This window comes from Halichoerus grypus, chromosome 8 (assembly GCF_964656455.1).
Source record: "Halichoerus grypus chromosome 8, mHalGry1.hap1.1, whole genome shotgun sequence".
Classification (NCBI taxonomy): domain Eukaryota; kingdom Metazoa; phylum Chordata; class Mammalia; order Carnivora; family Phocidae; genus Halichoerus; species Halichoerus grypus.
In genome coordinates, this window is record NC_135719.1 from 11,880,682 (window position 1) to 12,023,540 (window position 142,859).

Below are 142,859 nucleotides of genomic sequence, written 5' to 3' on the forward strand. Positions count from 1 at the left end.
CAAGAGGGCTCTCTCTAGGAGGAGATTAAACCCCTCTAGGAAGGCCCAGCAGGGAGCTCACAGTGCCGTGGGGACTAGACAGTCACGAGAGAGAAAGTTTTTCCCTTGACCAAGATCTTGAGCGCCTCCCATGGGCCAGGCCCTGTTCTGGAAGCTGGGGACGCACATTTGGCAAACCAGGACGAGGGCCCCACCCTCTGAGCTGAGGGTTGGCAAGGCACACCTAGACCCAACAACAGAAGGACAAAATGTCACTTAAGTGCCAAGAAGAGAGGAGACAGTCATAGGGACCGGGGGTCGGGGAAGGCATGGGTCTAGGAAGGGGACAGAGCTGGGTTTGAACCAGCTGGCCTTCTCGGGCTTACTGTCTCCCTCTGCGAGCCGCACCTACAGAAGTCGGATAAGCGGAGTTTGCCAGGCCCTGGTGGGGTGAGTGAGGTCACTGAGGGTGGGTGAGATGGGCTTGGCACCTGTCGTCCTTCTCAGAGGGCGGTGTTGAGACATCCCCAGGCCCAGCGGAGACCACTCCGGCCACCAGAGCTGGGGGCCTGCCCCTCGTGTTTGGAAGAGGGGCAGTTAGTTCCCATCCCTTCCCGGACTGAGGGTCCTGAGTGAATGTGGTTCTGGAATCTTCCTGCAGGGGGCAGCAGATTTCCACAAACAGCTTGCCTCGCGGCCAACACTTAAGTTTACACAACCCCCCGGCGAGGCTCCCCGTCACTTCTCTGGCCTGGCGGGCCGCCTCCCTTGGCCGCAGAGCGCACGCGGGAGCCAGGGGCGGGGAGCCACCTCACCCCTGCAGGAAGTGTGACAGGGGATGGGGGAGAGGAGAGGCGGCGGGACGAGGCCAGCCTCACCTGCTCCAGCCGCAGGAGGCCCGGGGGGCGGGGCTGACCGGCCGTGGCCCCGCCCTCTCCGGCCAGGCGGCCCCAGATTCACTGACACAATGGTTGGGGGACGCGCGGGTTCCTGCTCCTTCGGGGGTCCGGCCTCGCCCCCCTCTGCCCTCCGTGTGGCCGCCAGAGGGACGTCCTGAGCCACAAGGCCCAGGCACCACTGCAGCTCCCCCGACCCTCCGCTTAGCACTAAGCTCCCTGGCTTGGGGCCGAAGCCCTCTGTGCCCTGCCCTTGCTGGCCACTCTCCGGGAGCCCCCTAACTGCTCTTGCAGCCTCTTGCAGATACTCGAGGCAGAGCTTGGCCTCCAGGCTGCGGTCCCTCTAACCCCTCCATCACCTCCCCCGGCCTGACGAATCTCCTTCATCTCCAAGATGCAATTCAAGCGTGGTTTCCTCTGAGCAGCCTTCTCGGCCCCTGCTGTTCCCGTTTCCGTTCCTGTCTGTCCCTGCCCTGTGCCCACAGATGCCATCAGAGCCCCGGCCCACCCTGGTGCCTCCACTTTGTCATAGCTGTGGCCTCCGCGTGGGCCGTGTGGGGGCTGGGCTTGGAGCCCTGTCTTGTGAGATGCCCAGAGAAGGGGCCCTGGGGGGCTGAGCAGGCGGAGGCTCAGACCAGGGTTTCCATTTTGATGAACATTTTAAAGAAGTAATTTCAGCAAACCCTGGATCATTTGGAAGAGCGGGAAGGAGAAAAGAACCCAGGACTCTAGGGTTGTATTGGAGCCAAGGGGTCAGTGCTCCTTACCCAGGGGGACAGGGCGACGCACGGCGACAGGTTTCACAGGGTCCGAAGAGTGGAAAGTAGAGGGGACCCGAGTCACTCCCTGGCACCAGTGACAGGGACCTGGACAACCCCACCTTCGTCACAAGGTTTTGTAGTTTTGTTTGGGCTTGATTAGTAAATGTGTCTGGGTTTTATGGTTGAAAGGAGCTATAATTACAATTTATTACAATTAAGAATTTATATTTAGCCTCATGAATTATAAAAACTCCAGCCATGGAGGGAGGGCCTGGAGAAATATTGGCCCCTGGAAGGGGTCTGAACGTTCGCCAGGTATGTTTGGGAACCCTGAGCTGTTCGTGGCCTAGACTTGAGAGTAAATGAAGCCACCCGGGGGGATGCACCTGTGAGCAGAGACCACCATCTGCTGATGGCTACTGGGGGTCGAGCTCTGGGCCCGGCCCATTGCTTTCTTGTATTTTAATAATCTCGTCTTCATGAAATGCTGGGAGGCCCCAAGACTTCAGGTCACACATCCAGGCGAGTGTTAGAACTTGGACTCCACCCAAACTCCTCCCACCTCTCAGGGCCACCCTGTCACTGCCTCCTTCAATGGCTGCCTCCACCGTCACCCAAGCACCTTTGCACCCCTGTCATCATGTTCTGGCAGGCCCTGTGCCTCGGTCCTAATCCTTCCTGCAGGGGTGAGGTGGGGGGTGCTGCCGTTGTCCTGTAATGCCCAGGGGAGAGGGGCCCTGGCCCTTACCTTGGCATTTGGTTTCTGGTGGTCCAGGCCCCCAGCCCTAGACCTGAAGGCCACCCAGGAGCCCTGCGAACCAAGCCCCCTCTCTTGGATGGAGCCTGGGCTTCAAGCCACCTGCACTCCAGGAGGGAGGTGGCCAGAAGGGGGCTCCACCATGATAAATCAGCACTTGGATCAAATACCTGGCAGGGTGCCCGACACACGGCAGGGGGCCAAAAAATGTAGCTGTCATGCTGGGGTGACTCCAGTCTCCGTTAAAATGGGGGTGGGGTCTATAGCAGCAGCTGGGTCATGTCTGGGATTGCTGAGAAGCCTTGTTCCCCCACCTGGGGAAGCTGATGACCACCCCTGGACCATGCTGACCCACTCTGGTGCTGTCTCCTTCTGGAACCCTAAGCCTCTCAGACTTCAGATCCGAGGGATCCTCTCTCCCATCCTTCCTCTCTTCAGGGTCCAGGTTTGAAGTCCCTCTACCCACCCAGCCTCCCGGCGGGGGTCTGGCCTCACTCCCTGCTAACCCAGGACCAGAACCCTGGATTGACTCCACCGAGCCCCTTCTCCGCCCTCGAGGGAAGAGCAGGTAGGTGGCATGGGTGTGGGTGTTCATCTGGAAACTAGGCCATGGCATCTACCTTCGGGGGTGTCATGAAAATTGTCAAAGCAACTGCAAGACTCAAGGTCAGGGTCGTATGTAGGTGTTTGCTCTGCAGGAGGAGAGGGTGGGGGAGGTGCTGGGATTGTGCCCTCCTGGTGGAGGTGCTGACGCTGAGAATGAGGTTGCATCTCACCCCTGCCACACGGTCAGTAGGTTTGACCACCACTTTAGACAAAGCAAACGCATCAGGCCTTAAGCGGGCTCTGTCTGGTTCCTGCGGGAGGGAGGCATGAGGTGAGCAGGAATGGGTCGAATGTGGAAGAATCCATGAGCGGTCCCAGTGTTCCTCTGGACAAGGTGATGTGCCAGCCTTGGCCTTGGGGTCTAGGCTGCCTGGGATGGCGTCCCCTGATCCCAGAAACACCCCCACCACGCCACGCCTTGTATGCGCGCTCCATCTCTTAATTAAGTCCGTTCTGCTGGGGGCCTTCCTGAGAGTGTTCCTTTCTGTTCCTTTCCTTCAGGGCGTAGATTCAGGTCACAGGCAGGAAGTGATCAAACGGTCAAAAGTGCAGAAAGCCCGGAAGGATGGGGAAGGTAGCTGAGGGGAAGCTGTTTCAACAGGTAGCGGGGTTCTTGGCCCACAGATTCAGCGGGGTGGGGCCGATTCCCCAGAGACAATGGGGGCCTCCATGGAATTAGAGGTCCTTAGACTCCTGCTTAGGGCGTGCAGGGTTCCCACCGACCCCTGGCCAGAACACGGAGCTTCTCCAGCCGAGGTGGGAGCTGGACAAAGAACTCTTCAATTGTTTCAAGAGTTGGACAAGTAAGGCTAACCAGGCCAAAGAGACGTGATTTCTGGAGCATCCCTAAGAGATGAACCCATGGCACAAAGTAGGGTCCCTGCCCTTAGTGTCTGGTGGGAGACACCCGCGCGTGAGGCTAGAGGGTGGGACTGTCCCGATCTCAGTCAGCCTGGGAGCAGGCAGGGCCAGGGGTCTGCCTGGCGTGCTGGAGCTTTCCCCTGGACACCGGCTCAGGCAGTGAGCCCCCGACGGCGGTGTGACCCGGTGGGATGAGAAGGGGAGGGAGTGGATGCTTGTTGGGGTGTAAGGCTTGCTTGGGGCGTGCTCCCTATATTCTGTTATTTCTTGCACGAGTCTTCCCAAGCATCCCTGTGGGAGGGCCACCACCTTCCTTGTGCAGACAAGGATACTTAAGTCCCGGGTCACGCAGCCAGCAAGAGGCAAGTCCAGGAGTGGGACGAGCCTCCTTCTAGCCCATGGAGGCTCCCGCACACCAGCCAGTAGCTGTGGGGAGTCGATAACGCCCCTCCCAGGGGTTCCTTGCTATTCTTTGAATTTTCCGTTTTACAATTTTAATACCATTTTCCCCATCACGATCAGAACTTTGGTCCCTGCCTAATTTGGTATTTGGGGTAAGGCCCCATGTTGGGGAGCCCAGCTGTCCTTTTCCAAGCATATGGCCTGGGGTCCCCCTGAGGTGTGAGATTCTCTGCTGGAGCTTGGCCTTGGGACTAGCCACCAAGTGACATCTTCCAATCTTACCAACCACAGCACTGCAACCAGCTTGTTCAAGGACAGCACCTTCCCTTGGTTCTGGGAGTTCCTTTTATGAGCCCTGCGCTCTGTAAACATTTGCTCCTGGGAAGTGTACATCATTTAATTTGAATTTGAAAGACAATCCAGGGGCGCTTGGGTGGCTCAGTCTGTTGAGCATCTGACTCTTGGTTTAGGCTCAGGTCACGATCTCAGCCTCAGGGGATGGAGGCCCCCCACTGGCTCCAGGCTTAGCGGGGAGTCTGCCTGAGATTCGCTCTCTCCCTCTCCCTCTGCTCCTCCCTACGCTCAAAATAAAGAAATAAAATCGGTAATAATAATAATAATAATAATAATAATAATAATAATTAAAGACAACTCAGCTGCATGTGGTTTCCAATGTGTCCCAAAGTAAAATTTTGCTTTTTGTGTCCCAAACGCGCTCCCCCGTGGCTCAGTGAGTGGCGCCACAGTTTACCCAGGCGCTCAGCACCCACCCCCGGTTCTCCCACTCGCAAACCCCGCCCGCAGCTCCAGCGTGTTATGCCCCGAAGTGGGTCATTCGTGACGCCTCCGGCACCCCACGCCCCCATCCCACTTCTGACCACGTGCCGGAGCGCCCGGCTTCCTCTCTCTCCCTGGAAGGATTCCATTAAAACCCAAGCTGGACACCTCCCGCCCCTGCCCACAGCGGCAAAGGGCCTCCTCCGGCAGCTGGAACAAAACGTCACGTCCCCGTCCCTCGCTGGTGGGCCTGCGGTGCTCCCTCCGGCCGCTCGGCAGCCTCACCTGGACCCTGGTCCGTGCGCTCAGGCCGTCTAGCCCCAGTTTCCTGCTGCCCCTCGAACGCCGCCGCTGGCGGGCCAGGCCCTCTGCCCAGAAGGGTCTCTGCCGCTCTTTGCCTGGCTCGTCCCCCAAATGCACGCAGCTGATCTGCTCAGGGGTACCCCCCCCCCCCGCCCCGGACACCGCGGGATGAAAGCTCCTCCCCACCCTCCTCCAATCCGGGTGGGTCTCTCTCTCTCTCTGAGGAGCCCGCGTCCCTTTCCCCTGCGGTGCTTGTCCCCCGGGGACATCCGATCGTGTCACTGTGCGCTGACCGGTCTGTCCAGCGAGCACGCAGGGCACTCTGTCCGTGGGGACTCGGCCGGACGCCCCCAGCGCAGGCGGCCCGGAAGGAGTGCGCGCGCGAACGCAGAACATGCGCCGTTGCCAAGGGAGGCGAGCGCCACGTTGGGCGGCCTCGCGGGGCCGCTCGGGGGCCCACGTGCGCGGCGGTGTGTGAGCGTGAGCTCGCTGCAGTTCTGTAATGACCTCGGGAGGGAGGGACTCATAATTCCGTGTTACAAACAAGGACTCCAAGGCTCCAAAAATCCAAAGGAGACCACACAACTAGTGACGGGCAGAGCCAGTTTGGACGCCAAGCGGGCCTGCAGCCCGAGACCAAGTGCCGCGGCCCCCCCGCCCCGCTCCACGGGGCTCCCTGGCATCACTGATGAGCCCCAGTCACGCCGGGCTCGGATGCGTCTCTGCCCAGGGCTCCCGGTGAGGGTTTTCACCCCAGAATTTGCCCCCTTCATCATGAATGGCCCTCATGCATGTGTTGCTAGCAGCCCTTCCCTCCTGATGAATTCTGGTCGGCCACACAAAATCTCCAAGAGTCTCTGCCACACATCAGAGTGCTGGGGTGCAGCGAGGGGAGACGCACCTCCATCTGCTAATGCTTTTACCTCCAGGCCGGCTGGCCCGCACGCATCTCGCTGGCAGAGGAGGCTGCTCCAAACCCAGCCCGCAGTGCAAGCTGAAGCCACTTCTTGGGGATCATTTAGCTCAAGACTCCGTGTTCCATATTCATGATGAAATGCAAATTTCCATGTTCATGGGCGACTAGTAGCATGGTACTGGGAAAGAGTTCCAGCTGGTTAAGTTTAGGGTCCTGAACGAGTTCCAAACCAAGAATATTCTCTGGCAAGTGCCGTAGCATTTTCATCTGATGGTGAACGGGATTTTTTTTAGTTTCAATCCTGTGTGCCCTGGCTTCTCCATCATCGGTTCTTCCGCGCTGGTCAAGTGCCAGAGACTCTGCTGCCTCCGTGGCGCCTCCCCCGTGAGTTATTCCAACCCCGGCTACTACTGAGAGAGAGACACAGAGAGAGAGAGAGAGGGAGAGGCCTACCGGTCCTGACAGTTGGGGCAACAGGAGAAGATGTGTAGGTATGTTCGGACTCATTTTGTCCCTTCCAGTCTGGTTCTTCCTGCCAGTGCCTGGAATCTCACGCTCCCTCTGGGAACCTGGGTTCTAGAAGGTTCTCCCTTCCTGCCTTTGACCTTCTTCTTCGGTTTGGATGGGTTACACGCTCACTCTCTGGATTCCTGCCCTCACTAGCCTTTCAGCTTACCCCCCTCCCAAGCTCTCAGGGTCTGTGTGGCCCTCTCCCCTCTCCTCCCACCCACCGCCTCACTCAACCCCTCCTGCTCTGGGAAAACAGGGATACCAGCCCTGGCACACTCCCTGTGTGCCAGGCCCCGTCCTGAGTCCTTTACAGGAATTAACTCGCCGATTCTCCCAACAACCCTATGGGATAGGCACTCCCCACCTTACAGAGGAGGAATCAGAGGCTCAAGAGAGGTTAAGTGACTTGCTCAAGGTCACAGGGCTAGGAAAGGGGAGAACCCCGGGATGTGGCCTGGCTTAACGGTGCTGCTATTCCCCCTTATGACATTTGGTGTTAAGAGCAGTCCCAGACAGGACAAAAAGGACCTCTTGGGCCTGCCCTGCTAAGGACCCTAGGCAAATCAATTCATTTCTCTGAGCCTCTGTTTCTTTGTCTGTAAGATGGGCATGAATTTGTTCCTGACTCATTGCTTGGTTTTTAAAAGGTGAAATGTGATGACAGCTAGTAGGGAACCTGGCCCCAAGCAAGCCTTGATCCCCTCTGCAGAGCCATCACTCTGGCCCTGGGCTGTGTAAGCAGGGGACCTGCGGGAGGGCAGTAGCCACAGTCCCAGCTCTAGGGCTCCTAGATTGATGGGGGCAGCTGACCCGGCATCATCCTGAGTCTGAGGCCAGCCCACCCAACCTCGTGCCCCCCACCCCCTTCATGTCCCTCCGCCATGTGGCCATCATCTGTCCCCAAAACTGTTCCAGCCTCACTTGGAGCCCTCAAGCCCCATAGGAGAAAAAGTAATTTTAGAGAAGTAGGGAGCTTGTGTTAAATGGCTTCACGCTCCACAAGCGTCCGCAACTCCCCTTCACGTGTGCACACACGTGGGCTAGCTATGCCCGGACGCACATACCATAAGGGGCCCCCCCCATCGAAGCCAACCCTCCACCCCTCCAAAGGAGCCAGTCTATTCAGAAAGCAAATTCCAACACGCAGTCCAAAAGAAAATAACAAAACAAAAAAAACCCCAAACTTTACTTGCATTTAGCCGTTAATAAATAATTTACAATATGTACATGCGGTGACACTCTACACAGGTCGCAGACACAAGGACGCAGTGAGGGGTCCCCACTTCCAAGCAGAACGCAATCAAACACAACCAAAATAAAGTGCTTCACTTTTTACTTCCAACACAGGGACCATCTAAAAACCAGCAGGGCGGGCCGGGGCCGAGCCTCCTACCTGCCTGCCCTGGGGTCGGGCAGAGAAAGGGGACCTCTTGGAGGGGAGGCGGGGAGCCTCTTGCGCCAGTGTATGAGAGGTCCCTGGGGAACAGCAGAAGGGCTGCCCCGAGACCGAAGGGCCAGGACAGTGTGGGGGCTGTGGGAACCGCCCTCCTGCCCCTTTTGGGGGTGGAGCCTGGCCCGGTGTTGGTCCCTGGGTTCTCTGGGACAGCAGCAGAGGCGGGACTGGTTTGGGGCTCCTCGGATGGGCAGCCCGGGATGGCAGGAGGTGGGCGCCAGGGCTCTCGGCAGCAAGCCCCCCTCTCCTGGCTGTGTGGCCACGGGCTTAAGGGAGGGGACTCGAGGGATGAGACCAGCCAGGGATGCTCAGGGCTGAGAAGCTTGCAGACCCTGCTCCTCTCCTCAGCCTGCAGATGTGGGTGGACAGGTGGGGAGCGGGGCTCTGGGGGGCAGGTGAGGGGAACGAAGAGGATCAGGGCAGGCCAGCTGGCCCTGTCCACTGCGCCTCCTGCCCACGCCCTGCGGCCCAAGCTCCCCTGCCCGGGGGCTCTTGCCACCTGCCGGAAAGAAGGGGACAGAAAGCAAGGGGTACTTCTGTTTAGACATTTAGAAATGAGGACATGACCTCCTAAGCACAGGGGGGGACTGGGGGGCGGGGAGGGAAGGAGCCCGAGAAGAGCATCGGAGCCTGTGAGTGTCGTCGCTCAGACCTCCTGCTGACAGCCCCTGCTGGCCCAGCTGCAGGCTTGGAGGCAGGGACCCGCAGCAGGGACCCGGAGCAGGGACCCAGCAGCCAGGCTGCGCGCGGGAGTCTCTCCTCGGCTCACAAGCAGGCCACGGCAGGAAGGCACCAGGCGGGCACAACCTTTGGGTCAAAGGATGACAATTTGCTAAAGATGCCGAGCAGCCCCCCAGAGTCGTCCTAAGGCCCGAGGGGAAAGGAGGCCCCGCCTGGGGGGGGGTCCAGCCTCGCGGATGCCTCAGCCCCTCAGCTTAGTGTGTGCGAGTGTGCTCGTGTGAGTGTGTGTGCGTGTGGCGGGCACGGGCAGCGGTCGGCTGGGCCTGTTTCAGTGCATTGCAGGGGGGGGGGGAGGAGCTCGACTCTGATCAATCCCAGTGTCTCTGGCAGGGCAGGGGTGGGGGGCTTCGGCCTGAGGGGCTCTGTTTTGCACATTCACACTGCGGGGCGGGTGGAGGGGAGCGGCTCCCCCCCTCACACAACTCAACTGTCACAAACATCACAGCACCAGTCACCACGACCTCTCAAGGCCCCCTGACGGAGGGGGCGGGGTGGGGGGGGAGGGGCCACCCCCTGCCCCAGCCCTTGCCAGCACACAGCCCAGGGCAGCTCTGAGGTAACCGTCCACAGCCCGCCGGCCAGTGGCTGCCTCCTCTCCTGACCCCTGCAGACCCTGCAGGGTCGTCCCCTCCCCCCACCCCCCGTGCGCCCCGACGGCCCCAGCCCTCCTGCAGCCGCCCACCGGCTCAGGGACGGGCAGCCGCCCCTCTCTGCCCTACGCGGCCACAGCCTCCAGGAAGGCGGGGAGCAGGGCGAGGAGCATCAGGCTGCCCAGGAGGGGCCGGGGGGCGGGGGGCAGCGCTGCGGCGGCCGCCCGGCCCGGTGGCTCCCGAGTCCTCTCGTACAGGTGCAGCCTGTCTTTGTCGGAGTGCAGCATCTTGACGTCCTCCAGGGCGTAGTAGGCGGCCAGCGTGAAGTTCACGTCGCCCGTGGTGAGCAGGTCGAAGACGCAGGCCTGGTAGTAGAGGTCCTCCACGGGCAGCTTCTCCTTGCACTTGGCCACGGCCGTCTCGTACGGGAAGGTGTCCGGGGCCGCGGGCGCGGGGCTGGCGGCCTCTGGCCTGTGGGGGCCGGGGCCCTCGGCGTTGGCGCGGAAGGCCTGGAAGTCGATCTGCTGGTTGAGGGGGCAGCCCCGCAGGCAGAGGTAGAGGCCCTGGCTGTCCCGGTCCTCCACGGCGTTGACCACCTCCTCGGGCATGCGGACCGCGAACGTCAGGTAGCGTCCCACCTGGCGCACCACGATGGTGGTGCCGATGTACTTGGCCTGGATCTCCACGTGCTGGCCTGACACCTTCTCCGTGATCTTCAGGCTGTTGGCCCCGTGCTTGTCCCCGCCGTTCTTGGAGCCATCGGCGAAGGCGGCGGGGAGCTCGTCCATCTCCGCCTGGTACACCTTCTGGTCCACGCACTCCTGGAAGTTCTTGAAGATGATGGTGAGCTGGGGGGAGGAGGGGGAAGGGGATGGAGAGAGGGGGTTAGCGATGCCGAGATGGTGGTGCGGGGGAGGCCCAGCCCACGCTGGCGATGCTGGGGACAGGAGGAGCCCCCATGATGCCCCAAGCCGTCCCTCCCCATTTTGGTCACCTTTTGGTGCCACCTGCATTATTATGCACTTAATTTTTTTCTTTAAAACAACTTGTTTTACTCTAGGACAAAGGGGAAAAAAGGAGAGAGAGACAAACCAAGAGACAGACTCTTAACTATAGAGGACAAACTGATGGTTCCCAGAGGGGATGTGGGTGTGGGGGGGGTGGGGGAAACAGGTGATGGGGATGAAGAGCACGCTTATCCTGATGAGCACTGAGTAATGTATGGAATTGCTGAATCCCTATATTGTACGTCTGAAATTAATATTACACTGTATGTGAACTATACTGGAATTAAAAACTTAGTAAAAAAAAAAAACCCAACTTGTTTTATTGAAAACAAAAAACAAAAACAAAAACAAAAAAAAACGGACTTAGAATGGGAACTTTAAATCACTCCCCTAAATAGAAAACCAGCTCATTTACTATATATAGAGGTGGACCATAAAAAGAAAAGCACAGCTAATTAAAAATAAAACTTCATTATCTATTATAGGAGGCTGAGTAATGGCCCCCAAGATACCAGGCCCTAATTCCTGGAACCAGCGAATGTTACCTTCTATGCAAAAGAGACCTCGCAGAGGTGATTAGGTTAAGGACACTGAGACGGCCAAGTTATCCAGGATTAGCTGGATGGGCCCTAAATAGAATCACGCGTGTCCTCCCAAGATGGAGGCAGGGGGAGAGGGGACCATCGAAGAGGGGAAGGCTCTTTCCACAGAGGCAGAGACCGGAGTGGGGGGTGCCCATAGCCCAGGGATGCTGGCAACCACCAGAGCCTGGGAGAGGCACCGAACGGATTTCTCCCGGGAGCCTCCAGAAGGATGGACCCTCCTAACGCCTTCGTGTTAGCCCTGAAAGACTCATTTCAGATTTCTCACCTCCAGAGCTACAAGACCAGACATTTCTGCTTGTTGGAAACCCTGAATTTGTGGTGGTTGTTACAGCAGCGACAGGCAACTAAGCTGGTCCCCAACCATCTCACGTGATCTCTCAAGCCGCCCGTGGACCTGCTGCCAGATGCCTTCCAAAGGGCCATCAGCCACTGGCTGAGCGTAACGGCAGGTGGATGAGGACAGACTCAGGCTCACAGAGAGAACGGACAGGCCGAGGCCTGCAGAGGCCACTGTGGCAGGGCTGCCCTGAAGGGTCACCCAGCCAGGCCTCGGAGGTGAGCAGGGGGAAGAAGGAGAGGAGGGCACCAGTCAGAGAAAGGAAGACGGGGGGCGGGGAGGGGGGCTCCAGGGTGAGCACGCAGCCCCCACGAGGGCAGCAGGGAGGCCCATGTCTGCTGGTGCCTGCAGCGGGGGATGAGGGGCTGCGCCAAGCTGCTGGAGGAGAAGCAGATGGTGGGGGGCTCCACAAGTAACCGTCCTCCTGAGAATCACAGACGCAGGCGCGGTTGCTGCATCTTCTAGTCCTGTGGGGCGCTGCAGGGGAGGATGACATGACCTCCCATTCAGAGTGGAGGAAAGTCAGGCTCAGAGAGGTCAAGGGACTCGCCCAAGGTCACACAGCCAGCAAGAGGTAGAACGGCTTTAGTCTCTTGGTTTCCAGCCCCTGGGCTCTTTTTGGCCACAAGCCCCCAGGGTGGGAGGCCTGGGAGAAGGATGGAGACAAACAGCCTGGGGAGCGAGCATTTCCCCTTGTTATCCTGGCTGAAGGGCCAGGCTGCTCTTTCCCCCCATAATCCTAACTAGGAAGATTGCATGGGCTGGAGACAGGAGTCCAATCTGGGAGAGAAACCACCACCCCTCCTTCATTCCTATGCCCAGGTGCCAACTTTTTACCACCGGTGGCTTGAAGACCCCTGCCCCCTGAACCAAGGGTAGCTGGAACCTGAACTCCGGCCCAAGGCCAGGGAGGGAGGCCGGGTCATGGGACAAGAGGGCACCCAGGCCTTTTGGGGCCCCCTGCTAAGCCCCCACCCCTAACCTGCGCATTGCCCTCACCCCCCTGGGCCACCAGTCCTAGAACTTGTCCCCTGTCCCCAGGAGGGGAGAGGCCCAGCCAGCTGTGTAATGGGATCCCTGAGGGGTACCATACCTGCAGGCTGAGGGGGCCCCGGATGTCCTGGCCGTGGCTGAATTTTGTGCTCGGGCGCCCTGGGCGATGTGGCAGTGGGAGGGGCACAACGAAGGCCTAGCAAGCAGGTCCTACGGGCAGGGGGAGGCAGGAGAGCTGTGAAGGACCTCAGCTCAGGCCCAGGGTCCGGAGAGGCCGGGGCCCAGGGTACGGTCTGGGGCCGGGCCACAGGCCAGGCAGTGTGGCTACAGTTCGGGAGGTGGGGGGGGGGGCTGGCGGCGGCCAGGGGCACAGACAGGAGGCCGAGGGGGAAGCAGGCAGGGAGCGGCCTCAGCCTGGAGCCTCAGGAGCAGAGCTAAAGTTCTAGGCTGAGCCAAACCAACAGGGTATGGAGGGCCCGGCTGGAGGTGTCCAGGCTGTTTCATCACTGCTCACACTGGTGAAGCATACGGGTGACTGGGCCGGGAGTGCATGAGGGGCCTGGACCTTCAGAGAGAAACTCCTCCCCCCCAACCCCAGCCCGATACTCAGAAAGCTGAGGATGAGAGGCAGGCCGCGGTTGGGGATTTCGGGGACTCCAGACTCTTGGGCCTTTGTGGGCCCCCTCCTCCAACACAAATATTAAAATTACATTTTGTGAGCACCCTGGTGTCAAGACTAATACAGTCGAGGCGGGACGATGCTGACTTTCCCTTCTGACTTGAAAACGAATGAAAGCTTTTTCGTGGGTCCCTGGATGTCTTGGGGCCCCTGGCGCTGTGCCTGTTGGGGCCCGGCGAATGGTCAGGATGGACGGGGACATTCTGCTGTCCACACGGGACACGAGGAGGGGCTGGTGCTCCGAAGCTGGAGGCCGGGGGGGCCTGGCGGAGTCCAGGCCCGGGGTAGGCACGGCGTCTTGGGCACCGGCCTCGATGTCCCCATGCCTCCCTGGGAGGCCAGCGCCCGGTCCTGTGAAGCAGTGCACCCCAGGTTTGCTGTGGGATGTCACAGGTGGCCGCAGCCCCTCCATCCCGCTTGGAGCCCTACCCATCGGACCCCAGGAGCCTGCCGCTGCCCTGCCATCCCTGGCCGACAAAAATGCCCACTTCCTAGCTCCACCTCCTGCTGCTTCCTTCTCTCGATCCCACGGCGCCCGCCCCGATGTGGAGGCTGCCTGTGGGGGGCCGGGAGGTGCAGCCAGGGTGGTCTGGGCAGTGGGTGGTCCTGCCATTGGGGGGGCGAGCGACGGGGGGCTCCGGTGTCCCTGCCTGGTGTGCCGGGGAGCAGGGGGGTGGGGGTGGGGGGCTGCTGGTTTCCAAGTGCTATCCGTCTCCTGGAACAGGAAAAGCTGGTTTCCCTCTAACAGTCATCTCTCGCGGAGACAGGCTCCTGGAAGGCTGACAGCCTGCTAGACTCTTCTTGGCACCAGCGCCAGGGACTCCACCACAAGTCACAGCATGAAGGGGCCTGTCGAGAGCCGGGCGGCTCGCTGCTAGCTCGGCCACGGGTACGGCTGCCACTCCTGTCTTGGCCGCCCCCCTTCCCAGGGGGGCCCGAGGCCCCTCCACCGCGCCAGGCCCGGCGCTAGGGGCTGTACCTACACAAGGCGGGCAAAGAGTCCGAGAGCCTTGTCCTCAAGGAGCTCACCCTCCAGGGGGCGACAGACCAAGGAGACGAGTTAGGCGGTGGGACGGATGGTGAGTTCTAGGCAGAACCAGCACAAGGGAGGGGGGAGGAAGGCAGAGGCGCGAGCTCCTCCCCTTCCGGAGCCTCGGTTTTCTCATCTGTACAATGGGGGTGCTCCCAGCACAGCTGGAGGGAGGGTGGTGGAGCTGGGGGCTGAGCACAGAAGGAAGTCCCATGGTGGCAGGAGGCTGGCTAAAATGTCAGCTTGGGCTGGCAAACACGGCATCGTGGCCACCTTCGAGATCGGAGGGATGGGCCGGGCTGGATATTGCCGGGGTCCCAGGAAACGAGCCAAGGCCCCTCGGGGTGAGGGGAGGGCCGAGGGCAGTGGGCTCAGGTGGGCAGAAGAGCCTGGCAGAGGGCTCTTGGGGGGAGGCACAAAAACCCCCTCAGAGGTAACAGCCCCTTGGCTTCCCGTGCTTCCCCTGAGGCTCCAGGCTGCCCTCCCGTCCCCGTCCCTCCGCCAGTCTTCTGGCCCCGTCCTTCCGAGCCAAGCTCCGCAAAGGACTTGGGGGAGGCCCTCCCCAGTGCTCCGGGCAGAGCATCCTGCACCCACCCCAAGGCCCCCCTTGCCTGCTTTGGTCCTCCATGATCAGCCTGGGAGTGGCCACAAGGGAGGAAGCCCCCCGCACAGAGGCTGACACCAAAGCGGTGTTTCGTCAACGTCTGCGGAATCAACGAATGAACAAAACTGACGCACCTGCGCACCAGAGGCCCAAGAGAACAGGCGCGGGCAGGCCAAGGGCGCTGGAGAGCAGAGACCGGTGTCTCTCACCCGGGTAACCCGGTCTGCTCGGGGGCCTGGGACCGACTTGGCCACAGACACGGACCCTGTCACGGCTGGGTCTCCGGGGGCCCAGCCTCGTGCTGCCTCCTGGCTGGTGAGGAGGTAACAGAAGGCTGTGGGGCTCTCGGCCTGCTGGGGAGACTGAGGTGACCCTAGGTCACAGCAGAGAGGGGCTGGGTTGGTCAAGCTCTGCTGGGGAGCCCCCTACTCTCTGGAGCCTCCATGCTGGGATAGGAAGAGAGGTGCTCCCATCCCTGACTGGGCACTTCTGCCCAATGCCTGGGAGCCTGGAGCCGAGTGGGCCTTTGAAGAACACCGTCAAGTGCCTGGATCATTAATCCATGTGGTTTGGGGACAGCATCGCTGGGCTCAGGGTCCCAGGCTGTGCCTGGGAAGAGCTGAGTGTGGTATCCAGGGGTTCTAAGCCCGGGCATGTCACCCCAGCCTGCGGGACCTGATGGGACGTGGCCTAAAGGCTCCTGGCCCCCCCTCCCGCCTTGCCGGTCACAAACCACAATTCCTCCCAGGTCTATGCTTGGCTCTGTTATCACATCTGGTGCTCACACCAGCCTGGGTTAGGAGGGGCCGGGCTTCTGAGGTCCACGTCGCTCTCATATCCTCAGACTTCCCTGTGTGCCCCTGCCAGGGTGGGACAGGGAGGCGGGGTTCCCTCCCGCAGTCTGTTTGCTGCTGGATTTAGAAGCTGTAGCCTCAGGCTCCCGGCGTTCATTTATCTTGGCTCTAGGGAAGGAGGGAGGTGGGTAGGTGGAGGGGCCCCAGGGAAGGTGGCTGGGTCCTTGACGAGGGCCCCCCCTCATTCTGCGGAGGGCTGAGAGGGCGGCCAGGCTGGAGAGAGTGCTGGCCATAATTCTGCCGCCCACCAGGCTGCACGGCCTGGTGCCAAGGGCCTGCTAGGGAGTCCACAGGGCAAAGACCCACTTGTTTCTTATCCTGCAGCTGGGCCCAGAAAGAGACCCTCTGGAGGCATGCGGGGGCCACCAGGGCAGAGGGAGATGGCGGGAATCATCCTGACTGCCAGGTCACCTCGCCGTCCTCCTGTGGGACGTGGAGGGACAGGAAGGAACAGAAACGCCCTTTGTGGACCAGCCTGGCGCTGCCCAACGTGTCGCTTTGCAACGTGCTTTTCCTAGGAAAACAGACCCACCGCCAATCCGGAACCCCCCGGGGGCTCTGGTGGGCCAGGCCTTGAGGTGGTACATGGGTCCCCATCCCCTGCACTCTGAGAGCCCACCAGCCTCCTGGCCTTGAGGCTGCTCCTTCTGGCTGAGGTCTGAATAGGGGGTCACGGGAGACCCTCCTGGAAGCACGTAGGGGAGGGAGAAGATGGGGGTGTCCAAGTGCCTGGGCCACGGGCCACATCCGTGGCTGCCTCTGGCTGTGACCCTGTGAGCAGGACTTGAGTCCTGCCACCCAGAGAGTGAGGCCTTCTGGGGTCAGAAGATGACCGGCTCTCTGCGGCCTCTGGGGTGCCAGATGGGGACAGCCACTCACGGCCAATGAGAACATGCCCATCTACAGAGCCACCGGCCCAGGTCAAATGCTAGCTCAGTGTTCCCAGCCCACTGCACTTTGGGCAGAGAGGCACATCCCACTTTGGGGATGCGTCAAAGGGAGCTGCCCCAGCCAGGCAGCGCTGGCCTGAGGGAGGAGGGAAAGCTGCATGGGTGGCCCCTGGGATGCTCAGTAAGCTGCTTCTCTATCCTGGCTTGTTCCATCTCCCCGTGTTCCCACACACCACAGCCGCTCTGCCTTGGGGCTGCTACCTCTCCGTATAGGCATGGGGCAAAGAAAGGGCAGGACGGTAGCCTGCTGGCCCCATCAGCATCCTAGAGCCCTGGCCTCTAAGCCGGGGTCCCTAACCCCATCCATGCCAGAATCACTTGGGGCTTTAAAACACACACACACACACACACACGCGCGCCCACCCAGAGATCTGGTGTCATACCAGCCTGGAGGGGGGCCCGGAATCACTGTCTTCTAAAATCTGTTCAGTTTGTAAACGTGCGAACGTGAGCACCCCTGGGCAGGACCGCTGTCACCTCCAGGGGTGCTGGGTCCCCGTGTCCAGGACGGTCGGAGTTCTCCCTCCCTGCGGGCAATGATGGAGACACACCTGCACAGGGGCTTCTCTTTTATCAGGATTTAATACTGGAGTTCTACCAAAATGCAGTTGGAGGGCAAGAAATAGTCCAAAAGCCTGAAGCCTAGTGCTCTGGGCCGTGTTTCTCCCTTACACCTGCACCCGGCGTTTGCCCAGGTCCGCAAGCACACACACGCGCATGCGCACAACCGGAACTCCGCTTCCCGAAGTGTGTACCCTTCCCACGCACAACGCACTGGCAAGCTGCCTTTCCTATCGGTGTTTGGTTAGGCCAGCCTGTTCTACCCTGGCCAATTAAAAAAAAAAAAAAAAGTGACATGCTTTTGCTGGGTTCTGGCCTCAGAAAACTGATTTCACAAACCCCTAGCAGGCAGCATCCAGCATTGGAGAAACATCACACTCTCGGCAACGTGAAGAGGTGGTTCCCGGTCGCTTTAGCTCATGACAAAGACCCTCTAGAACATTCCTTTGTAAACAATCAGCCCATTTACTGGAAATAAGAACATGGTGGGGGGGGGGGTTGCACGCGGTGTCTGGGTCCGGGCCCCGGTGACAGCAGGGCCGCCCAAGCCTCACTGAGTCCGGGCCCCGGTGACAGCAGGGCCACCCGAGCCTCAGTCTCACCCTTACCTTGGTGGTGGCGGTGGCGGCCGAGCCGGGCAGCACAGGTGTGTTGGTGACCTGCACGTTCAGGTAATTATTGTCGATGAGCGGCCAGGCGCCCTGCACCTTGCAGGTCTGGAAGCGGTCTGTGAAAGTCCTGAGGTGCGGGTCCCCGAAGAGGCCGCAGTGCGTGTAGTTGGGGGCCGCCGAGTGCTTGTGGAAGCTCTTCTCGTAGTGGCAGATCTCGGGGCTGTCGGAGCGCTCCTGGCTGTCGCCCGGCGGCGGCAGGGTGCGCAGGCGCGGCTGCGACGTGGGGCCATCCTTGGAGCAGTTGTACTGGCTCATGAGGTCCTCGATGCCATGGACGGCCGAGTGGTAGGCCAGGTCGCCCCGGCAGGTGCGGGCCGTGCGCCGCGTGCACAGGGCGTAGGTGCGCAGCGCGGCGCAGAACTCGGGGGCGTCGTCCGAGGCCGGGGAGTGGCTGCCCGCCGTGGCGCTCCAGAACTCAGAGTTGCACTTGAGGATCTTGCACGGGGACACGGCTGGCGGGGGGTGGGGGGGGAAGGAAGGGACACGCTGTCAAGGCCAGCCGGCGGGCTCCCGCCTCCTCACCCCCGCGGGCCAGCGCCGCCGGCACACGCCCCAGGACCTCTCTTCCCAGACGCGCCCCGATGGCAAATAATCCCCGCAGGCGGGCGTGTGGGCGTGCGGTGCGGAACCTGCCCTTCCCAGCCTTCCTCCGGCCTGGGGGGACCCCAAGCGGCCGGGCGTGCAGAGCGGCCTGCCGCCAGGGCCCGTGGACGCCCCTCCCACAGTTCCCACCTGCGGCGTGGTCAGTGTTCCTGGGCAGCCGGACTCGGGGAGCTGACAAGCCACCCTTGGGCCTTTGACATCTGCTGACACCGTCACAGCTACCCCCAAGCATTGTGGCACGCTCAGCAGAAATGTGGCTGGGAATTAAGGCCCACTATGTGTGCTGGGCTCTGCTACTGTGTGACCTCGTACAAAGCCCTGGACGTCTCTGTGCCTCGTTAGATTTACCTAGAAAATGAGTCATAGTAGTATGTACCTTATGAGGCTGGTCAGAGTGGATAAGGACCAAGAATGGCACTGACGAGAGCAGAAGGTCAGTGAACGTTGGCTAGTATGATTACTCCATGAGCTTCGGTCCCAGAAGGCCTGGTTCCGGCCAGCTTGTCTGCAAGAGCAAGGGCAGCTTCCCTCTTGGTTACCATCGCTCCATCCCTCCCTCCTCTGTCCTGCTCAGGAGAGCATGCTGGGAAGCAACGGTGAGCGATAGCGTTGGATCTGGCCTTAATTCATGCTTTTTTTAAAAGTCACTCACAAGCTTTGAGACTTTAGTGCCAATTAGCTACGAGGGACCATGCCTGAAAACTGTGGCTTTAACACACCTGAATCTTGGAGGCTGCCCTTTCCTGGCCTCCCCGATTCTTTTGCACAGTCCCTAGTGACTTCAGTGGCCAGGCATGCAGACCGGCAGCAGGAAGGAAGGTTCTACACAGGCTCCAGGAGCACAGGGGCTGGCAGACCAGCTGGGAGGCCTGGCCTCGGCGCTTGCAGCCCAAAGCTGGAGTGATCAACAGGAGGATGGAACGACTGCTCCAGCCGCTCCTGACCGGGCCCCTAGCCAGGCTTGAGAACCCTTGGAAATGTCAGTTTGTTTCTCTGGTGCTGGCCTTTTACCTCCAAAATCAAGTTGCCAATAAAGCCAGGGACAGAAATACCTAAGGGCAGGCTACGGAACATCTGAGCATCGGCCCTGTGCCCGGACACCTGGATGGCCTATCTCTTAGAGATCTAGGCCTTGGCAGGCCCCTGCATGAGCTGAAGCTGACCTGCCCAGGTCACACACCTGGGCACGGGGGAGCCCGTGCTCGTCCTAACATTCGGGCTCCTCTCCTAACTTCCCCTGTATTTGTCACCACTGCTGACAAACGAGGCTGTTTCCGGTGAAGTCTGTGTGGACATTTTTTCTTTTGAGAGGTTACATATTTACTTAAATGTGTATTAGGAAAAATAAAGCAAATTTGATATAAGAACTACAGAGTTAAGCAGATTTGGTAAGTAAGGGGGGTAATTGCCATGAAGAGGCACCTGGGGTGAACAGGGGAAAGGCATTGTTGAGAACCGCCCCCCCCACGGTCTCCCTCCCACAGATGTGTGCTCTTGGGGGCAGGTGTCCCTTGAAAGGCAGCTAGAAGATTCTCTGGCCCTGCTGTCTTCATATTTCGCCAAACTATAGAAGACACGCAAGGCCCAACCGACCCTGCAAAAGGCTAATGTGGCCTGTGTGGGAGAAGGTGAAGGAGCCCCTCACAGTGGAGGTGAGGTGAGGAGAGGGGGTAGGTGTGAGTGGAGGGGGGCCGTGCAGAGGAACACGCTGGGGGGCCACCTACTCTCCGTCTCTGGTCGGCTGCCCCCACGCACGGCCCGCGCAGGCAGCCCCCCGGATTCCGGGCGCAGGGTGTGCTGACCCGCGATGCTCTCTCAGAATCATGGAGATCGGGACGTCTGAGAAAATGCTCTGAGTGGCGCACGGGCCTGTGCTGAGTGGCGGCCACCCGGGCTGCGCCCACACCGCCCACCAGCCCGCCAGCCTCGGGAGCCCTGCCTGCAGTCAGGCTCGGGTCCCCCTCGGGCGCTCGGCATGTCCGAAGGGGACAAAGGCCACCACCGGCCCCTTTACAACCAGACGGTGGCAACCCGAGCAGGAGCTGTGTGGGGCTCAGCTCTGCCAAAGCTGACCCGGGACAGCAGAGAGCCAAGTCACAGCTACTCTGTCTCCGGTTGGTGCCTGAGCTCAGCCAGCCCTCCCCGCGGCCCCAGGCCCCACGGCCCTGCCCGCCTCCCTGAGGGGCACAGCCAGGCTCAGCTGGCTGCCTTTCTGGCCCCAGGTCTCTGGGAAGAAGCTGAAGCAGGATTTTGCATCTGGCCTGTTGGGCCTAAGAGCCCACACCCAGGGCAGTTCCTTGACATTATACAATTAGCACATGCGATCGCCTCCGCCCGCCAGCCGCTGAGTGGTTCAAGGGCACGCTTCACCACCAGTGACCTTCAGCCTCTCCCTGCAAGAGGCCCCCACCAGCCGCGAGGCCCGTGGTCCCCAGGTGCTCTGTGGCCTTGCCCCGTGCAGACCAGTTCCCAGGGGCTGCTTTCCAGCGTGGGCAGCGGCTAGAAGGCAGGGGTCAGGAACGGGGCCTGGGGCAGGACCAGCCTGCACACAGACAGTGTGGGGTATGCAGAGTGTCTCACTCCTGACCCCCGTTGGTGGCTCTTTCCCCACAGGGGCGACTCCGCAAGTGGTGATAGGAGACTGATGTCTTCACAGCCTTGAAAATGGCTCAGAGCAGCTTCCCAGAGGCAGAGTTCTCCAGTAGGTCTGGGGTTCGTGACCGAAATCCTACAGAGGTGCCCCGAAAGGGGGTCATCAAGTGGGATCTGCCAGTACAGATGCGGCTGGCCCTTAATCCTCCTAGTCCCTAGTGACTTCAGTGGCCAGGCATGCAGACCGGCAGCAGGAAGGAAGGTTCTACACAGGCTTGTTGCGCTCTTCAAACCTCCCCATGCACACCACCGCCTGGGCTGAGTCAGCAGGCCTCAGTGGGCCCGAGGCTCTGCATTTCTGCCAGGCTCCCAAGGGGGGCCCATGCTGCTGGTCACACTTCTGGCCACACTTCTTTAGAGTTGGGCCATTTTCTTTTCAATGGTCACGAAAGGGCCAAGTTCGAACCTGCTGGAGCCCAGCCAGTCCGGAGTGTGTGATTGGGGCATTTCCTTTGGCGTGGGAGGGGGGTGCAGAGGGGGCAAAGGGAGGAGGCGGCTCTCCCAAGGTGCAAGCCCAGCAGGGACACAGCTGCCAACCCTGAGCAGTCCTGGGCACCCCCGCCCCCCTCCGCAGGCCTTGGGCCCTTGGAAACTAGGCCTTTCATCTCTCGGTTCAAACTCAGTGGGGCTCCCTCCCTTGCTCCCCTCCCCCTCTCAGAGCCTCCCGAGAGTGGTGATGGCAGCTCCGCCCACCACCCCCAGGGGGCGACCGCGGTCATTCTGCGGCTGCCCTTGCACCCAAGAGGTAGGCCTTCCGCCCTAGGCAGGGTCCACACAGGGGTGAACTCCTCCAGCCCCTCGCTCCCATGAAGTCCCACTGATCCCATTTCTCAGCAGTCTGGAGAATGTTCCCGATGTTATCACCCGGGACTAGGGACAGACCTGGAGAGGTGTGAAGGTGACGCTGGCCAGATGGGGTGGTGGGCAGTGGGCACCGGAGGGAGAGTGTCTGCCTCAAAGTCCCGCTCTGTCCCCTACCAGTAGTTGTGGGAACTTGGCTCTGCCTCACTTTCCTTATCTATGAACTGGAGGTAGCACCCACCTTAGAGAGTTGCCAAGGGATGAACGAGAAGATGCACTTGGTCAGCCTGGGACCCTGTGGGTGCTCAACAAACGGGGGCCCTGACAAAGGTCTCAGAGGGGGATAAACACCTCCACGCCCGTGAGGTAAGAGGTTAGAAATCACAGGCGGGGACAGGGAGGGGACAGGAAGGGCACTGGACCAGAGTGTCCCTTCCCCCACCTCGCCCTCGTCCTCACGTTAGGGCCCTGGCTGGGCTCTGCCCCCCATCTGGATTTGGACGGGCTGAGTGTGCATACAGCTGTTTCAGTGCACTGACCACCCACTCCTGCAGCCCACCCGGATCGGCCATGACTGGCTGGGCGCCACACTTCCCAAGGGCACCTGGGATGACTTCACCCACCACCACACTCACTGTCTTTCACCGGGGAGGATGCGATGGACTGAATGTGTCCCACCCAGATTCCTGTGTTGAAGCCCCCACCCCAATATGATGGTACTTGGAAAGGGGGGGCCTCTGGGGGATGATTAGGTTCAGATGAGGTCATGAGGTGGGTGCCCCATGATGGGATTAGTGTCCTCCTAGGAAAAGACACCAGAGGGGGGGCTCACCCTTGGCCACGTGAGGACACAGCAAGGAGGTGTGAGTTAGAGAGCTTAGTTAGAGAGCTGCCACCAGAACCCGACCATGCCTGGCACCCTGACTTTCAGCCTCGGGAACTACAAGCCTTGCCCTGTCTCTCCTCCCCTTCCTGGGCCCTCCTGACTCCCCCCCCTGCAGAAGCCAGATCATTGGAGACATTCACTTGGCCAGGGGCCAGAAGACCAGGTAGACTCGGCTTCCCCTATTCCATTGTCCCCGCTCCTTGAAAGGACCTGTGGTCACCGAGGGGTGACCTGGGCTGGGATGACTCTCCCAGCTCTTGAGGGGGACAGGGCATGGAGGAGGCGGTGAAGAGAGCTCTCATCTCTTGCTTGCCCTCCCCCCCACCAGCCCCTGGGACCCAGTCTCTTCCTCCTGCTGCGGGGCCCGGCCTTCTCTCCCGCAGCCATCCTTTCCTCTCTGGTGTCCGAGGCACCCCATGATGCCTCTTCCACCCAGACGTTTCCTGAGAGATGGTGGAATCAGAAACTTTGGGTCCTGTAGCACAATGTCAACAAGTTCGCTTTTGCTCTTGTTAACGAATAAAGGAACAGACCTTGGGTTCCGTGACACAAAGAAAACGAGAGCACTTGCAATTTCCCCACCCAGACAGAGCACCGGGGTGAATTCAGGGTCAACAAGGCGGTCGGTGACAGGTTTTGTGTCACTGGGCAATGCCACGCTGGAGATTCTCGGGAAGCGGGGGACCTCACTTTGGGAGGCGGTGCTGGTGGGGAGGGTTTAAACGTATGTGCTCTAGAGACAGATGCTCACGGTCCAATTCCAGCTCTGGTGCTCAGTGCTGTGTGGCCATGGGCAAATCCACTAACCTCTCTGAGCTCAGTGTTGCTCTCTGTGCCACGGAGATGCGTCAGGACTTTCATCAGTGGCTTCAGGGACCCGTGGAGTTGATGTAAGCAAACCCTGAGAACACTGGAAGGAAGCTCAGTGGAAGTCAGTTTTGTGTTAACTTGGCTCGCTTAAATAGTAATTTGTGGGGCAGACTCAGATCTACCTAACAGCTAATGTGTGCTGAGCACTTACTAGTTCCCGAGGCTGAGCAGCATATTGTACAGGTATTTCCATTAACCCTATGACGGCCCATTCAGCAGCCAGGCACACTGAGGCCTAGCGGCACGACATAGTCCCCTCCTCCTTCACCTCAGGTACCTCCACACACACCAGGCCGAGCCCATGGGCTCTGGGCCACAAAGACAACGAAGAAGGGGCTCTGCCCTTCAGGGGGCTGATGGGGCAGGGGCGGCGCGTGCAGTGGGGGCAGCAGGGGGTGTGACCCATAGGACACACAGGCTTCTCCAAAAAGGAAACAATGATGACAATAATGACGCCCCGATCTTCCCCGGCCCGTGTGGACTGCAAACCGCTCGAACGCCAGATCCTCACGGCTACTCTGAATTGGCGGGCAAGAATTTTTTTCTCCATTTGATATGTGCATGCATGCCTGGCTCACACAGCCAACAGGCTTTGGGGGGCTATTTTCTCTGCTTTTCAAAGTGCTTGTGCCCTACCTTTCTGGGGACACCAGCTGAGAAGGATTCAGGTCCTGAAATTCCCAACAGCGAGATGTGTTTTCTTTGACCGTGCCCAGGTCCTGACGTAGGGCCATCGCCACCCCTAGGTTCTCAGGTCAGTGACCACCCCCCAAATGGATGGTGAGCCCTCGTTTAAGGCTCCCGGCCAAGCACTCCCACTACAGACGGAGAAGCTAGAGCTCAGGGTGGGGGGATGGCTTGCAAGAGGCCAGGGACTGGCTGGGACCAGACTTGCAGGGCTCCCGTCCCCCCGACCCCTGCCTTCTCTCCAGCCCTCCTGGGCCTGTCTGCCTAAAGTGGTCATGCATGAGCTGTCATTTCCTGGGGGTCACACGGAAGGGACTGCCAGGGCTGGACAGTCCCCATGGGTGGAGAGCCGAGGGGCCCTCGACCCCCTGTTGGAGTCATCCTGCTGCCCCATGCCTACCCCACTAAATCACGGGCTGGAGGCCACTCCAGGTCAGGAACCTGAATGTAACCTGGCCCAGCATCAAAAGGAAAAGCTCTTGGCTGCAGTGTTACCTGCCAAAGAAACCACAGACGGGCTGATTTTTATGTCCCGTATCTTAAAAGAAAAAAGAAAAAGAAAAAGAAAAAGCACGAGACCTTAATTCCAGGCAGGGAGCCTTGGACTTTTTCTGATGTGAACATTGCAGGGAAGGACGCACGGAGAGGAAAGTGGGAGAGGCTGAAACAAATCTTACTGCAACTCATGCAGGCAGGAAGAGGAGACCAGGCTCTGCAGGGTGAGCCGCCCTTGGTGCTTTTGGGCTGACAGAAGGTCATGGCTGCCCCCTCCCTGCCTGGTTCCTGCAGACAGCAAAGTGGCCCCTTCTGGCCCTCTGGCCACCTCTGGATGGATCCAAGACCGCCAATAGGCACAGGGCCGGGGGATCAAGAACCTGACCGGAAGTCAGTTCTCCTGCGCTTCATTTCCATCTTAGCCACTGTGTCCTTGGGCTGGGCGGCTCCTGACTCGTGCAGTTGGGGTCAGAACTCCTTGTCTCTCTGTGCCATCGACTTAATCAAGATCACTTTATCTAATGATCACTTTGTGACCTACCTATCTTGGCTTCTCAAGATGCGCCATGGAGTTTTAGAACCCCGGGGGTCTGAGGGACATCCAGGGTCGCTGGTCACCGGTTTCCACCTCCAGCCAGCCTCCACTGCCACCCGAAGTCTGCGAGGACAGGACTGGCCCCTCCTGCTCTAGATAGCTCCAGCTGGGGACCTGCATCTGCCTCCAGGGATATCCTAGGGGCCTCGGCTCTTGTCTAGAGCCACACAGAAAAGGCTCACATGGGACCACCCTGCAAACACTGAAGATGACCCCTCGGCCCTTGCGTGTCACCTTCCTCAGCCTCTGGAGGCTCTGGGTCTCATTGAATGGTCTGCATCATCCATCGACGCCCCAGCTGAGGGGTCACCTCCCAAGAGCAGGGGCCCCTCATCTTCCCCCACCCCGCACTCAAACCATCTTAGCAGATCTGATGCCTTTTTTAAGCCCCCCCACCCAGGGCTCTGCTAGGTCTCCGGGGGGAGGCTGGGGGCTTGCACGTGCCGCGGCACTCCGCATATGTAACATTTCACTTTTGGGGGGAGGTGGGCTCCGGACTGCCTCCTTTGGGGGTTGAGACGTGCCCGCGAGAGGAATGAGAGCCTCACAGCCAGCCTGACTTAATTCCTTTCCTTTCAATAGCAACCCAGCGCCTCTTGGAAACAGCAAGCCGGGGGCAGGGAGCTCGGAGCATCAGCCGTACCCCCCCCCCCCCAGGCAGGAGGAAAATATTTATGCACCAGCGCGGCATTAGCTGCTTTCAGAGACCTCCTTTGAACTGTTAATCAAGCCCAATCTTTCGGAATAATAGCCTGATTATTACCGCCCTGTTTGCATAACAAAGAAGCCCAATAAAACTTATTTCACTGTGCACCGAGGGGGTGTGAAGGATCGCCCTGAGAAACGAGTCTCAGGAATGCAGCGAACCGCTCCACGGCCAGAACCCAGGAATAAAGACAATGCAATTTGCCACCAAGAAAAGCCCAATAGACCAATAAATTACCCGCGTGCAAAGGGGTTAGATCGGGTTTCAGTGGCTGTGTAGGAGGGGTGGGGTGAGCCAGCAGAGGGGAAGAACCTGCCTCCTCTTAAAGGGGTAAGGCTCGTTTGGAATACAAGCCCCGTGATCGAGTTGGTTTTGTCCAATGTCGTGGGGGGGGGGGGGTTCCTAGCACGACAACTGTCTGGATTCATTTACTCGCTGGAAGTTCTGGACCCTACCAGGTGCTTCATGCTGTTCTTGCAACAAGCCTCCGTGGGTTTCTCTGCTCCGGTGGAGGCAGCTACCAAACTTCTGTCAACCAGGTCTGGAAGGGCAAGTGGGATTTGGCAGGTGGCGTGGGACAGAGGTCTGGAAGCACAGCGGCCTCCAGAACAGCGGAGGTTGGCTGGAGCCGAAATACTGGTTGGTTGCTGGTAGCAAACGTCACCGAGCTCCAAAGTGCTTTCCTCTGCTGTGTGAGGGGGTGGCCAGGGGACTCCAAACCCCTTTCCTCTTGTCCCCCAGCTCCGTTAGATCCCACCACAAGTGGGCGCTGGCCTCGGGCTGTTTCCATCACCTTATCCTCCTCGGAGACCTGGCCCCCCTCCCAGTTCCTCTTCCCTGGGTCCCCCACGCCCCACGGGTGGAATAGGCTTCCTGCGGTGTGCGTGCCTCCGTGGTCCCAAGTGGCCTTTCCGAAGGTGCTCCCACAAGCGCCCAACAGTCCCCTATACTCAGGTCCCTCTGTGCAAATACCCCCGTGTGGTTCTGTTTTCCTGACTGGACCCTGCCGCGCCAGCCTAAGGATTTCAGACTCGATGTGGCTGATTGTGGGGAGCCCCCGGCCAATGTTCAGTAGGTGCACGGCATGATCAGAAGGTGGCTTTAGTCCACCGAAGCCCGAGACCTCCTGTTCCTGTCCCCCGCTCGCTCTGGGCCATGGAGGCACGGGGGCTCCCCTCTTATCATCAAGCTGTGATGGGGGGCCTGAAGGAGGTGGGGAGGGCCCCCAGCATGGGACTCTGGCTTTGGCAGGAGCAGTTGGAGCAGCGGGCCACTCCCCACCCTCTTCTGTCCCCTCAGCACGGAACCAAGGCCCGGGCAGCGAATGGAGCTGGTGCCAGTATGTGGCTCACTCTGGCCTGGGCAGTGTCCTGGCGTCTCCCTGAGTTCAGAAATGCACGGAACCCGCCCGTCTGTCTCTCCCACAGGAACTGCACCAGATCACCATGGCGTCAACATCGACGTGTTTGACAGCAGGTACTTCAAGGGACACACCCAGGTGACAGCCTGGGTATTCTGCCAGGTGCAGCTGACCCTACCTTACTTAACCTGCAGCAAGCCAGAAGTGGTCTTCTTTCCTAAAAAGCATTCCTCCCCGGTGCAGCCCAAGATTGTCCCAGGGAACCCACCTAGCCCGCCACTCCCTTGGAGGCACCAGGATCTTTTCTCGGAGCTTCCTCCAGGACAGGAGAAGGAGTCAGGCAAGAGGAAGTTTCACAGAGAATCTCAAATGACCGGAGGAAGGGGCGGTGGGTAGGCTGGGGCGCCGGGGGTTAACTCAGTGCCTCCCACCCTGCGGGGAGAGGGGCCCCACTGCCACCCACTGAGCCGAGGCAGGAAGCACTGCCCCTTCTCCCACCCAGCCAGGGCCGCTCCGCCCCAGCCACGCATGCCAAGTTGCTGCAAGAAAGCACGCCGAGTGCCAAGGAAAAGGGCACACCTCAGCTTGCCAAACTGGACACCCTGCCCCCGCTCCCACTGGGGCTGTGCGGAGCTAGATCAATGGCAAACAGGACATTCGAAAAAGCACCTGTGTTCGCCTCAGGCCTAAAGGCCACAGGCAGGCCTGGCCGTCAGGCGGCTGAGGGCTCCTCTGGATAAGAGGGACCCATGCCGGCCAAGGGCTGAGCGGGGAGCGAGATGCCATGCCCTGAGCATCCTGTCTGAGGGCACAGAGATGAGCTACCCCGGGTTCCACAAGGAGGGTGGTTATGGGCAGAGACACCACTTTTCGGATATAAATGAAGCTCTCAGGTGAGTAATTTGGTCTTGGTGCTTTGAGGCGTAACCCCTTTTCCTGAGTCTAGGGGCTGGCTCTCATAATGATAATCTTCCATCCTGGCTTTTCCTTCAGCAACCCTGGGCTCATCTGCTTGGCCGCTCCAGGTCCAAATTCATTTTTTTTAAAAGATTTTATTTATTCATTTGACAGAGACACAGTGAGAGAGGGAACACAAGCAGGGGGAGTAGGAGAGGGAGAAGCAGGCTTCCCGCAGAGCAGGGAGCCCGATGTGGGGCTCGATCCCAGGACCCTGGGATCACCACCTGAGCTGGAGGCAGACGCTTAATGACTGAGCCACCCAGGTGTCCCTCCAAATTCATTTGAAGTGGCTTTGTCACCCTCACCACCGTCCGCAGGCTGGCCTCACCCCCCCGCCCCATGCAGTGGGAGGGCAAAGGCATGCCAGCTGGGCACACGCCCGGCTGGCACACACATGTGTGAGCCTGTGTTCATGGGACATTCCTTAGCATGGGGAGCAATAATGGGCTCCTTTCTGCAGGGACCTGGGTGCAGACGGATCACTTTAATAGGCGTCTCGGTATTCCGACTGCTTGGGTGAAATGGTGCATGAAATGAATAAATAAGCAAAACCCAAAAGACATAAATTTGACTTGGGAAAATTTGCACAATGTCAGCCCTGCCAACTTGTTTTCTGACCTATGGCTGGGTGGCATCTTCTTCTTTGAAATACTAAGCCAGGGATGGATAGGGAGCAGAGAGGGCCCTTGGGAGGAGGCAAAAACGCTAGGTCCACAGAAAATGCGGTCACTCTTCATTCTGCTATCGAATCTCTCCCAATTTTGTTCCTTATTTTTCCTCACCTTAAAGCCTTACGTGCTACATAGCACAAACTCTCATATGCCACAAAACAAACTTAATGAGCGTGTTTATTCAAAACAGGGGATATGGGTAAGGGCAGGGGTCTGTGTTCTCCCCCTGGCTCTGTCACTAGCTAGCTGTGTAATGTCAGGCAACCTCTCTGACCCTCGGTCTCCTCTTCAGGACAGTGGGAGTGATGACGTCCATGAGGAAGGTGTGGTGATCTCATGAGGTGTTGTATTTAAAGCATTTGGCAGAGTGCCCGGTACACTATGGCCACTCAATAAGTGAAAAGAGCTTTAAAAATTATCGTTCTCCATTCAAATGATCATACTTTGGAGAGAACAATATAAGGTATTATGTCTCCAAGGATGTGCATCATCTTAAGTAGTGACAGAAGTCTGTGGGAGGTCGGAATTTGGGTTATTTTCATTTACTTACTTATCCTTTTTGGTTTTTAGATTTAAAAATGAGTATTGCTTTTATAACCAAAAAAAGTTATTTTAGAAAGAAGATTAGGGTATCTGGGGGGGGGAACCCCGTGGTCTCTGTCTCTTGAGAAAAAACAAAACAGAAATGCCAAAAACCCAAGGGCCCTATAATTCCCAGGATCTCGTGGGGCGTGTTCAGGATGTGCAGCAAGGAGAAGCATATGAAGAAACAGAAAATGGGGTTCTGCCCTTATTAAGAGAACTGGTGAGGGGCACCTGGGTGGCTCAGTTGTTAAGCGTCTGCCTTCGGCTCAGGTCATGATCCCAGGGTCCTGGGATCGAGCCCCATGTCGGGCTCTCTGCTCGGCGGGAAGCCTGCTTCTCCCTCTCCCACTCCCCCTGCTTGTGTTCTCTCTCTCGCTGTGTCTCTCTCTGTCAAATAAATAAAAATCTTTAAAAAAAAAAAGAAAGAGAACTGGTGATCTAGGAGAGGACAAAAACCCAAGACCCACGAAGCAATGAGGCTAAGAGGAAGCACAGGTGTCTGTAGCCAAGGGGACAGGTGTCTAGGTCATTGGAGGGATGGCACCAGACCCCAACAGACAGCACTGAACTTGGGCTTTGATCAAGGGGGCATTCCCATTCCAAAGTGGGCAAGCCTGGGGGTTGCCCACAGGGAAGGTGTGGTGGGATGGTGGCAGAGTGTGCATGTGTGGTGGTGGGGGGGTGCAGGCAGGAGTGACCTGGAGCCTGGGGATGTGCCAGAAGCCATGGGAATGAGGCCTGGGAAAAGCTTGGGGGCCCGGAAGACAGAGGGTCCTCCCTTTTGAATGCTCCAAAGAGGGCTAAGAGGAGGCACGAGTTCCTGAGCAGGACTTTCAGAACAATTCATTTGGGGGTGTGCACGGGGGGCCTGAGAGGCAGGTCCTAGGGCTGGCCAGCTCTTGTAGCAAGGAGACAATGGGAACAGGCAGGAAAGGGCGTAGGAAGGAGGCCCAGCCCCAAGCATGGATTGAACGGACAGGCCCACGTCCCACTCAGGGCTTTACGGTTCTGGGCTCTCGCTAACATACTCAAACCAGGCACTAGTCCCGGGGGGGTGGGGGGGGCGGATCTAAGGTGAGCCACCATCTTGGTGTGCCCAGGACTGAGAGGGTTTCTTTCTTTTTTATTTTTATTTTTTTAAAGATTTTATTTATTTATTTGACAGAGAGATAGCGAGAGCAGGAACACAAGCAGGGGGAATGGGAGAGGGAGAAGCGGGCTTCCTGCCGAGCAGGGAGCCCGATGTGGGACTCGATCCCAGGACCCCGGGATCATGACCTGAGCCGATGGCAGACGCTTAACGACTGAGCCACCCAGGCGCCCCTGAGAGGGTTTCTAAGGACACCAGACTTGCAGCTTTAAAACTAGAAAAGCCTGGGGTGTGCTAGGATGAGTTGGTCACTCTAGAAGAAACAGCGCCTTCAGTTTTCCGCAGGTTAAATTCAGCCAAGATGAGAACAGCATGGTAGCTAACCACTCAATCAAAACATAAAGTTGGGGTTCTCTGCCCAGTCTGTGCAGGGCCTTGCATATTTCACTGAAGAGAGGATTTTTCGCAGGAACCACGTGTCCCCCAGCCTATAAACAGGTCCCCACCCCGTCCTCTTACCTCCACAGGGTCCTGGGACCCCCTCTTCCCCATCGCATGGAGCGTCCTTATCTGAGCCCATAGATCACCTGTCCCCACTTCTCCTTTGAGCTCTGGGGTGATTGCTAGCAATTACCTGAACCTTGCAGACAGGTTTCCCTTCTTCAACCACAAGACCAGAAATCCTCTCCTTATGCCCAGTTCACCCTCAGGAGCTAAAGGGCAAACCATCCATAGGCTCTTACATCCCGCCCTCCTTGGGAACCAAGGCCCCGCTGTGTCACACGCCGACCTGCTAGCTGGCTCTGCTGTCCTCTGGCTCTTGCAACCAGACATCACTTCATTCTCTCCCTTTGGGACACCGAGTCCCACTGGGAGGACAAAAATGTGGTAAGCAAATTGACTTGCTTGCACATTTCTAAACACCAGCTCTGGGAGAACTTTTCTCATCTCCATAACGACACAGATGCACTTGAACACTGCAGAGAGCCTTGGTCTCCCCGAGCCTTAGCCTTAGTTTCCCTCCTGAGGACTAACATTTCTGTAGCAGGTGCAGTTTAAAAGTAAAGGGAAAGGAACGAGGGGAAACGACAGGCAATGATCCTTAGAAGAGCAGTCCTCAGACCGGAGCGTGCATCAGAACCCCCTAGAGGGCCTGGTGGAGTACAGACTGCGGGGTCTCACCCGGAGTATGGGCTTCGGTAGGTCTGGCGTGGTCCCAGAACTTGTATGTCTAACCAGCTCCCAGGGGAGGCTGAGGGACCAGACTTGAAGAAGCCCTGTGTTACAGTACATAGAGCATCCACAGGACGTGGACGGGAGGCATGCCAACGTATCTACAACCCTTTAACGGGCTTCTCTTAGAAATTTGTTTTATGAAGTCACAGAGGTTTCAAAGTTTAAGAAGCATCTATTTATCCCCTCTCCCACGCCCTGCAGCTAGACATGGCCACTGGTCCATCCACATCCACTGTGGGCACAACATCATCCAAGCACACAGCCCTGTAGCCCGAGGAACACCACGGAGCCCTTTCCCATTAGGAGGCTGGGGGTCTGCCGGCCGCGCTGGGAGAGGGCCCCGAGGGCTGTCACTGAGTCAGGAACACAGTAGGCCCACCAGGGTGCCGTAGGCACTGAGCGAGTACTTGGCAAACACTCTCCAAAGACACAAACACTCTCAGTCTACAGAGGTTAAGGCATCTTTCTCCACAGAACTATGTCCAATTTAATTTGCACTCCTATGGCTTTACTCCTGGCAGCCCATTCAAGTTAACTAGCGCCGAACAGACCTATTCTTTGAGGAGCCTGCTCCAGCCAGAGTCCACCTGTCTTCAGTGGGAGAGGCCCCAGCAGGCGGGGCCCCTGGGGGTCTCCACGCCTTGCACTTGCCTACGCTTTGTGCTTTCTCCAGCACCCAGCCGGCTCACCTCCCGGCTCTCCATCGGACCCGCAGCTTCTCCGACTTTAGCGCAGATCAGCCCCTCTGCCACTGGGTCAAAGAGGAGGACAGTCTGTCCATCTCTTCATGGCATAAATGACCCATTTCATCTCTTACTTAAGAAACTTGTCTTCTGACCCAGATTCCTTGAGCACGCAAGTTTTTGGAGCCCCCCGGTGTATTTGGTGTGGGGAGACTGGAAGCTCAGTTTTCAGTAAGGTGGGCAATTTTGACTTAAATGCAGCTGTCAAGGCCTCAAATTAGAAGAAACACGAGCCAGTTGGCATGACCGTGCGGCGGCTATCTGTTCTATCTGCCAGGTTTTAGTTACCAGCCTTGAAGCCAAAAATGAAATGGGCTTCTAGGAAACAAAAGTGATGGAATGCGCGTTGTGAATTATATAACCCACCAGCTTTCCTGGGACCGCGGAGCGGGGGAGGAATACTTTAAAATAAAGTTCTTCAGACGGAGACATGAAATGAGCAACATGGAAAACACCACCATCACCGTGGTGCTGGAGGCTGCCTCCTACCTCCGAGGCCCTCCAGCCGGCCCTCCCTTTCCTCTGTCCAGTTCCAGCAGTTAACAAGCGCTGCCCCTTTAAGAGCGGGAAGGTGTTGTTTTAAGGGCCTCTAAGCCCCCCTTCTCAATTTCAGCTCCGAGCTGAGATCACATCCCCCAAGGCAGCCGAGGGACAAAAGCTATTTATCAACCCATCTGATAAAACTTCCAATGGGCCGGATCTTTATCTAGACCAAACCGAGATGCACACACATGGCAAAGTCCTGCTTCTCCAAAAGGTGGATTTCTTTTTAAAGAAGACTGTCCTATTTATTTATTTAGTTAGTTTTGGGAAGAGAATCAAATCAGCCTTTCAGCCAGACCCTTCTGTAGAAGGGGGAACTGCCTTTTAAAAGGTGTGTGTGCGGGGAGGGAGTAGGCCACCCCGCTGCTGGGCTCAGTATAAGGGGTGTTAATATTCCGGGACGGGGACGCACGGGGGTCCAAGGGCTCTTTGGGTCACTGACACCCTTCCCTCTCATCTTGTCCTTGGCTGGGGCCTCCCCAGTGGAATCCAGAGCTGGGAGCAGGTTCCGGCTCTCCTGGACGCCCTTGGGCCGCGCAGCTGCGGAGTGAGCTGGGCGCGCGGGACTCCGCGGGCGCCGGAGGCCCGGGAGCGGGGCTGGGGCGAGAAGGTAAACTGATCCCTTGCCCCTTACCGCCGCCAGCATGGTCCGCCCGCCCGCAGCCCCAACTTGCAGCCAGGCCGAGCCCGGACTGCCCAGTTCTGCCAGTTCCTGAAACCCAGTTGGCTGGGAAGCAAAACAAAACAACCCAATCCAGGTCTAACTGAAATCCTTTCTTGCAAAGAGCTCGGTTGTGCGCGGGGGCTGCGGATTCGCGTCCGGCCCGCAGAGCGAAACAAGCTCGCACTTCTGCAGACAGACACCTCGGCACCCCGCAACACAATGGAGCCGGCCGGGAGATCCCGCCTTGCGACGGGGACCATTTGGCCCGTGACACTGCGTTTATTTGTATTTTTAGCAAGAGAAAAATGGGTATAAAGGATTTAACTGGCGTTTCCAGGCTGTGAGTAACATATGGCCAAAGTGAAATAAAGTTTTATGAAACATTATAAAGAAAACAGACCGGGGATTTAAGTTTCGTGCCTTCCCCCGCCCCCCGAAAGGAAAAAAAAAAAAAAAAAAGTAAAGAAACTGGAGCGTTTGGGAAGGAACAAATGCTTCTCTGTGGAGTTGGCCTCCCTTCCCCCAACAAAAACAAGAGGTCCGGGCTCGGAGGAATTTGAAAGCAGCGATCTGCCAAAAACATTGTGAAAAACTATGGGGGATTCATTGGAAACAGATGGCTTTTTCAGCTTTAATTCTGAAATTCTCTCCCTTTCTGACACAATAAAAACAAACAGGGGGCGACGCGGAATGTTATCAAACAGGAACCCGGGCTCGCGTGAGCCTAGTCCGTGGGCTTCCCCGCGTGGGCAGGCGCGTGGGGGCGGGACGGGACGGGGTCCCGGAGGAGGGGGCGGCCGGGGACCCGCCCGGGACCTCAGGGGCGGCCCCGGCTCCACCCCTGAGCACCCGACAGGTTCGCACACTGGTGGGCAAGCTGCAGGAGAAAGTGCCCCCCGCTGCGAGTCCGCGATCCCTCCCCCCTCCTTCGGGGCCCCTAAGGGGCGCGTCCCGGCACCCCCTTTCTCGGAGGGAGGGAGGCGCCCCCGGCCTCTGCGACCTCCCTGCTCCGGCTCCTTCTCGTGGCAGCCGGGCGGGGTCCTTCCACCAGCCCCCCACCCCCACCCCCCGGGTCCCCGCGGGCATCCATCGCGCCCTCGGCGGGGCGCGGGAGAAACAAAGACCGGTGGAAGTGGGAGGCGGGGGTCCCGGGGCTGCCGGCGAACTTCAGCTACGACTAGCTAGCAGACGTGTGGCCGAGGGGCTGCGGCGAGGCCCGGGAGCGGGCCCGGCCGTCCGTCCCCGCGCTGGGGGCAGTGCCTTACCTGCCGGGAAGCTGCAGAGAAGGAAGGCGAGGGTCGGCCAGAATCCCAGGGCTGAACGTCCTGCCCCTCTCCCCATACCCATCCATCCAGCTCGGCCTGTTACCACTAGCCTCTCCCTGGAAGAAGAGTTTAGAAGAAAAGAAGAGGAAAATAAATCACGCTGCGGAGAAAGGGCAGCCTCGCTCCGCCGGCGGGAGCAGCGAGCCGGGAGGCTCGGTACCCCTCGGCCGCGGGCGCCCGGCGCGCCCCCCCTCCCCGCGCGCCCCTCCCTCGCCCTCCCTCCCCCGGGTCCCCTCCAATGTCGGCGCGGCCCAGCCGCCCCAGCCGCCGCGCGGCCCGCCCCCTCGCGCTCGGGTTTCAGCGCGGCCCGCGGGGGGTGAGTGGCGGGGACCAGCTGGGCGGGGACCGAGGCGGTGGGGCTCCGACGCTGGCTGCGGGGAGCTCGGGAACCCGGGCCCGGGGGGTGCAGGGTGCGCCCCGGCTCCCCGACCCCCGCGGCAGCCCAGGCAGGGGAGGCCCAGCGCCCCCGGACGGCCTGCAGAGCACCCCCCCTCCCCCAATCCAACCTGTAAATATCCAACCCAAGTAGAAACTGCGCTGGGAGACAAACCCCAGGACCCCGTTCCAACCAGACTGCCGTCCCGAAGGCGCCACCCACACCCCCTGGTTCATTTCTCTCACTCAGATGTGTCCCCCAGGCAGGAGGCTGGAAAATCCGCTTCCGAGTTGTCCGAGGCTGTCCGGGATGGCCCGCTGGCTCTCAGCCGCCGACGCACCTCGAGGCTCCCTCCCGCCGAGACCCCGGGCCACCCACCCCACCTGGGCTCTGAGCCTCCGGCATCCCCTTCGAGCACCTCGCTGCTTCCCCGGTACTTGCCCTGGCTGCACTCCCGAGGTGGGGGCCTGCGAGCCTGACGGGGGCGGCAGGACGGCTGCCACCCCGGAGGAGGTGTGGATACAGCGGTCTCTGCGGTGCGCCGGGCCCGGACTCCTGGGGCTGCCAGGGCAAGGCCACCAAGGCCACTCTTGGGAGGGCATCAGGGTGGTGACTTCCCTTAATTCGGTCGCTTATTTTTCCAGGAGAAAAATGTCTCCTCCCCAAGGTTGCCTAGGACCTGCAGCTCTTCTGCCGCTGTTGGGATATTTAAGAGACTGGCAACTTGCCCTGAGAAACATCTTTTGGATGGAACGCAAATAGGCCAGAGCAAGTGTTTTGCGTCGAACCAATTCCTCCCTTGGCCCCCCTCACCTCTCCTCCAAGCCTACTCATCTGGTTCTTTGGAAAAAAATTCTGTATTTCTATCCAATTTTGATGTTTCTCTTAAGCACTATCGCAGTCCTCACTTGCTGAAGGCCACACAGGCTGTAAGCCTGCCCCTGCACTTAGGACTCCGTCCGCCAGGAGGGGAGTGTAGCCCTGGAGAAGCGAGCTTGGGGCGAGGGGAAGAAAGCCCAATGTCCTGTGAAGTCACAACCCAAGCAGTCATCCTTCTGAGTCTGGCTTTGCAAAACAGGTGAGAAAGGGGGCTAAGGTCTCAGCCAGCTGTGCCATGGGGCGACAGGAAGCTGTTGTTCCCTGGGGGCAAAAATACCGTGAAGGCAACTGGTCCCCTTTAAAGTTGCGCCACCGCATTTCCCCCAAATAGTCAGGCCTCAGTCCGACAGGCTCTGATTATCAATCCCCCAAACTGGGGTTCATTTTAAGCCCTGATTTGCAAAATGCTGCGGTTCTGTCTGGTGGAAAGCCCAGCACCTCACAATCCAGGGGTCTCGTGGCATTCTTCTCGGGCCGGACGTAACGGTTTATTCTATAGAATCCTAGGACAGCGCTGACCCACTGAGGCAGGTACAGAGCCAGCCTGCACAGAGGCACCTCTGAGGTCCATCCCTTAACACCATTTGCTGGATTGTGCCCTGCACAGTTCGTTCTAAAGCTTCTCGCTCATGAGAGAGAGGGGATCCATCAGCATTCCCGGCAGCCCCAACAGTGACTCAGCCACGAGCACTGCTGGGCATGTGCCCAGGGGGGGAGCTGTGCGGGCCTCGGAAGACCCGAAAGCCTTTCTGATGCGGTCCTTGCCTGAGGGTGGACCGTTGGAAGCAGGACTTGGAGCCTCAGTACCTCAGTTTCTTCTTCTGCAGGGGCAGGCTGATAATCTTGTCACCCTGAGATTGCAACCAAATACAGTCTGGGAGGGGCACCGGGCCGTGGGAATGCCCCAGAGTTCCTGCTACAAGATTGGCCGCCATTTTGTGAGGAGATCCAATTCTTAGGACGTAAGCACATGATTTAGGAAAGGGATGGATGCAGAGGGCTTCTCCCCCGCCCTTTTTTTTCCTCACAAGGAGAGATGTGTGAGACTGAATTTGGACATCACAAAAGTGGAGATTTGGCCTTTATGTAGTTTAGACTATCAAGAGAAAGCCAGTCCCCGAAAGAGGAGGCTGGGGTCATGTTGGTGTTGAGCAATCTGTCTATACTGGCCAAACCAACCAGCTTATTGACAACTCCACAGGTCTTTGCAATAAGAAATTCTTGGAACACTGGGGGTTATGGAACTCAGCACTCTATTCACCAAAGAAACTCACTTAACTCAAAGCATAGCTGACTGCATATAAACAGTTCCCATTATAGAGGGTGACCACTTACGGGTTCGCCCCTAGGTTGTACTCTGAGCCTCAGGTTAGCGATCTTCCCTTGCATGGCTTTTGCTCCTAATCACGCAACCCTGGCTGTGTTGGGTCCAGCACTGAACCCTTGCCCCCCACCCTTCACCTTTAGGCAGTGGGGCTGTGTGGTGGAGGGACAGGGGATTTCGGAAAAGCAAGGTTCTACATAAGGTGGAAGCCCTCCCAGGGCTGAGGGGTGTCAGGGACTCCAGCTTTCTCTGCCTCTGGGTACAAACAGGGTGTTCCCAAATCCAGGGCCTGAGTCATCAGTCAATAAATGTATATTCAGGACTACTGCATGCTAGTCCCTGGGGGATAAAGAAATAAATAAGACAGGCCCCTATCTTTGAACTGCTGGTAGAAACCAATATTAGAGGAAGGTGAGGGGCAAATAACTGCCTGGGGAAGGCTTTATCGAAAAGGTGGTGTGTCTTGTGGGGTGTTTTGAAGGATTCATTTTTAGTAAGAATGACAGTAATCATGGCTCACGTTTCGACACGCTCTCACGTTATGCCAAGTGCTGGCTAAGTACATTTCTAGACACTTTAAGCTAAGGTAGGTTCTACTATCATCCCCATTTTGCAGATGAGAAACTGAGGCTGAGTAAAGTCAAGTATTCACCCAATGACTGGCTAATAAACTGTAGAGCTGAGCACACCAAGCCCACGCCTGATGTGCTGTATGGGCCATCGATTCCAGTGATGCAAGTCCGCACTGGGCTTCAAGTCAAGGCTAGAGGACAGATCATTTAAGAATCACTTTCAATAAAGCAGAACACAGACTCTTGACAGCTGAGACACAGAACCTAGGCGCCAGGGGCCTTCAGCTCAGACTGGGGTGCAGGGTGGGGAGGGAAGTTTTCCCAGTGCGGAAGAGTGTGGTGTGTGTGTGGGGGGGTGGGGGTGGGGGGAGATGGTGGGCAAGGGAGGGGGAGCAGGGCAAGGATTCCAGGCAGAAGGAACAAGGTGCGGCTTGCCTGAGGAGCTGGAAAACCTTGAGGATGAGGCTGCAGGAAGACAGAGCAGGAGCCTGGGAAAGCACGTGAAAGGCCTGCATGTGCTCGGCTAGGGTGTCCATTTTTAGCACCTGGGAGCCCCACCCGAGGCCTCAAGAAGAGGAGAGATTTAGTCTTTTGGGGAGACCACTGTGGGGAGTTTAGCAGTAATACTGCCCAGGAACTATTCCAGAGCAGCTGAATCTGAATCCTTGGGTACAGCCTGGGCATCAGCACTTTTAACAAGCTCTCTCAGGTGACTAAAGTGTAGGGATTTGCTGGGTTGGTAAGTCGCATCACACGTCATCAACCCTGGGTGCCCATTAAGACTCGGGTTGACTCCATCAGTGTATCCTCTTAGACTTAAAGTCGAGGTGAGACAGATAACTTAATAATCACTTTCAATAAAGTAGTGACTGGCACGTGACCCAAGCTGACCAATCAGTGTCTGTCCTGAGACTGTTGCTATGGGGGAGCCCTGTCCTGGTCTCTGATTCCAACACAGGATGGGTCTGCAGGTAGCAACCTGATGGGGAGGCCAGTGTGTAGGAGGGTTGGCGGGTGGAAGCAGGGCTGGCAGAGTTGGCATACTGTTTTTACCAGCATTGCACTTTATCTGGTGAGCTTTTCTGGGACTGATGGAGATTTTCAGGGCTCCCCATGCCACTCCAGCAAGTGATTCTCTCTATACCCCCTCTGAGCTATACGAGTACCCGTTCCAGCTGTGGGAGCCAACAGAGTTCCTTATTTTGCTGAAACTGGTTTGATTGAGGATTCTCTCCCTTGTGCACACAGACTTCCAGCAAGGAGGGAGCTAATGGTCCAACACGGGTCCAAAGAAGTCCTTTCGCCAGCCTCCCGAGTGCAGAGATATGTTGTCAATGACGCCTAATCCATCATTCATTTACTGGTAAAATTATTTGAGCCTATTCTCATCCCCTCCACCCCCTACCTCTGAAAACATTTTGCCTGTGCCATGTCTTGAGAAACTCAGTTGCTTCAATTTACAACTGAGGGTGGGACCCAGTTCTCTTTAATTGAAATAAAACTTCAAGTTCCTCTTTCAAACTTCAAGGGCTCCTGTGGGGTCTGGTCATCTCAGATTTGATGAACCAGACCTTGTTCACTCTCTCCGTAACTGTGTTGAGAAGCCAGAGCTGGTGTATTGCATTAAGAATCTGCAGATTATGACCTGCTCAATGAGGGGGCACAAACCCCCCTCCCACATGGGGTCAGCAGGGGGTTCCCTCAGCATCCAATCTCCCACTTTGGGCAAGTGAAGCCCACAGGCCTGTTTCGATTGAAGGTGCAGTTTCAATAACCCACATCAAGGAATTAGAGTCACAAGATTTATTACTTACAGGTCCTGGAAAGAGCGGGATTGGTGGGGTGCACAGTGAGCCAGGCGAGGGGCAGCCCTCCATCCCAGGTTGAGAAAGAGCAGGAGACAGAGAGTAGGGTAGAAAGCACCTACTACTTACAGGACGGTGGGGGTGGAAGTCACTCACTTTTCTTGGGCTGAACCCTAAGGGTTAATTCAAAAGGTAAACCTGGGAAAAGTAAAGCAGGAGCTTTTGGCCGGAACCCTAAACTTGAGTTCTGATCTACATGTCCAGGGTGTGAGCAGGGTTCTCCTACTGTAAAATGCATGGGCTGCAACTTGGAAAAACTAAAGTTGTTTTTCTCATCATAGTAACTTTCTTTTTCTCTTTCTTTCTTTCTTTCTCTTCCTCTCTTTCTTTTCTTTCTTTCTTTCTTTCTTTCTTTCTTTTCTTTCTTTCTTTTTCTTTCTTTCTTTCTTTTCTTTCTTTCTTTCTTCTTTCTTTTTCTTTTCTTTCTTTCTCTTTCTTTCTTTCTTTCTTTTTCTTTCTTTCTTTCTTTTCTTTCTTTCCTTTCTTCCTTCCTTTTCTTTCTTTCAAAAGATTTTATTTATTTATTTGAGAGAGAGAGCATGGGGGGGGAGGGGCAGAGGGAGAGGGAGAAGCAGGCTTCCAGCTGAGCAGAAAGCCTGACGCAGGGCTCGATCCCAGGACCCTGGGATCATGACCTGAGCCGAAGGCAGACGCTGAACCACCCAGGCGCCCCTTCATCACAGTAACTTTCAAGGCTTTATAGACTTTGACCATATCATCTTTTTGGCTTCATCTTTTACACTGAAGAACAAAGCAGTCCAGCTCTCAGGCAAGTCCTTTACCTGGGTGCTGACTTTACTTACCTTTCTATATAGTACTGAGGTATTTTTCTCTGGGGGAATGTCATACAACTGCCAGGTTTGGGTATAGCCTGGGGAGAATCCTATTTCGGGCTTAGCTCCCAAAGCAGTTTCTGAAAGCATTTTGGAATTTTCTGAACACACGTGGTCCTGCACGGCCGTTAGCAAACAAACATTTTTGCAAAGACCCCCCAAGATCCCCTTTTGGGCTGTAAACAGGCTGGATGGAGTCCATTTTATTTTATCATTTGGATGCTGTGCTCCTAAATGCATTAACTGAGGCTTGCCCCTGTTACAGCTGCAATGTGCATTTTCTTGCTAACTCATAAGCGTGCCCTGCGGTCATCCACCATTTGTCTGCCCTCTGTCTCCAGACCCTTCATTTCATCTGCAGGCCTGGAAGCATCTGAGCATTTGCTCCTTCAGATGATCTATGGACATTGAAACTAAGCCTGGGAGCACCAGTGATCCTTGGGGATCCCCAGTGTTTATAATTCTTCATCCAGCAAAGTACCTGTTTATCCTATCTTTTGTTTCCTGTCTCTAAGGACAGTTCCAATCCGTGGCGATTTCTCTGCACATTCTGGAGCAACTTAAAATTGTGAGTGACCCTTGGGGTGGAACTTTCTCAGAAGGAATTTTGAAAGTCTAAACATAATTCATCCCTGGGTTTCTCCCTCGTCTCCAGGCCTGTTTCTACCTCCTCCAAGAATGCTAATAGATTCCTCCGGTCTCATGTTCTCTTTTCAGAAAGTGTGTTGTGCTCGGTCCAGTTAATTGGGACTTCCAAATGTGCTTGGTGATATTACTTCTTAGTATATAGTCCATAGAGTGGCTATTAAGAGTGACCCTTCCTAGATGGGGGGGCTCCCTTTGTGGGCAGGGGGTCCCAGAGTGTATGCCCTTGGGTGTAGGTCCAGTGCGGAAGATCAGTGCCCATTCTGCCCGCCAGGACATGGTCGCCATCTTTAATTACCCCTGCTCCCTTCCCTCTAGATGGAGGGGGGGCTAGGGGGCTATAGAATTTCCCTGACCTGTTTGTTTCCATGATGATTGAGGAGAGGGCCTCTCCCTTCTTCTCTTCTTCCAAAGCATTTGTGAGTCTTGTCCTTACTCTGGCACGAAGGACCCCTTCCTTGTAGACTTCAGAAAGCCTTTGGCCTATCTTGTTTTCTCAGCTCTTGCCGCGTAGGTTTCCTTTGTCCTGTGTATACACTGTTCCTTCCCTCACCATGAGGGATGCTTATTTTTAGTAATTAAAACGTGGAGATTTTATTCCAATATTTTAATGGTGTTTTGAAACACAGAGTCCCCTGGCATTCCAATAGGTCTCTTTAGAAACTGAAGATGTATCCCACTTTTTCTTTGAATTCTTTCATATGGATTTAAGACACATTAGCAGATTTTATTTGCTCTTGGGGATGGCTTTAAATGTATGTGATCAGACCAGTAACATTGTTTTGTCCTCACAGAAGACAGATTCTTCCTATTTATTTATTGTGTTTCTGTTTTACTCATTCAATGAGTGCTCACCGAGTACTAGGGTACTCACTCTGAGTGGGGGCTTTGGGGGTGCTCAGAAGGGCAGCAGTCAGTCCTGGCCCCCTCCTGGCAGCCCAGGGGAGCAGTCAGATGTGGAGACAAATGATTTCCACACCACGTGCTCAGTATTCTGAGATGCGTGTTCATGTGGAGTCTCGGGAGCCCCGCGTTTACTCCCCTTGGTCGTTACCGCAAATCAACTTGGGACTCTACAAAACTGGTTAGTCTGTCAGAGTTGGGGTGCGGTGGGGAGTCTCTGTCAGTAACTTCTTTAACAAACGGGACCATTGATGGTGAAGACTGGTGACATCTACATTCCATCAGCCTCATGGTCTGGAACACGTTCCATCAAATTTTCACCTGTTGGGACACTACATCAGACTGCCCCCTGGGTTAACATTCCTGCTCATGAGTCTGCTTTCAGGAGCAGAGGCTGGAGACTTTCAGAGCCTGGTGAACTGGCTGGGCTTGGTACATCAGTATGGAGTGGCCCCCCCCCCCCCCCCCCCGCAGAACCTCCCAGAAACATACCCCTGATGGTAGGCAGGGACATTTTCACTGTGCTGGGAAGATATAAAAGGGATTTTGTAAAAAAAAAAAAAAAAAAGAAAATCCTAGAAGGACAATTTTCTTTTTTGAAGTGTTCCATGATTCATTGCGTATAACACCCAGTGCTCCATGCAATACATGCCCTCCTTAATACCCATCACCGGGCTAACCCATCCACCCCCCAAAACCCTCAGTTTGTTTCCCAGAGTCCATATAGAAGGACAATTTTCTGGGCTTTCCATGTCCTTCAGTCCAGCATCAAATTTATCTTAAAAAATTGAAACAGTAATATATGCACATGTTAAAAAAATCACTTCCTGTCAAGTGAGATTAGGTGACTCTCCCTGGAGGCAATAACTATTAACAGTTTCATGTGTATCTTTCTAGATATTTCCATGGGCATATAAGCACATATAAAAAAGCAATCAATCTAGCTTGTTAGCTATCATTTCACCCAAAATGATTAGCAACCTTCTGACTGCTCCCTCCCAGTAGGTATTCCCCATTTTAGTTTTGCTCTCAGTTAAATATTCCCGTGAACTCTTCCATCATGGAAGGGGCTAAGCAGTCAGAGAAGAACTGAGCTCACCAGCGAAAGGGGATTTGCAGATGTATGGACAGACAGACTTCACCCTTTGCTCTAACTGGACTTCATTCCCGTTTAAAGATGCTGATTCTGTCCCCTCTCGTTCGGAAGCTAGACAGCTCACAGGTACCCCCACTAACACTGCAGAAGGTGGGTAACCTGCCCGAGGTCACCTGGCTGGCTTGGTGGCAGAGCGGGGCTTGGGTGACTCCCAGCTGTCACGCCACCTCTGATGAGCTCCCCAACTCCTTCTCAGGCACAGAGATGTCAGAGCTCCCCTCTGTCTCTACTAATCCTACTTCACCTTATGTGCTCATCCTCTTGCCCAGACTCCCTCTGTGTTCCCCCTGCCTACTCAGGCTGGGTTGGAGCCCTCCTGATCACCTGCTAACACTTTCTGGGGTCACATGTCCATGGTATTTGGAGCTGAGCACCTCCTCCCGCCTTTTCTCACCTCTCCTTCTTGACTTCTGAGTTTCACAGTAAACTCTTGGAGGCGCCAACACTTTTTCTTTTGATGCTTCTCGCCTCTCTCCCTCCGGGGATGGCAAACTAGTATATAATTGGAAGTTTCGTATATGAAAGTCTTCCCTCCCCTCACTTTCCTCTTGAGCCTCAGGACTGTGATGCTGGAGCAGACCTACCATCTGGTCTACAGCTTGCAAATTCTTCTGCCTACAAAGCCAGTATGAAAAGGATAGCATTTGTGCTGTGCTTAGCTGTCAGTGTGGAAACTGAGACTTTCTAGACATTGCAGTGCATCTGGGGGGAGAGAGAGAGAGACCTAGGATTTGGGGCGGCTCTGCCTCGAGCTGGGAGGCCCTTTGTGGTCTGTCCTGTCTCTGGATCCTCAGCTTTGCAATCTGCAGAATCATGGCCTGGCTGTCCCTGGAGGGGTCTGCCAGCTCCGTGCTCTAGTGTCTCTAGGGATCCTATAACTAACTGGCCTTGCCCGCACTTGACTCCAAGGAGCCATTCTGGGGCCTCATCTGTAATATGTCTGGGTTCCCCAAGTAAAAATGTGGCCGAGCAAGTAGGAAATGTTATTTGAAGAGTGACTTTTTTATGTTTGAGTGTCACCATGAAATTCTTCAGCAGTAATCCCCAGCAATACCCCTGTATGACTGAAACCATGCCTCAAAAACACTGAGTAACCTCTTGTTTTTTTTTTAAGATTTATTTCATTTGAGAGAGAGAGAGAGAGCAAATGGCGGGAGGGGCAGAGGGAGAGAATCTTAAGCAGACTCCCCACTGAGCACAGAGCCCCACATGGGGCTCAATCCCACAACGCTGAGATCATGACCTGAGCTGGAACCAAGAGTCGGATGCTTAACTGACTGAGCCACCCAGGCGCCCCAGTAACCTCTTGTTTTAAAGAAACTTTTGGGTACCCATACCAAGACACACCAGGTTCCTGTAATGGAGAACAGACCACCCAGTGTTTACTTCTCCCCATTCCAGTAAGTACTGGGGAGAAGAACCAGCTTGGAACCATTTATCCACCAAATGGCAACTGTTTGAACTGACAGTGAGCCTGTCTCTCTCTCTCAACCGGCAGAAGGCTGGAGGATTTGGATTAATGAACAATTTGGTGCCAAGCACAAATACCATAGACATTTAGCAATAGAAACAGATAACCAAGTTATTCATCAAATTCAAAACTGTTTAGAATGGCTAATGCAAAGCTGAAATAAAGAAGATCGCTGGCTGATGGGAGGTGGGGAAAAGAGCCAATGCAGAAACACGAACAAATGTGTCCCTTTACGTGACATCCTCCTCCTCCAGCACTGTTTTCTTTTACATTTGTTGGAGGCTTCACTTTGATATGAGAGAGTCAACACCGCTTGCCAGCTGAGGATGTGCGGTCTGAACACTGGCTCCTTAAATCTCAGTGATCTCATCTGTAAAGTGGGGATATACTCTAGCTCCCTCCAAGGGTTATTGCGGAGATTAGATGTGTTAACACAATATAGACCACTGAAAACAGATGCTTGGCATAGAGTGAGTGTTGGTAAGTAGCTGACGATATTAGTTTTATATCATGGACAAGAACCCTTGTTTGGCTTTGATCAGAGTGTCTATCGTGCACCCGATTCTGCTAGAGCCTTTGTCTGTGTGGGAACTCAGGGGAGATCTGCAGAATTCCCCAAGGATGCCAGGATATCCTTGACTCCTGGGTGGGTTCTAAGTGCATTACCAGTGACATTCAAGTTCTGTTGAGCAACCACAATACAGCAGAGTTTCCCACATAACTGTCGAGTTGTCTTGTCTGTATCATGGAACAACTGTCTTCATTTCATAAATGAGGACACTGAAACTCTGGAAGATTAAGTGACTTGTCCAAGGTCACTAAGAAGATCAGAGTAGGAAGAGCCTCAGACCCAGGCCTTGGGATGCCAAGTTCAGTGTTTTCCTCCCCAAACTTCAGCTGCTTCCCAGCTTTTTCACCTGGGGTTTACTTTTTTCTGTTAGTCCAGTAATACACTCCATTTGTATAATAGTGGGTTATGTGTTAGAAATGAGAATATGGGGGTGGGGCGCCTGGCCGGCTCAGCTGGCAGAGCATGTGACTCTTGATCTCAGGGTTGTGAGTTCAAGCCTCACGTTGGGACTGGAGCCTACCTTAAAAACCAAAAAAGAAGAAATGAGAATATGTTTAGCGATATGCTGCTTTTCAGAAATAAACACAAATTTAAACATGTTTTAAGAAAAGAACAACTTCCTTGAACAATCTCCCCCAGCCCCTTATAAACTTAGGAAGTCGAAGTAGTTATAGAATTCCTTTTCTTTCTTTAGGAGACTAAATGGTATTTTTAGGTCAAGTTTTCATAGAGTGTTTACTTGGATGTAGCCTCTGAATGACAAGGTAAATATTACACAACAAGATGTTTAGGTAAACCTATCTAGAGTATCAATTCATTGCAGTCCCTTCAGACCATAAGCCATCCAGACACTGTCTCAAATTCTAAGCCAGGTGGGCTTCTGCCCCTAGAGATTGGTCACTGACCTGGAAAGGGAAGGCTTGGGTGCCATCTTGGCTTGGGTTTCCTTTGTCCTCATTGACTCTTGGCCCAGGCTCAAGGGAAGCAATACATTTCTAACCAGGCCTGAGGTCTGGAGCTTCTGCCAGTAGCATCCATTTACTCATAAAGAAATCAGACACTTGGGAGTTTAGGCATCTCAACAGAGAGAGGAAAAAAAAAAAAAAGCAAGCTAAAACCCTCACAGCCAAGAAAATGGTGGCATCTGGCTTTTCCTTACCATATGCTCTTGAGATACTTAAAGATACAAAGCCCAGTGTGCTTCTGGATAGTAAGGTAAGCATTTTGAAATCAGTCTTCTGAAATGTGAATATCAGACTGTTTTAGCTTCACCGAAGGGTGTGAGACAACATAAATGAATGTCCCATGAATCCCTTGTTCTGGTGCAAAATGAGCTGCCAAACTTAGCAGGGAGGGGTTACTAGCAAGTCTAGACCTGTGAGGGGGTGCCGTTGTGAACCTCATAGCGTCTACAGGTAAGCCTGGTCTCTAAGCTCTACATTTCTCGTTGCTCTGCCTCTCTTGCATAAATGGAAGCCCATCTGAGAAAATGCGGTGGTGTTAAAAAATCTATTTATTATTTATACTCTACCTCTTTCCATGCTGGATATTAAATTAAATGTAAATGAAAGCGTATTATACACCCAAATTTCCAAACAAACATTAATTCTTATTGTTTCCAAAGTACCAGTTCTTTTGAGGAAACCCTACAGTGTTTACGATTCTGTGAACGAGATATGCATTTACACGTGTTCTTCTGTTAGGAATCTGTCAAATTAAGTGTAGCCCAGGGTGCCGGGTGGCGAGCCACAGTTCAACGGCGAACCAGGGGAAACTGAAATAGAGAAATTTATTATTCACAGATCCTAGAGGAAGAGCAGGGCATACCTCGAGGGGCCAGGTGGGGCGGGGTCGGTGGAGGGTGCAGAGAGAGGCAGGACCAGGACTTAAGCCTTTATTAGGGGGCATGGGTAGAGCGTTTGCAGGTTTCTGTGCTAAGTCCAGATTGGTCCATTCAAACCAAAAGAGTGGGCTTTTGGTGAGCCCCACGGGGGTCTTTTCTAAGGGGTGCATCAGGGCACAGCCCTGGGAGGTGGGGGAGACTTTATCACAGAGGCCGTTGGGGAAGTCATTAGGACTTACATCTGCTTGGGACTCTGTGGCTGCTGTCTAGGGCATGCACTTGCTCGGGGGAGGGGAGGTTATGATCAATCTAAGACCCCCCCACCCCAACAGGCTATGTGGCCAAACAAAATGGTTGCAGAGGCAGCAATGCCATAGAATAGCTTCAACTCTCAGCAGTCCAAGGGATATATTCTTATGAGAGCAGTCTGTTCTCCAGGATGCCAGGGTCAGAAGCTGAAAATGCACACTGGCAGCGAATTTCAAAGTCACTTTTGTCCAGCAGATGATTTCTGAGCAAGCCTCTTGGGGAGCCAAGTAATGCGGCATCCCAGCCGGCGGTAACCAGAAACATCTTATGATCACAAAAGAGGATCAGGCTTTGATAGAGGGGAGAAAACTTTGTGGAAGCACCTGGAACAACGGGGTATCCTGGTTTTTAAGTAGCTAACCAGCTGGGAAGAGACACACCGTGGCACAGATGAATGAAATATATACAAGACTAACAGGACGCTGAACTCTGAAGTTGAGTGTGTGCATTGTGGCCGCCAAGGCTTATAACATGAATGTTTAGGATGCCATAATGGTGAGTTTTGGTGTGTTCGTGTGTTTCCACCTAAGCTCGTTTCAAAAAGTCATCGATCAAGAGAAAAGTCCTCAGAGCTCCTAAAGAGGATGAAAAATGTTTGTGTCCATCTTCAGAAGAACAGTGTATGAAGAATAAAGGGATGATACTGAGGCTCTTATTGAGGACTGGGCCAGAATATCTCAGTTCACAAGGTCAGAAGAGCTAAGCATTATCAGGAAACAGGACAAACTGTTGCTATCAGCCAGGCAAGCTGCTGCAAAGACCTTGAGTAGGAGAGTCCCCAAAGATGGAAAAAGAAAACATAAGTAACAGCCATGAAGGATGGTAACCACTAAACAATGCCTCACAGATACAAATCAATAAGTTTTAGGGCATTTTTAGTCATCTGCTGATCTCTGCTCTGCCTTGTGGAGGCCGCAGAATCTATAGGAACTGGCCTTAATTTACTAGATAGCTGACAGAATATTTGTTTTCAAGTTTTTGCCAGATTTTTCAGACTCTGGCAAATCTAGTATCTTGATTCCAGAAAGTTCCTCATCTTGTAGTGTTGCTTTAAACAAACAACTGAAAAACCAGAAGTAAACTCAACCAGTCGCTTTGTTATTTTTTCCTGCATAAACAGTGTTTGCTACACTTTAATTCTTCACCGTAGGAATCTGGATACAATAATTTTATAAGTCAAGTAAGTACAGAGGGCATTTTTATATTCATCAAGTAGCAGTGACTTGAAATTTTTTAAGTGAGGCTATAAAAGATATTTGCATTTACTTTGTTACAAAATTTCTGCCCAAGTTTCAAAATGTCTTCTTACCGCCCTTAGAATTAGAAAAAGTTTCACCCATCAGCAGGCATTCTTGCCTCCTGACCCCTAGACTCTAATACGATGCTGCGTTTTCTATTCATAGGGTCACACCTGGTTAAGAAACTGGGCATCCTTTCAAAAGATGTTTATTTGTCGCCAAGGAAACTGACTTCTGCCTGACCTTGGATGCATGCACACTTGGGTAAGGCAGTCCTAGTTTTTCCACTGCCCTGTTCATTGCTCCTTCATAGCTCTGTTCTGTGAAAAGAAGGGAGGCTGACATTGAACTATCATTCGGTCAAAATAAGAAAAACAGGAGTCTGTCCTTTGAATGGGGCTGGATACCAGACAGGTGGGAGAGCCTGGAGCCTCCCTTCTTCAGGGTAAATTTATGTTAAGTCTGGACCTCAGTTTCTTTAGAGAAATGGAAATGCCAGCACCTTTTCTGGTGAGTATCAGGGAAGCGGTGGCTTGAAAGACTTCCTGTCCCAATGTCAGGGATGCTCAGTACCTATTCGTTTTATTTTGCATCTCCTCATCTAAGAATTCCTGTATTTGGCCCCACATGGGGAGGCTGAAGGGCCAAGTCAAGGGTCCTATAAAATAGGAGCTTCTCCCAGCTCTGTTCTGTGTTACTACGCACACTGGGGGACCAGTGGTCATGCCTTGTAAGGGGTTTCTTAGCAAAGGTCAGAGAAGCCCTCCTTGAATAAGAGGCCAGGTTACTGCAAGACCCTTTTGGTCACAAATCTGGTTATTAAATAAACACCTGCAAAGGAAGAGACAGCATGGGGGAGGCAGATACGCCCCTGCGCCCCCCATTCCACATGTCTATTTGGAATGTAAGTACCGGTCTGTCACCTGGGAGGGAAAAGGTAGGAGCAGAGCTATTGTGAAAAGGGATCTGGGACCTCCCTCCCCAGCACCACAGGAAAGAGGATTTCAAGGTGGCAAGGGTCTTCACCATTAAGGGCACCACCATGCTGCTCTCCAAGGAACCAAGGTATCCTTTAGAATAGGGAGAACTCAGCTCATTGCTAATATCATCCGGCCTGGAAGGTGGCAGCAAAAACCAGCCACAGAGAATGTGGAGCCTGCCTGGATGTGTGGGTGCCCCACCCAGAGCCTTTGTCCGCCGGGCTTGTCACCCAGCAAAGTCAGCCCCGTCGTTCACTGGAGATCATACCCCTTATAAAGGGGGCTTGCTTGTTACCTGCTGTGGTTGTGGAACATCAGGAAACTCTTTGTTGTGTTTAAAAAAATACCATTTTGGTATACTCTCCCGTCCCTGCGCAGATCGGCAGGAGGCCGTTTCCCACTTGTCCTTCAGCTCTCCTTCCCGGCCAATCTCTTTCCTAGGGGTCATGGCTCAAAATCTGCCTGAAAAATCCCCTCTCTATGATGCATTGGAGAAGACAGCAGTCTCTGTTTTTTTCCCCCCCTGCAATAGATGTTCGAATGACGGGCATCCACTTATTGGCAGGTAACATTGTATGTTTTTGCTGGTGGACCCTAAAGCCAGATGGGAGGTGACGGATCTCCTCGAGGTGACAGCCTGCCCTGCAGTACAACCTGTAATTCTGTCCCTTGAGCTTGGCGTGCTGAACTGGGGGTGTCGGGACGCTCCAGCTCAGCCCGACTATAGATACACGCATAACTACTCTTCCCAGGAGGGCTCATCCCGCCTCTCTCTACCTGGCGCTGGAGTCTCCTTCGAGAACACCCAACTTCGTTGCCTAAAAGGAACGCGCAGCTTGCCATCTCCGCTAGATGGCGCGATTTCCCCTGCTCCGTCCGCGAGACGCCCGATTTATAAAATAAATACAATCCAACGCCTTCCGAAACCACACCACATAATAGCAACTCGCAGCCTCCCATTAAAAATCGCAATCTGGGGGAATTGATTCTGCCTCCGAGCAAATCTAATGCAATTACATTAACAGGATGCAATCAAGAACTGCAACCGAGCGTCCCTTACCCCCCGTCGGCCCTCCCCCTAAATACACCTGTACCCCTGCTTCAGCTAGTTCCCTGGCATGAGCCACGGCTCCAGCCGGGCGCGGAATCGTCTCTGTGCCCCGCCCGCCGGGCCCACCCGTCCACTTAGGAACGCCGGGGCCACTCGGGAGTCCGGCCCCTTAGCAGTGAACCCAAGTCCCGCACCTTCCTGCGCGCTGGTGCTCCCAGTTCAAAGGACCGCTCGGACCCGAGCCCGCACGGGCAGCACCGACGCCCCCGGGGGCAGGCGCTTGTCCCGCGGCTCTGCAGCTGGCCTAGGCAGCCAGGCTTGGAGCGGAAGGAGGGGACCCGGGTGAGTCGCGCCAATGGGGGTTCACGGCGGGACAGCCCTCTTCCCGGCTCCGTCCCAGGCTGCGCGGGCTGCCCGGTGCGGCTGCCCGCGAGGGAGAAAGGGAGCTCCCAGCCCGCACACAGTGGAAGAGACGCTCGCCGGGTCTGTCCAAGCACGCGCGCTGCCGGCTGCCCGGGGAGAGCATTTTAGGAAAAAAAGAGCAAATACTAAACCACAAAAACTTTACTGCTGCCAAGAGCTAAAGCGATCGAGGCGCAGCAAAGCTCCAAATCTGGGCAAGACCGGAGCAAGATGAGACGCGGGGATGGGGAGGACCAGAGCAGTGCCGTGGCCCCCGCAAGTGCGGGTGGCGTCTCGGGGATGTCAGAGCCGGGTCCGCCCCGCTCCCGGCCCGCGCTTACCTTGGCGGCTGCATGAGCCCCTGCGGCCCGCGGGGGGTGGCGCTGGCGGGGCTGCGGGCGGAGAGGGGATGCCGGGGCTCCGCTCGTCGGCCCCGGGGCAAGGTGGGAGGGGCTCGGCAGGCGCTGGTCCCCGCCGCCCCGGCCGGCTCAGCAGCGGCCCGGGGCACGCCGCCTGCTCCCGGGCTGCATGCCCGCGAGCGCCTGGAGGAGCCGGCCCGGGAGCCCACGGCTAGTGCTTCCCCAGCCCAGCGGCTCGGGCGGCGCAGCCCGCGCTCGGGAGACAACTGCGAAGTCGGGCTGCTCGGGCCAGCCCCCTCCCTCGCCCGGCCCCCGCCCGCCGCCGCGGAGCGCGTCGCAAGGTTCGTTTGCGCGCTAGGGGAGGGGGCGGGCCAGGCGCCCCGGGCGCGGGCGGGGGGCGAGCGCGGGCGGGGCTGGCGGGGAGGGGACGCGAGAGGAGGTGGGGGAGCGGGCTCGGATGGCCCCGCCCCGCCGCGGCCGCACCCTCCGGCACCCGCACCGGTTGATTGGGGGGTTGGGGGGCGCTGGGTGCGCACGCGGTAAAGTCAGGACTTGCCGAAATGCACCCGTAAGGGGGGCGCGGGCCGCAAGTGCGGCGACCCTCGAGGCGCCTCCAACTTTCCAAATTTCCCGCTGGGATGCAGGGGAGGGCACGTTTTCCACCTTCAGTTCTGTGCTGGTCAACGGGGGAGTTACTCTGAGGTTTCTGGAATAGACAGTCAACATCCAGAAGGAACGCTTCTGCTCTCTGCGGAGACGCACCTTTGTTCTATTGAGATGTTAGTGTTGTTTAAGATTTTTCTTTAAAAAAATTGATACGCATGTATTAAATGCGTAATACACGAATACGTTCTTGTGTACAATTCTACACAACTCAGGCGTATCTAGAATAAAAAGAAGACCGTGTCACATCCCCTCCCCATTGCAGCAGCTCCCCAGAGGTAACCTCGGGTCAGAGTGTGATCCTCTGCGGTTCTTTCCAGTCCTTGCTTTTACATGCGAGCGCACAGACTGCAAGTGGATTCTCACGGGCTTTTCAAAAGAATGTTTGACCACGCAGCACAGGCATACACTGGCGAGGACAGCGGTAAATCCCCGGAGGCTTCCAGTGTCCAGGGAGAGACCCTTGCTGTGCAACAGCAAAGAGCCCCCCAATCGCCATGTGCAAATCTGAAACCCCAGCTGGGGCATGAAGTCAGCCTAAACACACAGCTCACGCCCAAATTAGCATTGCACGGTTAGAGAGATTTGCCAGTGCTCTTTAGACAGGGTTATGACCTTCCCGTTCTTACTGAAAACAAACTGTCTTGGATTTTGATATGATGAGAACTTGGCTTTGCAAAATGAAAAGGTATCATCCACATTAAAACACGATCGTTATTTATGCTTGTGGTCTTGAGGGATGTGGTTTTAACTCAATATTCTGCGTTTTATTGGCCAAATGTATTGAGATAATCTATGGTGGGGATGTAAATAAAATCCATGTGATTTAGCAAGAAGGGATTAGATATTGGAATGGCCGGTTTCTATAATCAGCTCTGACCTTGGGCAAGACATTTTGCTCTGCTGGGCCTCAGTTTCTTTAGGTATAAATAGAGGAGTTATACTGTGTGTGTGTGTGTGTGTGTGTGTGTGTGTGTGTGTCCAGACCTAATAGTCGGTGAATAACTAATCTCTCCCCACATTCATATTTCAGTTCAACTCCAATATCTCTTCTTTAGGGAATGGCTCTCCCAGCACCCCATGCTTTTCCTGACAAGCCCTGATCTCACTTCGCAGTTATGTATTCCTTGGGCTGACCTTTCCATAAGTGTAGGTCTCTCCCACCAGACTATAAGCACCATGAGGGCAGGTCCTCATTGGATCCCCAGTATCTGGCACATAATAGGCCTGCTACAAGGATCTCTGAATGACTATCACCCAGATGGTGGATCTCTTACTGCTCTTCCAAATCGCTTGGCGTTGGCAAAAGATCTGTTAAGTGGAAACATCTTGTTTGAAAATGAAGCCTTTGGAAAGCACCCAGCAGGGTTTTCCCATCTTGGGGGACCAACAGCTCACTGTCTCGAGAAAGGACAGACAATTCTTAGCTCAAGCACAGGCTGTGGAGACAGCCAACAGTTACTTGATGAGCATAGGCTCCCATGGAGAAGACAATGAATATTAATGCTGCTCATTAAGTACTTGATTAAGTTGGAACCATGCATAGGTAGTTGCAATACACACATGAGTGCTCAGAGTTAAATGAGGCCGTGGGGTATGTTTAGGGTGCAAATTAACAAACGTACATGCTTTCAACCAACAATCTAAAAACATTCCTAATAGAAAGCTCCAGGGAATGCTTGTCTTTCTTTACTGCAGAGGCCCTGAATTCCTTAAAAATAGGAACAGGAAATAGGCTAACCTGGGTTCAAGTGTTAAAAAAAAAAAAGTAAGGCCATGAAGAAACAAGGGGTGGGGGAAGTGAATGTCTAACGCAGTGCAAGAGTCATGTCTGTATTAGTTTCTCTCTTGTCTCACGTGCAGAGTTGCCAAGGGAGAGGTTAAAATCTGGTCTTGCATTTGTATAGGAAAATGGGGGAGCTGGGGCTCCCACCCTGTCTTGGCCACTGTTTCCTTCTCTCTCTCTCTCTCTGTTTTGGCTCAGGGATATGTGCAGTGGCTGGATCCCCCTCCATGCCCCTTCTGGAAGCCCTGACTTTATGGGGAGAGCTTTCGCCTGCAGAGAAGGGTGCAATGTCAGTGGGGCTGCTGGGCTCGAGCCGGGTGGAAGGAGGCCCTGCGCCCAGCGCAGGGAAAGCAGGTGCAACCAAGGTGTGGGGCAATTTGCTGTCTTGGCTGCTTCAAATGAGGGGTGGCGCCTGTGGGCCGAGCGGGCACCCTCAGAAGGTGGATTCCTGGTGAAACTGATGGAGGAAGTCTTCCCAGCTGGCAAAATAACGTGAAGCGAATTGACAGGACTCTTCACTCAGGGCTGGCATTGGGGGCTGTCCCTTTGGATGGGGGGGTCACCCCGTTATGGGTTCCTGAGTAAACACGGGTTCAAAAGTAAAAGGGCAGCTTAAAGGAGAAGCAGGTCAGAAGCTCTCATGGGGGAGGGACTGACTGTCCCACACTTGGCCTCGGTGAGATGCCAGGAGGGAATGGATGCCGGAGACTTGTTTGTTTTGTACAGACTGGAAGAAGCTGCGCAGGCTGGACGCCTCCCAGAGGCACTGTCTGCTCTTATAAATCCAGCGCGCTTGGTGTCAAGAAGCTCTCCACAGCTGGTGTTGTGCTCGACCCTGCGGCAGGAGTTTACTTAAGGAGCACAGCCTCTACCCTTCAGACACTTGCAGTCCAGTGGGAGAAAGACAAGAAGGGCAAGAAGGTCTCCATGGCTGCAGGGTGTGTGGCGGGGTTGTCTGCCTGAGCAGCTCCGTCTGATCTCCCTGCCCATCTCATTTTAGTAAAACCAGTGCTTCTGCAAGTGCGGCTTGAAGGCCCGTCTCCCCACCTTCCCTTCCAACCAGACCGTGCTCAGAAGCCCTCATGGACACTTAGGAGTTGACGCTGCAAGGTAGAGGGAAACAAGAGACGGAAGGAAAGTAAGTGCAAATGCAAGGTCCAGTGGGATTTAGAAGTTAGGTATATTGCTCATTGGAAGGATTGGGAAAGTCTTTATGGAAGAGGTCTCCCTTGAGATGGTCTCTGATAGATGGATTTGAGTTTAGTGTGTGGGTGAATGGGAAGGAGGGTGAGTATTCCAGGTGGAGGAATCACATGAAAAAGGCCATGGAGATGGCAAAAGGTGGGTAAGTTGAATAAGGAGTGATTAAATCTAGTTGGAATGTGGGTACTGGGGAGAGATGTGATAGAGAAGGGAGTTGAGGGTCATATCGTGGAGAACCTTGGTTGCAGAATGAGCAATAGGGAGCCATCGAAGGTTATTGAGCAGAGGAATGTTGCAGATAAAGCTGCACTTTTGGTAGGTCAATGGAAGATGGTCTGGAGAAATAGGAGGTGGGAGACCAGCAAAAGACCCTTATAATCTTGGTACGATGTTATCGAGAGCATGACTCAAGATGCTGAGTGTACAGGGAAGTAGGGGCTGATGGAAGACCCAGATGCTTCACTGGGAGATGGAGGGGTATCAAAGTATCAGAGGGAGTAAGTGCTCATTACAGAGACTGGGAAGTCATGAGGAGAAGCTTGGAAGGAGTAGGGGTGCATGGCCATCAGACCAACTGTCATGGTCTCAGCATGGGAGGGAGCCTCAAAACTATACTGAGAACATTACTTGATTTTCCGTATTTGATATTACGGATATGTGTTGAAGCTAAAAACCCAGGGCCTGTGCCCATCATAAAAAAAGAAGACCTAATGAATTCACTGTTGCTTTTTATAGCCTTCTTTCCTATAGGCCAGTCGTTTGCTTTCTAACGGTAAGGACCATAATCAAGGCAAATGAAGGGTTTTTTTTTGTTTCATTTTTGGTTTTGCCCTTTTTTTCTTTGCTAAAAAAGTGAATTATCAGCCTCAGAAATAGAAAGCCAATAAGGCAGTCCTTCACTGTTATTCATGAATTTGGACAACAGAAGAAGGCGACTGGGACACAGACTTTTCCATGAGGCCTTGACTGTGCTTTGCTGGCTGGTTTAGCCATGAGAACAGCTGGAAGGCTTGGGCAGCCACGGGTGCAGGAGAAGAGCGGGGATGTGGTCAGCGAGCATATCCACCCGCCCCACAACAGCACCCACAGAAGCCTGTCCTTGACAGTTTAGAAACCTTGAGGCCAGCGGGCATGCCGCATTCCTTCCTGGAGACTTGGCAAAGAGGACAGGCTTGCTGACTTCTTTATCTCGAGGCAGGATCGACTTGGGTTTTGTTTTGCAGTCACTGACTCAGTGCCAAGCCTGCCAGAACATTCTCTATGTGCTATAGATGCTTCCTCAGTCCTCATAACACTCTATGAGGTGGGTGCTTTTATAGGGAACTGAGGTTCAAAGAAGTTACTATGTGAGTTGAAGAGCCCATAGTAGAGCCAGGATTGGAATCCACATCCATCTGAATCCCAAACCAGTGCATTTCCCACTACTAAGCATGGCCCCCCCCCCTTTTCCTTACTGTCCTTTCCCCACCTTTCCTGATGGGCTTATGCCGGAAACACCTACACTTGCCACTCTGGGGAACAAACGTGTACCCCATGTTCTGCAGCCAAATTGTCACCTCCAGCCAAATGCATCCAGTGTCCACAGAGCAAGCTCTACCAGCAGATTGGTTTCGTAGTGGGCTCTGGAGGGCTTTGTCAGGCTTGTGAGCCACGGAGAAGTGCAGGGAGATACTGGGTTCATTTCAGTATTCAGTGGAACTTACTAGGAAGTAACTTAGTCACACCTATTTCTGTGGATCTTAACGTTGGTCTTTAAATTTGGACCCTCTGGGAAGAAGCTCACAGGCTGATAGAAATAAATTCTCATCATGATCAGCTAGGGTTTTTGGCTTGCTCCCTGACTAACCCACCACATTTTTGAAAAGTAAAATGATTTATTAACATACGGAAGCCAGATCCCATGTTCCCCAGAAGCTGGCCTCTCTGGAACAAACCCAATTCAATAATAATAATAATAATAATAATAATAATAATAATAAATTGATCTTTTCCCAGCAGATTTAACATTAGATTGCATGATTTTTATTTTTTTATATATTTTTTATTTTTTTAGATTGCATGATTTTTAAGTTTTGCTTTATCAATTGTTAAGCATTTATTAAGAAAGAATGTAATACTTCAAATATTTTTATAAATAATGGTATGTAAAAAAATTTCTCATGCATGGAGATGGAGGTCTTGCTGATTTTGGTTTCCAACTTAAACTGCATTCTATTTTTTATTTTTATTTTTATTTTTTAAAAGATTTATTTATTTTAGAGAGAGAAGAGAGTGTGCGCAAACAGGAGTGAGAGGAAGACAGAGGGAGAGAATCTCAAGCAGACTCCCCACTGAGCCTGGAGCCCAATGTGGGGCTTGATCTCACGACCCTGAGATCACGGCCTGAGCCAAAATCAAGAGTCAGACACCCAACCGACTGAGCTACGCAGGTGCCCCTAAACTGGGTTTTGAAGGTACTCCTAGGAGAGCATGAGGCATTGACTCTAGTCCACAGACTAGACAAGTTCAGCTATGGACAGGAGTGGGGAAACTCAAGGATCTACACATCGTCTGGAGGTACTGTTTGAGGGGCTCAATTAGTGTTTAACAACAGAGGCCACTGGTATTTAAAATATATGGCTCGTGTCGAGGTGATGTATCAGTTAACGAAAGGCTGAACCGCTGTACAAAGAGACCTGACAATAGTATGACTTAAAGATTACAGTTTATATTCTTTCTCTCTCACATGCCCAGGCCAGGTGGGCTTTCCAAGCTGGTGGCAGACTCAGCACCATGTGGTCATTCAGGGATTCAGGCTCCTTCCAAGTCATTGTTCCGCAATCCCCCCAAAGCCTTATTGCGATCTGCATCGTTGAAGCTGGCGTACTGCCAAGTCTGGCTTGCAGCTTGCAGAAAGGGGAAAGAGCGTGGAGGAGCCATGCTCTTCTCCTTGCATCATCATTTCTTCTAAGACTCCACTGGAGAAAGTCTAATGTCCACACTTAGCTGCAAGGGAGGCTGGGGAATTAGTGTGGTTTGGTGGCCATTGTTCTTCTGTGGAACAAGGGAACTGAGATTTTGGTGCTTAACTAGACGTGTTTGCTAGTCAACTAGCAGCTGGGTACATCTCAGTAATCCAACATGGTGGAGAGGAGGATGTGCGGGCTCTGGACCCCGAAGTCCTGGGTGTGAATCCTCTCTCTGCCACTCAGAACTGGGCAGGCTACCTCATCTCTCTGAGCTTTGCTTGTTTCAACGGCTGTGCTCTTCTTACAGGGCTGTTGGGAGGATCGTAACATGGCAGGTGCTCGATGGCCTCCCTTGCAAGGAATGAAAAACAGCTTGAGGTAGTTTGAGGAAAGGGAGATTTCGCTTACGGTGCCAGTCATCCCACAGAACCCAAAGGCAGAAGGTATGGATGAACCTTGGCAGAGAAGTGGGGCTGGAAACATCTGAGGGGAATAGGAGGGATGAGGGGAAGTCCTCCGAGTCATCCCTCCACTAGCAAATACTGTTGGTACTAACTCCAAAATAAATCCTGACTGTGTCCATCTCTCCGTTGCCACCTGCTACCCTGGTCCAAGCCACCCTTAAACCTGGTGTGAGCAATTTCAGCAGCCCCCGTGCCTGGTCTCCCTGCCTTCATTCTTGTGCCCTTAAATGCATTCTTGCACACAGGGGTCAGTGTGAAGTTTACTAACATTGATGAGATCATACCTCCTGTTTGAGACCTGCAATTCTTCCCAAAGCACGTAGAATAAAATCCCAGCTCCTTAGCCTAGTTTACCAAACCCCACAAGATTCAGCCCCTACCCGCTCTCTGGCCTCACCTACCACTCTGCCCCTCCTTCACTTGGCTTTAGCTACATGGTCCGGCTAGATCTAAACATGTCATCTAAAGCTCGGTCCTGCCTCAGGACCTTTGCACGAGCTGTTTTCTATGCATGGACTGCTCTTACTCCTTTCTCCTTCTCTTATTCATATCTCAGTTTAAAATTCAGAAACATCTGTTATTATGCCCCCTACTTTAATTCCCTGCATAGCAGTTCTCACACTATGATAATTGTCTCACCGACTTATTTATTTATTGTTATCCAATCCCCAGGCCCCATCACTGCAGTAAATGCAATCTTTATAAGAGTGGGGAGCTATCTATTTTGCTCTTTGATGCATTCTTCTTGCTTAGTAATATTTATTGATTGAAATGATGAATTAACCAAAAAAATGTACACTTGCTATTCTTTTTTTTAAGACTATTTATTTATTTGAGGGAGAGAGAGAGAGCGCAAGTGGGGGGAGGAGCCGAGGGAGAGGGACAAGTAGACTCCACACTGAGTGCAGAGCCCGACATGGGGCTGGATCTCACAACCCTGAGATCATGACCTGAGCCCAAAGCAAGAGTCGGATGCTCAACTGACTGAGCCACCCAGGTGCTCCTATGCTTACTATACCATAGAAATGCTTACAACTTAACAGTATATTTTGAACAGCTTTCCATTTCAACAAATACACAGCTACCATATCCTGTAAGCTTCCCCTTCCATCACTTAGGTATACCATAACTGATTTTGATAAGGAAAATCTGTGTCCTAAGATGGCCAACCGAGCCATCCTTGCCCTGGGGCTCTTCCGGGTTCTTCTCCCTGCTCTGCTTCCCGCGCACACCAATCCGGGTCCTTCTCCCTGCCCCGCTTCGTGCACGCGCCAAAAGTGCCCAGTATGTGGAAGTAGAAGTGTATCAATTGCCCCCTTTGTGCTCAGGGCTCAGACCTTTGGAATCCACTCTCCTCTGAGCCCGCCAGTGTTAAATAAACCTCCTATCCTCCAAGATCTCTGAGGGCCGCTTGGTTCTTCCATCAGGCCATCCAGTCCAGGTTCCATAACATTTGGTTCCCTGACTGGAAAACCCAACCGCGCTGGCCCATTGTTGCCACCGGTTTGGGGAAATGGTGGGATGGTGATGGAATGAAGGATCATAACAGAGAAGGCACACCCTGCCTAATTTTCGGCAGTCTCCCACCCCGGTCGCCTCGGGCTGGCCCCACTCCGCTGTTCCCGCTGGACTCGAGGAGACTTGGCAGGTGAGGACCTGGTCCCGATGTCGGATTCCGGTAAGGCCTGGGGCCCCAGGACCCAGACATGCCCACCCCCATTGGGGTGGAAGGGGAGCCTGATCACCTCCCAGAGACCTCTTAGAGGTCTCCCAGGTAGGGATTCCCAGGGAGGGAATGTAATAACTTCTGGAGTGTGAATGTGTGAGTGAATGTGCAGTCCGATCTGGCTTGCTCAAGCAGACTGATTCTGTGACTCCACGGGTGGGCACCCTTAAGGTCCCCAGAAGCCTACTGAGTCTGAGTGGGCCCGTCTGTGATTCCGTGGTGAATGGCATATGGTCTATGGTGGCATCGGACTAGTTTCCGATCGTAAGTCACAACGCTGAGACTGCTACGGCTAAGCCTCACCTAAGCTCCTTTGAGACACTGCCAGACGGGCATCTGATTGGTCTCCTCATCTCAGGAGGCACCCCCCCTCCCACTTTGTCTGTCTCTGAGCCACCGCACACGGGGACATCATCGTGGGGTCAGGGCAGGGTAAACCTGCGGTTCTAGAGACCATGATCAAAAATTTCAAGAAGGGGTTTTCGGGAGACTATGGAGTCAGGATGAACCCCGGCAAGTTGAGAACGCTCTGTGAATTGGAATGGCCCACCTTTCATATCGGATGGCCTTCAGAAGGGACATTGGATGTCCCAGTGATTCATTGAGTATGGCGAGTCGTAACAGGAGAACGAGGACACCCTGACCAGTTTCCGTACATTGACTCCTGGCTAGGAATTGCTCAGACCCTTCCCCCCTGGGTGTGATTCGCTTGCAATAGGCAGGGAGAGGCCAGGGTCTTAATCGCCTCATCCAAGCGACCTAAAGAAAATCAGCAAAAGCCCCACAAATCCTAGCCGGAGATCCTGAGAATGAACCGAACCTGCCCCCACCGTATGTACCCCCATACCCCTGGCTCTTCAGCTCCAGACACTCCGTCGCCATCAGTTTCACCAGCACCCCCAGGCCCAGAGGATCCACCGGCACCCCCAGGCCCAAAGGATCCACTTTCTCCAGGACCAGCAGCCAGGCTGCGCCCCAGGCTGGGCGCAAGTGCCTTCCGAATGCTGGTACGAGAGACTCAGGAACCCGAGAGCCGCGCTGAAGATGGGATGGTCCAACCTGGCCATTCCATGATGTATTATCAGCCCTTCTCCACCACCGACCTCCTCAACTGGAAACATAACACCCCATCCTACTCTGAGAAACCACAGGCCATGGTAGACCTCATAGAATCCCTCTTCCAGACTCATTGGCCAACCTGGGAAGACTGCCAACAGTTACTCCACACCCTGTTTAACACAGAGGAAAGGAGGAGAATAATGAAAGGTGCACGGCTGTACCTGGAAGAGCACGCACCAGCGGGAGTCATCGACCCTGCGCCTGGGTTAACACGGCCGCACCCGAAGAGCGCCCGGCATGGGACTTCACCACAACTGAGGGACAGGCCCACATCCACTGGTACCAGGAGGCCCTCCTCTGGGGAATCCAGGTAGGAGCTAAGAAATCCATGAACATGACTAAGGTATCCTTGGTCACTCAACAACCAGGGGAGTCTCCCGGGGACTACTATGAAAGACTCTGTGAAGCCTATAGGATATACACTCCATCTGACCCCGAGGCACGGGAAAGTGAACAGATGGTAAATACCTCCTTTGTGGCTCAGGCTGCCCCAGACATCAGAAAAAAACTTCAGAAACTAGAGGGTTTTGCCAGGATGAGCATCACCCAACTAATAGAGATTGCCAATAAGGTCTACATGAACAGGGAGGTCGCAGCTGAACGGGAAGCCGACAAAAAGATGAAAAAGAAAGTCAGCCTCCTCACCGCCGCCCTGAAAGAAAAGGACAACACAAAGATGGGGAGACCCCAACCAATGAAAGGGGGGAAGCCCAGAACCCCCTTGGCAAGGGCTCAATGTGCCTACTGTAAAGAGAAAGGGCATTGGAAAAATGAATGTCCCAACTGGGGAAAGGTCCAAAAGCCCAGCCACTACAAAGAAGAACCCCGAGAGGAGGACCTCATAGGCCTTGCAGGAATGGACTCAGACTGAGGGGGACCGGGCTCTTTCCTTCTTGGACCCCATGAGCCCACGGTCAGAATGAAGGTGGGGGGCCAACCAGTGACTTTTATGGTTGATACTGGGGCCGAGCATTCTGTTGTCACCTCCCCAGTGGCCCCTTTCAGCAAAAGGCCTGTGACCATCTTTGGGGCCACCGGGATGTGGGCGATACAACAGCCCTTTTGCCAGGCTCACCAGTGTGAACTCGGGGGCCACAAGGTCCGACATGAATTCCTTTATCTGCCTGATTGCCCCATCCCTCTCCTGGGCCAACTACACTGTTCAAAGGCAAATTCCAGTTGTCTGTCTGGGGTAGGGCTGACATTGGCAATTTAAACAAGATACCCCAGGCAATACAGATCCTGCTGGTCCACCTGCCGCACTCTGAACAGCAAGGCTGAGACATTGTTTCCAAACCTTCTTTATAAGCATCACCTGGGAGGACCTTGTTAAAAAGGCAACTATTTGGGGGATGGGGTAGCCAGGTGATGGGTATTACGGAGGGCACGTGTTGTGATGAGCACTGGGTGTAATACTATCCGGCGTATGCAAACCCACTGAATCAAAATGGGTGGGATGGGGGGAATATCCCAGAAGCTGTGTGTTTAAAAAGCAACCCCCGGGGGCACCTAAGTGGCTCAGGAAAAAAAAAATGTGGATGACCTCCTCCTCGCCAGTGACACATGAGAAGACTGCAGAAAAGGCACCAAGGCCCTCCTACAGCTCCTGTCAGACTCGGGATGCTGAGCCTCATGGAAGAAGGCACAAATCTGCCAACTACAGGTCTGATACCTTGGTTTTCTCCTCACCTAAGGGAAAAGAGAACTAGGGCCAGAGAGGAAAATGATCATCATCTCCCTGCCACAGCCCCAGACAAAAAGGGGCCTATGAGAATTCCTGGGGGCTGCAGGATTCTGCCGCATCTGGATCCCTGGGTTCTCAGCAATAGCAAGACCCCTTTATGATCTCTTAGGGGGACCAGATCGAGAAACCCCTGCCTGGACTGAGGAAGCAGAAGCCGCTTTCACAGAGATAAAGACCGCCCTGGGGCCGGCTCCAGCCCTGGGCCTACCAGATGTAGAAAAACCCTTCAATTGCTTTGTGCATGAAAAGGAAAAAATAGCACTTGGGGTACTCACCCAGACTGTTGGGCCCTGGCAATGGTCAGTTGCTTACCTGTCAAAGAAGCTGGACCGCGTGGCAGCAGGATGGCTACCGTTCCTCAGGCTGCTGGCAGCCACAGTCCTACTCATCAAGGAGGTGGACAAACGTACCCTGGGGCAAGAACTTAACCACACAGGGGCACCGCTTCCTTTCCAACTCTCAGCTAGCACAATACCAAGGGCTCCTCTGCGAAAACCCATGGGTCACCCTCAAAACAGTAAGGACATTAAATCCAGCAACCTTTCTCCCCACGGAAGAGTGGGAACCAGGCCATGACTGCTCCGAGATGACTGATGAAGTCTACGCGAGCCGTCCAGATCTGCGGGACCTATAAGAGGGTGCCTGGAAAGCGGGTTATGCAGTAACCACAGCCACTGAAGTCCTAGAAGCTAAGGCATTACCAGCTGGATGGTCAGCTCAACGGGCTGAATTATATGCCTTAGTCGGAGCCCTCACCCTCGGTGAAGGCAAGCAAGTCAACGTCTATACTGACTCTCGGTACGCCTTCGCTACTGTACATATACACAGAGCCATCTACAAGGAAAGGGGCCTCCTAACCGCTGCAGGAAAAGCTATCAAGAACAAGGAGGAGAGACTGAGACTCCTCGAAGCCATCTGGCTTCCAAAGGAAGTAGCAATCTTGCACTGTAAGGGACGCCAGAAAGGAGACGACCCCATACCGCAGGGAAATTGTCTGGCAGATGAGGCAGCCGAGACCGCAGCCAGTGAGGACATGGACAGAGCCCCTTCCCTCACCATGGCCCTCACACCCCCAAAAGAAGTCCCTCTGCCCAGTTACACTAAAAAGGAAAAGGAATGGGCCCTGGCTGAGGGGGCCACCCTGACTGAAAAGGGATGGTGGATGATGCCAGACGGGCGCATCTTTGTTCCAACAGCAACTGGAGGGCATCTAGTCAAGGAACACCACCGACTCACTCATCTGGGGAAAACTACAGGCCCTTCTCAAGAAGCACTACCACGTCAGTCAGCTGCCAGCACTGTGCCGAGCAACGAGTGAATGGTGCATAACGTGCTAAAAATAATGCTCGGTCTGCACCATGGCCCCCGCCAGGTGTCCAGAGGATGGGAGCAGCCCCCTTCAAAGATCTAGAGGTAGACTTCACGGATGTGCAGCCGAGCAGGGGTTTCAAGTATCTCCTAGTAATAGTATGCACAGACTCTGGGTGGGTCGAAGCCTTCCAGATCAGGACGGAGCAAAGCTGGGAAGTAGCTAAAGTCCTCTTGCTGGAGATCGTGCCCCGGTTCGGCCTGCCATTAACAATCCATAGTGACAACGGACCTGCATTTGTGGCAGACATTGTACAGGTCTTGACCAAATCTCTCAAGATCACCTGGAGACTCCACACCGCTTACCGGCCCCAAAGTTCAGCGAAAGTAGAGCGAATGAATCGCACCCTCAAGGGAACCTTAGCAAAGTTTTGTCAGGGGACTAACCTCCCGTGGCCAGATCTGTTACCCCCAGCTCTCCCGCGTGCTCACTGCACGCCTGGGACATCAGGTTTCTCCCCATTCAAATTAATATATGGACAGCCTCCCCCGTGCTTGGGAAGCCTTCCAGGAAACTTGCATTAGGTTGGAGATAAAGGGATAAAGGAGCAGCTTCAGGCCCTGGGGCCACCCTAAATAAATTACAGAAATACACCTTTGAGAGGGCCCCAATCTCCTTAGGGTCTCAGGTACACTCCTCCCAGACAGGGGACTCAGTTTGCATCAAAGATTGGAAGAAAGAAGAAAGCTCATCATTTGGACGAGGAGCCGCACCAGTGGAGAGTCCAGCCAGACTTCACGAACCCACTCCGGCTTCACCTTTGATGAGACCCCACCGACTGATGGACACTTGCTCACTGTGGTCCCTGGCTCTCATTGGCGTGATTTCCCTCATCTTAGGAGTCGGACTCTACGCTGTTGCCTCTCCTGACTGGACTTTCCCCCAGAGGCTTCTACCTAAGGTCATAGATCCCACTTTTACTGGCCCTCTGCTGTCTACTCCTGAGCGCATTTCACCATGGTTTTCCTGGCCCCAGTCAGTCCTGGTCTTCTGCTACCTGGTGTGCTATTAAATTTATGATTAAGTCAGTGTCTGCCCCAAGCCTTGCAGTCAACCCTCAGAGTCAAACAGAATGATGCCCTCTAAACTAGGTATTTAAAGGGGCATCAAAGGGGGGAATGATAAGGAAAATCTGTGTCCTAAGATGGCCGACCGAGCCAGTGGGAGAGTCCCAGTCCTTGCCCCGGAGCTCTTTCCGGTCCTTCTCCCTGCCCCGCTTCGCGCACACGCCAAAAGTGCCCAGTATGTGGAAGTAGAAGTGTATCAGTTGCCCCCTTTGTGCTCGGGGCTCAGACCTTTGGAGACCACTCTCCTCTGAGCCCGCCGGTGTTAAATAAACCTCTGATCCTCCAACATCTCTGAGTGCCGCTTGGTTCTTCCATTGGGTGATCCAGTCCAGGTTCCAGAACAATTTAATCAGCTCCTGCTGTTGGGATATTTAGAGACCACCCTTACATAAAGACACCTTTGCATTCTTCATCATTTCCTAGCATACATTTGTGCAGGTGAAGTAATGGAGGATATGTGGGTTTCCGAGGTTTGCTATGTAGAGAAGAACTGACTTCCAGAAAAATGGCAACTCTTTCTATTCCTCTGATGGGGTCCAGGTAGTCGGGGTAGGAAACAAGATCTATCATAACATTATTTTGCCAATTGGATGCACTAAAAATGCACTCACTGAATCTCACTGTTTCAATTCACATTTTTAAAAAGTTACCAGTGGTGTTCAATATTTTAGATCTGTTGGCCATTTGTATTTCTGTCTTTTATCTTTTTCTAATGGCCTGTTCACCAACTTGTCCCCTTTTCAGAATGAGCTTCATCTGCATGTGTTATTTCTTGGTGATCAGTTTCCTCTTGCCTCCTCTGAGGCACACATTCAGGTGGGAGAACCGTTGCAGGAAGGAGGGAAATTGATTCTTGCCATGCACGCCAAGCTCCCAAGAGGCCCTGTCCTTCCTCCCATTAGAGTATAAATCGGACAGTGCCGATGCTCGACGCTCGATGAAACGTGCATTTGCGAAGAAAAGTCAACTGTGACTAAGACGCCGGGATTATCCAACCCTGGTCAGGGGTGCGTCCCCCTTTCAAAGGCTGCCAATCCCTTACAAATTGCTTTGGAATGACAATAGGGCCCTCCCACCTTGTGCAAAGCTGGGGCATCAGCATCTTCATCGGAACGAAGGCATCCGATTCTCCACTCCGCAGGGCTGTGCAGAGCTAACTATGCTGCAATCCGATGGGTATCCATTAGCAGATTCGGTGGGGTCTAGAGATGCCTTGCTGGGTCTTTGCGGGGCATTTGGAGCGACTTAGGCTTTATGGTAAGATGCAAGCAGGCAGCCTTCCTTCCGCGGCTGACCCGGGAGCAGGTTATACTGCCTTGTGGGCCACCCTTTGGGCCAGGCCACCATCACTCCTGAAGTTAAAGCGGCAGACTGAAACTGACCTGGGAAACCCACCGTGGAGGGGTGGTAAATAACGGGTAAGTAATGGCCATGACCTTTTGGTCACCAGTCTTTCATTTTTCTGCTCTTTCTCCAGGGAGCGATGGCTTTCGGAGGAGTGATTCGTTCTTACGTACATTTCCCAGAGAAGTTCCCAGAAGAACATCGGGGCCCTCAAACCCACTGATCTTTGCTGAGTGATGATGGAGATGCAGCCTGGGTCCCCACACACAGCTGAGGGAGGGGACTGATACCCCAAACCAGGGCTTCTGGAACAGTGGTTGGCTTTTCAGAAAGCTTGAGGTTCATTGTCAACTAATGGGCTGTTCCTTACTCTGGAGGGTTTCTCTTTCTGTATGTGTGTGTGCATCCATATATGTGCCTGAGTTAAAGCGCTTTTCTTAAAAAGTGCTAGTAGAAAGTAGTTGTTTTAAAAATATCCTTTCTTGGCACAATAAAGAGCTAACAAATGTGTATGTATTTCTCCATTTTTTTTTTTTTTTCAAAAAATCTGTGAACTCCCCAAATCGTTGGATCTACTGATTTCAGGGAGAGGCTCTCCATGGAATTGTGCCTATGACATTCTGTTTTAATGGGAAGCTTGGGAGACTTTTTGCAGTGAGCCTCGAAAGAATGACACCAAGTCATTTCAGTTGCTGAGGAGGCCTTTTCCTTACCCACCGTGGGAACTAGGGTTCCTCCAGCGTCACTCTGAGTGCTGCCAAATTCAGATTGGGCCTCCCCTTGGCCCCTGGGCCAGCACAGCTGTGGGAGGTGGCCCGGGGTGGGTGATGGTGCGAGGTCCTCTGATCACCGGCCCGAGAAGATTCTGGAAGGGAAACCAAGGAGAGAAAGTAAGAGCAGTGTCTTCTCAATGACTATTTCTCTGCCTTTCCTTCCCTACCTCCCAGCTTCCTCAGATGGCTTAGTTTTAGGAATCTTGGGGCCTCCAGGGAAATTTTATGCAGCGGAAGTTAACTTGCCTGTTTTTAAATAACCAGGGTCTGGACATTGGATTTTTAATTTTAGAAAATTCCAAAAATAAGGCATAAAGATAAATATAAGTAAATCGAAGCTTCCCAATTTTTCTTGCTGTTGGAAAAGCACGATAGAGCTTTCGGAGGCCAGAGATGGAAAACAGACAGAATCAGTTAAATGGATACAGAAGGACAACAGGCAGGGGTCCCCTTGTCGCCCTCCATGTCATCATCCTTGCTAATTCTCAGCGCAGGAGACTTCAGGGGTATTATTACGAGATAAGAGGCCAGTCTCATATTCCTGGGAGAACAATGCCCTCCGGTCTGCAGGAAGGTCTTGGATTTGACCTACGGCTTCTGTGTCACAAGGGCTCAGTGATTGCAATTCAGTAACAGAACAGTCCAAGCTCGCTCTTCCTTCCCCCTTTCCCTCACTCCCAAAGATAACCTCAATTTCTTTGCAATTATATTTAAGCAGCAATCTTATGAGATACCAGAGGCAAGGCTGGAATCCACATTCACTGTGTTTTGGCCAACTCCCCTGCGTGCTGTATTATACGTGGATGAGCACAGCCTGGTGCTTCGTGGCGCTGAGTCAGCCCTAAAGAGACCCCATGGTTTACTTTTCTGCCCACCTCGGTGGCTTAGCTTGTTTTCATACTGTAGAGCTCGGGGTGGGGGGGAGGTCGGGGTGGGGTGCGGGTGTTGCACTTTTGGAGAACAGAAGGGCGTAGGAAATGTAATTTTACAATCATTGTAAAGGCAGCAAAGGAGATCTCACAGCTGGTGTGGAAAAAAGCACCTGGGATACACAGCTGGCAACATTTCCCCCAGAGGGCCGGGTGGGGCAATGCGTGCCCCACAGAGGGGGTCTGGGCACAGCTCAAAGGGGATCAGCCCTGGGGCAGGTGGGCTTCTGCAAGGGGTAGGCGGGGGAGGGGGATTCTCAAGTTCAACAGGAAGGTCTGCAGCCGCCTGTTACCTGCAGAGGAACTGGTGGGAAAGCCCTTGGGGCAGGCGGAAGTGGCAGGGAGTCTCCCAGGACAGCAGGTGGAAGATCGCCTCCAGTGAAAGAATATCCAGGGAACCCGAGGGTCGGGGCTTCAGAACAGCAGAGACCCCTGGTCCCCGGGAAGACAAACTAGCCAGAAGTCACGGCCACTTCTAGATGATTAAACATTTTGCACACTTTTACATCAGTTTGAGTGCTTTTCTTTTCTGACTGAAAAGTAGGCATAATAGAAAAATCTAAAATTAAATTTTGTAAATGGATTTGTGAAATTATAACCCCATCTACATATAACTGAAAAATGGCACTTAGGTGTGTGAGGTGAGTCATGTGCTTTGGGAAATGCTTGGTGTGTGTGTGGATTGCTGGGTCCTCTGCAGCCTTCCCCAGATGCCCGGGGTATACTGCCTATCAAGGAAATCAGTAGACTAGAAGTTCAAAAAATCAGGTCCCTCCCCTGCTAGGTTTAGTGATGGAAATAGAAGCGCTTACAAATCCATGTCTTCAGCCCAGATTCAATCCTTATTTTGAACACTCATATCCAAATACTCTGGGCTACGTGAATGTTTTGTAGGCAAAAGTCAACATTGCCAGACCGAATTCTATTCTGGATTCCTCCCTCTTCTTTCCTCCTTCCTCCCCCTGTCTCACTGGTCGCCACGTTTGGCCCATTTTACTTCCTAAAGCCTTTCTGGAATCCCCCACGCCCACCCCTCTCTGTCTGTTGGCTCTCAAGGACCCCAGTGACCGTTATCCAGGACTATTAGAACCCCTTCCAATAGCAACCCTTCGGAAATGCCCATTTTGCCCCCCACTCCTGTGCTTAACACCCTACCCCATGACATGATGCTCAGCATCAGTAGTCATTAGGGAAATACACATGGGAATCCCGAGACACCACTACACACCTGTCAGGTTGGTGAACATAAAACTAGTGACATCACCAAATGATGGTGAGGACACAGCCAAGCTGGATAGCTCATACGTTGTGGGTGGGAATGTAGAATGGACCAGCTCTGAAAAAGATTCTGGAAACCCTCTGGAAAACTGTTGGGCAGTTTCTTAAAAAAACAAACATGCAACTACCAGAGAGCCCAGCAAGTGCACTCCTGAGCACTTGCCCCAGAGAAATAAAAACTCATGTTTACCCAGAACCCTATACTCAAACGTTCAGAGCAAATTTATTCATAATAGCCCAAACTGTCCTTCCATAACCCAGATGTCCCTTAGTAATAGGTGGTTAAGCAAACTGGGACACATCCATGCCACAGAGCATTACCCAGGAACAATAAAGAGCCAACCACTGATACGTGTGTTAGATTGGATGCATCTCCAGGAAATTATGCTGGGTGCAAAAGACCAAACCAAGAAGGTATGTATGAAGGAGATGAAAGTATGATTCCATTTATATACCATTCTTGAAATGATAACATTTTGTAAATGGAGGACAGGGGTTTGGGATTGGGGGCAGGGTTGGAGGGGTGTGGCGTGATTAAAAAAAAGAGCAGCATGAAGGATTCTTGCGGTGTTGGGACTGTTGCGTAGCTTGACTGTGGAGGTGGATACCCGAACCCACATGGGGATAAAATTGCATAGACTAACACACACACACACACACACACGTACAAGTATCTGAATATGTTAATTGTATCAGTGTAAATATCCTGGTTGTGATATTGTACCAGAGTCTTGCGAAAAATTATCAGGGGAGAAACTAGGTAAAGTATAAGATTTTTTTTTAATATTAAAAAAAAATTTTTTTAAGTAATCTCTACACCTAACTTGGGGCTCAAACTCATAACCAAGATCAAGAGTTGCATGCTTTATTGACTGGAGCCAGCCAGGCATCCCAGAAATTTTTCCATATTATTATAACTGTAAATCTATAATGAGCTCAATTAAAAAAACTGTTAAAATGTGAAAATGTATTTGTATTAAAATTTATTTTGGTATGGTGAAATATACATAACATGAAATTTACCACCATAACCCTTCTTAAGTGTACAGTTCTGGGGCATTAAGCACATTCACATTGTTGTGCACCTATTACCACTCCATCTCCAGAAATTCTGCATTTTCCCCAACTCACATTCTGTACCCATTACATACTAAGCTCCCATTCTCCCTTCCCCCATACATTTTTAAAAAACCCACTAAACCCTCCTGAGCATCTCATCACCCACAGCTTGAGCTCTGTCAGTGTCCTTGAGCTGCCCTTGCTCTGCAGGCTTATCTGCCCACAGTCCCGTGAACCCCGTCTTGTCTTATCCCATCCTTGTCGGGACACCGCCTCTCCACCTTGCAGATTCTGTTTCAGGGTCCTTCCGAGGTCTGGGAGGAGGCCAATGTGTTCTCATGGTCATAAGTTATTGTAAATTTGCAAAAATAAAATATTTTCACTGCAATCAGAGCCACCTCGGGCATTTCTTGTCCTTGTCCCCCCTCTGCCCCTGCATGCCTAAAGTTGTTGACTACTTCCTATGTTGTATCTGTTACACGTCTTCTTTTCAGGTTGGCTAAGCTTGGATTTTTCTTTCAGGAGTTAGTGTCATGAGAATGTCTGCCCACGATGAAGCTGTTCGAGCCTTGCAGTGTAGGATGTGTCAAGAGCTCTAAAATATATTTTCGAAGACTTGGAAGAGGAGATCGAATATAAACGAGAGGCACAAAGCTTATGCAAAAAGTTGATAAGCCTTCAATATGCATTTTTCTCAGAATTTGGAAGGATGCTTTGGAACACTTCAACAAAAGAAGTGAGAAATCACAGACTCTTAATTTGGATGAAAATGAACCTATTGTGTCATCTTTAAATTTATTAAAGAACTGAGAGCAACATAAGTATAGAGAAATTGGATCCCTATGTTGTACACCCGAAACTAATGTAACATTGTGTGTCAACTCTACTCAAATGAACAAATAAAAAATAATAATGTAAAACCAAACAAAAAAGAACTGAGAGCAAATTCAGGTGAACTTAATGGATTATACACAAAATGTGATTTAAAAAAAACCATGAAATCAATAGAAATCATTCTGACATTAAAAAATTATAAAACTTTTTAAAAGATATGTCAAAGGCAGAAATTCATTAAGCAAAATATTCTATTTCTAATGGAAGTGATGACTAAGCCCTCAGATTTTTTTTATAACTAGATTAGTTAACTAAGAGGGGTCAATCATTTGAACACATTGGGAAAAGATTTAAGTTTCTTGCTGATTTGTCTCCCAATTTTTTTGATAACTAAATTAGTTAACTAAGAGAAGTCAACCATTTGAACAACATTGGGGGAAGATTTAAGTTTCTTGCTGATTTGCCCCAAAATTTGTTGTTGTTGACATCAACAACATAACTTAAACTTCTAACACATACTATAACGAGGGAATAGACAACAAACTGGTTAATGAGTTTCATCAGTTCAGAGAATTTGAGGACTACAAGATTAGTCACTGCCGAAGAAAACTTGGAATACCCTGAAATCTCACAGCTCATATATAAACCTTCAGAGGTTTTCTCAGATTTAACAACAATCCTGAAATTTACATGACCACATGAGAAATTAGCAAGAAGTGCAAAGAATTTGTTCTGAACTATTAAGAACAAAAATAAAATTTCTATCCACCACTTCAGAGGAAGGACTACATTATCCATTTTCTCTGTAAAAAATACTGCATTGTCATAGGAAGAGGCAATCAAAGAGTGGGCAGGACAAATATATAGGGATAAAAGTCTGGTGGATCAGGTAGATCATGAATGAAATGATTGTGTTTCTTTCTTTTTTTTTGGATCACGTAATGTTTGCAGTAGTTGGTCAACTTTTAAAAATTTGCGGCGTGGTGTTTTCTTGTGTTAAGTGAATATTCATTTTGGCACCTAATTTTGTGTTCATAACTTTGTATTTGAAAGGACACTCTCCAGATTACATTAGCCTCAGGCCCCACAAAATCTGGATCTATGCACACCGCACTTCTCTGCTCACCTGTCTTGGCGGCATAACTCCCAGGCACGTCTAAGACTTCTGTCTCATATTGTCCCTCCTAATACATTAAAAAAGCAAACCCTGAAAAGCTTTTGTATATGCTTTTATTCTCCCTACTATAAACAGTATCATATGATGGAAAGGACCCATGCTCAGGCCCCTGCTGCCTGGGTTTGAATTCCAACAACTGGCCTGGTAACTTTGTGACCTCAGGCAAATCCCTTATGCTCTACAACTCAATACTTTCTTCTGGAAACCAGGGATAATAGTTACATACCTTAAAGTTACATACCTTGTGATGGTAGCGATTTTAAAAGGCCTGGCATGTGTTCTCAGTACCTAGCAAGGTGTCTGGCAGAAAGCCTGGCATGCAGTAGGTGCTCAATAAAGGTCAGGTTAATTTGAATGGGTGGACTGGTTGCAGAGTGGCTGAGGTCCATGGCTTCATAGGGTATGACCTTCCGTAAATTTATCTCTCTAGTCCTGGATTTCATAGATATGAAACAGTGGTTTCCAAATTGAGATCTTCCTAGTTCCCAAATCCTGTGAGTTAGTAAACATAAAATAATATGTGATTTTAATACTCACTAGAGTGAATGTTCAGTGAAGCTCAAGTTTAGTTCTCTTGATAATTTCTGGATTTTTGCTCTTGACTCTGATTCTTCAAATATTTTCTGTAAGCAAAAAGGATATAAATAGAAACAACATCCCAACTCCAGACTTCATGATTACAAGCTCATAGTAATCTTATTATTAATAGTTGTCAGTCTTTAACATCTTTATTTTCCTTCCCTTTAGGGGTATCCATAGTAACTTGCATTTTTATAAATCTCTAGATTCTGGAGGTATGTGTTTGTGATAGTTAATTTTGTGTGTCCACTTGGCTAGGTTATGGTGTCCAGTTTGGTGAAACACTAGTCTAGATGTTGTTGTGAGGATATTTTTTAGATACTATTAACATTTGCAGTCAGTTGACTTTAAAGAAAGTGTCCTCTATAATGTGGGTGGGCCTTATCCAACCAGTTGAAGGCCGCCATGTGGAAAATCAGGTTTAGGAATACGAAAGAGTTCTGTCTCCACACTGAAATATAGAAACACTGCTTGAGTTTCCAGCCTGTTGGCCTGCCCAGCAAATTTTTTGCTAGCCTCCACAATCATGTAAGCCGATTTCTTAAAATAAATCTCTGCTTGTATATATCTGGTTCCGTTTCTCTGGAGGACCATGACTAACACAGCACTCAAATAGGTCAGCTCACAACATAGGAGGAGCGTGCATGCATTTATTGGTTCATCTAGGCAGTAATAACTTACATGTATATAGCATTCTGAAGGGCATTGGACATGATTTGTAAACTATCACAGGAAGCATGATGGACTCATACTCTATGGTTCCCTGAAAATGCCCAGTAGAATCTCATTAAGCAACAAAGAAATAAATATTATAGGAGCTTAGAGACATACTGTAGGTTTGGTTAGACAAAGGACCCCATCCTAGGAACTCCAGAGTCTACACTCCTTCCAGGTAGAAGATGAGACATTTAGCCGAATGTTCCAAAAATGAGATCCTGACCCATGCTACAGCAGAGATGGACCTCAAGGCCGTTATGCTGAGTGAAATAAGCCAGTCGCAAAAAGACAAATACTGTATGATTCCACTTGTAAGAGGTGCCTGGAGTAGTCAAATACATAGAGGCAGGAAGAATGGGGGTTGCCAGGGGCTGGGGAGGGGAGGAATGGGGAAGAGTTTGGGATGATGAGAAAATTCTAGAAACCGATGGTGGTGAAGGTTGCACGACAGTGTGAATGCACTTAATGCCACTGAACTATATGCTTTGAGATGGTTAACATTGGTAAATTTGGTAAAAATGGTACATTTTACATTATATGTATTTTATTACCACCCTCCCCCTCCCCACCCAAAGCTGCACAAGCTTTTCTAGGGCAACGAGTCTGGGAACTTGACATTGAGACTACTTCACCGTTCCAAAAGTTTACTTTCCATTCTTTGGCCCCTAGCTTACCATGCACCCATCTGTTTCCCCAGCATTACCATCTCAAGGCATTCATTTAGGCAGGAATGTGGCCACAACCAGGACAAACCCATCGGTGCCTGGAAGGACAAAATGGTAGAAGCACTGGGAAGCAGAACAAGGTAAGCCAGGAGAGCTGGTGGAGGACCTTCCTTCAAGCCACAGCACCCCAGATCCTGCCTTCCTATCCTCTCCACCAGTCTTCTTGGAGCGTGAGGACAGCAGTGCCTGGGGGAGATGAATGCCAGACCCGCCTGGGCTTCTGAGACCACACTCCCCCATCCGTAAGGGTGGGGCCCAGCTTTCTCTCTGTCACCAAGCTGCCACCTCCACCATCAGGCAGTTGGGACAACCATTCCCGGGGCACCTCATTCTCACCTCCTTGGAGGGCCAGGGGAAACTGGAGCCTGCAGCCTTCCTCCTGGGAGACAAATATGGCAGCCGTGGGAGATGGAAGGTCAAGAAGGAAACGTAGGGCAGATCCCCAGGGACCTGCTGTCCTCTCAGCCAGCCCTCTGCTGCTGGCCAGGGCCGGAGCCACATCTTCCTGCACGCTTCTCACTTCTCCCAACTAGAAATGTTGCCCTTGAATCAAGACAGTGGTTAAATACCTCTAAATAATTAATCGTTCTCTTGAATTGGTGTTCTCTGCCTACTTATGCTTTTCGGGTTGCTTTTGCTTGTCTTTTTCCCTTTTTGATTCAAAGGTGGTATTAATAATTTATGAGCAGACGTGTGGTCACATACACTCATGCTCACACGCAGAAGGAGAGGGGTCCCCCACCCTCCTTTACTCTGCATGTCAAAATCAATACAAGGCAAGTTAGAGCCTCCAACATCAGGCTCTTTCCTGCTCTTCGTGGAACAGAAATGAGGGTCAAGTCTATGTATAGGTTTGGCCTGAATCAAGCTCAAGAGCTTTTTATTCTGTTTAACAACGTTGACAGGCGCTGGGTCCCAACAGACTTTAAATAGAGCAATAATACATTCTGTGACAAAGAGCACCGAGGGGGAGAAATTAGGAAATGGAAAATGGAATGTTATTTTTTATTCAGCTAGGACTTCAAAAGAGGGGGAGTAAGGGAATCTAATAAGTTGGTACCAGGAGGCAGGGTTGCTGGAGGAGAAGACTCTGGAACATTTGCAGTCCCTGTTACTGAAGTAGTGGCCCCAGAAAAATGCGAAGCAAAGCAGGATTGGACCAGGCACAGGGAATCGCTGGTGAACGTTTTAGGTGGGCCGATAAGGGACATCCCAAGGAAAACAGCAGCATAACTGCGTGTGCAGAATGCCCCATTTACAAAATGACAGATGAAAACTCAGGATTGCTCTGAGAAGGGGAACAAGAACGGGGGACGGGACAGGCAGGAGATTCACTGTTACCAGGAATGTTTCAGAACCTTGAATATTTGTGGCACTTTTGCGTATTACTTTCCTACAAAAACCAGGAAACAAAGACATGAGTACACGAATTGGGGGCAGATTTAAAGAGGCTTACTTGTGGTGAATGAAGAGAAGTTAGAAACGCACAGATTGTGAGAGGACTTTTTTCTGGTCTGTAAATATTTTGACAAAATAAGTCTTATAAAGATGTAAATCAGAGTTCCTCGAGGCGGCACCATACCACGTGACTTTGTCAGTAAAGATGGCAGGCTACCGGCCGTTTCACATGGTCAGACTCAGGATTTTTCCATTTTGGCACTGCGGACAATTCGATACTATTTTGTTGCGTTGTGGGGGCTGAACTATGTGTTCTAGGATGTTGAGTGGCATCCCTGGTCTTGACTTACCAGGATGCCGGCGGCACCTCCCCAAGTGTGACAATCTTTGGTGTTTTCTATGTCTCCAGCAGGACTGGCAACCCAATTTGGGGGACCCAGTGCAAATCACAATGTGGGGCCTCTTGCACAAAAATTATTAAGAATTTCAAGACTGTGACAGCAGAACATGAAATCAAGTGTGGGGCTGGGGCCCTTCTAATTATGGTGCCCCATTTGACTGTGCAACATACACCCATGAGCCTAACTCTGGTCTCCAGACACTGTGCCAAATGTGAGAACCCCTGGTTTAATCTAGTAGACTTAGGTCTACTTAAGACATATACTCAGAGTCGTAGAGAAAGTCTATCTTTTTTTTTTTGTTTGACAGAAAATACACATTTATTATAAAATAATGTTTATTTCATGATGAGGGTAGAAAAATAACACTAGGAGCTACTTAAAAGGTTCTGGAGCTTGGTCTCTGTGGACTGAGGTGAGAGGCTTTTGCTTACTCTGGGAGCAGAGCATCCCGAGCCCTCCCTGAGCGCATGGGACAGGTGTGGGACAGGACATATGGGGAGTAAGCAGCTCCGGTCCTGCTGGAAGCCCAAGGAGCCCATATGGTCCAGACAAGATGCTCTGGCCATGAGGATCAAAGAGAACTTGAGGGCAGAAGGGAACTGCTTCTGAGAAGGGCCAGGATGGGACAGCCTTGTCCCTCCCGACACTGGAGTGTGGAACAGTCTCTCAGGCTGAAGGCTGATGGTCCTGGTTCAGAAGATGATGCCCAGTGGCCTATGCTCAGTTTGGTGCCCAAATGTCTGTGTGGAGGAAAAGTGGCAACCTTTCCCAGGACAACTTGACCCACCAATTCTTACTGCTGGGATCAAAGACTGGAAGTATCTGTGGTCTCAGCCCATGGAGGGCTGCTGGCTGAAATTTTTGTACTTCCAATCTGGTTCATACTGGAGAAAGCTGTCAGGGTGAGAACCTCAAGCAGCACCTCTGAACCACAGAAGAAGAGCAAGATGCTGTTCATGATGGCTCCCGGAGGGGCACGTAGGTCTGCAGTGGCAGATAATAGGAAGCCATCATGGCCCATGGGAAGGTCAAGGCCACACTAACACCAAGGGGCATCTTTTGTTGGCAGAGGTTTCCCTTTGTATCAAAAAATAGTTGAATTACTTCAGTTCCAAGGTAAAGGAAAAGCATCACCACATCTAGTACTAGATTGTCTTTTGGATACGGTAGCAGGAGAGCTTTATACAGAAATATGAAGAGTTCCAGCAGGAAACAGGTAACATAATAGCACCTGTTCAGAAAGAACAGGATTTCCAGTGGTGGGGGTGAACCCCAGCCGTTTCCCTCTGGAAACTCACTTCCAGGCACCATCTTCAGTCCCCATGGAAACTGTGTAGGCTGCTACAGCCACTTCCAGAGCCTCTTTTATTTTTTTTGAAAGAATAAAATTGGATGAAGTCTTAAGAAATGCTATAGCAGAACATCAAGTACTAGAAAGTTTGGCTGGCAGCCAAATCTGGCCTGCCATCTGTTTTTGTAAATAAAGTTTTATTGAAACACAACCGTGCTCATTTATTTACATACTGTCTGTGGCCATGTTCCCCTAAGACAGCAGGGTTGAGAAGTTCCAACAGAGACCATATGGACTGCAAAGCCTAAAGTATTTGTTATTTGTCCTTTTACAGAAAAAGTTTGCTGACCCTGTTCTAGATGATTGAGTTTTCAACCTGTGATGATGGTAGAGGTGGAACAGATGGAATTAGCTAGAAGCCTGTGGGTGTGTGATCCTCTGGCCCCTATTATCCACACCAGCTAGAGCAGTTAGGGTTCTTGTTGCAGAGACTGTAGGTAATTACTGTGGCTTATGTAAGGGGAAGAGAATTTATAGGACGGCTATCAAGGGTGCTCAGAATCAGTGGGTGGCTGAATTAATGCATGAAATCATGTGTGGAACACATGAGAAGTAATGCCTTGGATTCTTTTGGTGTCCAGCTTCCTCACTCAGAGTGCACAGGAGAGAAAATGATCAGGATGGAGCTGTTTGAGTGTTAAAAAGAGCTGTAGACTGAACAAATGTAAGGTCTAGGTTAGTTTTTATTTTATCTGAACAGGTTCATTTCATTCCTAATAAATATTCTTTTACATTTCAGCTCTATTTTCCCCCCACTTTTAAAAAATATTAGATGTCTTGGAAGAAGTGTTTGGTGAAAACAATTGAAAGGAAGGAGGCCTGATGGAAACTCAAGTAGTTTTGCAAGAATAATAATAATTATGTTGATAGGTTTCCTGCCTAAGCCTTCTCAGTGGGCAGTGTTTGCAAATTAAACACTCTATGAAATATTCAGCCCCTTGCCACATCTCAGTTGATTTGTATAATCCCCCCTGCCCGGGCTCTGGGGTGAGCTATTCCCTAATTAATTATTAAATTCCCATCTGTACAGTGTGAACAGGATAATGAAATTCCAGCAGGCCCTAGTGAAAAGCCGGGCACCGCCTTCTGGGGAAGGCTTCTGGCTTTCCCGGGCTTGGGTCCTTCTTCCAGCCAAGGGTCCCTTCCCGTGCATCTCCCCCCAAGGACTAATTGTAGATTTGGCCAGTGACCAAAGTAGTTCCGACCTTCCTATAACCCGGGATTCCACGATTCTGGTCTCAGCCCCATACCACCCACAGCTCGGCCACCAAGGAATCACCATATGGCTTTATAAGGACATTCTCCAACCCATCCTAGGCTTGCTTTATGGACGGCCCCTAAGGTTCATGGCTATTCCCCTATTACTTCATTTTTGGGTGCGTTTTTCCATGTGGCAAAAGATCAGTTTTTCTCTAATCATTCAGCACGGAGTTTGAAAGCCACGACACCCTGCAGCTCTGTGAAAAACAGGCCCAGAGCACTTGCAGAAGGTTCGGCTGGCGCGGTGGATGAAGAGGCAGAGTAGCTGTGGCAGATGATGCTAAGGCCTGACTGCAGGGGAACTGAGGACTTGGGGGTAATCCGGGGGCCCCCGAAAGTGCGTTGACTCATCTGCGAACTGAGGTTTCTGAGACATTTCACTGTGGTCCCCTCAGGCCGTTCTTGCTTGGGAGCTGTATTGCTGGGTAAATTTTTTGTATTTAAAAACCAGCACTCACTAGTCAATGTCATTTTTTTTTAAAGAGTTATTTATTTATTTATTTATTTATTTATTTATTTATTTATTTGAGAGAGTGAGCGAGCAAGCGAGAGAGCACAAGCCAGGGGGAAGAGGCAGAGGGAGAAGCAGAGTCCCCACTGAACAGGGAGCCTGATGAGGGGCTCGATCCCAGGACTCCGGGATCATGAACTGAGCCGAAGGCAGACGCTTAACCGACTGAGCCACCCAGGCGCCTCTCTCTCTCTCTTTTTTTTTTAAGATTTATTTATTTATTGAGAGAGAGAGTGAGTGTGAGCAGAGGGAGAGGGAGAATCCTCAAACAGACTCCATGCTGAGTGCGGAACTCTGTGTGCGGCTAGATCTCACGACCCTGAGATCATGACCAGAGACAAAACCAAGAGTTGGACGCTTAACTGACTGAGCTACCCAGGAGCCCCCTCAATGTCGTCTTTAGATACATTGAAGAGAATTATTCACAAAATGGCTATATTTGACATTTCTTGGGGTCATGTAGCCCAGTTCTCAAACTTCCCCGTGCACATAAGTCACCTGGCAATTTTGTTAATGTGTAGACTCTGATGCAGTGAGTCTAGATGGGGTCCGAGACCCCACATTCCTGGGAAACCCCCAGATGTTGCTGCTGCTGGTCCACGGACCACACATTGAGTAGCGAGAGGCCATGAGGCAAGAGCGTACTTGTAAAGAGAGAAGAAAATCAGACTCACCAATGGAGGGAAAGAGCCAACATGTTAAGCTCATGTGTATCTTTTTGTAGCTTTTTAATTAAAGGCATGATTCGCAGGGATTAGAGCAAAGCCAGCATTAAACTTCTTTTCTTCTGTTTATTATAGTCCTTTTTTTTTTTTTTTTTCATTTCAACGAAGCCTGTGTTAAAATTTAGAAATGGATCTAGAACTGCTCCTTGGGTCTGAGCTTATTGTTGACCTGATGAAATCGTGAACTCTGTTTTTTTACAGGTGGGGGCTGGGTGTTGTTTGGGAAGTCTGGAACCTCTCTGGCTTCTTTCGCCATCTGTAATGTGGGGATAATCACAGCACCCACTGCGATTGAACAACGGATGTCATTGGGGGTGGACTCTGGGATTGCTTTGACTGGGGTCCAACCCCTGGCTTTACCGTTTGAGTGTTTTCCCCTCTGTCAGCTCTGAATAAAGGATGTGCCCTTTAGATGAACACGCCTTCCCAGGTGGCTCACAGTCTCTGCTTAGCCTACTTTAACCATTCACATGCTCTGCCTGGCCTCTGCGGGCATTTTCATTTGTGACTGTGTTATATTTTGGGCACCTTTGTCCATAATTTACCATCTAATCTCTTTGAGGGCAGGGAAGCTATGTTCTAGATTTTCACCCTCCCAATATCTTCATGTCCTTAAAGCCTTGTTGCCTGTAGCCCCAGAACAGTGGAAGGGACACTTGACCCTGAAGATCTGGGTGTATGTGTAGGTGCTGACACTCACCAGCCTTGGGACTCTGGGCAGACACAGTCTTTCCAAGTCTCAGCTTCTTTATTTGTAAAGTGGAAGCTCATTACCATGACTAACTGGGCAGTAAGTGACAGGTCGTCGTGACCTCTAGAGGGTGGTGGGGATATAGAAAACCTATGTATGTGGGGCCTCCAGGCTGGTGAGGGAGGTAGGACTTAGGTAGATAGGTATAGAAAATCGTAAGTGCTATTATGTAGAGATGTTTGTGGCAGGGCGGAAGATGATTCAGCTTCAAGGTGGGAGGCAGTCAGATAGGGCTTCATGGAGGAGGTGATTAGCTGAATCTTGAAGGAATATTTGGCTTTGCCAACATGACCAGGTAATCTAATGCTTCTAATAACTGCAATGCACAGGCTTCTAAGAGGGATGGTTAGGAGGTAATTCTAGAGACAAAGGTTGCCCACTAGCTGTGGGGAAAGAGGGTTCTGGTCAGCTTTCTGGAGAACCCCTCAAATGTCCTGCTGAAGGACCAGCTGAAGCTGTCTTGGGAAGTTCAAACTGACAAGACTGACATTTTCCCCACCGAACCTCCTTTGTTCTTGGTGAGAAAGGAAAATGAGCATTTGGGAGAAAGTACCTTTATGAGAAACTTCAGGCAATTGGTTAGTGTGAGAGTCAAGACAGAGTTAAAAACAGGATTCTGGCCTTTTCCATCTGGAACCATCACTGTGCATTGATGGCTGGAGAAAATAATGTAATCTGATTGTTCCATTGGGTCATTTCTGGGAATATGAAGACATTTTTCCAAAACTGGAAGTCCGTGTGCATTGGGAGAGTATCTCGATGCTTGGTCCCGCATCCTCTCTTGGCCTCCCCTTCCCAGGCCCTCTGCTCTGTCCACAGCAGACACTAGTTAGCCCTGAAACTCAACTTAATTAGATGTGACCCAGTTTTTGCTACATTGAACTCTGTTGGGGTTGAAGATGCATTTGGCTGCCCAAGAAAACCCCAGCCTGCTTCTCCTCACTGCATTGTATTTGGCAAATGTCTTCTGCAGAAGGAATGTGGAGAATTTCCCTTTTCATCATGTCAGATCATCTGGCTCGGCTGGCCCTTTCCCAAGAGCCCAGTGGACACAGCTGGAGCAGGGCGGGGCCCAGGCGGATTGCTGAGCTGGGAGCTGTGGCCTTCCCTTGGCTTGAAGGCCACGGTGGGACAGGGCTGACCAAGGCCGGTGCGTCCCACGGGGTTGGAGAAGACACCCAGCCTGACGCACAAGTGGAAGGAGACCGGGCACAGGGAAGCCTCGGCCTGTGCCGCCGATCTAAGCTTTAATCCTGAGATTATGACCTGTGTAAATTCCCCAAGAATGCCTCACTACTTGACTAGGAGATCTCCAAGAGAAGTCATTTCCATAGGGGTGGATCCAGGTTTTGGGTGGCCTGAAGTTCTTATAATTTTTGGAGTCCTTTTTGAGAAAACAAAATTATGAATACAGAATTAAGTACTGGGAGGGGCCTTGATGCCTCAGCCATGTTAATGTCATGGTGAATCTGCCTTTTCAATTTCCATTCTAATGGGCGGGACATGCAGACATAACGGGAAGACATTTTGGATTGGGCTTTGGTTGTTACTTTATGAACCTGCTCTTGCTGGCTCACCGTCAGTCAGGGGAGCCCTGACAGGTGGGAGAGGGTGAGCGTGAAGCCTGGAGGACCTGGTACTTACAGGGACATCCACGGGAGGTAGTCCACACTGGGGAAAGTCAGGGAATCAGTCCAATGTCAACCGACAAGGTCAACTGAAATGCTAAGTGCAGAAGAGTAGGATGTCATTCAGAGAGGCCAGACTTGTTTGCTAGATTTCGTACAATAGTTCAGAGGTCCAAAGTTACCATTTCAGAGCCTCACAGACCTGGATTTAAATGTAGGCCGAATTGCGTCTCTTTGCCCAGGTGGCTGGATCATTTCTTCAGTTGCAGACATGGACTTGTGGAGGAACACTTGCCTTTGAAAGCAGACAGTTTCCAACCCCGAGTCTGTTTCTTCCCGGCATTGAACTTCACGTTTCTTCATCTGTAAGATTCCTATCATACATGTTTCTGAAGAGTTGTGATAATCAGGGCGCTTGGGTGGCTCAGTCGGTTAAGCATCTGCTTTCTGCTCAGGTCATGATCCCAGGGTCCTGGGATCAAGCCCCATGTTGGGCTCCCTGCTCGGAAGCAGGGAGCCTGCTTCTCCTTCTCTCTGCCTCTCCCCCTGCTTGTGCTCTCTCTCTGTCAAATAAATAAAATCTTTAAAAAAAAAAAAGTTGTGATAAAATAACTGACACAGATCAGGTCCTATTACTATAATATTAAACACAATTCTTTAGAAACCAGATTAAAGACACACAGTAGTAAGTATATGCCATTTACATGCTCAATCTAATAGCTATAAGACAGAACTCCATAAACAGAGACAATGCATGTTCTCAGGCCCACATGGCCCATTTCCATGGACTGACTGTATTCTAGGTCTCAAAGTCTTAAGCCTTAAAAATATATACTGATTCCATTCCTTGCAACTACCTCGTATTCATGGCATAGACTCAGCAGTGTTGCTGAACTCACGTATTGATCTACATTGTCAATACCCATAGTTCTTGAACACTCAATGTCAAATGAGAACATTAAGTGGCAGAATATAAATATAACTCAATACCAGTTATGTAAAATTTAAAACACAATATCATTATTATTTTTTTTTTTTTAAAGATTTTATTTATTTATTTGACAGAGAGAGACACAGCGAGAGAGGGAACACAAGCAGGGGGAGTGGGAGAGGGAGAAGCAGGCTTCCCGCCGAACAGGGAGCCCGATGCGGGGCTCGATCCCAGGACCCTGGGATCATGACCTGAGCCGAAGGCAGATGCTTAACGACTGAGCCACCCAGGCGCCCCGATCATTATTTTTTTTTTATGGATAGATATTTAGAAGAGTAAAAACATGGAGATATGGAAGGATTTATCCAGCTATAGGTGAGTGTTTCAGAAGTTACAGAAATTATATCAGAGATGTGTGTTTAGAAGATAAAAAGGTCTGAATTAAACACGGCAGATCTATATATATTAATCTAGCCTGTGTCTACCTAGAGGATTGTCCTGTGCCTTACTTCATATCCCCTTATGCTCAGAGTTAAAAAGAAAAGGGGCCGATGATGGGCACATCAGGGTGGTATTCAGCAAGTGTTCAGTTTTGTTTGGACTAGGCTTTAAGAGAGCGTTCAATGAACTAAGGTGGGTGAAAGTTCCTGGGGCAGGTGCCCAGGATGGGTCCGTCCCCTCCTTCTCTGTCTTCGCCTTCTGGGGCAGCTATTCTGACTGGCCTGCTCCCCTACAGTCTGGGAGGCTCTCTGGGGACTGGAAACTTCAGAGAGGCAGCTGACAGCCTTAGAGGCTGGGGAAACCAGGCATTAATCCACGGCTGATCCCCACGCCCCTGCCTCCAATGGGACAGTAAGATACTCTACCGCCCAGCCCTGCACAGCCGCTTGGCGGGTCCAGGAGAGATGGACGCTCTCCAGCTGCCCCATTCCTCTTTTTGCTTGCTGTCTTACTCTTTACTACTCACCCTGATCTCCCCTGAGGCAGTGGGCTTTCTTACCTTTTTAGGATAATTAGCAAACCTATTATACAATAAAAACATGGCTTGGTTTCCATGGTGATTTGCATGTTGCATCTCATGATGCTTTCTAAGGAGCCTATCTTAATCTTCGTCAGCCCTACCGAGACTAGTCTCTGCTGTATCTCATTACAGGGGAAGTTTCCTTAAGAAAACAGTGTTTTTCCTAATGCTTCTTTCACCAGGGCAAAAATCCCAATGTACTGCCTGGTGACTAGAGTTAACAATTTTGTACTATATACTTGAAATTTGTTTTGAGAGTAGCTCTTAAATGATCTCAGCACACACACACACACACACACACACGATGAAAGCTATTTGAGGTGATGGATGTGTTCACCGACTTTATTGTGGTGATCATTTCACAATCCATACGCGTGTGTCAAATCATCACGTTGTACACTTTATATAATTCCATTTGTCAATTATATCTCCATAAAGCTGTGAAAAAAAATAAAATTTGCACTTTGGAAGCAAAGACCTCTCAGGTTCAAATGCACTAATCTGCCTCTCTCTAATGCCTTCCGTAACTGAGAGTAACTGTGTTTCTAGTTATGAGTTGGTATCATCGTCAGGAGATCGTAAACACTTAGCATCCATACTATGAAACAGCTTGAAGATACTGAGGATGTGTGTCTGTGTGACCACCCCACGGATATGTGCAGCGAAGCCTTGAAGTGTGTGTTCATAGACCGGTAAGAAATCCACGAGGGATTTCAATCCCCTCAAACGGCAAGTTTGCAGGTGGGCGAAGCACTGAGAAATATCAGGTAGGTGGGAACAAATCAGTTTGAGTCAGACCCAGTGGGAGCCATGCTGTGTGGGCAACCTCTTAATGAATATAGACTTGCACCACCCTGTGCATTATTTACCCAGCTGCGTCTATTACCATTTCAATAATTTAAGGCAATTTGTTACAGGGGTACCTTGACCGATGGCAATCAATAAGCAAGAAGCCTAGAATCCAATCTCCACTGCACTCCACTAACCCAGCTGGTCATCTAGGGACACAACGCCTCTCTCTTAACCCTTTCTGCTCCTGGACCATCCCCAGAGTGGTCTTACCAAATGCCTTTTGCAGAGCGCTCAGCATCTTCCCATCCAGCACTGGGATGCATCTGGTAGGTTCCTTTCACTGGGCTACTCAGTGTGGTTCACGGAGTGGCTGATTCCATTTTAGCATCAGTATCATCCGGCCCTTGGGAGGCCAGATGTAAATCCTGGGGCCCCGCCCCAGACCTACTGAGGCAGAAACTCTGGGGATGGGGTCCAGTAAGCTGTGTTCCAACAAACCCTCCAGATGATTCTGATGCACACTTACGTTTGAGAACCCACTGGATGATGGGAAAGCTAAGTGCAAGTAGAATTCAGTTTTAATTGCCAGCAAGTCTGCTTTCTCATGGCCCGCAGGATTATGAGTTGCGACGTATGCATCTTCTTCTCTCACAGCCAGTGAGCAACAGCCCCCCCACCGCCCTGCTCTCCGCCATCCCCCCCCCCCACCACTGCGTCCTTCCAGCACCATCTCCACCAGGGCAGGCTGCCTCCCTCTGGCTCTGCACCCCAGCACCCCCAAGCATCGCGTCTCCTCCACACCTGACAGGGAAAGGTCTAGTTTGGCACACATTACAACTGCCAGAATTGACAGAAGAGACGCCTGTTACAAAACATGGATTTCATTTTATCCCATCTCCCCACCAACAGCCATGACATTCCTCCCACCCCCCGGATGAGTCTAGGAATAGAATGAGTTCGGCAAGTAGTTTTTGAGAGCCATATTTCTTGATTAGCCTCCGCTCTCCTGTGACAGAGGAGTGGCTATTGCTTCAGTAATTGAATTAACAGTCGGCATTTCATCTAGAATCCCTTAGAACTAATCAGGATCTATATCCCCCTCCCCCCCCAACCCAGTGCAACAAGAACAAGAGCCTCAGTGCACTTAAAAAATATATGACCGCTTTCATGAGATATAACTCACACACTATACTCTTTACCCTTCAAAGTATACGATTCAATGATTTTTAGTGTATTCCCAAAGTTGTGCAACCATCACCACCATCAGTTCTAGAACATTTTCATCCCCCTCAGAACACGTCCTGGACCCTTTCGTCATCCCCCACCCCCCAAGTCCCCCTCCCGCACAGCTCCAGATAGCCATGTATCCACCTTCTGTCTGTGGATTTATCTATTGTAGACATTTCAATTATTTCATGTAAATGGGCTTATGCAGCATCTGGTCTTCTGTAGCTGGCTTGTTACATTTTGCATAATGCTCATGGGCGGGGGCAGGAATCCACACTTCATTCCTTGTCATGGCCGAATGTCAGCCAGTTTTACCCCGCTACTCCCTCATTATCGCCTTGCCACTTGTAAAGTTGGATTTTAGTTCCAGACCATGTGCGTGCATATATTTATCTTATTTTTGAAACAATCAATATTTATCATTAGTTTCAGCAGCAGCATCGTCTCCCCTTCATCCTGTGCCCTCCCCTTCTCCTGCCCCATCCCCCATGGTGGGGACCAGACTCTTACACTGAGTGATGATCGAGCCGTTTGGATCTTACGCCCGGCTCTGAGCTTAAGGAATCAGGACTTACCAGGTAATTTTCTTCAACCTTCCCCCCTTGTAGACAACACAGACTAGCACACAACACACACTCGTGTGTCCCAAATGCTTCTTTGACATAGCTATGCTGAGGTCTCAAACTTAACATGTCCAACAGAAGACTCTGATTGTCTCCTCCCATCTCCAGAGCCACCCCTACACTAACTTCCTCAGTTGCCAGATCTATAATACCTCTTCACTTATCTTCCTGCTTCTACTGTTGTCCTCCAGCAATCCATTCTTTTCCTAACTGCCTGATGGCCCATTTAAAGTATAAACCAGGGGCACCTGGGTGGCTGAGTCAGTTAAGCGTCTGCCTTCAGCTCAGGTCATGGTCTCAGGGTCCTGGGATTGAGTCCCGAGTTGGGTTCCATGCTCCACGGGGAGTCTGCTTCTCCCTCTCTCTCTTCCTCTTTCCCCATTCATGTTCTCTCTCTCAAATAAATAAATAGAATCTTTTTTAAAAGAGTATAAACCACTTTCTAGCTTAAGAGAATGTCACTTTCTAGCTTAAGAGCCCCTGATGACCTCCAGTTGCCCCTAGAATGAAATCTAGACTCCTCTTGGCTTTAAGGCCCCTCCCAGCCCTGTCCACTGTCTGCCACCTCTCAGTAGAATAAGAGCAGGGACCCCTCTGTCCCGGGCGGCGCTGAGCCTGCAGGCCCTGCCATGTAGTAGGAGCTTAGTTGCTGTTGATTGACTGATGGACTGGTTCTACTCCTGCCTCAGCCTCCTTGCTGCTCTGTCTGACCATCGGACTCCAAATTCACTGTGGCCTTGGGATTCCTGTGTTTTGAGCAAAGGCTGATGGTGGTGTGGTGACTTCTGTGACGAAAGCACTCATTTGAGAATTTTAGTTCAAAGTATGTGTGTTTCATGATGCCTCTCGATAGGCCATCACTTGGTAGTTTGGAATTTGTTGAGAAGTGTGGACCCTTTCTCTTCCTCCTTTCCCTCATTTTCACCCGGGAGCTGAGCTGTCTTAGGAGCTGGGGCTTCTGGGGTTTGAGGGCCACATCCTGGTGGCTTTTCCAGAAGTCAGGCTGGGGATCTGGATCCTGTAGATTACTTTCGGGTGAAGTGATCCTCTACGAATGAAGAAGACTGGTCTTCAGGGTAAGCAGCCACTAACATTTCTGCATTTGAGAAGAACAGCAAGCATTAAACCATAAAGTGTTTTAATAGAAGGAAAAAGACCTTAATAGCAGCATTCCCTCCACCCATAAATACCAAGCAGTGTTGCTAGCTGACTAGAGAGAATGCATGGGGACAGGAGGTGTTTTCCGGGGGCATACTGGGCTTGCTGGGAGTAGGGAAGGGGCTTGCACCATTTTCTCTTCCCTGAAAGGGCAGGCTTTTGGGGCCTGCTGTAAGCTTTTGGGGCACTTTCCTTCAGCCCAGTAGTCTGAACTGCCCCATGGATCCTTGTCCACAGGGGCCCATGTGCCAAGACTGGAGGCATTTTGAGGTCAGTTGGAGGGCCATCCTAAGACTAAGGGCAACATTATTGATAAGGCAGAAACTCTCCTTCCGATCCTTAGTTGGAAGGGACTTTCTGAATGTTGCTTAGATGCTGGGGATCCAGCCGGGGGTAAAACATGGAGCTCACATTCCTGATGAGCGAGACTGACCTAGAAGTGAAGGACCACAAGTAACACGGCAAGTACGATGTCAGAAGGAGGCTTGAGTTATGGGGGACCCAGAAGACGGAGTGATCAACACTGAAGGTGGGGACAGGTGTCAGGGTAGGTGGCCCAGAGGAGGGCTGCCTGAATGAGGGTCTGCAGGCATGAAACGTCTTGGGGAAGTGCAGGCAGATCTACCCGGCTGGACCACCAGGTTTGGAAGCAGAGTTTACGCTAGAAGGTCAGCGTTGGCAGAGAAGATTACGCCAGCTAGAGGGCGAAAGGTGGGTTGGAGGTGAAATGAGGGATCAGCTGGAAGGCTGTGGCTCTGGCCCAGCTGTGGGGATGGAGAAAAGTGAGTGGCAGAGAGATGTCAAGCATTTAACACCAGCAGGCTCTGGAGGTGGCAGTTGGTGAAAGGAAGAGTTGAGGATGATTTTCATGAATATGCCTTGAACTCATGTGTGGTTCGGTAGACTGAAACAGGAGCCATGGACTGATGATCAGGTTTGGAGGGGAAGATACTGAGTTCGGTTTTGGACAGACCGAGTTTGAAGCATCTGCGGGTTATCGGAAAATGCCCTAACAGTAGGGTGCTGCAGTTTGGGGCTCAAAGACCTTGTCACATCAGAGACGTTCAGACCTAGCAACAGAGCTTCAGAGAGGAAATGGATTCCATGGTGGATGAGATTGTCCAGGGAGGTTACAGGTCAATGGACACCGAACCTCATTGGTCAACAGCGTTTGCATTTAATATTTCTCATGCCCATTGCCCTGATGACATTGAGAGAGGCAATGGAATCCCTTGTACCTGAGAGTGTAAGCGCCAGCCCCTGGACCCACATGGAGATCTTATACAGGACGCCTGCATAAGCAGGGCCACAGTCTCTGGGTAGAAGGCCGGGGGTCTGAATTTAGTGTATTTACTATCAGAGCGGGTATTTGTGGGATGAATGAATACCTAAGCTGGGAGATCATGGTGGCTCAATTTTGGGCCCTTGGGACGCAGATCATTAGAGACAAAGTATTTAAAACAAAGAAAATATGTTTCACTGCCATGTAGCCAGCTCCAGTTTCTTTCCCAGGGTGGGAATGGCATGCCCCTGTTTTGTCTGAGCAGGGAAGGGGGCAAGTTGCTAAACACTCAGGAGGAGGCACCAATGAGCTATTGATATGCTGGACCCAGCAGCGTGTCAACAATCAATAGTTTTTCTCACCAGTTAAATGTGCCCCATCAACTCTGGCTCAGATGTTTCTGCTGGAGTGACAGGGGTAGCGGGCAGAGGAAAAAAAAACACATTGAAAGAATGTTGCTATTTGCTTTTGAGTGATTGTTGCATTTTCCTTTCAGCCATCAGGATCACATAGGACCAGAAAAGAGCTGGAAGAAGTGGCATTGTTGATTGTGAAAAGAGCGTGGCCGGAGGAAGATCTCAGCTACCTTGTGACAATGGCCCCCGGAAGATGAAAGGGCAGAGGATGTCCCCGATGGGCAGTGGCCCGGGAGGCAAGATGCTGTGGACACTGAGCTCAAAAGCTGCCCAGGCAAGGAAGGGCGCTTATCCACCATATGCTCTAAGGGGCACCTGACCTCTAAGGGAGGTCAGGGAGAGTTCAGCTGCTAGGAAGGATTGTATTCATTTCCAACTCAAACTGATTTAAGGAAAGGAAAGTAATGTTATTGGCTCCTATTACTGAGAAGCCCGGGGATAGGACCAACATCAGGCGTGATGGGATACAGATGCTCCTAGGCACCGAGATAGGACACTGTCCATCACTTTCCTCTTTCCTTTGTGTGACTCCACTGTGGGACGGGCTTTTCTCAAGCATTGGCCACCAGCAGCTGTGGCTCCTTACATGCAGCTAGCAATATCATTTGGAAGAAAGTTCCGGTTGAAGTCCCAGAACTGAATCTCATTTATGTTGCTGGTTACAGGGCTGGATGCTCTGATCGATCCAGCTTGGGTGGCATGTCTCCATGTTGAGATGGGGAGAGATGGAGTCAGCCCCATCCCAATGGTATGGCATTGGACTGGAAATGGTGGTGGTGGGGGGGACATTGCCCCAAGGAATTTCAGGGCTCTGAACAAGTCGAATCAGTAAAACACAACAATAGGAGTCTTGCAATGAGATAGATAGGGCTTGGCAGCAGAAGATTCAGGTGGCATTATAATTCTGGACAATCTCTCCATTCATGGTAGGGACCTAGTGTGATGAGAAGAGGAGCCTGCTGGGGGTAGGAGGGCCTCTGGTGCCCAGCAAAGTTATTGGGGTTCAGTCAGGACACTGGTTTTAGAAGGGCCTAGGATAGCCAGAAGGATGCCTGAGCATTTTCAGTGGGTAGGAGGAGGTCAAGGCTCAAGCCCAGACTCAGGATGAAGGCAGTGGGTTTTAAACTTCATGCCAACAGAGCCCTGTGGCTTGGTAATGTCGCAGGGTAGGGATGGCTGCTAAATGGGGTGGGGGGGGGTAGATCTGGCAACTGTATCCAGCTTCATAATAGGCTCCCATTTAAAGGAAGGATGTCATTGTCCAAAAAGTCTCCAAAATCCACTGGACAAGGGTGGTGGGAATCTGCTTTTCAGATGCCAGACCCAGGCCTGTCCACCTTACCGAGCTGTTGTCATGACAGCCTCAGGCCCTAGGGTAGCTCCTGAAGGAGTGACCGGCTGAGGAAGAAAAGGCCCGAGAGATGGGCAGGGGCTGCTGCGACCTAAGGAGTGTCCCTAGCGGCGGGGAGGGATGGTGAGCGGCTGTGTACACAGGTTCGTGTCCCCTGTGCTCCTGGGGACACTTGTCGGAGAACAAACCCCGTAGGTGGCCTCTGCCACTTGCAGAGGATTTGCCAAGAATTGTGATTTCAAGCCAGAAAGGTGGAGGAGGGGTTTGGAAATTGGGACCCCCCCCCCGATGGCGCAGAAGACTCTTGTCCAATAGCTGGCTTTTTATTATCATTATTGTTGTATTGTTATCTTTCCTTTATTTCTGTCTTTTAAAAATATTGGAGGTGACTCTGTAAAAAGATCCACCCATTTGTACATCCGTTCATCCATCCAGCTACCCCCACATGTCAAACGTGTTTATCACCAGGCACTGGGCTAGGTCTTGGGCACGTAGAGATGACACATCCGGGCCTCCTAGCCTGGGTCCTCTACCGCCCAGAGGGGAGACCGACGTGTTAGCAAAGAGTTGCTGTGTGGTAAGATAGAGACAATGATGGTGGGATGTAAAAGCTGAGGGTTGCTGGAGGCAGGTGGGTGGGGGGATGGGGTAACTAGGTGATGAGTATTAAGGACGGCATGTGATGTGATGAGCATTGGGTGTTATACACAACTGGACACAGCCAGGGGCTTCACTTCTCAGACAGTGGGGAGCCACTGAAGGTTTTGAAGCCAAGGAGTAGAGTTGACTGGTGGCAGGAGGAGGGACTCGGGTGGGGAGTGTGGGCCTGGAAGCAGACACAAGTCTTGGGTTGAGAGATAATGAAGCCTGATCTTTCAATAAGGGGAAGGTTTCCTGGATTCCAGAGATGGTCAGGAAGGATGTGCAGTATAAATAAATGTTATCAAAACAAAAAGAACAGGGAGCAAAGGGAAAGGACATTGTTGCTAAAGTCACCCAACTGTCCTGGAGGGGGTGTGATCAACAGGGGGATACAATTGTCAATTCTACGGAGACTTCAGCTACTACGGATGTTCCATAGCAAAGGGAGGTGCTCAGTTGCATCACTGATTTTTCCAGGTAGACATTCGGGAATGATGGCAGACTCCTGCGCTCCTCCGTGATTGCCCCGAGGATGTGGACAGGGGCACAGTCCTAAGGGGAAGGTTTGTGAGGTGGGTGTCCTTGGAGGAGAGGGTCAAGAAGAGGGTCAAGAAGGATGGAGTTCTCCCTGTCTCAAGCCTGGATGGCAAGGGCAGGCCTCAGAGGGACGCGTGGAGAATCCATCCTCCCCTGGATTTGAGGACACCGAGGACTGAGGACTGAGTTCCGTCCCTGGAGTTGCGAGATGCAGGAGTGATGCAGCTGGACAAAAGCACCCAGAAAATAGGTCTAGGCCCTTCTGCCCTAATCGGCCTTGCCCAGGAAGGTCACTAACCAGATAGGACCTAGAGAAGGAGAGAAACTTTGGACAAAGGGGAGAGAAAAGAAGGATCATGCTTCAAGCAGCCCCTCCAGTGCAGGCAGGGGAGAAGGGTTGCTACTGAAGCAAATTTGGAGTTATTGCCACTACCTGGAGGAGGTCATAGTGATTTTATGCATGAGCACAAAGGAGCACATTCAAAGCCTCCGCCCGGGGCGCTGCCTGCTGACATGCCATTGGCCAAAGCAGGTCACGTGGCCTGGCTCCATCGGTGGGCGGGGCTGCTCTGGAGGGAGGTCATGCGAAGTGCTGGTGGAGATGGTCCAGGAGGACCGCAATGGCAGAAGAGGAGAGACGTCCTTTCGGTGACAGGTTACTACTAGGGAGGAAAAGAGACTCAGCAAGTTGGTGTCGGGTTCACCACCTGCAGGATTTCGTCCTGGTCGGACTGGACAAAAATTAACTTGCCCTCCTGCTAGCTCTAGTGTGTGTGTGTGTGTGTGTGTGTGTGTGTGTGACATATAGATTAATAATTATTTACCTACAAGATATCATGTCTAACTCTTGCAGTTTGGTTATTAAATGTTTATATTTTTAAATGAAAAAAAATTTTTTTAAAAATTTATTTATTTATTTTAGAGAGAGCACGAGTCCACAAGCAGAGGCAGAGGAGAAAGAGAATCTCAAGCAGACTCCGTACTGAGCGTGGAGCCCGACACAGGGCTTGATCCCAGGATCCTGACGTCATGACCTGAGTGGAAACCAAGAGTCCGTCACCTAACGGACGGCACCACCCAGGCGCCCCAGTTATTAAATTTTTAACAGTAAAAAAGTATGTGTAATGAATTTTTACAGACTTCGTGATTGATTTGTGCCCCAAAGTTCATTCTACGTGGAGATATTTGGATTTGACCCCTTTTCAGCTGACTTAATTTTGTTTCACTCTTGGCCATTCAGCATGCGGCTAAATGTATATTGGTGCACCTCTCTCTTTCTCCCTCTATTAGAGATATTTGGAAGATGCCTCTATATTATATATATTGGTGTGCAAGTTGTCTTCTTCACTTAAGATGGCTCTGATCTCTGTCCACACCAGCACATACAGACCTACTTCACCGTTTTAAACTTCTACAGGTTGTTCCCTTGCTTTACAAAGGACTCCAGAGTGTAATTTATGACCACATCCCCCGTGGGTGGGCTCCTAGGTTCCCGGTTTTCCCCATCCTTGCTCTGCTGCAGAGCAGAGACCAACCGTCTCCTGGGAGGTGCGTGGAATGTCCAATCTGCTCCAACCCTCGGGCGTCCTGCAAGTCCTTTTGGGAGCATATGACACGGTTACCTCCTTCCTTTGGCTTTTTGCACTCCCTCTCTCTGGACCTTATGGCAACTGCGTTCCTTCCTGCCTATTCTTTCCCTGGATGGTCCCCTCCTCTTCCTAGTCACCTGCCCTCACGCCCTGATGTTGCCAGGACCGGCGCCCAGCCCACACCTCTGCCCAGCCTCTGTCTCCAAATGTGGAGCCACCACAACCCCTCATCAGCACTCACCCCAGACCTGACCCCCCTCCACGCTCGCTACCTCGGCAATCAATGGGGCTAGTGGCCAGGCCACGGCAGCGGGCCCCTCCCACTGCCACGCCCCATCGACACGTCCGGGGTCACTTTTGCCCCCCCGACCCCTTGCATCTCTCCGCTCCTGCAGTCTCCGCGGGCATTGCTCTGCTCGGCTTTCACTAGCGGTTCGCTCTGCCCACCGCCCCCCCCCGCCTTCCCCCCCCCCCCCCCCCCCGGCACTGACAGCACGCCCAAGACGTCAGTCACACGGTGGCCACGGGGCTATGCGTGCACTCCGAGGCCGGTACATGGTGGAGCCCCGCTGCTCACCCGCTGAATTACAATTCCTGGAATTGGACCCTGGAATCTGCATTTTGAATGTGCTCCTCAGGCGCTTCTTAGGTTCACTGATTTTGGATCCGGTGCTAAGAACAAAGTCAAGATTCTCTCCCGGCACATGCCAGGTCCTCTCGGGAGCTTCATTCAGTCTCTTGACCTGCAAATTAGAGCTCAATTCTTGCTGGGAAATCGTGGGATTCTGGAATGAGGTAATGCACGTGAAACAAAGCGTGCCGTGGGACACATGGAAGGTATGACATGGTGCTTGCGGTTTGTACGGCTCCTGGAAACACCAGCTCACCGAGTCCGTGGAGGAGACCCGCCAGTGGCCACCATTTGTGTCCTGGACTTGCAGGGTAAGCCATGTCTGCGTGTTGCTTTTCCGGGCTTGTGATTCACTGTGATCTCTGTATTCCTGTCTACCGAGGCTCTCAGAACGCTTGGTGTCCCCTCTGCCAGGGCACGAAGACCTGGCTCCCGCGCAGAGGCTTTTCACCCCGACATGGCTCCCACTTCCAAAGTCATGCAGAGTTCCCAGCGCAGAATGGCCTCCGAGCTCCGCGCTCAATATCCAGTATGAGCTAATGATTGGTGGTGTATCGGTTATTCTTCCTTTGCCCCCTGCCCCAGCCCCCATTTGTGCTCTGCCCTTCTCTGCTCCGGCATCCAGGAGGCTGACCCCTAAGGACCAGCTAGCCATGTTGTTTTGTCTGCTGGATTCCAGTGGGGTAGTTGTAGGAGCTTGCTCGGGTCTCAGTTAACAACTCACCCAGACCGGGAGGCTTAGAACACTCGGGGATTTTCTCTCACAATTCTGGAGATCCGAGATCCAGGTGTCCGCAAAGCTAGCTTCTGCTCAGTCTCTCTTGTCGGCCTGCAGATGCTGCCTCCTCCTCGTGTCTTCACATGGTCCCTGCCCCCAGCCCCAGCCATGTACCTGTGTCCAAATCTCCTCTTCTTATAAGGACACCAGTCCTGTGCACTAGGGCGCCCCCCCCAAAGACCACATTTACCTTAATGACCTCTTTTGGCCCCATTTCCAGATACAGGCACATTCTGAGGTGCTGGGGGTTAAGACTTGAACATATGAATTTTGTGGGGAGCGGGGCACAACTCAGCCGGCAGCAGTATATGAACCGTGGGCTGGAAATCAGAGGAGGAGGAGGGGACCAACATGCTCTCCGCCCCTTCTGCTCCTGTGCCTCCAACGGGCAAAGGCAGCTTCTCTTCCTCCCCTGCTCCCTTTCTGTACGTTCCTTCCCTCCCCTCGCCCAGAGGTGGTAAGAGCCCCCCTAACCCAGCATTTGGTATTTGCCTCTGGGCGCCTCGGCATCATCTGATGTTCCCTAAACCCTGCCAGCACCTCTGAAACTCTCCCTCAGGAGGGTCTCTTTATCTGATCTACCGTGCTGGATTCTGTTTTCTGCTGGAGTGTTGATGGGTACAACTTGTTCATTCACGTTTTTTTTCAGTACTTCTTACCTTCTTGTCCTAGGCACCTGGGCCCATCGCTCCCCCTTAACAGAGAGGGATTGGAACCAATGATCATGGAATGCTGTGACAACCACAACACTAAAGGAGAGAGAGATTGTTTCCTTCTCTAATGTGAAGGAAGGCTTCCTGGAGGAGGTGGCGCTGCAGCTATAAGGTTGGGGGGGGCAGAGTTTAGTAGTGAAGAAGGCGGGGGAGGTGGCCCAGAAGTTACAGCAAAAGCCAGAGCCAAGAGCTCTCAAAGCAAGTGGGGCTCTGCCCTGGCCGTGTCCATGGTGTCACCATCCACATGGTCACTGGGCTAGAAGCCTTGGCATGATCGTCAACCCATCCCCTTTCCTCCCCTCCCATGCCTGGTCTGTCACTGAGTCTCCTTCTGACACACTCCTCCCCTGGTCGGTCCCCTCGTCTCTACCTCTTCTGCCACTTCTGCATGGTAGCTGGGTGAGGGGAGTGGGCTTGTGGGGGATCTTGTCTAGCCATTGCATGGCCCAAAGAAATGCAAAGAGATGAACCTTTTTTGGGTACCTACTTGATGCCTTGCACTATTCTAGGTGGTTTAAATGTATTATCTTTAATTTTCATAACCCTTCCTGGGGGGAAGCCTGGGGGTTCAGGGGTTAACTAACCATGTTGCTCCCTCAGCTTTGAAGGTGCCTTTGAACTTTGACAAGGGGGGAGAAGAGGATTGGCCAGTGTCCTTGCTTCCCCCAGTCTCTGGGACTGGACTAGCGAGTTCCTGGGGCTGAGGCATTGCTCAGCTGCTTAGAGACAGGGCTTGCCGAAGGAATGCCACAGAAAGTTCCCCAGAGCCAGCTGGAGACAAAACCTTGCAGGAGACCTGAAAGGTCCATGAAGAGAGGTTTTATTTCCCTGGGCAACTCTAGGTGCATTTTCACCCAGTGGGCCCCAGGGGGGAGACTAGAGCAGACTTTTTTTTTTTTTTTTTTTTTTTTGTCCTCACTGCTTGTGAAATTGAGAGTATTTTTAGCGGATTTGAAAGCTTTGGAGACAGATCCCATTCCTCAGAGCCCGGCTCATAGCAGGCACTCAATAAACCTTTGTTGAATGTTGCTGCATGTTACTCATTGGCACAAATGGTCCTTCGGTGAATGTGCACATTAGGGCATTTGATGAAGATGTCAGCCAGCCTGACCGTAAAAAGTAATCTTTATGATGCCATAAAAAGGAACATGGACAATAGCTCGAATGTCATTCGTGAACACGATAAATAGTTCCCTGAAGTTCCTCTGCCCATCAGGAAACCACATCACATGCACTTTCAAAACCAGTGGCCCGTTTCAGCTCTATGTAAAATACCAGCTTTTTATGGGAGCTGATTGGGTTTGCAATTAACCAAAGCGCACAATAATCATGTCTCCCTACATTGATTTATGGGGCATAGAGTGTGCTTTAGAGAGTTACGAAAGGGATGGTGGGCCATCAGGATTTTAAGCAGTGCCGCAAATGCAGTCACTTTGGCTTCAGAGTACTCTTTGCTGCCCATGCAGCTGTCCCTCTTTAAAAAAGGGACACATCTACGCTGGCAGGTGTGGTTGCTTTATCCATCAGTCATCCAGGCTTGCCGAGTGCCTACCTGGGTCAGGCCTGGTGCTAGGGACCCAGAGTTGAGAAGATAGACGTCTTACCCCCAGGGCCCTGCAGCCTAGCAGCAGGCAGGGAACGACAATGAAGCATCTTCAAGGCTGGGAGGGAGGCATGCCCAAGTCACTAGGAGAGGATGGGGAGGGGGCAACAAAATGCGTCTTGAGTGGGCACGGAGACGTTCAGGAAAAGTGAAGGGATGACTGGGGGGCTGCTGCAGAAAGCAGGGTGGGGGGCGTCTGGGGCCAGGCCCAGGCACAGGTGTGTCGGAGGCCTGGCGTTGTGGGGGCTGGAGGAAGGGAGGCTGGAGTTGAGACTGGACAGGTAGCCAGGGGCTAGCGCCGAGTCTCCGTGGCTGTCAAGACGCCGGCAGGGCACCCTCACCATTATCTTGGAGACTCCGGTGGCTTGATCCCTCTAATCCCGGGCAGGGTCCTTTCATTACTTTAGGAAAGTCTGTTTCGCTGTCTCCCACAGAACCAAGGGCTCCCCGTGAAGTCGGGCTCTGCGGCTGCTAACCAGAGCCACAGTTGCGTAGTGCACCTGATGTCCAGGTTCCTCCTAGCTGCTTCGGCTTCCGGAATAATCTCACCACCCGATTGTGAAGAACAGAGGGAGTAAGAGTTGTGCTGCTCTTCCCCATGTCCTTGCAATCGAGGGTCACCCCTGCTGAAGGACCTGCCTGGGAAGCCCGAAGTGCTTGGGGGGAGGAGGCGGTCCTGGCCGCCGGGTCCCTTCTCTTTGTGCTGGAAGGTGGCCAGGGTTTGGCTGAGAGCTGTTTGTTGAGGGCTTTGAGGCACAGTCCAGGGCTCTTGTTTTCCGGGTGCTGATAAAGGAAGAAGGGTCCCTGGGCCTCTGCAGGCCCAGCCTCTGATATGGTCCAGGGGCTACTCAGCGGGGCGTGATGCCCTGAGTTTCGCTTCAGAGAAGAGTGCTCCCAGCAGCACTGGCTGGCCCCACTGTCCACCTCTGGGGAGAAGGGTGACTTTGCCTTCTAAACTTTTCCAAAGCCTAGGTTCCCTTGCCTTCCCCCTGCCCCCACCATACTCCATCTATCCCCACGACCCCAAGCCAGGTTTTTAGAATAGCATATCCTACAAGCATATCACAGTGAATATTTTATTTTACTTTATTTTTAAAGATTTTACTTATTTATTTGAGAGACAGAGAGTGTGTGTGAGCACGAGCAGGTTGAAGGGCAGAGGGAGAGGGAGAAGCAGACTCCCCGCTGAGCAGGGAGCCCCACGCGGGACTTGAGCCCAGAACCGTGGGATCATGACCTGAGCGGAAGGCCCATGCTTAATGACTGAGCCACCCAGGCGACCCCACAGTGAATATTTTAAATACATGGCCTCGTGGTTGCGAGTTTGAGACGATCTCAGGCCCACACTATTTGCTGATGATGCCGGCTGTGGGCTCGCCCCTCTCTGCTGGATTTAGCTTTAAATGGTCAGCTTTGGCCAGCCCTGTAGGCAGCCACTGAGGCCACTCTTTAGAAGTTGGTAATACGGCTTAGTGCAGAATGTGGACCACCAGCTGATCCACGCGGGGCTGCCCCAGCCGATAGAAAGTGTCCTCATGTGGAACTGAAATCTGTCTCCCTGAGGTTGGAAATCAGTGAGCTTTGTTCTGGCATTGGCAAGATCCCAGAATAAGCCCATCCTTTATTCAATTATTACATTATTATTTATGGCTTACGTTTGCAGGGAGCTTCCGGTTACAAAGGATACCTCTGTAGATGTGTGATAAGTGCCTTCTAAGTCTTCCCTGGGTGAAATATCACAGCTTCCTTCACACATTCCTTAAATGGCAAACTTTTCCTTTCCATACACACCACAGTGTCAGTTTTCATCTTAACATTTTCTTTCTGTCTCTAAAAGTAATATATGCTTGTTGTGGAAAATTAGGAAAACACAGACAATTAAAAAAAGAAGGAGAAAAAATATGACCAGTCTGTTGGGCACTCCTTTCAGCCAAACTCTGGGATTCTCCGGACCTGCAGTGGCCTTCTGGTCCCTCTGAGTTACCAATATTCAGCCCAGTTTAATACTTCAATCTCAAATTCAGGTTAAATCCTGCTGCTTTGCCTTCTTCTGCACACACTCAAGCAGGGACCTCTGGCTCTTGGTCCTGTTACTGTCCCCCACCGTCCCCTCCATTTTGGGGCAATTCTTTCAGTGCATTGGGACAGGGAGCAGAGAGAGGACAGTAATCTTCCTTCTGTCGCTTAGTCCTGCTGTCTCTTTTTCTACCTGGTTGTCAGCGCTCCCCCTCTGAGAGCTGAGAACCTTGGGCACACAGAGGAGTTATTTGGGGGAAACTGGGGAGCCCTTGTCCTTTTGGTCAAGGCACCAGCCCCCTCGTATGGCCCTCAGGAGATTCCTGCCTCCTTGCTGGGGCAAATGGCAAGAGTGCGTGCACCGTACCATGTCTCCCCAGAAGCTGCCACGGTCTTTTGCTGTGCGTTTGAATTCAACGTGCTAATATTGAATTAGGATTTAATTAGAGTCTTTGTATCTTTATTTCTTACTGAAATTAATCTATTCATTTTTCTGCTACATCCATTTTTTTTGTTCCTAATGCTGTGCTAGACTTATAAAATAAATTGGATCGTTTTCCATCTTTTTCTGTACTTTGGAACAGTTTACATAACGTGAGAATTATCTGTTCCATGAGCTTTTGAAAGAACACTCTGTGACAATAGTCTAACCCCAAAGCCTTTTGGGGCGGAGGCAGTTCTTTGAAATTGGTTTGCTTTCTTCCATGCTTGCTGGTCATCGCAGATTTTTTTAACTTCCTTTTGAGACAAATTTAGTAATTTGTGTTTTCTCAGAAAGTGATTCATTTCATTGAGACTTCCAAATACATTAGCATGAAGTTGTACCATTGTATTCTCTTATAACCAAAAAAAACCCCTTCATATCTGTTCTTACATCTTATTTTCCAGTCCTCTTTTTTTGTGTGTGATCTCTCTCACTCTTTTCTTCCCTTTTTAAATCTGTATTAGGGTTTTTCAGACATTTCTCTATTAAAATGCATGTTTATAGGAGCTCGTCTTAGAATTTTCAATCACTTCTACTGGCTGTTAATTCCTTGATTTTTTTTTTTTTTTTAATTTCCTTGATTTCTGCTTTATCTTTGTCATACCCTCTCATCTACTCTCCTTGGGCTTAAACGTTCTCAAGTCGAATGTTAAGTTTCTGTATTATTTTAATTAATGGACACTTTGAAATCTATGTCTTTATTCTCAGCCTACAATCTTGTCCCTTTCTATTGATCCCTGGCTTTCAGCTGCAAAGCTTATATAATCTCGCAGATTTTCCCCAGACTCAGCAAAGCCCATCCTCCTCTTCCCAGACTACCAGCAGCCCCTTGCTCGTGAATCCACGTCACTTTAATGACCCTTGCTTTGGGGTGGCTACTCTTGCCCTTGGTAGGTGGCCTTGGGCGCACTTGAGCTGTCTGTGCTATCTCTACTTCTTCGGTCAGCTCCTCCTGCAAGGAGCATACTTCACGCCTTCACTGTCCTGGATTCTGTAGCGATGCTTGGTGGAACTAGATTCTCAGAAGGTGGCACACACTCTGGAAGATTCCATTGTGAGATGGAAATGCCACCTCCAGTTAATGCCCAAACCCGGCTTTAACCATCGCATAGACCATTGCTAATGACCTAACTGTGTGGCCAGGCCCCCAGACATCCGGGATCGGACCGCTAAGATCATCACCCACGGAGGCAATTGCCTATGGAAATGAATGCAAGGAGCTGATCACAACCTGGACCTTTGTGTTACTCATGTACACATTGCCCCTGTTAAAAGTATGTGAAGCAGCTGTACTCAGAGGGAAGCAACCAGTCAGCATAGGAGAAGATTGCCTCTACTCCAGCCCTCTGGATCTGTGCTGGGATCCGGGTGGGAACAGAGCCCGCATTGTGGACTGCGATGCTGAAGGAGAAAGTCGCTGTTCCCTGCAAAGATGGCCGCATGTCACCTGGGCCAGCATCTCTGGTGACAGCTTCCGCAGAGCCTGCTGGTCTGCCTGGCTCTGACAACTGTATCCTCCTCCTTTCTTTCAAACAGGACACATTTAAAGAACCATACACTTCTTGCTTTTCTTTTTGTACCTGCTTTGACCTCAGGAGATAGATGGTAATTTATGTTATGACATCTGAGGGTTCATATTGCTCAGACTGAGAACATCTGAATAGACATGAACTTGGAACTGACTTTGCCTTGGGTGGTTCTGCAGTCCCCTCCCCTGCCCCTAAGATCACTTACAATGACAAATGGTGGCCCCCCGATCCTTATAGACTTTAGCGCTGGGGAGAAAGGAGAGACTGGCTTCATCGCCCAAGCTAAGGAAGAGAGAACTTGATTAGAAAGATATGAGCATATCTGTCCCGGGGAAGTGTGTGAAGGGCTAATGGGGATATACGAATAAGTCTTCTCTGTCCAGGCATGGATGCCCCAGGCAGAGACTCAGTGTCATCGGCTCCTGAGTGTGGCTATGTCCACCCTCCATCTGACATAACTGAGAGGAACCTTCTTGATGCCTTGCTCCCAGACAAAGCTAAGGAAACCACTAGTCCCTGTGTCAGCCAGAGCCTACGGAGGAACATGGAGTTGATAAATCTCCAAGAGCCCAGGAGTGGACGGAGGGGAGACAAGTCTGCACGGCGGGAAGCTCATTTCCTCCTCCCATTCGGCAGCATAGCAGCGAGTGGGCTCAGCAGTGGGCCGAGCTAGGTCAGTGGCAGAACCGCTGGGACCAGCCAATGAATTTTGGGTGCTGTCTGCTTTCTCTGAGCGGGAACTTTCTCTTGCCACATAGTTACCAAAGTGCATATCTCGAGCTGCCCAAGGCCCGATAAATATGTGGGACATAATGGGGAGTGGCTTCTTTCCTCCTGGAGCTTTGGTCTTGGGGCACGCAGTCCGCCCTTGCCTGACCTAGGCTGGGGCGAGTTTCTGGGATCCCATGTGCTCCACCACGTCCCCGGCTCCTAAATTTCCCCCAAAGAACCCGGTTTGATGTCTGCACCACATGGCCCTAGTGTGTGTTGTGTGATGGTGCTCCCATACCGACCCAACTGTCGTCACCGCCTTTCTGTGACTGCGAGGTTTGCTCTCAAATATAATCTCATACATAATCTCTCGCAGCAACAGCTAACAATTTACCACGCTTTGTAGAGCTTTATACGTATTAACCCACCTAAGCAGATGGGCACAATGATCTTTTCTTTTCTATGCTTTCCTTTCTTTCTTTTTTGTTTTTAAAGGCCACAGAAGCACAGAGAGGTTAATAATTTGTCCAAGGTCACACAGCTATACGTGGTGAGGCCATAATTAAACTCAGGTAGTCTGCCTCTAGAGCCTGTGCTATTAAACTTCGTGCTGATGATTTGCAGGTGGGCTGGAGGGACGGTTTTGGGGTAAACATACAGTATTTTGGTTATCTTTAAAAACAGGACCCCAGAGTCCAAGATTGTTATGCTATTTTCTGATCACCAGGAACAATCTCCTTACTTTCTCTTAATCCACATACTTGCTTCTTGTGCATGACAAAGCCCCCTGCCTGCCACCAATTGGCCCCCCAATTGTCACTGATCTCAGTTCTTTCAAGATTTCAGAAGCAGGTCTGCTCTGAGTTCCAGACTCTCAGAGGTGCTATGGATTCTGGGTTTTTTCTTTGCTTGCTTGCTTTTCTGTGTGTTCCCAGATACAGACGTGGTAAGTGGGGCAGGGCAGCTCCTTCAGACTAAAGTCCTGCATCCCTCCTGGGAGGCTGCTGAGCTGCAGCCTCCACATTCGAATGGACTCCTTGCAGCTTGGTTCTGGCTTCCCCTAAATGGACGTGCCCCATGGCATGTGGAAGGAGAGGGTGACAGCTGGGTGTGGGGACCCCCCCGTGCCAGCAGCCGAGACAGTGACCTCCTCCTTACCTGGCTTCTCAAGCATGACTGAGGCGGTGGCTGCTTGTCCGCAGTGGTTCTGGAAGCTCAGCTCTGGGCCTGCTCCTCCAGCCCCGCCACCAGTTTTGTAAGGACCCGACCCCTTTTCCGTGTCACCTAGGTAGAGTGTTTCATGTTTTCTGCAACTTGTTGCTGATCTATTGTGATGGATTTTTTTTTCTATTTTAAGATTTTATTTATTTATTTGAGAGAGAGAGACAGCGGGAGAGAGAAAGCATGAAGATGGGGAAGGGTCAGAGGGGGAAGCAGACTCCCTGATGAGCCGGGAGCCTGATGTGGGACTCGATCCCGGGACCCCGGGATCATGACCTAAGCTGAAGGCAGACACTTAACCGACTGAGCCACCCAGGCACCCGATTTGTTTGTTTTTAAACACCATTTGTTCCGATTGAGCTCATGAGGAGCTAAAGCCCTCAGATTTCTTTCCCCAGGAATATGCTCAGGATGAGGATCCTCTGTTCTGGGCGTGTTGAGATCAATTTAACTCCCCTCCATTGGGTCCATCAACCCAGCAGGTGAGGTCCTTTTGAGTCACTGTCTCTAGGGGAAGCCTGCCACCAAGACCCACGCTGTTCCCACCGCCCAAGCTGTGTCCCGTGGCTCCATGATGCTCTCTCCCACTAGGTTTCTGCCAAGGATTTTCTTGGCTTGTTCTCTGCTCCTGGGAAGGAACAACCTGATCTGTCTAAGGCGCTCACCAGGGGAGCCCGTCAGTGTGGTCTTCTTTCTCTCTGTCTCTCAGGTGACCTCAGGGTTACTGACTCTGTTACCACTCCTCCCCTCCCCTGGGGCTTCCCATGCGTCCATACTTCTCCTGAGGCTGCCCTGCAGGGCCTTGCTCATGCCAAGTGGGCAGGACCACTAAGTATAGTCTGTTTGCGTTTTCCCTCAAAATTCCTTTTGGAAAGGTGTCTTTTCTATATATATATCTGTATTTATGTATGAAACATATATATACACACAGATCTGTGTACATGAATATACATACATATATTATATACAGATCTATATATATGAGACAGAGAGAGAGAGAGGGAGGGAGAGAGAGAGAGATTTATTGAGAGGAACTGGTTTATGTGATTGTGGGGGCTGCCTAGGCAAATCCATAGCACAGGCCTGGAGGGAGAACAGGCCAGACCTCGCAGGCACCTCTCAGGTCCCAAGTTGAAGGCTCTGTTTATAGGCAGGATTTCTTCTACTTCAGGGAAGCTTCAGCTCTGCGTGTAGGACCTTTCAACTGATCAAACCAGGCCCACGCAGATTATCTAGGATCATCTGCCTTATTTAAAGCAAATTGATTATCGTCCTTAATTACACCTCCGGAATGCCTTCATGGCAACACTTAGCCTCGTGTTTGAATTGCTGGGGACTCTAGCTTGGACATAGTGATCCATGAAACTGCCCATCGGAATAAGTGTGAGTTTATACTGGATGGTGATTACAAGTGAATTTCTTGGTGTCAAATATAATTTGAAGATGCAGGGGGAAAATTACCACCTTCTCCTGCCCTCTGTTTGGCGGAGGGGATACATTCAGATCTGCCCCCTTTCCTCTGTCCCACACGCCCAGACCTTCGGGCCCTGGGAGAGAAGCCAGGGGGCTGATGTTTATTTCAGTTGTGCTGGACGTTTCGGCTTTCTCCAAAGGCATGAGGTCAGCCGCCCGGAGCGAGGGCCCCTGACACACAGGAAACTGACTCGCTGGACTGTGGGCAAACTGGGACTCAGTGAACACTCCCATCCAGGCCCTAGGAAGGAGCCTAAGTGTGATCAGTGCACAAAAGGACACATCTGCTTCCTGTGTGTTCAGGGTGGATCCTAAAGTCCCAAGATTCAAAGCCTTATAAGAGGAATCAGTGAGTAGTCCCTAAGTGGGGACGTTTGCAGTCACACAAAATTTGCCAATCCTGATACATCAGAAAAGGAAGCATCACTAAGGAAGTAATTCGTGCATGATACAAAAAGGATTGCTTCCCTTCCTGTGGTTTCTCATCTCCCCTGATTTGTTTTATAAAGGAACAGCTTACTCATAACTCCCCAGCCGAAGATACTTCTAAGCATGGAATATTTGACATCATGGATAAACAGAGAAGTCCTAAATTGTTAATGCATTATAATAAGAAAGGATCACAAGCAGTGGGGCGGGGGGGGGGGGCTCTTTAAATTGTGTGTCTTCCTTAGGGAGCAATTGATTGTGCCATAGCATTGGTGGGCCAGGTGCTAGGGCATGCGAGACGCTAGGGCCATGTGGCTGCCCAAGGTGGGCCTCCGAACCGCCCATGAGGAGGCAGACGGGGAGGCGGCATTACAGTGCGCTGTGGGGAGGTGAGCCCACGCTCAGGGCAGAGGTGGGCCAGGCCGGGGAGTGAAGGCGTGACAGCGTGAGCACCTGCTCTGCTCCAGGCACTGTACTAGGTGCTTGGCGATTGAGTGGCGAGTAGGACAGAGACAGGATCCAGGTGGGGAGACATTGTGAGTCACCCAACAGATGGAAAATGGCCCAGGCCATGCTTCATGTCTACTGTGCGCCATCATGCCAAGGTTCAGGGGTCCCCTAGATTTCTTATTCTGGAGGGGCCTGCCAGTGCCCCCCCCCCCCCCCCAGGCACTAACCTGGGTAGGATCTTATCCGAGGAAGTGACATCCCACATGTGATATCACTGGGTTAGGGAAATTCCTCAGGTTTTCTTGGACAGTCGGTTCTCCGTGACCAATGGGTTTAATCAATGAAGTTCGCAGGAATGAACCATTTCATTTGGTTTTAGAAACACACCACTGATCTTTTTCTTCTTTGTCTCTCCAAAGAGCTTTCTTGGCCTATTGCATCTGAATACTTATTAGATTTTGCTTCTCAATCCTCACCCCCCCCAAACTGTCCTATTTATAACTTTCAGCTGTTGGCAGGTCTGCAGCGCTGGGCCTCTGGGGAGACATACGTAGGCCCAGATGCCTGTGAGTTGTCTGGGAACACGGGCTGGGGTGATGTAGACACCCAGGCCAGTCTCTTCTCTCAGAATTTATGGTGAAAACTTGGATTGAGAGCCAGGGGTCTGTGATGGACAACAGTCCTGTGTTTGTAATGCAGGGAGGTGGGGAAGGCGCATTCCACTTGGGCTGGAACTGGCTGAAACCAGCTTTTTGACTCACAAATTAGTCAATAACTTTCTAGCAAAAATTAGAAATAGTGGTTTCAGTTACAAGTTGCCTTAGCGAAAGCGACTTTGTTTTTTAAAATGCAAAGTGGGATATTTGGGACAACATTTAAATAAAAGTTTTGGGTAGAGAGTGTTTTCTGGGCAGGAGATGGAAACGAAATTGGGTCATTTTGCGGTGGGTAAATGGGTTGGTGAGAAATGTGCTCGGGCTGGGGAGGGAGGGTCAGTTTAGTGGAAGGGGAGAGGGACGGATGCTTTGGGCTGGGTTTAGGCTGAAATCATCCACACTAGGCCCGCCTGGATTAGCGTAAATACAGGAGTCTGTCCCCTGACCCTTCATTCGATTTCCACGTTCAGTCACCTGAGGTCAGGTGTGGTCTGGAAGCAGATGACCCTCCTTCTGACGTCAGAAGGTCACTAATAGCCTAATGCTGTGTCCCAGCGCCTACGTCATCCCCCTCACTTCATCTCACCACGGGGGCATTTTATCATCTCGCATCAGCCCAAGAAGAAGAAGAAGGGGGAGTACAGGGCAATAAGATCTTGAGAGAGAGAGGGAAAAAGACCACATTCACGTAACTATAATATTCACGTATCTTGTTATGATTGTTCTATTTTATTATCAGTTATTGTTGTTAATCTCTTCCTGTGCCTAATTTAGAAATTAAGCTTTATCAAAGGTATGTATATATAGGAAACACATAGCGAATATGGGGTTCATACTATCCGTGGTTTCAGGCACCCCCTGGGGGTCTTGGAACATGGCCCTTGCAGAGAAGGGGGACCTACTGTAATTCCAACTCGACTTCTGATTTGTTCCCAGGCATTCGGAAAGCTACCTGCTCATTGTCAAGGCCCCAAATCAACATTTGAGGACTTGTCTCCAAAAGTCTGATTTCCCTCATCTGGGAAGATGCTGGTAAAGTCCTTCCTAAAGTTTCATTCTCAATTCTAGCTGACAGTTCAGTTTGGATCATGATTCTTTTTTGGACAATGAATGAAAAGATCCTATTGTAGCATTATTATCCTAACCTCTGAGATTTTTCTTTTTTCCAATTCCTGGGATTTATACTGATACAGTTGTTTTTTTTTTTTCATTCCAGAGTCTCAGATTGAAAAATGTGTTTCTGATGCGCAGTATCTTGGCCTGTGAGGATCCCCACAGGGAGGCCTTCCTCCCCCAGATTTGTCTCAGGCTTTAGCATGTCAAAGCTAGTTGCAGTCAAAGTCAGCAGAACCCCAGACCTCCAATCTGGGAGAGGGGGGTGCGGGGTGTGGACTCATTTGGTGGGGGAGCCCGTGCACTACTGAGCAGCCTCGGTTCATAGATGGACCCCGGGCAAAGTGCCTGGAGGTAAAAATGTTGTACCCAAAAAGCCTGTCAAAATAGATCTATGTTTACTGGAAGGGGAGAAGTAGCAAAGTTTTGTCTGCAATTGTGTAGCGTCCCTGGTGTGAACAAGACAAATTTTTATTACTCTCGCTTTCGTGCTCTTTGTTCCTACAGCTCGGGTGAGTTTTCAACCCAGAGAGTCCCAACTATTTGTGCACACATTTCTCTCTTCTGCTGGCTAATACTGGCCCCCGAGTGCAGGGTGTGTGTTTTAGGCCAATCCCCAATCTTCAGGCTGGTGAGTGACGAATACCTGGCATCGATAGATGGTTGTTGAATGACTGAGGGAGTATATGATGGTTAATTTTATGTGCCAACTTGACTGGGCTAAGGGATGCCCAGATATCTGATAAAACATTTCTGGGTATGTGTGTGAGGGTGTTTCCAGAAACGATTAGCATTAGTATCAATAGATTGAGTAAGGAAGATCACCATCACCAATGCAGGTGGGCATCAACCAATCCATTGAGGACCTGAACAGAACAAAAAGGTGGAGGAAGGGTGAATTCGCTCTCTTTACTTGGGCTAGGTCATCCATCTTCTCTTGCCCTTGGACATTGGTGCTCTTGGTGTTCTGACCTTCAGATCTGGGCTGAGACTTACACTATGTCCTCCCACCCCTGATTCTTGAGCATTTGGACTTGAAACTTACACCATTGGCTCTTCTGGTTCTCAGGCCTTTGGATTCCAACTAAATTATACCACTAGCTTTCCTGGTTCTCCAGCCTGCAGATGGTAGATCATGGAACTTCTCAGTCTCCATAATGGTGTGAGCCAATTCCTATAATAAATATCCATTTGTCTATCCTATTAGTTGTGTTTCTCTGGAGAACTCTAGTGGAGAGTGAATGATCCATCCCTGGCTTGTGGGCCAAGGTCATTGTTATGCTGTTTTCCCCCCTTGGTACTCATCCCAAACCAGGGAGGGTCTGAGTGGGCCATCAGGGGCTGGGCCAGGCTGCCAAGGGCTAAGGGCACAGAGATGGGGGTTTCTAGTAGTGCACCAGGTAACACCTACTTCTTCATCTTGACTTTTCGGGGCCTCTATTCCCTCATTTGTAAAAGGAGCTCATAGAAGATTCTTTCACCGAATCCTAATACAGTGAGTCCTCTAAAGAACTCATTGGCCATTTACTTTCTTTTTTTTAATATTCCTGTAAAGCAGAGGGAGAGAGGGAAATTATCTGTCTGTGCCCCACAGTGGTGTATATGAGACAGTGGTGGTTGGTAAACCGGACCAGTGACAGGCAACCCTAAAGGGCCAGCCTCCCCTCCATGACAATCATGTTGCAATGCCTTGTCTACTCTCCTGAAATGAAATTCATAGTCTATATAACTTATTTACTCAGATAATTAAAAAAATATGGCTTTCACTGCCAGATGAAGGAGAGATAATGGGAAATATTTATAAGAGAATATTTTATATTTAATAATGAAGTACAAAACTTACAGGAGACTGTAACTTCTATTTGTTTGAAATGTAAGATAATATTCAACTAAATAATTTTGAAACTTAAAGAATATTTGACCTTTTGAAGTAAGGGCTAGCCAGTGTATAGTACATCATAAGTTTTTGAGGTAGTGTTCAACGATTTTTTAGTTGTGCAAGTAAGGGCTAAATATATATTTATTTGTGCACATTCATAGGATTACTGTGAGTGTTGTTACTTCAGACTGTGGACCTGTTTCAGGTGTGTTTACTGGCAATGGAGACGCTGTGAGTGGTATTGCCAGAGGTGATAGGATTTTCTAAAACATTTTAATGTTTTAAGTTTTAACATTTTACTTTAAAATGTTTTAACATCTTCTAAAAAGTTTTAAACAGAACGTTTTTTATTAGAGTTGCATTTTTGGAAAAACTGTTTAAAAATGACCTAGTTTTTTATATCTAAACTAGAGTTAGATCTTTTTATTTTTTTTATTTTTTTTAAAGATTTTATTTATTTATTTGACAGAGAGACACAGCGAGAGAGGAAACACAAGCAGGGGGAGTGGGAGAGGGAGAAGCAGGCTTCCCGCTGAGCAGGGAGCCTGATGCGGGGCTCGATCCCAGGACCCTGGGACCATGACCTGAGCCGAAGGCAGATGCTTAACGACTGAGTCACCCAGGCACCCCTAGATTTTTAATTTTTTAAAAGTAATCTCTACACCCAATGTGGGGCTCGAACTTACCACCCCAAGATCAAGAGTTGCATGCTCTACTGGCTAAGCTGGCCAGGCGCCCCTAAACTGGAGTTAGGTTTTAAGGTCAGTTATTTTAAGTAGATTTTTTATCCCCCACACGAATGTCCGTAAGTACATTTGAAAGTTGTGGAGGATGCAGGACAATTCCAATTCCCCACACTGAGACCTTTGGCATCCCGGGATCCTGGCCACTAAATAGTGGACAATGGAAACCCCCCACATTTCTAGCATGTCTCCTAGTAGGATTTTCTGCCCTTGTTGAGAATATTTGCTCTGGATGGGCACACAAAACATCTAGACAGGATTGATTATGGACTCAGGATCATCTAGAAAAGAAAGCAATAAAATCTTCCAGTGAGGGAAAGTAGGTAAAAGGGATAATAGGGAATGCATGAGGGGGCAAATTGTGAAGATTTTGTTTGATGCCACTGTTATTGATTAGAATGCTTTGGGCTGCAAGTAAAGAAAATTCACCTAGAGTCAGCTTAAGCAGTAAGGAAATGCACTGGCACAGAGTTGTGGTAGGAATATAGACTCTGGAGCCAGATTACCTGGGTTTGCACCCAGAACCAACATTCATTAGCTAGTTGTCTTGCTTTTGGCAAGTGCCCTGACTTTTCTCTTCATTCTGTCATCTGTAAAATGGGCTCAGAATTGTACCCACCTCACTCTGAGAAAAAACTGAGGGTTCTAGAGAGGAGGGGGGTGGGGGATGGGTTAGCCTGGTGACGGGTATTAAAGAGGGCATGTTCTGCATGGAGCACTGGGTGTTATATGCAAACAATGAATCATGGAACACTACATCAAAAACTAATGATGTAATGTATGGTGATTAATATAACGTAATAAAATAAAATAAAAAAAAAGAATTGTACCCACCTCATAAGATTGAGTTAATATAGGTAAGGGTGCAGAACAGTTCTTGATATCTGGTGCTTTATTATTATATTATAATCATCAGCAGCATCATCATCAAAGACAGTTGGCTTATTTAGAATCACTTTGATTTTAGCCTGGTAAGACCCAGAGCAGAGACTCCAGCCTCACTATAACCACACTACAGAAAGTAAGAAATGATACATTTGTCTTATAAGCTGTTAGATTTGTGGCAATTTGTTACACAGCAATAGGAAATGAATACAGATGCTTTCATGCTGAGGCTGTTTCTTAGGCCCTTGTAAGAAGGCTGCCAGGAGTAACTGGGGCCAAATGCACATCCAGGGGGAGAAAGAGGGACCGCTTCACCCTCTGATCTTCCTTAAGGACAAGAACACTTCCCCCAAAGTCCCAGAAAACATCCTCTCTCACAGCTGGGTGACTGACCGAACTGAGTCCACGTGCTTGTTCCTGAGTCAGTTGCCAATGACAGGACTGCTATTTACCATGGTTTGTTACACAGTGTCAAGTTTTCAAACGAGACAATTAAAAATATACTTGAAATAAAACAAAATTTTATCATAAAAAATAATTTTATTTTAAAAATAAGATGAAGAACTGTCAAATATTTAAACCCCTTTGTGCATTCCCCATTCCCATTAGTGGCCCGCTTTCCGGGCATATACAATGTACCCCAATCCCATGAAATAGGGATCTTTGGATTTAATGGACTTTAAGATGTTTAGGAAGGCCTGACAAAAGCAGCTGTTTTAGGTAAGGGGAGGGGAGGGGGCAGTCCAGGTTCCTGGCCGGTTTTGTGTATGTGGCGTTCCGAGGCACTTACGAGACATCGAGGCGAAAATGTTCAACACGCAGTCGGAAATATGAGTTGTGAATTCAGCAGTGAATGTCGGAGATAAACTTGGGGGTCCCTGTGGGCCTCTCTTCTCAGAGATATTCTTCTTTTTTTTGTGTGTGCGGAGCATCCAGCAGTATGTCTGGGTTGGAGTATTGGCAGCTCTTGGGTAAAAGTCTGTCCTTTGAAAGGTTGCATAAAGCGGATTTAAGACATCTTTTAGAAGTTTTTTATTTACCCAGGATAAAGTTCTCCAATGATTCTACAATGGCTATCATTTTTCTCTATTTCATACCTGCCCTTAGGTCTGTGGACCAGTGTTCTGTCTCTCACTGAGAGGAAGGTTTTGTTTCTAAGAGAACAGGACAAAGGAGGTGTGGCTTGCAGAAAATTCATGCGATCCGTGTGAATTGTGTCTCAGTCAGAGTCCTGGCAAAGGGGGCAGACAGCATGTACCAAGAGGGTGGATGGCAAACATTAGTGGAGGGAGTATTTAAATGTGAGCCGTGTTGAGGGGACCCACCTGGGAGCGGTGAAGCACTCTGGGGCTGGCAGCAGTGAGCCGTGAGCCCCCCGAGGATGCAGGTACCGGGACTAGTGTTCTTGTGGAAGGACATACACAGACATTGCCCAATCGCGGCCCAGCACGCGGGGCGCTGGACAGCAGATGCCCTGACCTCTCTGTTCTTTGACCTCTACTCTTCAGAGGGTGTCCTTCGGAGTGATGCAGTCTGTAGAGACCAGCCCCCTGGGCACAGCACAGAAGGTAGAGAGTGGATTTGGAAGGGCCAATGAAACTGTCCAGCATAGTTTGTACAAAACACAGATGTGTAGGACGCCTGGGTGGCTCGGTCCATTAAGCGTCTGCCTTCGGCTTAGATCATGATCCCAGGGTCCTGGGATGGAGCCCCACATCGGACTCCCTGCTCAGTGGGGAGCCTGCTTCTCCCTCTCTCTCTGCTCTTTCCCCCTGCTCATGCTCACTCTCTGTCTCTCTCTCTCTCAAATAAATAAATAAAAAATCTTAAAAAAAATGCACATCTGTGCATATTCTCCATTGTGATTTTGTTTTGACACAGAAAGACATTTATGGACTTTCTGTCTGTTCGTTATCTATCTATCTATCATCTATCTATCTATCTATCTATCTATCTATCTATCTATCAATCTATCCATCCATCCATCTATCATCTATATCCATCCATCAATCCATCCGTATATTCATGAATTTATATATCATCTATATACATCCATCACCTATGGTTTTATATGTATGTATATATCTATTGATATCTATATCCATCCCTCCAGCATCTATATCCATGTACTCTCTCTCTTATAGAAAATAGTAGCAGGCGCCTGGGTGGCTCAGTTCGTTAAGCAACTGCCTTCAGCTCAGGTCATGATCCCGGAGTTCTGGGATCGAGTCCCACATCAGCCTCCTGGCTCAGCGGGGAGCCTGCTTCTCCCTCTGACCCTCTCCCCTCTCATGCTGTTTCTCTCTCTATCTCTCTCTCAAATAAATAAAGAAATAAAATCTTTAAAAAAAAATAGAAAATAGTAGCTTTATTGTGATACAAGTCACATAAAATTACCATCAAATTTTCCCTTTTAAAAAGTGTACAATTAGGTGATTTTTAGTATATACATAGTTTTCTTGATTTTTTAAAAAAGGAACAGATTGGTTCCATTTGATTCTGGAAACAGAAGTATTCAGGTTAAGGAAGATTTTTTTTTTTTTTTATTGTGGAAAAATACACATACGATTTGCCATTTTAACTATTTGTAAATGTCTATCAGGAAGATTTCAAAAGTCCTGCTGTGTGCCCCACAGTGGGCCCACAGTGTGGTGAAATAAACGAAATGGGAGCTACAGCAACCCAGCAGTGTGTCTCAAACTGAGCACAAAGATCAGTTTTCCCATTTCCAAAAGTTGGCAGACAGGTACATGGTCCTCGCACCCAGGACTGGTCACCGGCCGGGCCACGCACACCTGCTCTGCGTGCGAGTTCAGCGATGCCCACACCGGTCTACACCCTGCTCGACCAGCCAGGTCCATTGATCTCATGCTGGCCGTCACAGCAATTTCACATGGCTGCCCACGTTCTCAGTCTGTGGACCGGTGAGAACAGGTCTCACGCCAGCCCTGATCCATGAATCACACTTCCAGTAACACTGCCCTAGAGACTTCCAGAGAATTTGTATCCTTACAGTTTTCCTCCTGGTTCTCTTTCTTACATACAGATTCTTTTCTCCCCGAGCCTTCCCAAGTGCCTTAGTCACTTCCTGGGCTCAGCTGTGGCCCCCAGCTGCCCAGCAAAGCCACAAAAAGTCGCCTTTATGCGACAACCAGCAGTGTAGACTGGAGCTGGTATGCAGGGCAGGGCCCTCCTGCTCCGTGTTTCTGATCTGTGTGGTCACTCATTCATTCTCCGATGGGGATGCTCAGCCATCTGGGGACCAGGGGAAGAAGCAGAGCAGGGAGCTTCCAAGCCCTCAGGCAGCAGTTAAAGAAAGATCAGTGGTGGGGTGAGGACAGTGGCTGAGTGCAAGATCGTACTAATCACGGAGTACTGGAAAACCTTTATTGAGATGTAGTAGTCAAACCACAGTTGTTAAATGGCCATGACTGGGTCTTGAATAATCAGTTCAGCTGGTCTCTATTTAATATAACAGCTGCCTATTAAACCTAAATTAAGTACAGAGTTAAATGTCTCTAGGACGCAGAAACCCCAAAATGACTGCCAAACCAGAACGAAACCTCTGGCAGGAGCGGCTATGGTCGTGTCCGCCTGGTCTGGGTGTGCCCTGGTTTGGAAGAAGCAGGAGCCCCATCTCACTGCCCAGCTGTCTGTGCCTGAAGAATAATACTTCCCAGGGTTGGGGTGGGGTGGAGCGCAGGCTTTGCAATACACTTTGGTCCTGATTATGTCCCGTAAATTTTTTAGTTTCATAGACGTTCCCGAATATGCCAGAAATATAGAAATGCCTCCAAAGAGCACTGAGAGGCCTCTATGGCCTCGAATCTGCCAGAATGATAGTATGTTCTGTGCCTCCTTTGTGCTCCCATTCCCCTGCCGCGGACAGGTCCCTATCCTCTGCTCAGACCACAGTAAGAGACTTCCAGCCTCCTATCCTCCTTCCAAACCTCTCTGTACTCTGCTGCTATTCCTCCCTTTCTCCCTTCCTTCCTTCCCTCCTCTCTCCCTTCCTTTTCCCTTCCTCCCTTCCTTCCTTCCTTCCCTCCTCCCTTCCTCCCTTCCTTCCTTCCTTCCTTCCTTCCTTCCTCCCTTCCTCCCTTCTTCCCTTCCTTCCTTCCTTCCCTCCTCCCTTCCTCCCTTCCTTCCTTCCAGAAATACTTTGCACCTACTATGCACTAACACTTGGGGAGCAAGGAGTAGCAACGAGCTAGTATTTCAGTGGGAGAGGCAGCTGTTGATCAGAATGCTCTAAGGGGCCATCTGACCTCTGACTCTGGATTTTTCTCCTCAATCTCTTAGCCTCCAGGAACACAAGGCCCTGTTTCCCTCTCTACTCTCATTTCCTACGTCTTCCTCCTTCCTCCCTGGAGGACAGCCATGCACACCTGCTTAGTTTTATTTCTCAGGGCTCCTTCTGGGGACCACCTGCATAGAAATGATCTGGGATGATAGCTGAAAATGCATATTCCCAGGTTCCTCCCCAGATCTACAGAGCTGGCATTTGTTGTCATTCGGTGTCGTTAGGCCAGAGAAGCAGGCTTTAATTTTTAATCAGGTTCCCTGGCGACTTGGCTGCATGCTAAGCCCAGCGTTCCCCCAGTGTTTGCTGCATTCAGGCCTTTGCTGCCAGCCTCCTTCTGCCTGGCTGTGCCCTCAGTCCTCTAGATCTGCCTGGGGACTCCCATCTATCAAGGCCCAACTTGGTGCCACAACCTCTATCAGTTTTCCTGACCCTCTCTCCCAGTGTCCTGCCCCCCTCCCTCCAATGCACGGAACTGTAGAGCGCCCTTGGGGCTTTAATCGGTGCAGAGCTGTGTTCACCAGAACAGGAGTCCCTGCAGGCTGGCTCTTCCCCGCTACCTAGTCCTTAGGTGGGGACCGGCCCACTGTCAGCTGCCTCCGTCCACAGCTGAGCAAGGCAAGTACTGCAGCGATTAAAAGGAGAGGTTCAAGTCCTGGCTCCTCTGCTCTGTGGCATTGGGCATGTAGCCTCCCTGAACCTGCTTCCCCAAGTGTAAATGGGGGATAATCCACCTGACTTACAGGGTTGTCTTGAGGAATCAGGAATAAATGCATATAATGCGTTCTCCAAATGAATGCCCTCAGACTTGAAAGTGCCCACGAACCACTTAGTGTCTTGTGGAAATGCAGGCTCTGATTCAGCAAGTCTGAGGAACGGCCTGTGGTTCTGCATCTCTGGCCACTTCCCAGGGGACGCCATGCTGTTGCTGGGGGGACCCCACTTTGAGTAGCAGTGGCTCCAAAGGTTGATTATTAGTAGTGGTATTGATATTAAGGCAATGGGATTGGGGAAAGAGACAGTGAAGTTTTGCATTCAAATACAAAGAACCCCAGTTTGGCAATGGAAACGCCCAGAGGTCTGCTACCAGTCAGCTGGGCTCAGCACAGGGCCCAAAAAGTGGCCCCCATTTCCTGCCAGTAAGCCACCCCCAGACATGTTACGGTTGTGTCCTCCCTACTCCCCTGGGAGAGGAACCGCTCTCTGATGAGGACCGAGGACCAAGGACCAGGGTGCGGGATGCAGGATGCGGGATGCGGGACGCAGAGCCCAGCCTTGCCCACTGGCTGTGGGTTCGCGCACGCGCAGAAATTTTGTAATGGACCGCCTTTAAGCACAATAGGAGATATGACTGAGGGTGCTTTGCAGCACTTACATCTTCATTTCCTTACGGCCCCTGTGCATCCTACTGCAATCTTACTCCTGCCCCTATCACACCATGGAAACAGTTCCTACTGAAAGCATGAATGACCTGTCACTGTAAATACTGGGTATTTTGCAGTTCTCTCTTGACCGCTCCACAGCGTTGCGCAATGACGATCACTCCCTCTTTCTTGAAACACTCTCTTCACTTGACCATTGTGAAGTAACACTTCCCCGATTCTGCATTAAGTGTTGGGAGTTCCTCAAGTACTGGATCCTAGGTGCTCTCGCTGTCTCTGTCTCTCTTAAACCTTGGGAGGTCTCCTTCACCCTAGTGGCGTCTGGTACCATTTACATGAGGATGGCCCAGTCATTCCTATTTCATCTCAGACCCCTCCCTGGAAATCCTGACCAATGCCAACAGCCTCTTGGACATCTTGGCTCAAATTCAGAATGTCCATCACCACAAACTGATCTTTCTGCCTCAGTCTGTCCTTCTCCCAAATCAGTGACTCACCCCATTTCTGTAAGAGGGCACCTACATGTCATCCTCAACACTTCCTTCCCTCTCACTGCCCACATCTTATGTATGCTCAAGTCTTGTTGATTTTATCTCTTGAGTTTCTCTCAAATCTCTCCACTTCTCTTCATCTCCATCACCACAGCCTCACTAAGGCTGTGATTGTTATTTTGATTTTGAGCATCACCTGGTTTTTCCTCTCCTGAAGGAGATTGGCCAAGTCAAATAACCATCAAATTTGAGGACAAGCCATGAATTTCATCTTTTTTTCTGTAAGGATAGTTTTATTCAATATGGCAGGACACCATTCTTGTGGGATGACTTGGACCGATTAGTCCAAACTTGGTTTTCTTTTATGGGATGAGATTGGGACTCTACTCTTACTACCGGTCCTGAGTGTAGGCATTGCTGTTTCACATGGATGACCAGATTGCTAAGGATTAGGAGTGAGAAATGACCAGTGTCAGTGATCCAATCACTTTCGCTTTCCATGTTTTCATAGCAAATTCATTTCCATGTTTTCATACCAAATTCATTTGGTAAATTCATTATATACCAAATTGGACTTATGTTTTCTTTGTTCATCCCTTTACTCATTTGGGAAGATCTATTTGGGGGAGTAATTCTTGCTTTGTTGAGAAGACAATATAATCCACAATGATAAAATTTCCACCTTCATGCTTGTGCTGAGGACTGCATGAGGGTAAGAATTACGAATGGAGAATGGCAGAGTTCACCCTCATCCTTGGCTCTGCCCTCTACCTGAGGGGCTTTATTTGGAACAGTTGTCCTAGCCCCTGGCTCAACTGTATGGGCTGAAAACCTGGGTTTTCCTTAGCATCTTGTTATAAATGCTTGATCCAAGGCACAACCTTTAGTCTGTAGTTTTCCTTTAATTTAGCTGGAGGGAAGAGTATAGTCTTTATGGTCTGACTACTTGGTTTCAAATTCTAGTTATGTCTCTTACTAGCTGTGCATTCTTGGGAAAGTTACTTACCCTTTCTTTGCTGTAGTTTCAAGTATAAATCGGGACTCATCATATTACCTCCCTGTCAGCGTCGTGGTGAGGATTAAACCAGATAGTGTGTGTTGTAAAACTTCACAAGACCTTGTCCTTGGTGGCTTTTTTTTTGGCAACGCTTTTTTCCTTTTTCTCCTGCTTCTTTCTTCTCATTGTCCTTTCTTGGCATTCTGCCTCTTTCTGCCCCTTGGGCTTTCCTAAAGCTTCTTCTAGCCCTAATCTGTATTTTCTCCCTTATTCCACATGTCTATTTGGGTGATTTAACCTAATCTTGTGGTGTCCACTCTCTTATCCTTCATTATGACCCCCCAGTCTGGGCCTCCAGCCCAGCCCCTTCATCACAAAGCTCAGACGACATTGCCAAAGGCCTGTTGGGCATTTCTGCATGGATGTCCATGAGCACCTCCAAGTGTGAACCCATCTTTCCAACCCACCCCATCTCTTCAACAGCATCAACTCAGTTTTCTCTCCTTCTTTGGTGCTAGTTTCTACTTCCTCCATATCCTGGACATCACCTTCAAATTTGCATCAGTCCCTCAATGTTTCCCTTGTTGATAATAATCTTAATACATGACATCTACTACTTTTTTTTAAGAAAGTGAATCAGATGATAAAACTCTTTTTCTTAAGACATGACAATACCTTTCAAAGGAAAAACTGGGTTTTCCACACTGACCAATTCTCAGCTTTCTAACACCAACTGGGTATCCTACAATTCAATTCTGTTCTGACACTCTCTACTTGGGGTTTTTGCAGACCCTGCAGGTTAAGGGCTCAGTCCCACAGGACTGTCCCCCACTTCAGATGCCAATCCACCTGTGGGTCTCCAGGTCATTCACAACTTCTGTCCAACTTGGCTACCAATTGGAGGTTCCCATAACCTCCTTCACGGGTTTGGTAATTTGTTAAATGGCTCACAGAACTCAGGAAAACAGTTGACTTGCTAGATTACTGGTTTATTATAAAAGGATACAATTCAGGAACAGCTGGATGGGAGAGATGCTTAGGGCAAGGTATGGGAGAAGGGAGCTTCCATGCCCTGCCTGGGGGGCACTACCCTCCCAGAGCCTCCAAGTGTTTAGCAACTGGGAAGCTCTCTTAAACCCTTCAGTTAAGGATTTTTCTTAATGGAGGCTTCATTATGTAGCATGATTGATGAAGTCATTGGCCATTAGTGATTAACTCAACCTTCAGCCCCTTCTAGGATGTGAGGGGGTGAGGCTGGAAGTTCTACCCCTCTAATCACAATGTTGGTTTCCTTGGCAACCAGCCCCCTTCCTTCAGGAGTCACCTCATTAGCATAAACTCAGGTGTGGTTAAAAGGGGTTTATGAATAACAAAAGACATTCCTCTTACCACTATCACTCAGAAATTCCAAGGGTTTTAGGAGTTCTGTCCAGGATGAATGAAAGAGGAGAAATCACAACCAACACCAAAGAAATACAAACAATTATAAGAACATATTATGAGCAACTCTATGCCAACAAATTAGATAACCTGGAAGTAATGGATGCATTCCTAGAGATGTATCAACTACCAAAACTGAACCAGGAAGAAATAGAACACCTGAACAGACCTATAACCACTAAGGAAATAGAAGCAGTCATCAAAAATCTCCCAAAACACAAAAGCCCAGGGCCAGATGGCTTCCCAGGGGAATTCTACCAAACATTTCAAGAAGAATTAATACCTATCCTTCTGAAACTGTTCCAAAAAATAGAAATGGAAGGAAAACTTCCAAACTCATTTTATGAGGCCAGCATTACCTTGATCCCAAAAGCAGACAAAGACCCCATCAAAAAGGAGAATTACAGACCAATATCCCTGATGAACATGGATGCAAAAATTCTCACCAAAATACTAGCCAATAGGATCCAACAGTACATTAAAAGGATTATTCACCACGACCAAGTGGGATTTATCCCTGGGCTGCAAGGTTGGTTCAACATCCGCAAATCAATCAACGTGATACAATACATTAACAAAAGAAAAAACAAGAATCACATGATCCTCTCAATAGATGCAGAAAAAGCATTTGACAAAGTACAGCATCCTTTCTTGATCAAAACTCTTCAGAGTGTAGGGATAGAGGGTACATACCTCAATATCATAAAAGCCATCTATGAAAAACCTACAGCGAATATCATTCTCAATGGGGAAAAACTGAGAGCTTTCCCCCTAAGGTCAGGAACGCGGCAGGGATGTCCACTATCACCACTGCTATTCAACATAGTATTGGAAGTCCTAGCCACAGCAATCAGACAACAAAAAGAAATCAAAGGCATCCAAATTGGCAAAGAAGAAGTCAAACTCTCACTCTTTGCAGATGATATGATACTTTATGTGGAAAATCCCAAAGACTCCACCCCAAAACTGCTAGAACTCATACAGGAATTCAGTCAAGTGGCAGGATATAAAATCAATGCACAGAAGTCAGTGGCATTCCTATACACCAACAACAAGTCAGAAGAAAGAGAAATTAAGGAGTCGATCCCATTTACAATTGCACCCAAAACCATAAGATACCTAGGAATAAATCTAACCAAAGAGGCAAAGGATCTGTACTCAGAAAACTATAAAATACTCATGAAAGAAATTGAGGAAGACACAAAGAAATGGAAAAACGTTCCATGCTCATGGATTGGAAGAACAAATATTGTGAAGATGTCAATCCTACCTAGAGCAATCTACACATTCAATGCAATCCCCATCAAAATACCATCCACTTTCTTCAAAGAAATGGAACAAATAATCCTAAAATTTGTATGGAACCAGAAAAGACCCCGCATAGCCAGAGGAATGTTGAAAAAGAAAAGCAAAGCTGGCGGCATCACAATTCCAGACTTCCAGCTCTACTACAAAGCTGTCATCATCAAGACAGTATGGTACTGGCACAAAAACAGACACATAGATCAATGGAACAGAATAGAGAGCCCAGAAATGGACCCTCAACTCTATGGTCAACTAATCTTTGACAAAGCAGGAAAGAATGTCCAATGGAAAAAAGACAGTCTCTTCAACAAATGGTGTTGGGAAAATTGGACAGCCACATGCAGAAGAATGAAACTGGACCATTTCCTTACACCACACACAAAAATAGACTCCAAATGGTTGAAAGACCTCAATGTGAGACAGGAGTCCATCAAAATCCTAAAGGAGAACACAGGCAGCAACCTCTTCGACCTCAGCCGCAGCAACTTCTTCCTAGAAACATCGCCAAAGGCAAGGGAAGCAAGGGCAAAAATGAACTATTGGGACTTCATCAAGATCAAAAGCTTTTGCAAAGCCAAGGAAACAGTCAACAAAACCAAAAGACAACTGACAGAATGGGAGAAGATATTTGCAAATGACATATCAGATAAAGGGCTAGTATCCAAAATCTATAAAGAACTCATCAAACTCAACACCCAAAGAACAAAGAATCCAATCAAGAAATGGGCAGAAGACATGAACAGACATTTTTCCAAAGAAGACATCCAAATGGCCAACAGACACATGAAAAAGTGTTCAATATCGCTCGGCATCAGGGAAATCCAAATCAAAACCTCAATGAGATACCACCTCACACCAGTCAGAATGGCTAAAATTAACAAGTCAGGAAATGACAGATGTTGGCGGGGATGCGGAGAAAGGGGAACCCTCCTCCACTGTTGGTGGGAATGCAAGCTGGTGCAGCCACTCTGGAAAACAGTATGGAGGTTCCTCAAAAAGTTGAAAATAGAGCTACCATATGATCCAGCAATTGCACTACTGGGTATTTACCCCAAAGATACAAAAGTAGGGACCCGAAAGGCTACGTGCACCCCGATGTTTATAGCAGCAATGTCCACAATAGCCAAACTGTGGAAAGAGCCAAGATGTCCATCAACAGATGAATGGATAAAGAAGAGGTGGTATATATATACAATGGAATATTATGCAGCCATCAAAAGGAATAAGATCTTGCCATTTGCAACGACGTGGATGGAACTGGAGGGTATTATGCTGAGCGAAATAAGTCAAACAGAGAAAGACATGTATCATATGACCTCACTGATATGAGGAATTCTTAATCTCAGGAAACAAACTGAGGGTTGCTGGAGTGGGGGGTGGGGTGGGAGGGATGGGGTGACTGGGTGATGGACACTGGGGAGGGTATGTGTTCTGGTAAGCGCTGTGAACTGTGCAAGACTGTTGAATCTCAGATCTGTACCTCTGAAACAAATAATGCAATATATGTTAAGAAAGAAAAAAAGAAGAAGAAGAATGTAGCAGGAGGGGAAGAATGAAGGGGGGGAAATCGGAGGGGGAGAAGAACCATGAGAGACGATGGACTCTGAAAAACAAACTGAGGGTTCTAGAGGGGAGGGGGGTGGGAGGATGGGTTAGCCTGGTGATGGGTATTGAGGAGGGCACGTTCTGCATGGAGCACTGGGTGTTATGCACAAACAATGAATCATGGAACACTATATCTAAAACTAATGATGTAATGTAGGGGGATTAACATAACAATAAAAAAATTAAAAAAAAAAAAAAAAAAAAGGAGTTCTGTCCAGGAACTCGGGATGAAAATCAAATATATATTTATTCTTTTATTTTTTTAAAAAGATTTTATTTATTTATTTGACCGAGAGAGAGAAAGAGAGCACAAGCAGGGGGAGTGGCAGGCAGAGGGAGAGGGAGAAGCAGGCTCCCCGCTGAGCAAGGAGCCTAATGCAGGGCTCAATCCCAGGACCCTGGGGTCATGACTTGAGCTGAAGGCAGATGCTTAACCGACTGAGCCACACAGGCACCCCTCAGATATATATTTCTAATATATCAGAATATCACACCCTTTTTTTGGGCATATGAATGAAATAAAAACTCTTCACTGTGACCTCCTACATGGTTTTATTCTGTTGTCCTGCACTGGTTGAACATTGATAGATTCTATTGTTGAGCCATCCCAAGCGAAATAAGCAAGTGGAGAAATGATTCTTTTCTCTAAAGAACAATGCCTTTCTGCCAAAATCAGAGCTTCCAAAGAGTTCACAACTGAGTACGGACAAGAAATCACTGGCAATCAGAAATCAAGGTTACTTTTGAAAATGGAGAGAGGTGGAGATAAATAGAATCATGGATAATGTCAGCATATCTTATCTCATAACTGATGTTTACACATCCAGGGAGTGAAGGGGATTCACAAAGTTTCAGCTAATGCTCTAATACCTAACGTGAGAATTAGAAGAGGCTGAATTTCATCTTGGCTCTTCCTTGAACAAGGAGCCTCAGTTTATACCTTTGTAAAATGAAGGGAATTGGGTTAAATCCTGGTGCTCCTAGGGAACATTTTGGAAATTGTGGGGATATTTCTGATTGTCGCAGTGATGAGGAATGGTTTTATTGGCAATTTAGTGGGTAGAGAACCAGGGAGTGATGGTATTCTATAGCCATAAGGCATCTTGAATCGTGTCCTGGCACGTTTTCTCAATTAGGTAAAAAACTTGTTTGTAATCACCTGGGTCTCAAACCCTACTCTGTTTTACATATAAACTCACACCATTGTTTCATGGTTTTAATATACACTGAATTTCTAGAAAGGCAAGTAACATGTAACCGGAAGAAGCATATACTTTGTCTTGTTTGTAGCTTTACTCAGAGTTGTTCACCATTTTGAAAAAAATCATGTCACTGATGATTATGCCATTCCTAGTGTTTAAGGGACCAATATAGTATTCTAACTCTGTACCTGTAGGCATTGAATTCTGGGTGATTCTATATCTGTTGTTAATGCACTTATTTGTACTTGGAATGTACTTAGCCCTTACTTCAAAATGTCAACTAGAAAGAATGAATGTGGATAATACATCAAAACTAGATATAAGCATCTGATTTATTCATTATGTTTTTTAAGTACATTTTTTCACAAACCTTTGCATTTTGAAACTCATTTTATTTTATTAGAAATTACTTGATTTCTCACATATTATTTCTATTATGGGGCATTATATTATTTTTAAAATTATGGGCTTAGGTAGGTTATACATCTATAATTCCATTTAAGAATAGCAAGGAGGATATTTGCGAAATATTGACTATAAAAATGGAATGTTGGGTCTAACAGAAGTAGGAACTTTGGACTTTGGATAATTTTCAGTCTGAATATTTTAGGAAAACGAGTGACCATCAAATAAAACAAAAAGGTCAGCCTGAACTAATGAAAGGGATGAACAGCACATGAACTGGAGATTGCATATGCGCTTCGTAGGGGCAACTCCCCCCGACCCCCCCAATTCAAACAAATACCAATTATATGGCCCTCCGTCTATCTTCTTCTCCAGTGGGACTTGAGTCTACCCTCAGAATCTTGCCTGGCAACTGTTGCTAGGAAGATGCTGCCTCTCCAGCTGACCTTCCAAAGACTTGAGATCACAGCTTGTTGTTTCCTAGCTGCTGATGAGATCAAATTTGCTCAGAGAGCTCGATGGAGAAACACATAAACACACAAATAGCAACAACACTCAGAGGATGCTGGGGACGATATATAAGATGGGGCGATCAGGAGATGTTTGGCTATTCCCTGCTATTCCTGGAGGCTCGGGAGCAAAAAAGCACCATTAAAAGCCTATCCTTTGGACTTTCTTGTTATTACAGTGATCGAGGCACTATGGGGCAATCTGCTAATTCGGCCCCTTTCATTAAATCTGTGGGCAGTCCATGGTTTACGGGCAGGCGGAATCCATATTTCCCTCCTTCTGCTGTGGCTATTCTATTCTTTTGATACAGCTGAATAGTGATAATGATTGGGATAATGATCATGATAGCCACTGTTTGTTGGTACTTGCTTTGTCCCTTGCATTGTCCTAAGTGCTTTTCATGAAGTCCCTCATTTAATCCTCACACAGCCCTTGGAGGGACATATCACAAACTCACCTACTTTGTGCTCTATTTATTCACCAATTTTGATCATTTGGTCTGATACCTACAGTGCATGCAGCAAGATTCACTCACTCATTCATTCATTCATTCATTCATCTACCACCCTATGTGACCTAAGCCTATGCTTGCTGCCAAGCTGACTGGAAACTTGAGTGAGACCCATACCTTTCCCCAGGGAGCTGAGGGTCTGGTTCTGTGCAGAATTGAGCTTAGACTGCACACTCCTTCATGGAAGCACACAGCCTCTTTGCACCTGTTGGCTCTGTGAGGGGTGGGGCAGGGGGCAGTACCTGGATGCACTCTACAGGGTGTGCACTCTATAGGATGTTTGGCCATACATGTGGTCGTGTAACATGAGTTTATTGTTTATCTTCTACCTGCAACCAGGGCTCCCACCCCAGGATGCAGATCTTAGGATCAAGGGGCCAAACATAAGTCACACTGACAAAAGTCAGCAGCCAACATTGGCTGGGTGCTGCCTGGGGCTATGCATTGAGCTTCATCTCATTGAACCTGCAGAATGATGTAGACTCAGCAGCATAGGCTTGAGCGTGGGGCTCATGAAGAAGACTGCTGTACGGAAGGGTAGGACCTCCACAGGTCACTTCTGTTGAGGTGTTCTCACCTCTTTACACTCTACTTGGGCTCAGCTAGGCATTCAACCCCAGTTGCTGATGGTACCATGAGTTTTTGGCTTCTTTTCTTGACTTCCACTTGCTTCTGTTTAAGAGGATTTGGGTCTAACAGAAGAGAAATAGAAAGCTCAGGATCTGGTGGCAGAACCCCTGCCTACAGACACAGGGAGTTGCTTGACCAGACTGTGCAAAGGGCAGAGTCAGGTGCTGGAAGATGCCTTTCTAGGCAGGTAGTACCCCGTCAACTTCTCTAGTGGGGCTTCTGCCTCCACTTATACCCATGTTGGACCCAGAGAGACTCGCTCTTTGGACTGAGCAGGACTGAGCTGCTCACCCACGTGGTCCAGGCTGTAGTGTTTGCACTTTTCTTTTTTTTTTTCTTCTGGTACAGTTATTAAACTCTTTTAAAACATTTATTTTAAAATGTACATACAGTAAAATTCATTTTTTTGGAGCACAGTTTTGACCAATACCACAATCAAGATGATGAACAGTTCTATCACTCCCCCGTTGACCAAAATATCCCTTATGCTGCCTTTTGTAGTTAATCTGTTCCCCACCATACCCAGCACCTGGCAACTATCTTTTCTCTGTCCCTATGGTTTTGCCTTTTCCATAATGTAGTACAAATGGAATCCTAAAATAAGCAACCTTTTGGGTGTGACTACTTTCACTTAGAAAATACATTTGAAATTCATACATGTTGCTGTTGTCAATAGTCCTCTTCTTCTTTATTACTGGATAGTATTTCACTGTATGGATATACCACAGTTTGAGTGCCCGTCCTCCAGGTAAAGGGCATTTGGGTTGTTTCCAGTTTTGGGGGATTACTGATAAAACTGCTATAAACATTTAAATATAGGTTTTTATGTGAACATAGATTTTTTTTTAATATATAAAGATCTATGAGCAGGACTGTTGGGTCATATGATAAATATGATCAACTTTCTAAGACACTACCAAACTTTTCCAAAGTGGCTGTACCATTTTGCATTCCCACCAACAATATTTGAGAATTCCGGTTACACCTTTTCCTTCCCAACACTTGGTATTGTCAGTTAAAAAAAATTATTTAAGGGGCACCTAGCTGGCTCAGTTGGTAGAGGATGTGACTCTTGATCTCAGGGTTGTAAATTCAAGCCCCACATTGGGTGTAGAGATGACTTAAAAATGAAATCTTCAAAAAAGTTATTTAAGCCATTCTGATAGGTATGGAATGGTATCTTACTGTGGTTTTAATTGTGCATTTCTATAATGACTAATGACGTTGACTATGTCTTCATGTCATTATTTACAATCCATATGTTTTATTTGGTGAAGGGTCTTTAAATCTTTTACCCATTAAAATAAATTGGGTTGTTTGTTTCCTTATTATTGAGTATTGAGAGTGTTAAAAAATTAATTCTGGATCAGAGTCAGATATGTGATTTGCAAATATTCCTTCCCCACCTGCCCCCCCCCCCCGCCCCCCGCCCCCAGTCTGGGCTTGGAGTGTCATGTGCTATTTCCACTTGAGAATATTTGGTGAACAGCATGATGACCACCCCACACACCACTCGTACTATTTTAGCCTCTGCTTACCAACACTTCAGGAAGCTTCTTCCACGTTCATGAACATTCCTCCTTAGCAGGGGCAGCAGTCCAAATCTAGCCTGTTGTCTGTTTTCCTTCAGCCTGTGAGCTAAGAATGCTTTTTACACATGAACATTAGAAATCAATTTGACAATAAGAAAAACTGACTTTGAACCCCAATTAAGTAAAATGTTATTTGTCCAAAAAGAATTAAATTATTTTCACTAGTAGGCCTGTATTACAAAATAATCATACTCAATCATTCTTGCATGTTGAATTTGTCCATGAAGGTTTGTGGGAATTTGTTTGCTCTCATTGTTATAAGTGCTACATAATATCCTTGATTTTGCCTCTTGGCCCCATAAAGCTGAAAATATTTACTCTCCGGCACTTGAAAGAAAATGTTTGCTGCATGCTATAAGAATGGCTTCTCAGAGCAGCATAATATTCTATAAATATACATATTGGAGCATTCTTATGCTCATAATGTTTAACTGCATTGTTTCTAGATTTTTCCTATTTCAACAATGCAAGGATATAGATCCTTGAACATATGTCACAAAGATAAGCATTGATTATTTCCTTAGGATATTTTCCTAGAAGCAGAACTGCTGAGTCAGAAGATGGTACATTTTGCGGGATTTGATTCAATATTTCTTTTTTTTGCTTTTTTTAAAAAGATTTTATTTATTTATTTCAGAGAGAGAGAGAGCGAGAGAGAGAGAGCATGAGTTGGGGGGGAGGGACAGAGGGAGAAGCAGACTCCCCCCTGAGCCGGAAGCCTGACGTGGGGCTCGATCCCAACACCCCGGGATCATGCCCTGAGCTGAAGGCAGACGCTTCACCGACTGAGCCACCCAGGCGCCCCTCAATATTTCTAAGTAATCTGCCAGAAAGAAACCATTTCACATTCCTACCTCCAGTGGATAACGGTATTTGTTTATGTGTCTCTTTTCCAGAACTGATGATATAATTCTATAATATCAGGAGTGACTTGATTGGTGATAAAATGGTTACTTATTGTCATTTTAATTTGCCTTTTAAAGATTACTGATGAAGTAATACATCATTTTATATGTTTTAGAGCCATTCTTCTTCTTTTGTAACTGGCTTCTTTAGGTGCTTTGTCTGTTTTTCTCTGGGAGAATTTTAAATTCTTTATTCAGCAAGCAGCAGGGGCCTTGACAAGTTGCTGAGAAGTCATTTGCAGAGCTGAATTAAATCTAGTCCAGATAATTTTCAGGGGAGCCATCCAGCTACATTCTCTGACTAAAGGCAAACTGAATCACTTTCCTCTGTGCCATGATTTTAAAAGAGACTGTCCCACCCAGTCAGTGGATGGATGTCTAGGCACAGGCTCCCTTTACCTCAGTGGCCAAGCCTTGGGGTTGCAAACACAGCAGTAAGAACATGGAAGGATGTGGTACAAAATTCTTCTGGTTTGGGACTCATGAGAATTTCTTGGTTCGCAACCAGACCCAGCTTCTAACAGTGACAGTGGCAGGCGGTGGTGGACTGTGGCAGGGGAGATTTTGGGAACACTACCTGGCTATGAGAAGCTTAGGATAGTTCCCTATGGTTAGAGACACAATCCAATCCATGTTTTCAAAAGAGGCGACGTATAGATCTGGGATAGAAGTGAGTATCCCTGTTGCATTGTTGAGGACCCTGCAGTTCTTTCAGGCATCAGTGATCATTAGTGAGTTGAAGAAGGAAACCGAGGCACGCCTGGGTGGCTTGGTCAGTTAAGTGTCTGACTCTTGATTTCAGCTCAGGTCATGATCTCAGTGTTGTGAGACTGAGCACTGAGTGGAGCTCTGTCCTGGGTGTGGAGCCTGCTTAAGATTATCTCTCTCCCTCTCTAAAAGAAAGAAAGAAAGAAAGAAAGAAAGAAAGAAAGAAAGAAAGAAAGAAAGAAAAAGAAAGAAAGAAAGAAAGACAGAAAAATATGAAATCCAAGTGTCTTTGAGACAGATTGGCTCAACAGTAACCAGACCACCCTACTGGGAAAGCCAGAGTTATTGCAGAGAAAAGTCTCTTGTGATCCAATTCATTCTCTCTCTCTCTCTCTTTTTTAAAGATTTTATTTATTTGACAGAGAGAGAGAGAGAGAGCGAGAAAGCAAGCACAAGCAGGGGGAGAGGGGCAGAGGGAGAGGGAGAAGCAGATTTCCCACTGAGCCCAATGCAGCTCTCAATCCCAGGACCCTGGGATCAGGACCTGAGCTGAAGGCAGATGCTTAACTGACTGAGCCACCCAGGCGCCCCCAATTTATTCTCTTTTATGTTCATTGTGTTTGAGGCCGTGCATAGGAAAAAGACCTTTTTTGGCATGTATCCTGGTCACCACTGATTTCTGGAATTAAAATTAAAAAAATCTCCAGACAAAACATCCACCTTTGTTTTGAGTTATCTCCCCATCAATGCAGTTCTTACTTGCAACGTGAGGATTCTGAGTTCTAAATGAGTCCTTGACACCAGTTAGCAGGTTCATTCCAATTTCCTCGGGTTTGGGGACGTGGAGGTATACAGAAAGGAAGCCCAGTCTTTGCTTTCAAGATGCCGGTAGTCAGGTGTAGAGAATGTAGCCGAAGTAAGGATTCCAGCGCAGGGTGAAAGGAGTCTAGAGATTTATGTCCAAGTTGTTCCGGCACCACTTAGAAGGAGTGGGGGAGGAGGCCGGTGGAAGAAGTGTTTTCCAGAAAAGGGAAATGTGAATTGAGTTAACCAAACAAACAGGTAAGGCAAGGGACAGGTGGAAAGTGTAGGTAGAGGGGAGAGTGGGTGCGGGTTTTCAGTGACTCAGCAACCAGCCAAACCAAGTATTTCTCAAATTGTTATGGTATTGCCCTCCGTGTTGTGTTGCCGCAATCTTCTCTAAATGAGACTCCGTCGAAATTTTTCTGTGGCTCAGCCTCCTTGCTGCACCCTACCCCATACAAATTTCTTGGCTGGTGGGAATGGAATTTGTCAGAGAAGGGCAGAGTAGATTATTAAAAAAAAAAAAAACAAACAAAACACCTCTCCCTTCCCTGTTTTCGTGGAAAGTTCTCCGGGAATAGGCTGCTAGGCCCAAGACAATATACACATATGTGAGCTACCCTGCAAAACGTTGGCTGGCCCACTGGTCTCAATGCACCAGAGGCTTCCATTAACAACACTCAATCACAGACCACAATTCATGGCAGTGTATGGGCCTGCCTGACCCTCTCTCAAGGGAGCTCGTCACTGACCTCATTGCAACGTAGGTTTTCAAGAAGGGGCTTGAAAACAGAGTGAGGCTGGCTCCTGGACATTGCTCCGGGAGAGCTGGGAGCCACAGGTCCACTCTAAAGGATGAGAGTTTGTTCTAGAAGGCTGCTCAAATGCCTCAGAATAAAAAAGGCCCACCTTTGCAGAGGTCTTCGCTGTTTACAAACCAAGCGCTTCAGCCTCATGGAGGCCAGCTTCACATTTATCTCAAATCTGCCTCTGGTTCTGGACCTTCTGTTTCCTCTCCTTGCATCATACTTCCTGAAATCTCCAAAGACAATGTGTTTTCTGTAAGACTTGATGGGACGGCGTCTCTCCATCTCTCAAGAACTTTCAGCTCACTTAAGGGTGAAATGAGCTCTGGGCCAATATCGTCTTTTAAAGTTTGCCATTCAATTCTTTTATATATACACACACACATACTAGTTTCGGAGGTAGAATTTAGTGATTCATCAGTTGCATATAACACCCAGTGCTCATTCCGTCAAGTGCCCTCCTTAATGCCCATCACCCAGTTACCCCATCCCCCCACCCCCTCCCCTCCAGCAACCCTCAGTTTATTTCCTAGAATTCAGCGTCTCTTATGGTTTGCCTCCCTCTCAATTTTCATCTTATTTTATTTTTCCTTCCCTTCCCCTATGTTCATCTGTTTTGTTTCTTAAATTCCACATATGAGTGAAATCATATGGTATTTGTCTTCCCTTGACTGACTTATTTTGCTTAGCATAATACCCTCTAGCTCTACCCATGTCATTGCAAATGGCAAGATTTCCTTCTTTTTGATGGCTGCATAATATTCATATATATATATATATCTCACATCTTCTTTACCCATTCATCTATCAGTGGACATCTGGGCTCTTTCCCTATTTTGGCTATTGTGGACGTTGCTGCTATAAACATTGGGGTGCAGGTGCCCCTTCAGATCACTAAGTTTGTATCATTTGGATACATACTTAGTAGTGAAATCGCTGGGTCATAAGGTAGCTCTATTTTTAACTTTTTGAGGAACCTCCATACTGTTTTCCAGAGTGGCTGCACCAGCTTGCATTCCCACCAACAGTGCAAGAGGAAAGTTCCCCTTTCTCCATGCCACTCAATTCTTGATACTTGTGTTCTAAATCCAACTTGGCTTTGCAATTATGAGGCTCACTTTGATTTTTAGAGTTTGTTCTCTGAACGTTGAGGGGGTCTCCTCCCGGTAACTTTGGGGCAAGGCAGGAGAAGTTCTTGGTTTATATTGAGGAGAAAAAATCTGTGTTTTTCTTGTTCACTTTGGTTTCCCTAGCGCAAGATCTCAAGTTGGACAGGAACCAAGGGATCGGGTCTTCAGAGCAGAAAGCGGGATGGGGAGAAAAGCAGGGGAGCTGGCAAGGAAGCCACGCTGGGCTTGGGGGCAGGATGTGGACAGGACAGGGGTGGAGCCAGGCGGGAGGACGCATGTGTCTTTGCGTGGAGCCTGGCTCGGTGTTGTCCAGGGGGAGGCGACTCATCGGTGGGCAGTTACTGAGGGAATGAGGCTGAGGGGTTGGGAATGCTGAACGGTGATTCTGGAAGTCCCTGAGGGAGAAGTGCGTCTGAAAGGCAGGGACACTGTGGCTCACACGGCTGGGCTTCCTAATGTGCAAGAAGGGTGTAGAAGGAACTAACAGGCAGGTTCCAGGACGGCCACCGCCACCAGCAGCCTCCTAACCACCTCTCCCTCCACCACCAGCATCCCCATCCCCCCGCCCACCACCACAGCTCTGCCCCTGCCTCTGATACCACCACCACCACCACCACCAGCCCAGCCACATGGGTGCCACGATTTCCTGCGTCCTTGTGACCGTGCCAAACACCAGGCTAACGGCGTTCTGGGGACTTAATCCTCCCGACGCTCCTCCACAGTGGGAATTACCAGTCCTGTGTCACAGTGGAGGGGACTGAGGTTCAGAGAAGTTCAGGAATCTGCTCAAGGTCACACAGCGGAAAGCAGTAGGGCCAAGATTTCAACCCAGGCCTGCCTGTTCCTCTGATGGGCAGGGCATCGCGGCTCAGAAAGACCCACCGTGGGGCACGAGGCCCCTTCTGGGGGCTTCTTTTATGTACTCCAGAGCCACAGTATTTGCGTCTGAGAGGCTCCTGGTGGGCTGTGACCAGGCCCGACAATCTGTTCTTCCTTCCTTTTTCTGACTTTCTCTCACACATTCTGGATCATATGGCTTTTCGGGTCAGAACAAATAAAAATGTTTTATGCCCCCCTCTTTTTCTGAGCTTTGGATGTTACTGTTTGCACACAGTTCTGGAAGCAGATGGAGTCTGATAGAGATCCCAGGTGATAACTCAGTCGTGAAAGCTCTATGAAAACACCCACGTAGCATAAATACCTCTGAGAATATGAGAGAGGGAGGGAGGGAGAGAGAGAGAGAAATAGAGAGAGACAGAGAGGGACAGACGCAGAGATAAAGGCAGAGTGAGAGAAAGAGAGAGCAACAGAGACACAGACGGGAGAGAGACAGAGACACACATCTAGACACACACACACACACACACACACACACACACACACACACACACAGAGTGAGCGCACATGGCTGATGGTACCACTCACTGTCTATGCTTTTGGGTCTAGTTGAGCCAGGACTAGCCCTGGGGACCTGAGCCAGTCAATTCCCAAAGGTTTTTGTCTCTCGATATACAGAGATATAAAGCCCTTAGCTGAGTGCCTGGCACCCAGTGAGGGCTCAAAGGGTACCCATTCCTTGCACAAACAAAGCCCTCACTCTGCCCGACGGGCCCTGCTCCCTGCCCGTCCTCACCTGGTTTTTGCTGCCTTCCTGGAGGCTCCCCGGTGCCGGCGACCACATTGCTGAGCACCCTCTGTGTGCCTGGCCTTCTCGCGGGATGAAGGGGATGTGTGTCCCTCCGCAGGGTCCACGGTGATGTCAGAGTCTGGTGCGTCCACAAGGAGTCGAAGCGCATTGCCTGGGGCACAACGTGAACTCTGGGGGCACCTGGGGGGTGGGGGATGGGGAGAAGATATGTCCTGAAGCTGTTATTTCCAGCCACTTCCCCTGCTTTTCAAGGGCAGCTAGGAGACTGTGCTGAAATCACCCATGGTTCTGCTGAAATTGGAGCTTGGTTAGGGTTCTGAGCCATGATAAATCACCAGCAGAGGAGGATCCAGAGGGCCCTGCTGCCCGCCCGCTAGGAGCGCCGTCCCGCTGGAGGGGCCAGGCTCTCTGCTGAGCTCCTTCCCTGCACCAGCATCCCTGGAATGGCATCTCCTTTAATCATCATCAGCCCCGGGAGGAGGATGTTGCCACCAGCCGCACTGATTTTGCAGATGAGGATATTGAAACTCAGAGGGGTTAAGCCGCTTCCCCAAGTCACACAGCCAGTAAGGAACTGAGCTGGGATTTGACCCAGAAGGACTCGAACTCCACGAATGCGGCTCATTCCACCAGCAGGAACCTCTCAGGACAGCGTTGCAGGAGAGATGCCTAGTGATTTGCACTGGGTGGGGGGCACGGGGAAGGAGGGGTGGGGGAAGGTCAAGGGAGGGAGTGTTTGAGGTGGGGAACAGCTACAGGACCTCCACTTTGATCACGCATCAGCGACACAACGTGTCCTCCTCCTGGCTGCACAGAAGGAAGGTAGTGTCCTTGTCCTTGCAAGCAGGAGCAGCTGGGGGCTTTGTGGGTCCTGCAGACTCTGCGCCTTTCAAATCCCTGCAGGAGAAAGTACCCACAGTTAGGGCAAAAATGTTACTTACCAATTGATACGGCTGTAGTTCTTGTCAAAAAGAGGATCTTACTGCTGAAGCCAGAATGTGGCAATGTGGTTTGGTGACTGAAGGGAACTCCAGGGCACCAGAGGGTGATGTGGTGTGACACAGAGCTGCTTCTCCTGGGCAGCTCCCCGGGACGCGGCTCCACACTGGGAGAGGCGTGCCGCGTGGGAGCACGAGGGCTCTTTCTCGTGCTGGTCTGGTCCCTATGGTGTGGGTTGGGAAGGCACCTGGCGTTATGGACCCTGCCCCCTCACCCTGACCAGAGCCCAGCCAGGGTGGCTGTGCTGTCCCCCCTCCCTCACGGAGCATCCCTCTTTCCAGAGGAGGAAGTTTCGGGACAGTTAAGAAGGAATGGCCGAGGATTTGAACCCACGACTCTCTGGGCTCAACATCACTTGGTGGTTCCATATCACCTTGTTTCCCTAGGCAGGGAAAGTCATCTTTCCGAAGTAAAAATGGTCCCAGGCGAGGAGCGAGCTGCCACCCGAAGCACGCAGCCGTGAAGGAGCAAGGTTTTGCTTTGACCACACGCCCAGGCTGTGTTCCTCCCTTCCCGCCAGGCCCGGGCACCGCAGGCCTCTGCCTTTGGTTGGGACGGGCTGCGGCCCAGCAGAGACAGGACACATCCCTGTGGTCTGGGGCCTCTCTCACACCCCAAGAAATGCCATTGGCAGATGGGGAAGACAGAGAAACTGTGAGAAGACAGGAAGGAGAAAGATCAACAGACATATGGCAGGCGTCCTGGGAGGTGGGGTCACAGCCCGGGGAGAGAAAATAGGCCTCAACCACGGGTCAGGGCGTAAACACAGAGCACTGAGGCCTCATTTCTTGGAAGAAACCACGCCAGGCTGGGTCCGGGAGAAGAGGTTTGCCATGTGTGCCCCTAGGAGCTTCCGAGGGATCCCGGCTGCTAAGAGGCAGGCCTTCTGAGCTGATAGCAAAGAGGAGTGAACCTTTCAGAGGGGCCAGGCCCCCAGCGTCTCCCCATCGCTGTGCTTCCAGCTCCGGCCCACAGGCCTCAGTGTGGGGGAGCAGAGACCTGAAACAGGGTTAGGGAAGAACCTCCCGGCCAGGAGTGACCCAAGGAAGAGATCCACGGGGTCCTGGCCACTACAGGGCAGTGAGCACCTCACGTCATCTCTTTCTTCTCTGCCTTCTCTTGTGAAAACAGCACTTTGAGTTGCCGGTCTGGGTGTGGAGTTGGCTTCCAATGGCTCCTTCCTCAGTCTTGGGACTGGCCGACTGTCCACCAGCTCAGTTCAAGGGCAGTGTTGGGTGCTGTGGTGGGGAGGACAGGAGCACCTCCTGGGGGTACTTTGCGGGGTCAGCTCACTCAGCCCTGAGGTAACCGTCCCCTCAGGTGTGAAGACCTTGTGAAGAGATGTTTCCTGCTGTGGCTGGGAATGGCTCTTCCCTGGGTGAAGCTGTCGCTTTCCCGTCAGGAAGTGGGGGCTGAGGTGAGGAGGATGATCATAACCATAATAATCATCATCATACCTGCTCTCCTTCAGCCCCGGCTGACTCCATACAGCCAGATGAGGTAACAAATGTGATTCTTCCTTGTGGGCCATGAACCATGATTCACATGTGATGGGCTGATTTACGCCCCATCAAATTCATGTGTGAAGTCCTAACCCCCAGGACCTCAGAATGCGGCTGTATTTGGAAGTAAGGTCTTTAAAGAGGTGATTAAAGTAACATGAGGTTCTAATTCAATAAGACTGGAGTCCTTATAAGAAGGGGAGATTGGGACACAGAAGATGGCCATCTGCAAACTGAGGAGAAAGACCTCAAGGGAAACCAATCTTGCCAAAACCTTGACCTCAGACTTCCAGCCTCCAGAACCGTGAGGAAGTAACTTTCTGTTACTGAAGCCACCGGGTCTGTGGTACTTTTGGTGGCAGCCCTGGGATGCTGATAAAACACGCTAGTCATGACCGTCACTAGGACTCCAGACATACCCAGACACAGGTGAAGAGAGACACGCCAGTGCCTGGGGAGGCAGGGGGCCATGATGGGCTCCAGGGAAGGCTGGGAAAGGAGAGGAAGGCACAAAACTGTCAGCCAGGAGCAGTCAGGAAAGACTTCATGGAGGAGGCCAACTCAACTTTGGTTTTCTAAACTGTAAAGTAGGGATGATGATAGTTCTTTCTCAGAGCCATTGGGAAGACAAAACGAGGGAATCCATGTAAAATGGGCCTAAAGGATACATGTGGTGAATTTCACTATAATTTTTACTATGATGATTATTAATGTGTGCCGAGAGCTGGGGGTGGAGAACAGAGTAGCGTGGGGAAAGGCAGAACATCAAGGAGGGAACAGAGAGAAACCCCGTTGGCCTGGGAAGGGCAGACCTCATATGGCCAGCCATGGAGAGTGGAGGGACAGGATGGGATTGTCATGGACATCGGGAGGGTGGTGATGATGAACATATTTCTTGTCATGTGAACAGAACTTCTCCCAAGACCTGTTTTAAATACTCTTATCTTCCTTCCTTCCTTCCTTTCCTTCCTTCCTTCCTTCCTTCCTTCCTTCCTTCCTTCCTTCCTTCCTTCCTTCCTTCCTTCCTTCCTCTTTCCTCTCATAGATATTTCTTAATCCTTCCATGCACTGGGCCTTTCAGCTGTGTGCTGGATATTGGGCAGAGAGATGCACAAGCTGGACACAGCTCCTTGTTCCACGAGGCATTTATTTTACTTCAGTCTGTGGAGGACAGTCCGCCTGCTGTCTAGGTCCTCTGGAGGGTGGGGGAGGGGAGATTCCTGTAGAGGGGCAAGGGGAGCGGAAAGTCTGTCCCACCACCCCCCTGCAACCCAGGCCCTGGGGCCAGGCTGCTGAATGTGTGCTCAGTAGGAGAGTAAAGTTCTCCGTGGGCATTCAGTGAGGAGCTGTAAGAGGAGGCCATGACAAGCGTCAAGGCAGGTCTGGGATGTTTGCCATCAATAACACTCAGGCTTTTAATCCTGCTTTAATCTTAACGACTGCTGTGACAGAAGTTGCACGAGGCCTGCCAATAACAGTCAGTATCTCATGGAAGGAACAGAGTTTGTTATGGTAAGACCTCTTGCCAGAAGCTGCAGAAGACTGAGATCTTGCAGTTTGGAATGGCTAATGAAGCTCACCTTACCCCTTGATCAGGGTCAGCAGATACATATCAAGCAGGTCATTACTCTCATTCCTGCACCCGTGGCAGGCAGCACTAATCAACCTGCTGATCTCATGATCTCTCTCAGGAAAGCCACCTCCTGCTGAAATTAGCACGGGGATTGAGCTGATTTATTGGCTCCCCTGGGTGCTAGGGGCTTGTCTTAGTCTATTTGGGCTGCTACAACAAAGTATCACAGACTGGGTTGCTTATAAACGGCAGAAATTTATTTCCCACAGCTATTGAGGCTGGGAAGTCCAAGATCAGAGCGCTAGCATGGTTGTGTCCTGGTGAGAGCCCTCTTCCTGGTTCATAGCTCGTGTCTTCTCACTGTGTCCTCCATGGTGGAAGGAACCAGGGGGCCCAGTGGGGTCTCTTGTAGAAGAACACTAATCGCCTTCTTGGGAGCTCCACTTTCATGATTGAAGCACCTCCCAAAGGCCTCATCTCCTAATACCATCACATTGGGAGTTAGGATTTTAATATAGGAATTTTGGGGCATGCACACATTCAAGGCATAGCGGGGCTTTTATGCTGACCCAGACCCAAGGTCCTAGGGCCTCATTTCTCAACAAGTTCATCAGAACCATTAAGGGCCTGGGAGCTTGTTAAGATGCAGATTCCTGGGACTGACCCCAGAGCTGTGGAATCAGAATCTTTGGGGTTGGGATCTCAGAATTTTCATTTCACGGAAGCTACAGATATTGCTGACCACCACCCTAGGGACCAGAACTCCCACTAAGTGCTGTCTTTTTGGCTGTGTGCTGGAGGGAGGGTGCTGGGTGCTGGAAAGTCTTCTTCAGCCTCTGTGCAAGGTTAGTTCTGGTGACAATTGTTCCCAGAGAATAGGTCTCATTCTTGCTGCTCTAAGAAATTGTTGGCGCTTTATGGGTGTAAGGGGCAAGACCAGGGAAGAGTTAAGAGCCCAGGCTCTGGCTGCCTTCTGTCCAGGTTCAAATTTACATCCTGCCGCTCACTAGTGGTGAAACCCTGGGCAGCTTCCTTAGTTCCTTTTGCCTCAGTGTCCCCATCTGTAAAATGAGAATACCCTTAGTACTCACCACAGGCTGTTATGGGGATTAGATGGGTAAATACATATGAAGCACTTAGAATAGTACTCAGCCTGTAAGTGTTAGCTCTTTTTTTTTTTTAAATGTTTTATTTATTTATTCATGAGAGTCAGAGAGAGAGAAAGAGGCAGAGGCAGAGGCAGAGGGAGAAGCAGGCTCCCCGCCTAGCAGGGAGCCTGATGCGGGACTCGATCCCAGGACCCTGGGATCATGACCTGAGCCGAAGGCAGATGCTTAACCATCTGAGCCACCCAGGCGCCCCGTAGCTCTTTTTTTTTTTTTTAAAGATTTATTTATTTATTTTAGATACAGAGGGGGGCAGGAGGAGAGGGAGAGAGAGAGTCTTAAGCAGACTACGCACTGAGCATGGAGTCCAACATGGTGCTCGATCTCACGACCCTGAGATCAGGACCTGAGCTGAAACCAAGAGTCGGGCGTTTAACCGAATGCCCCACCCAGGCACCCCCAGTGTTAGCTCTTTTTAAAATTCTGTTTGAGAAAGAAAGGCCTTGGTTGCCTTGTCCGTTCTCCAGCTTCCAGGAAACCCACCATGTAAAGAGAAATGTGCCAAAGTTAATAGCTTACATGGTCAGTACATTCTTACCTATTTCTGGCCAAAGTACTGCCTAAGAAAACACCCTTAGGGGAAATGGAAAATGGGGGGCTCTAGACATGGTATGAACTCCCTCTACCTCAGTGGTTCTTAACCAGAGTTGATTTTGTCCACCCGGGGACATTTGGCTGGGTCTAGAGACATTTTTCGTTGTCACAGCTTGTCACAGAGAGATACTCCTGGCTGCTCATGGGTAGAGACCAGGGATGTGGCTAAACATCCTACAAGGCACAGGGCAGACTACACAGCAAAGAATTATCTGGACCCAAATATCAATAGTGCCACAGTTGAGGAATCCTGCCGCATCAAGAGGAGGCAGTCTTTAAAGTGGAAAAGATATGGGCTTTAGAGCCCATGAGACAGGGGTTTGCCTTCTGATTCTTCATGTGTCCATTCTGTTCCTGGAACAAGTTCCCAACTCCCATGGACGCCCTTTTCCCCATAGGAAAGCATGGAGATGACTACAGCCTATTCTGAAGGGTTACTGTAAGTTATAGGAGATAATGTACATAAAATGCTAAACACGGTGCCCAACACATGGAGTTCACTCAAGAAATTCCTCATTCCCTCCTTCAGTGGAAAACGATGTCTCATTCTCCCCTCAGCCTCCTACGTCAGCAAAAGATACCTGGTGTGTGTAACCTGCCATCACTGATCTTATTTTTTAATTCTTTAATCATCTCTGTGGGTGTTCTGCTAAATGCTGTCCAGTTCTTTCAACTCTTTCTGTTGTGGAACTAGATGCAGACCCCTAGGGCCAAGGAATGGGTGAATGATTGCAAAATTCCTACATAGACACTGCCAGTTATACTCGTGTTTGCACTTTCCGAATGGCGACCTCACCCGGCTAACACACTGAGATCTGGCCCCCACCCTGGGCTTTTCACCTGCCTCTCTCTCTCTCGCATTCCTTTCACTTGTACTCGTTCTTGGTGTCCCGGGTTCATAACGAAGAATTATCAGTGATTATAGATAAGGAGATAGAAATAAAAAAAAAGAGTTCAAGAGACAAATGTAAATGCATAGGCACAAGAAAGAAGGAAGACCCAGGGAGGCTTCTGGTAGGAAAGAGAAGAGAGCTAAGTGAAGAGAGGAGTATCTAGCAAGTTCAAGGGCAACTTTGGGTGTCACTGACCAGCATTTGCCGTGTACTGGAGAGGAGATGTATTGGGGACACAAGGGAGTCATGTGGCTGGGCAGGAATGCCAGTCCACGCCAGGGACTCAAGGCCCATCTGCCCCTTGGAATCCAAGGTGTGGAGCCCTGAGGCCTCGCTCCCTGGCATGAAGCCGGAGGAGAGGGCAGTCATCAGAGCTTGGGCTCTGTAATCAGATAGACCTTGATTGGATCCAGACTTCACCACTAACTGCCTTGAATGACCAAGGACAAATTATCTCCCTCTTCAAGACTTCAAGGGCGAAATTGCAAAATTGGCAGTAGTAATGACATCTCTTCCTAGGAGTGTGTTGTAAAGCAATGCATATAAAACATTGAACTCAGGGCTGGACCCATTGTAAATGCTCAATAAATATTGATGATGAAGAAGATGATGGTGACGTGATTGCCTACTCATAAGTATCTTCTCTGGTTGTCTTGTCTGGTTATATGTACACACACACACAGGACTACATGTACACGAAAAGCTAAAATACATACATATGCATGTACATCTATGCATGCATATGCACACACATATGTATGTACACATAGGTATGTATTTTAGCCTTTCAAGCACATGCAGTTTTGTCCTGGAGCTGGCTTATAGGCATCTCTTCTCACCTCTGGGGTCAGTGACATCATGTTGGTAGCTTGGCCATGGAGGGAATATTTTATAGTGTGGAAATTGTCAAACCCATACATCAAGGGTTCTTTCCCCCACAGAGAGCCAATTTACTGGCATACCACTGTGTACATGTCCCCTGCATCTCCAATTAGACTCTGAATTCCTTTAGGGCTCTGGATGTGGTGCACTCACCCTTTGATCCCCACAGGGCCTTGCGTGTGTCTTTTGTCCAGTAGGCTTCAAAGAATGGAATGAGTCAACAGGACGAAGGGTGAGTGGATGAAAGCAAAGGAGAGGATAGAGAAGAAGTGGACTTCATAAAAGGGAAAGAAAAAGTGATTTCAGAAAAACTGATAGATGAACAGCTGGGAAGGGAGTGAAGATCAAGAGGGGGAGTGTTTGGATGTGTAA

At 50.5% G+C, this 142,859-nt stretch overlaps 1 protein-coding gene, 1 long non-coding RNA gene and 1 pseudogene across 5 annotated transcripts; 1 reads left to right on the plus strand and 2 right to left on the minus strand.

Annotated features, from left to right (window-relative positions):
- Positions 1 to 7,927: 7,927 nt before the first annotated feature.
- Positions 7,928 to 52,208, minus strand: RGMA (repulsive guidance molecule BMP co-receptor a). Its single transcript, XM_036069743.2, has 4 exons — positions 52,075 to 52,208; positions 35,256 to 35,371; positions 17,781 to 18,295; positions 7,928 to 10,400 (listed from the first exon to the last, which is right to left on the minus strand). Exons 1-4 carry the CDS (start codon positions 52,086 to 52,088, stop codon positions 9,678 to 9,680), a joined length of 1,368 nt encoding a protein of 455 aa, XP_035925636.1. The 5' UTR covers positions 52,089 to 52,208; the 3' UTR covers positions 7,928 to 9,677.
- A 160-nt stretch (positions 52,209 to 52,368) lies between these two features.
- On the plus strand, positions 52,369 to 68,035 carry LOC118521299 (uncharacterized). Of its 4 annotated transcripts, XR_013450266.1 has the most exons (6): positions 52,369 to 52,433; positions 55,268 to 55,462; positions 55,542 to 55,679; positions 59,000 to 59,135; positions 60,736 to 60,804; positions 67,659 to 68,035. It is a non-coding gene; the product is annotated as an uncharacterized LOC118521299 (long non-coding RNA). The 4 variants fall into 4 exon arrangements; XR_004910097.2 differs by lacking the exons at positions 59,000 to 59,135; positions 60,736 to 60,804; XR_013450265.1 differs by lacking the exons at positions 59,000 to 59,135; positions 60,736 to 60,804 and having other exon boundaries at positions 55,268 to 55,454.
- A 10,165-nt stretch (positions 68,036 to 78,200) lies between these two features.
- Positions 78,201 to 78,526, minus strand: LOC118521304 (transmembrane protein 216 pseudogene; annotated as a pseudogene).
- Between the last annotated feature and the right edge of the window lie 64,333 nt (positions 78,527 to 142,859).

Bases quoted from the DNA above. Each gene is read 5' to 3' on its own strand.
- RGMA (XM_036069743.2), bottom strand. The intron at 18,296-35,255 runs GTAAGGCACTGC...ACCCCCCGCCAG, and splicing joins TCTCTGCAGCTTCCCGGCAG to CCGTGTCCCCGTGCAAGATC. The intron at 10,401-17,780 runs GTAAGGGTGAGA...TCCTCCCCCCAG, and splicing joins CCGCCACCGCCACCACCAAG to CTCACCATCATCTTCAAGAA.